Below are 103,048 nucleotides of genomic sequence, written 5' to 3' on the forward strand. Positions count from 1 at the left end.
GAGATAGGAGCAAATTTTGCAGAGACTCAAGAAGAGATGTTGTCGATGGCATGCGTAGATGTGAACAAGGACAACAAGGAAGATATGTGGTATCTTGACTCGGGCTGCAGCAATCATATGTGTGGAAAAAAGGAATATTTCTCAGATCTAAATGAAAATTTTAGAGATTCTGTGAAGTTGGGCAACAATTCAAGCTTGACTGTAATAGGAAAGGGTAACATCAGGTTACAAGTGAATGGAACAACACAAATTATTACCGAAGTTTTCTATGTACCTGAATTGAAGAGCAACCTGTTGAGCATTGGGCAATTGCAAGAAAAGGGGCTTACTGTTCTGTTCCTACATGGAAGGTGCTAGGTGTTTCATTATGAGAAAGGTTTGATCATGGATACGAAGATGTCTGCAAATCGAATGTTTATATTGCAAGCTATTTCTAAACCTATAACATCTGTTTGTTTCAATTCAATTACTGAGGATCTGGTGCAGCTCTGGCACTGCAGATATGGACATTTGAGTTTTACGGGTTTAAAAACTCTTCAACAAAAGGGAATGGTGAATGGTTTACCACAACTTAAAACTCCTTCCAGGGTATGCAAGGACTGTTTGGTGGGCAAGCAGCACAGGGATTCATTTCCAAAAAGAAGCAGTTGGAGAGCTTCCCAAATCCTTCAGTTGTTACACGCTGATATTTGCGGACCGATCAAACCGATCTCCAACAGCAAGAAACGGTATTTACTTACCTTTATTGATGATTTCAGTAGAAAAACATGGGTTTTCTTTTTGACAGAAAAATCTGAAGCCTTTGATGTTTTCAAAAGATTTAAGATCCGAGTGGAAAAAGAGACAAACACTCCACTTCAAGCACTGCGAACTGATCGAGGAGGAGAGTTTACATCATAAGAATTCAATAATTTTTGTGATGCAAATGGTATACAGAGACAGTTGACAGCAGCATACACACCACAACAAAACGGAGTCGCAGAACGAAAGAACATGACCATTATGAATATGGTACGAAGCATGATTTCAGAAAAAAGAGTCCCCAAAACCTTCTGGCCTGAAGCAGTCAACTGGACGATACATATTCTAAATCGAAGTCCAACATTTGCTGTGAGAAATATGACTCCGGAAGAAGCGTGGAGTGGAATCAAACCTTCGGTAGAGTATTTCAGAGTCTTTGGTTGCATCTCTCATGTTCACGTGCCTGATAGCAAACGAACAAAACTAGATGATAAAAGTCAGATTTGTATTCTGTTGGGAGTAAGCGAGGAGTCGAAGGCTTACCGGCTTTATGATCCTATTTCACAAAGGATTATTATAAGTCGAGATGTTGTGTTCGAGGAAGACAAAAGCTGGGATTGGGACAATAAGTATGAGGAAGCAATTGCATGTGATTTGGAATGGGGTGATCGTGAGGAAAAAGTGGTGGAGATCGATAGAAATGTAGGGAGAAGTGAATCTAATTCTGATGCTAATATTGAAGAAGGGGAGAATTTTTCCTCTGATTCTCCAGCCGAGGAAAGCTCACCTAGCTCGAATGAAGGGAGAATTAGGAGACCACCAGCTTGGATGCAAGACTATGAGACAGGAGAGGGACTATCTGAAGAAGAAGTTCAGTTGGCCATGTTTACAACTGCTGATCCTATTCATTTCGACGATGCCGTAAAAAGCGAGAAATGGAGGAAAGCCATGGATGTGGAAATAGAAGCAATAAAACGGAATGATACATGGGAATTGACAGAATTACCTGAAGGTGGAAAGAAAATTGGAGTGAAATGGGTTTACAAAACCAAGTTTAATGAGAATGGTGAAGTTGATAAACACAAGGCAAGGCTTGTAGTGAAGGGGTACTCTCAGCAACATGGGGTAGATTATACAGAAGTATTCGCACCTATAGCACGTATGGAAACAATTCGTTTGGTAGTAGCTCTTGCAGCTCAAAAAGGATGGGCTATCTATCAGCTAGATGTTAAGTCGGCATTTCTATATGGTGAGCTGAATGAAGAGGTTTTTGTGGAACAGCCGCTTGGTTATGTGAAAAAGGGTTATGAACACAAGGTTTATAAATTAAAAAAGGCACTCTACGGCCTTAAGCAAGCACCGCGTGCTTGGTATAGCCGTATAGAAGCTTATTTTTTGAAAGAGGGTTTTGAGAAATGTGACTATGAACATACTCTGTTCATCAAAACAGAGAAAGAAGGGAAATTTTTTATTCTGAGTTTGTATGTAGATGATCTCATCTTTACGGGCAATGATGAATTGATGGTCTCAGAATTTAAAAGTTCCATGAAACATGAGTTCGATATGACTGATCTTGGCAAAATGAGGTATTTTCTTGGTCTTGAAATCTTGCAGAATTCAAGAGGTGTGTTTATCAGTCAGAAAAAATATGCGTTACAGGTGCTGCAAAAGTTTGGGATGGATGGAAGCAACTCAGTTCAAAATCCAATTGTTCCAGGTTGTAAACTTGTGAAGGATGAAAGTGGTGTTAAGGTTGACAAAATTTATTTCAAACAAATTGTGGGTAGTCTCATGTATCTTACAGCTACTCGACCGGATGTGATGTTCGTAGTGGGTCTTATCAGTAGGTACATGGAGAATCCTACTGAGCTTCATCTCCAAGTAGCTAAAAGGGTGCTGAGATATTTGAAGGGAACACTTGATTTCGGAATTTTCTATAAGAAGGGAGGAAATAATGAACTCATTGCTTACACTGATAGTGATTATGCTGGGGATTTAGAAGATAGAAAAAGCACTTCAGGTTATGTTTTTTTGTTGAGCTCAGGAGCAGTATCTTGGCTATCAAAAAAGCAACCAATAGTGAGTCTCTCCACTACTGAAGCTGAATTCATTGCTGCGGCTTCTTGTGCATGTCAAACAGTTTGGTTGAAAAGGGTGTTGGATAATTTGGGTCTGAAGCAAGGTAAGACAACTATTATTCAGTGTGATAGTAGTTCTGCAATCAAACTTTCGAAGAACCCAGTAATGCATGGTCGAAGTAAGCACATAGATGTGCGTTTTCATTTTCTTCGGGAGCTTACAAAGGCTGGTACTGTAGAATTGGTCTATTGCAGCACACAAGAACAATTAGCCGATTTAATGACTAAGCCACTCAAGCTGGATGTCTTCCTAAACCTGCGTGCATCATTAGGAGTTTGCTCTGAAACTGATGTAAACTGATGCATTAGCATTCAGTTTAAGGGAGGAAATGTTGAGTTGATTTTGTTACTACTTAGTCAAAATAAAATTCCTATTGTTAAGGGTGACGTTATTTGTTAATTTTAGTCTTCCATGTCTTTAGGAGTCAGTTAAACTTGGTTCCTGTTTTGTTGCTTGGTTCGTTATGTAAGACTATTTAATAGCCAAAGTTATTCTCATTTTAATAACAGTTAGAATTCTTCTATACTCTGTAGCTTTTAACACTGATGAGGTGTTAGAGAATTCTTTACAGGTTTGACTATCAGAAAAAGGAAGAGACTATAATGCCCGCTACAACTACACCTACAACTATTAACTCAACAAACACAATTTAACGTCGTAACACAACCTCTGAATCTAAACTAAAATTCAGAGATATTATTAAGATAACTACTGTATACCAAAAGGGGGAAAAAAAAAACCACAACAAACTACTCTCAGAGGTGATTTATTGATAAACCCATGAGGAGCCCCTGTCCCAGGCTATTGGAAACCTAGAAGCACAAACCATTAGAGCCACCCATCGACTCTAACATAGGAGTACAGTACCCTCCCCGATTCAACCACTGGGGCAGCCCCATAAACATTTACCGAAACCATCTCTCAGAATATCATAAACAACAACCAGCACACCAAACACCATCATACAATAACAAAGAATAAACTAGAAATATAAAATATATATATATAAAATAAAGGGAATAAAAGAAAAGCAGAGATAAAAAAAACAAAAAAAAATGGAAAAAATTAAAAAGACAATATTGGTCGGAGAGGGAGACGCCCTCCCCGGCCAGGAATGTTAGCACGAGTTTCAATAAAATTAGTTTATTAGAATAAGGTAGGTTACTTATTGCTAACTTCTACTAGAATCTGGCAAATTTTAGAAATAGATTTAGTTCATTCTTGACCAAAAAATATGAACTATATCCTCATATATCTAATAAAAAATAATATTTATAAAATTTTATTCCAAATATTAGTAGGTTATATCGTAAAGATTTGGTACAACCGGAACTTGATTTGGGAAACAAAATAAAAAAAAAAAAAGTTTTCATCTTCAAACCTTGAAGACTTGAACCCCAAGCATTTCAGTGTACAAGAGAGTTAAACATCAGGTACAAACGTTCTTTTCTTACAAAAAATAAATTTACTCCATGGATATATCACATTTTTCCCCCCCCAAAAAAAAAATAATAAAAGAGGACTGAATTAGATAATTCTTTCTATATTCTGTAGTACTGTTTCGTATTTTCATGTCTGAATTTAATTTTTGGAGAGTTTCTATTCTCCACAGAAGCCAAAGCACTTTTTTGGAAGTGCTTTTGCAGAACGAAGTTTTGAAGCCTTCTCACGGAGCTTGAGTTTTTCTGTTTCTATTTGAGCTTCAATTGATGCTTTCCTTTGTTCTATTGTTCTCTGTGCTAGTGCCTCCTCATTGTTACGCTTTTCCAATTTCAATTGCTTGAATCTCTCTGCTTCAGTCTGATATATTGCAATTCTAATGTCAAATTTTACATCTGTAAAATATAAGAATATAGGCTTTTTTATTTTTTATTTTTTTATTTTTTTTAATAGTTAGTTTGGATCTTTCTTCTCTTGAGTTCATATAATCTTACTATATGAGTATATATGCATGCATGGTAAATATTCTTGGTCTAACGTACACTTCCAACATAAGTTAAAAATAACCCATTCATTTAAGATTTACAAGTATGAGATAAATAATTTGATGAAGTAAACTAAGGGATAAAAGTAAAACCTAACAATAATATTAAAGAAAAACTCAATCTCACGTGAAAGGTGGACTGAGACAAGAATTTTTAAAAAAAAATCTAAGAAATTAAAATTATTTTCAAATTCAGACTTATTGTACCATTTTTTACCCGTTGAACTAATCATCACTCTTATCATTATGTATTGTTTTTAAATAAATTTAATTTAGAAAGAGACCATATTTTTATATAAGATAATATAAGAAGAGAAAATTTATTATGACAATGCAATTGAGAAGAATAATGTTAATTGAGACCTCGATGTTCTTCAATTTAGCCTCTCGATCTGCTTCCTTTTTTTTTAATTATTGCCTCAATTTCAGGTTGTAGCCTCTTAGCCCTGTCCAATACCGTTGAAATTAATTAATTTTTTGTATCATCCTAAAAAACCCCATCAAATTATTCCAATAAAACATACAAAAAAGAATCTTGATCAAACAAATATAAACTTACTTGTTATCTATTTTGGCCTTCTCTTTCTCTTCCCAAGGTTGGATTTCTGATTCGAATTTCTGTAATTTTATTCGTTCAATTTCTGCCATATGCATCAAATTAAATAATAAATATAATTTATTAAACAAGTTGAAGTTCCAATGGAAGGAGAATTTGTTACCACCCTTTCAGATAATTTTCACCTTGCTCTTTTTGTGGCTTAACACCATCCTGACCTCCCTCCATTTTAATACATTATGTGTATATGAAAAATTTATGTGTGGCTTCAGATATAATATCATGTAATCCTCACTCTTTATTTATATATTTATATATAGAAATGAAATTAGCAAAAATCCCTCGTACCCAAAAAAAAATTGCTAGATTAATCATTAATGGCACCCTCCTCATGGGGTGCATGCAAATTAAGTGAAATATTGTTACTGATAATTAGTTTTTATTACAATTCACAAGCATGTTGTATATGTTAAGAAAATCAAATAAGTGGCTTAATAAAGTGCGCATGCTTTGGATATTTTATTTAGTTTTTTCAAACAATAATACTAGAAAGTTAATGCCCATTGCCAGCATACAGGAGCTAATTAGAAAATCAGAATGGGCGCATGTATGTGCATGCTTTTAATGATATCAATCTTCAGTCTTAACTAGAGCTGGTAAAATTTAATATACTCAATCATCCAATATGAATACGATGCGAATAAATGAATATAAGTAGTCAAATTTAACACAATTATTAAATGGCCAAGTTCTATCAACACGATTTTTTTTCTGTGTCGGGTTAAAATTCTTGATCTATTTATCCAACTAATGACATGATTTCACTTTTTTAATTAATTGTAGATTTCTGTCATTAAAACTCAAATATTGGACATGATTATCTCTTTTTATTTTTTTTTGGAATGATAGATATATATACACAATATTTTATTTGAAAAATTTTATATAAATTTAGAACTTTAATAGTATAAGTGTGTAAAATATTATTTACATATATATAATTAAAAACTTTAATAGTGTAAATATGTAATACTTTGGGGGGTATGTGTATACGTGGGTGTGTATGTGTGTGCGTGTGTGTGTAATATTTGTTAAATGTGTAGAGATTAAACAGATTATTGGGGAACCATTTGTTTTCTATGTGGGATTTTGGGTCTTAATATTTTGACATAATTATTAAATGGGTCATATTTGGGTCAACTTAAATTTAACATGATACGAACACAATCCGACGATCCGTTTTGCCAGCTCTAGACTTAGCATGGCTAATACAACTGAATTTGATTTTAGATCTTAGGAATAATTATTAATTTACCGGAGTTGCAAAGACTATATGTGAAGAGCCCTTTTATTAAAATTAATGTACACACTTTCATCCTAAAGAAAGAAAAGGAAAAAAGAAACTATAAAGATATAATTTTAACTACGATATACGATTGGTAAAATGAACTTTCTCTGAGTTCAAAATCCTGGTAAATCTATATTATCCGTATATTGTAATAATTAAAAAAAAAATTGGAATTTCTTACGCATGTAAGAGCTGATCTTTTAACAAATAATTAGGAATGGATCGAGCCATCTTAGATCTATATGTACATCTGAACTAACATCTCATAATTGAATTAGAAAATGTTTGAATTTTAGTTGATTTGAAATGTAATATTAAAACAGACGAACTAATTGAACATAAACTCCCACCGTAATTTGATAAGATGGTCTCGTTTCAAACGTCTACAAACAAAGACTACAATTACATACAAATAACACAACGCATTTTAGCTTTGCATAGGAATTAGGCCGATGACTAACTTAATAGTCAGCATAACGTGTATAATACACAGTTCTCATATTTATATAGCTGAATAGCTGTAGTCATCCTCAGCCGGACCCTGAGAAGCAACAGAGAATATAACAAAGGCTCCATATAAGATTGTGATAACAGCGGTGAAGTTGACAAGCAAAGCCTCAGAGCCATATTTAGCAAGGCCTGAATTCTCCAGGAATGTGAGCTTCTCCAGGAACCCGATGGCTGCATTGGCAACAGCCAGAATGTACACAAACAGCCCGAATAGTACGTGCCATGGAAGCGATTCACTTCTTAGTCCAGTTGATCCTCCAGGATAGAAGAAAATTACAAACCCGTATAACCACTGCAGGTAATATCTATTTTGAGCTCAATGTTCCACGAAATCACAAGAAAGTTTTAATGAATTTAACAAAAAAAAAGTTCCAAATAATGCTATACATGCCGGGTTTGTATCTTATTCAATATGACAGTCACGCAATTTTTTGTGTGGAACTAATTTATGCATGGAAAGGAAGAACGGTCAATACCTGAATGCCATAAAGGGAAATTACGGCAATTCCAAGCCAAGAATGCAAGCTATAAAGATTGACAATGGCGCTCTCGTTATGATATTTGAAAGCAGCATAGATGCCGATAATGCCCAGTATAAGCGCAATAGCATGGAGAACAAGGTGTATCACTTTCTTCACTTCTTTTCTCAAATTAAGTCCTTTGTAACTCATAATGGCTGCAATTTTTGTAGAGTGGCAAAAAGGAAATTATGTGAGAACCTACAAAGTAGAATATGCCCGAGATTGCAAAATGTAACTTGCCAAGTATAGCCATGGTACGGTTAATTGACAAAATTGAATTAATTACCTTCACCCCCAATGATGATTAAGCCAATCAGCATCAGCACAGGATGTAGCTGTAAAAAGAAAAAATAATATAAATAACCATAAACAAACCACTGTTTTAGGGATGTTATTGTTAAATAAACTTAACATATATAATTACTTGGGAGAATGACACTTTCCTTTATTAATTGTAAATTTTCAACGCATTATTTTGTCAATAGCATTAAAACACTAACGAAAAAAATAAACTGCTGAAGCGTAGATATAACCTTTTAATAATTTTAAATTTTACACAAGTTAAATATTTATCACATTTACGGTAATCGTAACTTAGAGAGGTCCTAAATTTTTATATAAGAGCATCACATTTACCATTTGGCAATGCATTTTTCCATTAACGTTTTGACACTAAGGACGTAATAAAATATTATAAGTTTAAGTAAGTTCCAAGCGATAAAAAAAATTATTGGGGGAAAAAAAGTGTCACTACTATCCCATCACCTCAAATTTTCAGCCACATGGGTCGTGGGTCATGGGTAGGTACACAAATATAATAAAATTGTCTAAATTTGACCTGATTCCTCATTTATTTAAAAGATTGCTTCTTGTATGATGCTCCCATGTACGTATATCTTATTGCAAACAGGTTATCTGGCCGACTTACTAGAAAAGGTAATTACAGCTATCAATTTAATTGAATTCAGATAACAACAAGGTTGAGATATGTACTAAACAAATCTTGACAAAGAAAGACACAGCAAAACTTTCGTTGTCAAAATTTCTGGACAATTAGGCATAGACAAAAATTAGTGAGCGAAAAATTTTGATGATAAATATAAGTTCAATAATTCATTTGACACCACACGAAGACACTGCAGCAGCACGTGAGTGATGGCTCAATAAGTCCAGAATGGATAACCATATCTATACATGACACATGACAAATCTTGGGGTGTTTTATAAGTTCAGTCCAAGAAAAGTGGGTGGCTACTGGCTATGTTGTGTCTAGGGTCCTAATTGTAGTTCACTAATCCTGAATCAAAGCCTCTAATTGATAAGATCCAAGTAAACATCAAAAGATGATGCCAAAAAACTCAGTGCACATTTAGATAGTATTTTCTTTTATTAATTCTTCTTGCTGTAAAGAATTTTCTGGGAAAAGTCTAATAATTGATATATTCTTTAAGAGGAACTATTAATTGTGGTAGCTGGGAAAGCATTAATTTTCAAGAACCTTATGGAATAAAAAACAAGAGTTAGGTACCAATTTAAGCTACAAAAAAGGAGGGTAGCTGATCATGTGAAGGTTAGCTGTGGTTAGTAGTTTATACTACTCCTTTTAAAAATAAAAAGAAAAAATATTACTTTCACAAATCTAATCTACTGATATAACAAACCATAAATATCTTTAGACTTAGCTGTCCCCATGGTGAACTCACGCCTCTGGCCCTCCAATGGGACCTCAAATTCTTTTGTATAGAGAGTAGATATTTCCCCATATTTATTGGAGCAAATTTTTAAGTTAATACTCAACAAATTTCTTAAGTGTATTACGTAAGTATGTATCTAGACTCCCACTAAAATTTAGACCATAAACAACTAAAAAAAAAAAATCATAAATTTATCGGAACCACTTACATCAATTTAGTAAAAAGCAAACAAGAGCTACTAATCTGACTTAACCATGATGTACCATTCAGCTAGTGGATAGTTTTGTTATTATCACTATTCTACCATAGTGTGGTTTGAGTAATAATGCTTAGCAGCAACAAGAAAACTAAACCAAGAATGTGGTAACAAAAAAATAGTGAAAGAAATTCGAAGAGATGATTTTATTTTTATCTGTTTATTAGGGTGAAGAGATTATTTAAGGGTAAATAAGTTCAAAAAATAAAAAAATAAAAAAACTTGCCACAAGTCAATGGAATGGCTCCCAATACAAACATCACCAAAAAAAGATCCAAATGCAGTTAGTGCATATGGACTTAATTTTCTCCCAGGCACATGAAAAGAGAAAGATAAAATTAACCCTAAAAAAAAAAAAAACTTGTTGAGGACTGGATCGTAATTTTATTCTATGCGAGGAAACAAGTCAACATTCACTTAACCAAACCTCAAAGATGATGATAAGACAAACAGGAGCAAACTCAAATCTTGTTGGACACAAACAGAGCAGAGCAGTTTGATAAAATCAACAGCGACAGAACACAGGACACAGTTGCAGTCATAAACCAGTTTGATAAAAAAAAAAAACGCGAAAAATTCCGTACACCCAGAAAAGAAATGAACTTACATTGAAGATGAGATTTTTATTAGTATCTTCCCATGCTAATCCACCGCGAAAGCCAAGGCACCAAACCAGCACCATAATCGCAGCCACGATGGCAACCGCGTGTGCCACAAACGTGATCGGAAGAGCTTTTACTCCGATAGCCATCTCTCTTCTTCTTCTTCTTCTTCTTCTTTGAGAGGCAGAAGAAAAGCTGCTTACAGAGTTACCAAGTCGTTGGCCCTTTATCTGTTTATTTGGCTACGTATGCTGATTTGTTGTTTCTGTACGAATTATTTTACTTGACTCCGACCGTTGGATGGAGATCTCTGTTTCATCTTGGGTCGGTGCCACGTGGACTTTGCTAATTACTGGGCTGGTTATTCACATTCCACAGCTTCGTGTCTCTTCCTCTGCCTTATAAGCTAACTACTTGGGCAAAATTAAGCCCCCCCCCCCCCCCCCCCCCCCCCCCCCCTTTTTTTTTTTTTTTCCAAACATGCGCCATCAAGATGTTACCCGTGAAATCATTGTAATTTGTACCGTTGTACTCCTTTTTCTAAATAATAATTTTACAAAATTAACCCAAAATAAAGGTTTGGAAAAAGGATATTAAGGTTGTGATGAAACGAATTAAGGTTGGAAAAAGGATTTCTTGCTCCCTCATAAATTAGATGCTCAACATGTTCATTGATCATAAATTGTTTGTTGATCGTTCGTCGATCTCTTGTTGAAATTACAATAAACTATTTATGAGTATTTATGTTTGAAATGTCAAATTTTAGCTATTCAATTTTTTTTTTTAAAAAAAAAAAAGTAAGGGGTTAGTTATGTAAATTGACCATAATTTTCCTTATTACTAAACAAGACACTATTGTGTATGTAATTTCAGTTTGATTAGATGCAAAAGAGGAGGAAAATAAAGAAGGAGATAAGGACACCGTGGTGGCTGACAAAAGCAATTAGATTTAGATAGGGCTGGAATCATAACATACTTGTGACAGACACATAAAATTATGTACCATTTAATGAAAGATTGAAAAAGCATAGAAAGAATATATAAGTTTTTGAATGTTGCCATTTAATAATTTTCTTAATTATCATCCACAACTAGTCTCGTTTATTGCTGGGAATGGGCTTCAAAATTCATATCTCCTTTGAGTTGGCTTGGATAATTTGACCCAATCTATTGTATTGCTGTCCTTTTCCGCATTCAAATCAAATTCATTTACCCATACACAAAATAATTTAGATTTAATTGTAAAAAAAATATATGCAGAATGTAAGTAAAGTCAATAGAAATCCCATTTTACTTTATTTGTGTATATATATAAGAAAAATGATAAATAGATTGATGAATAAAAATCTACGAAAGGTAAATTAGGATTTTAAAAAGGTGAAAATTTTCAATTGGCGGCACCAGAGAAGCGATACGACGCCGTGGCCCGTGCGTTTCGTGACACACGGACAGCAAGGGCAAAGGGTATGTTATTGTCCGCGGGGGCCGTGGATCTTTTTCACTCTTCTAGAACCCAATTTCGTTTGAAGTCATCGATGACATCACGGCATTTCTCTTCTTTAATTGATGTTAACAGAGATGTGCCATTCGCTTTGCCGTGCTTCCAGAGGATGTGGAAATTTATGGCCATGATTTTGTCATCTTCCTCGTGGACCCTTCTAATCTCCTTCCCCCCCAATCCCCAATACGAGTGAAGACCAATCAAGAGGAATTAGAGAGGATTGCAGATATGCAGTGTTTAGTAGTAGCCAGTAGCCACATTCCAATCTGGATCAGGATTTTCTTCGGATCTGATTATGTCCTGATTAAATAATTTAATTATTGATTAGTTGTTAATAAATAAAAAAAATTAAATTTTATCCATACACTATCATTAAATTACACATGGTAAAAAATTATTAAAATTTCGATAGTGATCAGATCAGGAGAAAATCATGTTACTTAGAATCTAGACAAATCTTAACTCTTAAGAACTTCTCCATCATAATAATTCTCATAAACATAAATGAAACACCAACCAACACAAAAAAAAAAAATAATAAATAGAGTAATAATTATAATAAAATGAGGTTGGATCAGGCTTCACGCTGTTCGATCCTTCGGAAACCTAACCCAAAAATTCTGGGCCAATTGGGATTTGGGCTCGTACGCATCCGAAACCCAAACATTGACCAAGTGGTTGTTCGTATGGACCAACCTTCGCATCCGCACTGATCTCGCAATTCGACTAAAATACTGCGTTTTCAGGGTATCTAATCTTAGATATGTTTTGATTACAAAAATGATTAAATTTACTTATTGACGGCTAAGAACAATTATCGCTGTTGGCAGTTAAATAAGAGACTATTTGTTGCCGTCCGAATCCGGTTGGATTATCATTTGCATATTTTCATAAGAAGATTTCAACATGTTAGTTAGCCAAGACCAAGAGCACATCTCTCTATTGACCTCCGAAGTAAACAAACACTTGGGGACTCCACAAACTTTTGTGTTTCTAAATTTTATACCAAACTCTCCTCCTCCACTCTTACCTTCTCCACCGTGTGACTTTGATCTGATCTAGACATGGCTGACTTTGTTTTCTTTTGTACGTTTTGTTTTGTTTTTCATTTTCATTTTTATTTTTAATTTTGATAATACAATCTACTAATATCCGAATTAAAAAAATCTATTGACCCATACAAATTATAACCTAACACAACCTAGTATCTACTAAACATAAGAAGTTGGAAATTCAAGATCTACCTCCACATTTATAAATATTTAAAAAAGAGGATGAGTCCTTCATGAAAACTCAAAACTCATTTCTCCATAACAAAGGAATAGCTGGCTTGGGATAGCTTAATGCCTTGACTTCAAGTTCAAACCTCTATGTGTTTGAGATCTAAATGTATTTTTTTTAACAAAAGTCTCTTTATGTTCGATACAAATATAAAATTTGGTTGGAATAAATTGCCGGCATTAAGAGACAACACATTGGCTCAGCTTTAAATAGAAAAATAAAATTAATATAATATAATGCAACACAACATGACGATTAAATTGATGAATACGTGTCTATCAAACTAGCTATTTAAACAAGATTACAATTTGACACTGTGAAGTGTCAACTAGACAAATACAACTATACTTGTTTGATACATAAAAATTGCATATGCATTAGATAGTTTAGAAATGAAATATAAAGTTGTTATGTTATTATGAGGAACCAGCATTTTAAACCACACAACACAGAGGCCACACGTCAGAAAGAGACGTGATTTGTCCCAAAGGAGAGGACCGTTTGGATAATTTTCAATCATTTTTCTCCACCACGTCTAGTACCAACTCAGGAATATAAAGTATCAATGAATGAATGATGATTGACAAGCTTTAGGTTTCTTGCCATTATAAGTGGGTACGAGTGGTCCATTTCAGTAATGACGAGAAAAGGAAGCTTCTAGTATGCATTATTAGTTTTATTGCTTCAAATGGCTTTGAATGAAACGTTTTTAAAACTCTATTATCAATGGATAGTGATGATTCAATTTCAATCAATAGTTTTATCCGATATATCGTAAGTAACTAAACTTGTGGTATAATTTTGTTATCATCAAAGGGTAGCATTGAAATTATAAATTAATCAAACATCATAAAATAGCTCATCATTACTTTAGTACTGTTTTCTTTTAAAATAAAATATCTCATATCATGTGAAAAAACATGCTGACACTTCAATGATTTATCACCCCAAATATCCCCAACAATTGTATTAAATTTTTAATTCACTTAATTAAGAAATTGGCTAATTTTATCGCAAGAGTAAAAGAAATTTTACAAATTGTCGGCAGAAACTAATGAAGAGAAGACACTACTTAAAAGATAAGGGAATGCCTCTTTAAGTCTTAACCACTAACACTTTTGATTAGACACTGCTTCATGTTTTTTGTTTTTTTCCCCCCCCCTCCTTTTAATTTGTCCCTTTGCTTGGAGATGCAAAAAGAAAATTCAATGCATGGATTAATGCCTCACGTAAGGTATATATCTTTCATTCTATACAACTTACTAACTTTTTCCCCCCTTTCTAAATAAGTGTTCTATCAAAAATTTAATTTAGAAAAAAAAAGGTTTACATTAATACTCATATAGTGTGAATAACCATGAAGAGATAGGCATACATCACACCAATTTTTTGTAATTTGTAGTAGCTCATATTTCTCAAGTATTTTCGAGTTTAAGATGTAATAAAAAAAAAATAGAAATATAAGGAATTAAGAAGGATGATTTTCTTTAATTATCTCATTATAAGAGACAGAAGCACATGATCCCACGTGTTCTCAGACATTTACAAGACAAAGTCGTTGGAGACCTGACTTACGACCTCAAAAATGGCGTGAAGCATTAAATGGACACATTTTTAGGGCAAACCTGTTCAGAACCCTCAATTGTGCATTAAATAATTTATAAATTACAATGATCCCACTCTGCATGTTGCAATAATGCCACAATAATGACAGTCAGATGCCCTATAGCCTTTTGTTGTTTAGAACATTAGATTAGACCATCCCCACCTCGCATTCAAGCGGTTCCCAGGGGCATACTCTCACCTAACTGTTGTTACAAAATCAAACCACAATTGTGTTTACAAAATTCGTTGCTTGCACCTATTTACCGATATGAGCCCTAAACCTTTTTCTTTTATTTTTCCCTCAACATGTAAAGACACCACATTGATTTGTTTGGTTTGAAGCTAGATTTTTCTTGAAAATTTATAGAAATAGTTTAAAATTATGGGTAATTTAGAAAACTACTCGGCATATCACTTTTTTGTACGCATATTTGTACATCATTATTTGTAGTTATATCGTTATTTCGTTTTTTCATATTTTAACAAAAAAAAGCTGGACATTTTAGATGTAAGTAATTCATTGCACAAGATAAACGGTTGACATGTGACCGCTTATCTAGCACTAAAGATTATTTAGGGCATTTGTGTTTAAAAATTCCCATCTTTTGCTACTATACAAGAAAATGAGAAGTGAGCTACTTTTATAAATTGACATTTAGCTTTAGCGCATTTCTGTATTTTCCTTTGTTTATATACAGCTAGTTACTCGCGTTAATCTTATTTAGAGTGGATATGAATTTCTTGTTAAAATTAAAAGCATAATCAATTATTCAGAATGTTTTCAATAATGAAATATAGCATAAAAATGAATGCTTACTTTCGGTGATGGAGCCATATGAACAAGGCCCTGGGGTCATCTCTATTATTTAAAGCTCTCGCACCTCGTGCCTTACTGCATTAAAAAGAAAACTGAATTATGACTCAGCAATATTCCATGTTCCCTACAGTAATATAATATAGAGCAAGATTAATTTTTACTTGTAATGCATCCATTTTTTATTGACTTTCAGACTTTTAGGTAATCTTCAGTTCTCAATTTGGAACCCCTCTACAGCATTTCTATTATTTTACTCTAAAGGGTCCAGTACAGGATCAGTCTGAGCTGGGTCTTAAGGTTGGTCACAGTTGTAAAGCAATTAAAATTTTGTTCTGTAATACTCATAACACCACTAAATTTTTCTGCAAAAAGTTCCGAATAAGTGGGCATTATCATTTTGCCAGAATGTCACTGAGATGAGAGGAGACTTGTAACCAAGATTCAGCGACAATCACAAGCATTTTTAGGCTTCTAGCAACACAACATGTTCAAGTCGTGGAGAAACGACAAGAACAAGATCAAAGCTGTATTCAAATTGCAGTTTCAATGTAACCAGGTACAAATTTCACAATGCAAGAGCCAAGAATTCGTATTTGTTTTGTCCTAGTTTAGACGTAAATGAATGCTGCCGAAAGCATATAGGCTAGATGATTAATGATTAGATCAAGTAAATTTACAGCTTCAAATGGTTAAAAAGTGTCACCTGGTTTTGTATCCTCATTTTCAGGTGCCGAAGTTGAAAAAATCTGCTGTGATGATATCTCTGGTGCCGGATGACGTTGGGAAGCCGACGTTTAAACTAGAGAAAGTACCTGTTCAAAATGGAACATGTTTGTGGGAAAATCCAATCTATGTTACTGTGAAGCTCATAAGGGAGCCAAAAACAGGATACATCAAAGAGAAAATTTACCATTTTATAGTTTCAACTGTATGCTGTGGAATCATCTCAATTTTCTCAATTTCTTTGGTTCCTTTCCCCTTTCCTGCAGTCTTCGTTGGCAATTCTAATTCTTGTAATTCTTGCAGGGCTCCTCAAAATCTGGCTTTCTTGGCGAAGCTTCAATAGATTTTGCAGATTTTGCCGCAGAAACTGAACCATTGACTCTGTCGTTGCCCCTTAAGTTCGCAAATTCTGGTGCCGTTTTACATGTAAGCATGCACACTCCCACGTACACAAGCAAACACTAATTGAAGGAATTTTAGTCTTGCCTGTGATCATGCTCTGTCCATGTTCAAAGTTTTGTACATATATCTGCTATAACTCCTCCTATTAATGATTATTCTTGAGATAGGTGACAATTGAGAAGATGGATGGGGCTACTGACCAAAGGTAACACGAACATTAACTATTAGCTCGACATTCATCAATCACTCTTGATGATGTATTTCATTCATATATTTTTCAATTCTATGCTTCCTTCAGCCTTCCTGGATTTGTATCAACAAATTTTGGATTTTCATCTCAGATATATTGAAGAAAATGAAGATAAGGATCAACAAAGCAATTGCAATACACAGGACCAAAATTTTGCAGAAGTAAGGTCTCCCTATCTCCTGTCATCATACGTTCAGCATTTTCTTTTAACAAGAGTTCATGAAATCACAAAGTTCCTACTAAAAGGAACTTTAGAAGTACCAAATTGAAAACACATTGCCTATTCTGCAAGGTTGTAACTAAATGGTTTCTCAATTGTTTCCAAAGGATGCATTGGAATCATGCTGGGACGGCAACTCCGACCAGAATAATCAAGAAGATCCTGCGAGCTTACAGTCACCTCTCAGGCAGAACTCTGTGCCTCAGCAGGGAACAGTTGATGCCATTAAGACCCATAACCACGCACATCGGAGATCAAACACGGACTGGTCAGTTGGTTCAATTTCAGATGGAAGTTTAGCTGAATCCACAAATAGCCCTGATGATAACCTTGGTTCAGATGGTTCTGTTGAGAAACTCAAAAATGAAATAGCTGTAATGATGAGGCAGGTAGAATTATCAGAACTCGAACTACTGTCTCTCCGAAAACAGGTTGCCAAGGAGAGCAAACGGGCACAGGATCAAACAAGACAAATTATTAGCCTTAGCAGTGAAAGAGATGCTCTGACAATAGAATGTGAACAACTCAGGAAACAGAACAGTATTGACATTGCAGAAATTGAAAGACGATTGCAATCTGAGGAGCATTTAAAGTTTCTGCAAGAAGAAATCAGAGAGGAGCTCAACTATGAAAAAGAAGTGAGTGCACATCTTCGGTTGCAACTGGAGAAGACGCAAGATTCAAACGCTGAGTTGATTCTTGCGGTGAAAGACCTCAATGAAATGTTGGAGCAGAAAAATATGGAAATATCTTCTCTCTCCAGCAAGCTAGAAGAAAGTAAACTTGTTAGAGAGGATCAATTAGCTCTTGAAGCATTGGCGAAGGAGAGAAACAAAGATAAGGAAGTAGACATGTTGAAGCAAAAAATCAGAGACCAGGGTGATGAAATACAGTTTTTCAAGAAACATGCAGAAGATTTAGAGATTTACATAAAACAACTGACAGAGGACTGTCAAGTCTTAAAACAAGAAAATCAATGTCTCACTTCAAAGTTGGAGAAAATTCAGCAACAAGAATCAATGAAGTCAAGAGAATGCATAGAATCTTTGGCCACCATAAAAGAACTCGAATCACAATCAGAAAGATTGGAGGATAAGATCAAGCAGCAATCAGAGGAATACTCAGAATCATTAATTTCCATTAATGAACTTGAATGTCAGGTCAAGGAATTGAAGCGAGAATTAGACAAGCAAGCCCAAGAATTTGAAGATGATATAGATGCTGTGACACATGCCAAAACAGAGCAGGAACAGAGGGCCATCCGAGCAGAGGAAGAGCTAAGAAAGACAAGGTGGAAAAACACTGTTACAGCCGAGCGACTTCAGGATGAATTCAGAAGGCTTTCTGTGGACATGGCATCTAAGTTTGATGAGAATGAGAAGCTGGCCATGAAAGCAATGACAGAAGCAAATGAACAGCGTATGCAGAAAGCACACTTGGAAGAAATGCTGCAGAAAGCCAATGACGAACTTAGTTTGATTAAGGATCAAAATGGAGTTAAACTGCAAGAGCTGTCAGATCAACTAGAACAAAAAGATAAACAAATACAGAAAATGTATTTGGAACTAGATCACAGCTCCAGCCAACTTATAGATGCACACAAGAGTGAGGCACAAAAGCATGAAGCTTTGTCTACAGAAATCCACATGCTCAGAACTGAGATAGAGAAGCTTAGAAAGGAGCAGTATAACTTGTCCGAACACGGAAAGCGAAGAGATGACAATAAACCAAAAGTATCAACAGGTGAAACTGATATGCTGATACAAAAATGGAATAGAGAAAGGGATGACCTGGAGAAAAAATTTGCTTCAGCAAAGCAGGAAGCAGCAAAAGCGCATGAAGAATTAATTTCTATGAGATCCTTGAAGGGTGAAAATGAGATGTTGATCGGGAATTTGCAGGCAGAAGTAGAGAATCTTAAAGTCCAGCAAAATAAACTACAAAATAGCTTGATTGAAGAAAAATTGGAGAAAGATAACCTTGCAAAACAAGTATTCCAATTGAAAGATGAGTTGCAGAAGAAAAAAGAAGAAATCAACAGGACAGGTAAAGGACTCAAGAAATATGGTGGTCCAGTTTCAGATGCGCAAATGACATCAATGAAGGAGAGACTGAGAAAGGTGATTGCTCTGCACAATAGTTTTAATCAGAAACTAAATATAATACTGCTTTTAAAAAAAGAATATAGAAAGATTATGTGCACAAGGCTACATACTCAGTTATGCAAGTTAATCACAGTATTCTTACAAAGTTGCCTTTGTCCAATCATCAACTATTTACTTGATCACAAATATTTCTCACCTGTTTTACAAGACAGCTGGCTGCACCTACAAGCATAAGGTTAAAACTGACAAGTTTACCATGTGAACAGGGTCAGAAAAAACTGAACAAAGCTGAGCTGGAAACTTCAGACAACAGAATAGCGGTTGACGAGTACCGGCATATGATCAGGTTAATTTCAAGTTCACTTCTATTTAGTCTCAAATCTTTGCAACTTTCCATCTAGGAACCCCGCATTTACCATGCTCATGGTACATGACACATAGGTTATTAAGAATGTTAGGTATATAGCTTTTAATCACATTGTTGTATTTGCTATTCTTTTTCTATTTGCAGAAAGGGAGAAACGTGCTCTGAGAAAGGAGTGACAGCCCTTGCTTCTCATTCTAGTGATGAGGGAAACTTTACTGAAGTATTAATGGAAGTGTCATTACTGAAAGAAAAGAACAAACGCATGGAAACTGAGCTGAAAGAAATGCAAGAGAGATATTCAGAGATAAGTCTAAAATTTGCTGAGGTTGAAGGTGAAAGGCAACAACTTGTAATGACTGTAAGAAACCTCAAAAATGGTAAAAGGAATTAGAATTTCCAAAGATGCCACAGTTCAGATGCTCCAAATCATCCATGGGTGAAGTAGTTCAATCCTATGTGAAGCAAATCTAGTTGAGATCATCATGCCAGAGTTTAATGAAGAGAACTAGATATCGTGTCAATCACTCAAAACATTTTTCTCCCATGTATTTGTAGGAACATTAGGAAATCTGAATCTTGATATATATGCTGTCAGTGGAAGTGGATAAAAGGCCCCCAATTCAATTACAAGGCTCCGTGCAATGCAACTAAACCAGCTTAGTTCTTCATAGATTTTTGTCTTTGTCAATAGCAAAACATACAAGATCATATTCATTCACATCATTATTTTTGCTCTAAGCTTGTCAACTAACTTTTTTTTGTGACTTAAGATCCAATATTTATAAGATTATGAATTATAAAAAAGTTTAAAATCTTGTAGAAGTTATAAACATTCACTAGATTGAAACCTTGTCACTAACTGTTTGACTCTGCTTTAAGAATCTTAGGTTTTAAAATGTTGTTTGGTAAAGAAGCGAGCTTGTACAGACGCATATAAGCAGCATAGGCATGCTCATGGACATGCACACACATTATAAGAGAGAGAGAAATTCCTGCGGTACACTGTCCAATGAAATATTCTGTTCATGCTGTACAAATTCATCCCAAAGATTGTGTCCATTTACTGTGATATCTTATAAGTGCCTAAGCACCTTGGAAAAGTCTGTCAATATTTTGCTGACTACAATATTCCTACAATAAACAGGGTTAAAAGTGTGACATTGTAGCTTACTTGTAGGAGCCCATTTATATACATACTTCAAAGAAATGTTGCAGTAGCTGTCACAGGTTGACTGTTGTAAACATGTGGCTAGATGAGCTGCACAGAATGAAAAAATTCAAATAATACATAAAATAACCTATGATCAGTATGTTCTGGAAAAGAATAGATAGTGTTGTCATGCAGGGAATAGGGACCGACCTCTAACTCCATTCAAACTGATCTGAGACAGCATACATGGACTACTCTTGTTTCCATTCCAATTATTGATTCCGTAACTTTTTTCTCATACTCTGAGAATTTCCATCATTCCAGACCAACTTAGTTTGGTTGCCACTCTCATTCAGTGCAAAAGACAAAGTCTGCAGGAAAGTAAATGCATAAACAGAAATGCAATTTGTGTTTTTGTGAGTGTTTGATGTGGAGGTGGGGTATTCATAATTACACACACACACACACACATTTTAAAAGGTAATCTACACAAACCTGTCTCGATCTCTTGTCAACAGGAGTCCATGTTGGAAGAAATGAAGTTGAAGGCATTTTGTTCTCGGATAAGGTAGATGAATTTACAGAACGTTTCTGCTTCTTTTTTTCTGGTAACTTCCCAGGAGTGCTGCCTCCTTGGTATTTAAAAAATTCAAGAATGGACGGACTTCTTCTCTTTGTAACTTTTGACAAATTCCCTGAAATCCCAAGACATGGGGCAGCTGTATCAGCAGGAAGAGACTGCTGTCGCAATCTGCTCTTTTCTTTGATTCTGTTAAGAAACTCCACAGTCCAGGGTGAACCTGGTTGTGGATTGGCTGAACGAATGGCTTTTGAGAGTGGGGTTCCATTGTAATGTGATATTTCTTCTTGGAATGGCACCCCTCTGGAACCTGCAAATCTTTGCACGAAAACCTGATCTAATAGGTTTTTACGGTGTTCCAAAAGCAACTTGTCATTGTTGTTCTCGGTATCTGGATGATCAGTAGTTCCTTGTGTACTCTGTCTTTGAACTTTACCAGAATCTACTATATCTGAACCAGAGTTGAGCTCAGCAGCTGTTGGGAAATGAAGGAGACCGTTTTTACCAAATGACAATCTTCTGGCGATTTTAGACTTCATTAAGGAATTGTTTTCCATCTGTGGCACTGAAGCAGATAGAGATGAAGACTTAGGTACAGAAAAAAATTCCTTACCTGATAAGGGACTTGAAGTGAGGTCAACAACTTCACCTATAAAGTCTTCTTGCAGACAGCTAGTTTTACTGATATTATGGCAATCAAAATTATTCATCCCAGCACTACCTAATCCTTGATTCTGACCCAACAGACTATCTTTCAAAGAAAATTTGGGATCGTTTATTTCCTCCAAAATCCGAGGGCACTCAAAGATCTGAGAATTATATGCCTTGGAGACTCTAGAAGCTTTCATCATCATGTCAAAATCCAGTTCCTGCTTTTTGCCAGATAACTCATTCACAGATGAACCAGGTTTTTGGTAGTCATCAAATATCTCATGATCTTTCCAAGAATCGTACAGCTTGAACACTTTAGAGGGATTCAAGAGGCCATCAGTGACTTGGTTCAATGGTTCAAACTGCAGAAAGTCATTCATAAGTATGTCAATCTTGTCAGGATTATAGATGGATTTTTGCTGTGTTCTTCCAGAATCACTATTCAAATGACTTTTATCTGAGTCTAAACCAGAAGATACGGAAGAAGAGCAATCTGTCATAATAGATTTTGAGTCCTCATGCTCACCAGATTGGCACAATATGCTAAATAAATTTGTGCTTTCTTCAGGAACATGATATTTTTTTACAGCGATGATCCTTTGCTCATGCCGACACTCAAGTAACTCAAGAAGCATGCCTTTGGAAGAGAGCATTGCATGGGCTGTCAGTGGATTAACTGAAGGAAACTTGGTAAGGAATGATTCTGCAAGAGTTTCTGACTCAGGCATTTTAGGATAAAGCCCACTAGTCAACTTAATAGAATTTCCAATGCAGCTCACTATAATTTCATCTGTTAACTCAGATGAATTGGAGCAAAATAGCTGCAAATCAAGTCCCAGGCTTGCTGCAGCTGCATAGAGCCCATCTGAAGATTCCATTACAGTACAAATGAAGTTTGTATCACCTTCAAAAACCTGGGAAAAGAACAATCGAGAGTTACCGATCTTAAAGTACAGGGTCCTCTAAGATGCATTAATGACGGTTACAGCAGCTTTAATACAGCAATAAACAATGTCATCCTAATTCCACGCATTCTATCATGATGAACAATGTGATACACCAAGTTGTTTAATCTATGGCCCCAGCAACTAAAAAGCAGCAATTAAGTGGATACTTTCACCAATACTCATACATTAAATCAGCTTCACCAAGTTGTTTACTCTATGGCCCCAGCAACTAAAAAGCAGCAATTAAGTGGATACTTTCACCAATACTCATACATTAAATCAGCCAAGCCTGAATACACCTAGCATAAATCATCATAAATTCTAAACCAAAATTGATTAAAAAATGACTTCTGTTAAATGCCTGTCTTTTTACTTACTTTCATGGTCCTCATTTGTACCAAAGACCATTTTTGAATTGCTTATGGAAATTCCTTTATGTGACGTCAGGACTATAGAATTAATTCATTGCTAACCATAACAAAATTCTAAAATGGTGCCACAGTATATCATGTTCTAGCCTCCAGGTAAAATGATTAGGGTTTTCCATTGCTAAAGCTAAATGATATCAAACTCAATGGTGCAAATCATCTTTTTCCTCTTGAGGCTGAAAGTTTTTCTACAAAGACCTGGTTGAAAAGTGAAGGTCAAAACAGAAAAATATAAGATACGTAGGTTTCTAATTACCATAATGCAGACACTGAAAGTAAAACTCAGCAATGTCAAGACGTTTGTGGCAATGTTCTCTACACACAAAGGTAAGCATGAAGAAGCCTCATCTAAAGCAGTTGCCTTCTTTCCAATGTTTCTGTAATCATACCACACTAGGCAAGTTGCAGTACTAATTATAATATCCACAGGCAGGTCCGAATCACGTTCCACAACCTGTACCCCTTCTTTCTCCAATGCAAGAATCTTCTGGTAGGTACTTCTTCTGGATACTATCATTTCCTTATCAACATTTTGAGTGTTCACAACAATGACTGTGACAGGGTAAGACATCATCCTGGGTTGAATTTGCTCAGATTCTATGGCCAATTGTGAACAAGGAACTGATGGAGGCATACAGCAAGCTTCTATGGTATCTGCAGCTTCACCTGATCCCATATGATACCCGTCCTCAACTGGCAAAAGATCTAGCAGTTCCTGCAGCTTCAGAGCAAGCATATTAGCATATTATCATCTGGTTTCAGAGAAGAATGAAACTCTCCATCCTAGGATATGAAGTATATCAGTCTAGTTGTACATTTTTTTCTCAATATGCAAGAAAATCAGCAAGTGAACAATGTACAGACAAACATTTCATTACTACATCAGAACTAAATCCTAGAACACAGCAAGTCACCTTGTAAAATCTTTCACAATATGTCAGCCAAGTTATAACAAACTTTGGAAGATGATTATCCATGCATACAACAGAAAGAAAACTAACTGATACCGACAATTGAGAGTTCATTAACAACATTTATGTTGTATTTTGATCAATTGGAATGTGTTAGCCCAATCATGAAGGGAAGAAATTTACCACTTCCATATTTTCAGGCACATCAAGGCCTTCACAAAGTGCTCTGGAAGCACTGGAGTCGTCCAATTCCACCTTTAAGAAGTGAAGATGAGGCAGGCCAGCAACCTTTGGGGAAAGAGCAGATATCCTAGATGAACCATGTGAACCACCATATTCCAAGATGAGACTAAATTTGTTGAACGGAAAAGATGCAGAAACAGACCTTGAAAAGACAGAAAGCACTTATTATACATTGCTGTGCAAATTACAAGCAGTGAACACTAATGCCATTTAGTACTGAAGGCATAAATAACAAAATTTAACAGATCAGAGACACCAGCAGAAACTAGCCCCAAGTAGTACCAAGCATTTTGTATCATCCAATGTGGAAAAGATCTGATCAATATCCATTAGACTTTTACAGCTCGGCAGGTGGTTCCAAATATATTCACGTCACATTTCAGTTTTTTGCAATATATTAATTTGTGGCACTTTTCAGGGGATATTTACAAAGAAAACAAAAAGAAAAAGAAAAGGTTCGTATACACCAAATATATTCTTCCAACAGAAACAAACTTGTATAAGGTATTAAAAACATTAAATCAAATAAATGAGAACATTTTTGACGAAATATTCTATTATGGATAGGGAAATATTGAAAAACTCAAGGATCAACCGCAGGGCAAAACAAACTTCCTGAACATAAGGGTAATTGATGCTCACTGTATCAAAATGTTTTAGTGTCCGATTGATATGTTTTAATCCTACATGTGCTTGTAACATTATGCATGAACCTTTGCATAAACAAGAACTAGATTTATGATAATCCTAGACCTTACTCATGCCAGTTTCTGGAGCACATAATATTGTCCCCATAATTTAAAATCTAAGGGCAGCATAGTAAACCAAATCAAAACTCATATCCTCAAAAACCTACAAATCCTGACACATGGCACTGTGCTCATGGAGGTTTAGCAGACATCTTCAAGAAGGCAAGCCACTCCAGAGATAGCAAGATCCTCCCCCTTTCCTAGGTGTATGCATATGGGTTGTTTTTCAAATATACAGTGAGCTGCATAGACCAGTTTAGTCAGGTATCCTCTTCCAATACCTATGAAAATATAGGACATTCGAATACATACATAATAAGTATACCACAAAATTAGATAAATTTTGACCTTTTGACTACAACGCAAGTGTATTTTACACTTGTAGAGGAGTCATATGCCAGTGAATTTAGAAAACTTGAATCTTTCTGGACTCATGTAGCAAGAATTTCAGTAATAACAGTGGAAAAAAATCTAGGCTAATTGCCCAAAACCATAATTTATTTAAATATCAAAATAAGTGAACTTTATTATGAGAAAATGTTCAGTTATAGGACCCTGAACAGATGAACCTTGTGGATTGTGACTTCACTAAGTGTCTGAACAGCTGACATCGTAATATGCTAGCCCCATCTCCATAATAGTCAACACAAAAGGAATCATTTATAAATTGCAGAAAGCATTTGAAATATATTTGCTATTAAGAGAATTAGTAAAACATTTTCTTTCAAGACTTGTACTTACTCATGAGATACCATTAAACAATCTGAAATAGGCAGGTCAGTCATTTTAGCACTAGCAGACCCATAAACTTTAGTGACATCTGGTTGATCCACATGTGTGTAAAAATTCTGTAGCTCACTACATGATAACCCCATGGACATCACCAAACACTTCAGTGACCACCAGAAAGATTGCTCAGCGACAATCAGTACTTTCAAATTACTTTGGGAAGAGTTTGACTGCAGAATCCCCTGGATAACAAGTAGTGAGGGATGTGAACTTGTTTCTTTGTCAATCTTTCCATCTGCAGCTACAACCAGTGATTGCAGGGAGCCTAATCTTGATTTCAAGCAACCCTGGCTTTTGCATAGCTTATCCACACATAGACGAGCTGTATGGATGCCATAGAAACATGTATACCACGCCATCAGTTTGATTGAACATAAAGTGATAAGTGCCATACTGTTTCCATCACCATGAGAATTGGCTTTCTGAAACCTTTTTCTATTAATACAGTCCATCAGCCGTTGTTTTGGAAGGCTAAGCAATTTAAAATCATCTGAAGTTACAAACGAGCTCAGCTCAGTCTCATTATGCACAATGGCAAGATAACTCTTTTTAAAGATATCAATGAGAGCCAAAATATCATCTGACAACTTAACTTTATACAATGTGACATCCCACTGCTGAAATACATCACTTGATAAGCCTGCTCCCATTGAGTTACTGGAGGGAGAAAGGGCATCAAATTCCTTTACTGCAAATTCACAATTTTCTCCAGTGATTGGTTTCTGCGGATTCAAGAAAAAGTCAAGATCATTGAACTGTGACGTGGATTTGAAGAAAAGCGAAACCCTTTCAGCATTTCGTTCACTTGATTGTTCTGCATTTCCTGGTTTTGGACTACCATTCTCAAATAACTTACCTGAACTAACTCCCATAACATGACCATAAAGCCCAGAAATTCCAAGAAAATCAGTGTTCAGTGATTCCTCACATCCTTCCATGTTTGGCCCACTTAAAGCATTATCAGAGAAAATGAAGGTAGATACCAACTTATCATCATCAGAAGATTCAAGATCAAAATCGATATTGTGTAAATCTATCTCCTGCAAAATCTTCTGATCATAGCAAAAGAATTTATGACTGCATTCATCTCCATCCAAAAGATGCCAATCCAAGTATATCCCATCAGATGCAGACAAGGGTTGTGGCTTTAAATCTGCTAGTTTTTCCTCCACAACAGCATACACTGATCTTATCTTTTCAGAGAAAACAGGTGTGGGCAAAGACTTGAATGTGTCATCTATTAGAGCTAGTTCTTGAATAATAATCAATTCATTAAAATTTTTAAAGTTCATGTCTTCCCTGAACATCCAAGCACATGCTACTGGTTCACTAGGTGCTTGTGTGCTAAAAAACACTTCAAAGAGTTTGGATAAGTCCACATTGGATATCTCAAATTCCTCAAATATCACCGGACTCATTGACAAGAGACAATCACTGTCTTCCATTAATTGATGAAATTTAGAATTTTCTTGAAGTTGTGAAGTTTCCACCATGCCTATAAAGTCCATTTCATGAAACATGTCCTGAGATGCCATTTCAGATTCAAGGCACTGCTTTGATGAACTATGATCCAGCAGAACATCTAAGATATCATACTCCAAAGAACCCAAAATCTCCTTGCTACTAATTAGCATATTATCTTTTTGAGTCCAGTGTTGAAGTTCCTGTTTTTTCAGAATTGAAAGAAGTTCATCCTCTGTGGATGGGATTTCCAAAGTGCCTCGACTTATTTCATCCACTTCCAAGAGAGGAAACATGTAACTTTGGCAGAGCATTTGGTCTGGAAAGGAACCATCATCTTCCAAGTTAGAAGCCTCTTGTTCCACATGGTAGTCGAAAGCGACAACGTCAAAAGAATAAACTGATTCTCGAACCTCATTAAGATACTGTATTGCAAGCCCTGGAGTGAGCATATCCTTGCAAAAAATAGCTGACTTGTTAAGTATGATGCCAACATTAAGGAAATCTGGACCAAATCAAATGCAAACATGCTACAAAAAGACGTGAGTTGTAAGACGGTTCAAATATTACTAGATTGTTGTCAATCTCTGGGACTTCAGAAACAATCCAAATCTCCTCTTTCTCATAAAGGGAACCATTTTCCTGAAAACCACAAGCAGATTAGAATACATGACCTAAAAAGGTTTCAGACAAATAGAACCAAATTGTATCTATATCATATATCCAATAGAATTTCACTGTACCAAGAACATGGCTGGCTCTGGTGTTTCAAATTGGATTACTTCAAAGTTGTGTGTATTCTGGTCATCCATAGCAGTCTCATTGTCCTTCTGCAGTGACATCAACTAAATTCTGGACAGGGTTCATGGATACAAAGCAAAAGTGAAATTCATATTCAAGAAAGCCATCATCATACTTTTGGTGGTTCAACCTCCAAGGCTTCCAATCTAGAAGTTCTCTTACTCTCCTCTTCTTTTTCTTCATCAATAATATCAGATTCTTTCTGCACATCAAACAAACCCTACACACTTAATTGGAGACAGAACAAGAAAGAGTGCCAGTATTCATCAACATCCTTTCAATTCAATTTCACAACTTCAGTGAAAAAAATTTAAATCCAAAAATCAATTCACTGTTGTACCAATGTTATCTTCTTTTAAATCATTAATATATCTACATTCTTGTGAAATCCTTTGCACAAACCTCCCGGCATCATGGCAATTAAGTTAAGACAACATAATGGAATGACTTACCATTGTGCTATAACTAGAAATATAGAAAGAAAACTTTATTTATTTTCCTCGAAGAATGTTTCCCACAGTTAGATTAGTTGAAGTAAGGAGAGTTACCTTTTAGCAAGACACAACTGCGTTTAAATCAAAAACTTTCCAATGACTGAAATTTTCAGCTAGAAATGGAAAATGCTCTCTGGACTTATTCTTAAGAAAAACAAGTAAATATCATTTCAATTAGCTGTGTTTATTTTTTCTTATTCACATAAAATACAAGATCAGAAAGTGACTTCGGCTCTTATGTTAAGAAATGAAATATGAATAATACTACTTCCTCAAATTTTGTATCCGACAATATGCACATAATCCCAACAATTTAGCACTGATTTAGACTCTCATATGATGGTATTAAACCAATATCACGTCACTTGCAACACCAAATTGAAAAGGTAATACAACTCTCACTATATTCTTATGACTTGAATAAGTTAAAGATGTTCACAATCAAACAGCAGAAAAACAAAAACAAATACTCTTAAGATATCATCAATCTCAAAATATAAATCTTCTTAGCTTGTAACATTATATTTAATGGAAAAACAAAAAAAAGAACAATGAGTTTATGATGTGGATCAAGCAAAAGGAAGAACAATATAACAGCAATAACAAAATTCATGCCATATGAAATTCAAAAAATTTAACGGTTTATCTAGCTCTATTTTCAATGTTGAGACAACTACACGTACCATAAGATATCAATAATCTCAAAATCCAAATCCTATAAGTATCATGCGCGTTCTACACTTAGAATACTATATTAATAAAACCACCGACATGTTTATGACGTGGATCAAACATAAGAATAAACGTAAATACAAATACAACAGTAATAATTAAATTCATACAATAGATCTAATGCAATGCTACGGAACTTCAAAAAAATTCTAAACCAAATTGAAATCACCGTTTCACCTCATCACCGCCGACAATTGAAATCGGAAACCGCAGATCCTCAAAATCGTGAAAATCAACATCGATCGCTTGAGGAATCACGTCGAAGAAGAACTTGGAGAGAGCGGAGTGAATCGGCAATTGATCGATATCCAGAGAAACATCGAGGACGGAATCGAATCGGAGATGATCGTCTTTGCCGACGGAGAGGAGTGACTGAGAAACGTGAGGAATTGGAAGGCTTAGGAAATTTAGTGTTTCGATTGGAGTAGAAGAGGAGCTCGTGGTGAAGTAATCGGTGTTGAGAAAGCGAGTTCGCATTTCAGGTGGAGAGTAACGGAAACGAAATTTTGAATGTCAAATTGAAAATTTTGGCGCTCGGGCTTTGGTTTGGCCATTATATATAGGCGCCAATATTTTGCTAACCTGCGCTGCAGGTGCGCAGGGCGCATCTTTAGTTTTTTTAAAACTTTTCTCTAAATTCTCTCCGAGTCTATTTGTTAATATCTTGTACATTGTTATAACAATTGTCATCAGGCAAACTCTATCTTACATGCATGTAAGATACATGCTTCTCACATGAATAGTGTGTGGGTCCCACATATACACTATTCATGTGAGAGGCATGTATCTTACATGCATGTAAGATAGGGGATCCCTTGTCATCAAACCAAACAGGCAAACATAATCGATCCCCAAGATCGATCTCACACAATAATTGCATCGAGAACATTTAATTATTTAAAGAACTAACACAGCAACAAGATCAGATTATCACAAGAAGTAACAAAAACATCAAGAATGGAGTAAACATAACACACACAAACACAAAATAAGAGAATTGTTATGAACAAAACAAACATTACGTCGTCTTATTATGAATTTTAAACTCAAATCTCTATTATGTGTTTCAATATTTTATTTAGGCCATCACAAACGGCTCAAGAGAGCATATCTACTCTTTTTTTTAGAATAGGCAATTGACCGTTTAAATTAAAAACTCTGTTTAATATTAAGATTAGATAATTGTAACTTAAGAATTACAACATTAAAGTATTAAATAAACACTAACTACTGTCGTGGAAGCTAAATAGATTTAATCTACTACTTTTAAGATGAAAAACATATAACATCTCTATTACTTAATTAACATTATAATCTAAAAATTATATTTATTATATACTGTTAACTTTTATTTTATAATTATATTTTTTTACAACAATTGTAGTTTTTAAAATATAGTACCTCAATATCAAATAAGATTAAAATTAAAATTTGTATTAACTAAGGGGAAATTAAGAGTTTAATGAAGCGAACTATATCCTACCGGTCGCAAAATTATTGTCTTCATGTATTTGTAGGAACTCTAGACAACTAGAAACTTTGATTGATGTATATATGCTATCAGTGGAAGTGGATATAAGACCGCCGCAACTGAAGAAGCTGAAGTATAGTTCTTCAAAGATTTTTTTTTGGCTTTGTCAATAGAAAAACATATATGATCGTATTCACATAAGTTTTTTTGCACTAAAGTCACATACTACAGCAATCTCAAACATTATCCTTAATGCAACCACACAAGCTGTGGAATGAACATGTATTTCATTAAAATCACGGGCTGCAATCTATTTAAATAGTCTTGGAATATAACATTTCGATATGTATTTAATTTCTGTGGGCATACATGATTCATGCAAACGCAACTCAAATTAACAGAATATTATACTATAAGAATTGGGTGATGTAGCTTTTAAGATACAGTTTCTGTGGAAAAAAATATAACTATAAAATAAAAATTAATAATATGTAGTAAATATAAATTTTAAATAATAATTTTGATAAAATTATTAAAAATATAATAATTTTTTTATTATACAAGTAAAAAATTATATCAACATAACTTTTAAATTACAGCAATTAGTGTTTACTTAATACTTTAGTGTTATAGCTTAAAAGATATAGCTGCCCAACCTCAATCTCAAACGCATGCATAGTTAATAAGTTATAAGCTAGTGAAAAATGAATTAACCAATTAAGTAATAAGAGTTTCTTTATAATCTGAGAGGATCCCGCTACGTTACGTTAATCGTAACGTACATTCACATACAACAATAAATTTTATAATGAGACTATAAAAATTATTACTATATGTGAATATACGTTACGATTAACGTAACGTAGTACCGGCCAACCTGAGAATAAGAATATTGCCAATTCCAATAACATTCAAAGCGTCAAAAGTCCGCTAAATATTTATCATCAATCAATCAAATCAAATCTATCACGCGTGTGCAGGTTTACAACAGACACATACTCCACACGAGATCTTTAATTTTGCACATTCATGTGTCATACGCTTTCGATAAGATCAGCCATAGCATAAACCACCTTACACGGTTTGAAGGACACGTATAGAAGCAGACACGTAATACATGGCATGATGTGGAGTCATGTCGGTAAATGAAACGTGTCACAAGCCTATTAAGCCACCGCCGTGCGATTATGCGAAGTGGCAAAACCTCTGTGATATGGCGGTCCCACGCTCTCTATAAACTTCCAGCTTTCGTCATCTTTTCTCCACTACAATACATTCTCATCCATAACGGCCACCAAGTTAATTTCTTTTTCTGTGTAAAATTCCGATAATGGAATCCGAAATGGCACGTCCTCATGGCCACGGCCACGAGCAAGAACCCCACGTTGTTGAGAATCAAATGGGTAAGTTCTAAGTTTGTGCTGTTATGTGAAGTTATCAAATGCTGTTTGGCCTCTGATATAGTGAATGATCATGAATGTTGTTGTTTTAATTAATTTTTTGCAGAAGGTGAAGATGAGCATCACCATGGGAAGAAATGGGTTCTCAAGAAGGTGAAAGCAAAGGCAAAGCAGATAAAAGACACATTTACTAAGCATGGCCATGGTCCCGACCATGATCATGATCTTGATGAGAAAGATGATGATGATGATGATGATGAGGTGGTTGAAGAACCTGAAATTCATGGTGCCCCAAGTATGCTTCCCTCTTTACATAGGCTATTTTCTCTTCTTTTACTTCTGTTATATATATGAAGCTTTCATTGTTGGTGTCGCACAGTTTTTTTGCTACGCCGGTAGTAATAATTGAACAGGAGACATGTTAGTTTATTTTGAGGGAAATTAAACAAACGACTACAACTTGCGTGTACAAATTTGAATTTATTACTTAGGTACATCATTTGCATCGTTGACACTAGCAGTGTAACCAGGATACTCAATTGAACTTTTTTTTTTTTCGGAATTTTTCTAGGGATGGCAATGGGGAGGGGAGGGGAGGGGACCAATCTCCCCATACCTATCCCCGATATTTTACATATGTCCCCGTCCCCTCCCCGTCCCCGTCAGAATTGCTTGAGAGAATCCCCATCCCCTCCCCGAATAATAACAGGGGATCCCCGAGGGTCCCCGGTCCTCGAATAACTAATAGTCTAATACATTTTTTTTATTTTCGATTTTAAATTAATCATATTAAAATAAACTCATACCGCTATTGTAAGCTCGTAACCAACTTTGACAGCACATTAAGGCCTCCAATGTGCTTGGATGAAGTCTGTTATGGTATGGGCTCACAACTCTACCACTAGTGTTAAAAGCTGATTCATAAGCAACTGTTGTAATTGGAATTGCCAAAATATCTCTAGCAATTCGAGCTAATGTAGGATACCTATTAGCATTTGTCTTCCACCAACTCAAAATATTAAAATCTTCCATCCGAGGTATAACTTTCTCATCCAAATATGAATCTAATTCATCTGCAACAACTGCACAATCTCCATTGTTTACATAATCATCAAAACCTATCATCCATTTGGTTGCTTTCTTATAAGAATCCCCTGTAGATCTAGTAGAAGAACTACTACCAGTATAATCAAAGCAATAAACAGTTGGTGAAAACTTCAATTAATACTCTTCAACTAATTCCCGGCAAAAGGTGACCACTTTCCCAACATACAACTATTTTGATATTTATTATTTTTAACAATATTTATAATTTTGTTATTTATTTATTAGTAATTTTAAAAATAAAAATAAAATTAAAAATTAAAATGGGGAAATGGGTAGGGGATGGGGATTCCACCTCATCCCCGTCCCCTCCCCGAATAAAAAATTGGGTAAAAAATTTTCCCCGTCCCCTCCCCGAAAAAAAAATTGGGTATAAAATTATCCCCGTACCCTCCCCGAATGGGGAAAATCCCCGAGGGTACCCGTCCCCGTGGGGATTTTTGCCATCCCTAAATTTTTCAGTATATGACTCTGCAGAAATTAAAAGTACTGGGACAACGGAAGCTACCGGACAATCTGGGGTCAATGCTGGAAGATCAACGGCCATGGACGTTGATCCTCTGCCTCCGGAGCGAACCGTAAACCCTGTAGCTGGAAGCCGTGTTCATGAGCATGAGGAAAATAGGGGTCAGCCAAAGGTCAATGTTGGATTGACATCAGTCGTGGATGAGGCTCCCAAAGCACCACAAAACACGCCTGTAGCTCATGCTGGTACTACTACTGATACTCATCACGTCAGAGACCAGGACCCAACAAGAACATTTATTCCTGGTCAAGAGGAACATTCCGGGCAGCCAAACGTCAACTTACAAAGGCCAAAAGGAGGCTTGGTGGAGGATCCTGCTACGGCTGGTGCTTATACTCCATCAAATTATCAGACCAAAGCGACCGATCCCACTGGCAAAGGTACCTACTAACTATACATGTTCATGGAAAAGTTACTGGTATTTGATTTTGGTTTTGGAACTGAGTTTTGATTGTATGTGCTTACAAATGTTGCAGGCGGCGAAGAAGCAGGAATTAGCCCAACTCTTAGTTCTTTTGAGAAGATGAGCATCTCTGATGAGTCAAAATCAAAATCAGGACAGAAACAAAACTGGCCCACTGGAACTGAAGATTTTCACACCAGCTTATCCACTGGAAGCCATGACCAATTCTCTCCAGAATTGACTCCTCCAAAACCCGTCACTGGAGAAGCTTTTCATAGCACAGGAACACAGGATCACCCACATGACGATTATGCTGAGGCCAAAGAAGCTCTTGATAGCTCAAGAGATACTGCTTCCGGCAGGCAGCCGAATCAGGGTAGCTACACCGAGAAAATATCATCAGCCACGCCTGCAATTGCTGCTAAAGCAATCTCTGCTAAGAATGTTGTAGCTTCAAAGCTTGGATATGGCGAGCAAGGCGACACAGGAGGGCATGAAATGCATGCAACAGGGGACAAGAGTAAGAGCTCTATGCCAGAATCAACAGTAGATTACGGAAAGAAGATTGGCGTTACTGTGACAGAGAAACTGAGTCCAGTTTATGAGGAGGTTGCTGGGGCTGGAAGTACTCTCATGTCGAAAATACCTGGCACTACTAATACAGGCAGCGAGAAGGAACACGGGGTTGGGGCGCAAGACAAAGGAGTTTCTGTGAAGGACTATTTTGCAGAGAAATTGAGGCCTGGAGAAGAAGACCGGGCGCTCTCACAGGTCATAACTGAGGCTCTGCGAAAGAAGAAGGCAAAGCAGGAGAACAAGTCTACGTCGTCCAGGCCAGTGACTGAAGTAGTCTCAGATGCTTTGCATAATCGGAATGAAGAACCTGAGGAGATAACAAGTAGGCCAATGGGAAAGGTGACTGAATCTGAGGAGGTCGCAAGGAGATTGGGCACCACAGAGCATGATACTTCTAATGAGGGAATTGATTCGAGCTTTGTGAATAATTCCAATATGGGTGTGGTGGGTAAGATCAAAGGTGCTGTAGGTTCGTGGTTTGGTGGAAAAGGAGAGGAGACTCCGGGGTCTCAGCAATCACATAGTGCCCCCGTTGGTAAGTTTTGGTTGCTTGAATAGGCCGTCTTGTAAGATCAAGCTTATGCTGGGATTTGATGATGCTTACTAGCTCTTTTGGCTTTTTCAGGTTCTGCTCTTGATGAAGCAGGACGCAACAATAACAACACTACTGGGGAGCGCAGGCTTCAGGAGACTGGAAACTGATGACTGTCCATCTTACAGGGGCCTTGATTTTATTGCGATAAAAGTTTTTTTTCTTTTTTTTGAAGTGTTGTATGCTTGGATTTGTTGGAGATTATTGTTAGTATTTTGTGTACTCTTAAATGTGAATTGGCCTTTCTGTAATTCTGTTCGTAATAATATAGTGCCTTGTGGTTTTAGTTTCACAGGGTGTGTTTGTCTCATTGTATTATATTATATTATATGATATTATATTATTTTAATATTAATGTATTATATTATATTATATTAATATTATATTATATTATAATAATATTTTATAATATTTAGTGATACACTGTATTGTATTAATTTTTATTGTGATTAACTTAAATTATATATTTTAAAAAATAATATTTATTAATACTAAAAAAACTAAATATGTGTTCTTAAATTTTAAAAATTTAATAATTTTTTTTAGTGTAAATGTTAAATTTTATTGAGAAATGATGACAACTATTATTTAAAAAAAAAATTTCTAAACCCAAATTTAGTTATGAATAAGGGTTGTACAAAAATTATCTTTTTATAAATAAAATTCTTAAAAAAAAAATTACCATACTAATTTCCATAGCACAATAACTCTTCTTCTTCGTCATATTTGTTTCTCTCTCTCATTTTTCTTTTATTACTATTTTTTCCTTTTCCCCTCTTCTTTTTCGTCTTGTCTGTTTCTTCTTCTTTTTCGTCTTGTCTGTTTCTTCTTCTTCTCAGTTTCTTGTTTGTCATCTTCTCCTCCATTTCTATGTTTGATTTTGTAGATTGGTTAAAGACGACAGTGATTGATGAGATTTGTTTGAGATGAGATTGAATGCCTTCACAAAATGATGAAGATGATGAAGATGATGAAGAAATGGAGGAGAAGATGACAAACAAGAAACTGAGAAGAAGAAGAAACAGACAAGACGAAAAAGAAGAGGGGAAAAGGAAAAAATAATAATAAAAGAAAAATGAGAGAGAGAAACAAATATGACGAAGAAGAAGAGGAGAGGAAAAGGGAAAAAAATAAAAGAAAAAGAGAGAGAGAGTGAGAATCAGAGAAGACGAAGAAGAAGAGGGGAAAAGAAAAAAAATAAAACAAAAAGAGAGAGAGAGTAACAGGGAAGACGAAGAAGAAGAGGGAAAAGGGAAAAAAAAGAAAAAAAAAAGAGAGAGAAATAGAGGAGACAAAGAAGAAGAAGATAATGCAGTATAAACCCGAGTCTCACTCGGATTTCCGTTATCCGGGGTTTCATGCATTAATTTTTTTCTTAATGCAATACCGGAAAAGTGCCAAACATTGTATTGTCATATTTTAATGCAATTCAGAGCACTAATACATTATAATGCGGCGTGCCAAACATGGCCATAGAGTATTATTACCAATGAGTGAATCTCCAGTTATCTGCTTTTACTCCCAAGCCTTCTGCGAACAAATGCAAGATTTGCGTTAAACGAATAGAAGTGGCCGCGGCCTTTATTTGGTCAATTCCTCCATTCTGCTTCTTAAGTTCGTCAGTGCAGGGGCAGCTTTGCGATCCCCGCAAATTCATCTTGTTTCTTCAATAATTTTGATTGTGGGAACAATGAGAAATTCTTTCAATACTTGTACAAGGTTTTGTTGTTTAATTTGTCCTAAAATATATACTTCTAGCAGATAATAATTACCATTTTTTTTTCAATCATTGACTTCTTAACTGATTATATGTAATATAAAAAAAAAAAAAAAAACTGATTATGTGTAACTGATTTCTTTTGGAGTGGTGATGATTAGAGGTGTCTATGATAATGTCAATTTCAGGAGATCGAAAACGCAGAAAATTTTATAATCAATAATGTCGTCAATCATCAACCTAAGTACATTTGCCCATACTGGTAACTTAACGGCCAACTACAATGTTGAAATCCATTGTTGACTAGGGGAAAATAGAAAAGTGCGAACATTGCATAAGTTTACTCCAAAGTGACTTCTTAGGACAAAATTTTATTCTTATAAAGTTAGGACTGTTTAGAATAAAATTTTGCAATGGTGGGTAAGAATAAAATTTGATGATCGTCTTCGTTGGACCAATAAAATGAGGTATCCGGCTCTGTTTAAAAATTGATGATCGGCTCAATTGCTAATATATTATTAATCATATCATAAACCATTCCTTTATTCGAAAAAACGCACGATGAATTTTATGGTAGCATCTAGCAGTTGAATAGCAGTGCTTAGTGTACCCCATTATTCTAGATATAAACATAATATAATTTTATGACGTGGCATTAGATGATTGAAGCCTGTATAGCAAACGTCATTAAGCAATACATGAGATTGCCGCCTCCTCTCTGGCCCAAAGCGTCAACATATCCTCCCCTTGAACTCCCCCAGTCCCTCGCCTCAACATTTTCCATTATTTTTACTCACATCAGCGAAGCGTTAAGCGAGGTCGGGCCGGTGGGGCAAGTTAGAAGGACCAAACAACCCGTCCGCAATCAGCTTAATGCCAAGGTAAGTACGTGCTTGGTCGCCGTCTCTTTTGGCCATTCACTCTTCAATCAAAAATCGTATTCTGCAATTGGGTATTTTTGGTTTAATGGGTATCTCTCAATTTGAGTGCACAGCGTTTTCAAATTTCTGCGTGTTCAAAAATCTGAATCAGGTTCTGGTTTTAGTGGATTTATATTGTATTGCTGGGAGATTACAGAGATAATGGGATTACCCAATTGCATGTTACACACTAATAATGAACTCTGTAGCTTTATTTGGTTCAAGAATAGTGAATAAAGTTCCATTTTTTCTTGTTCTTTCGCGTAAGTTTTGTGATTATAGCGGTGATGGTGGTAAAACTGATAATGGGTTTAGTTGTATTGAAGAGACTTTAACGGATATATGGGAAAGCTCAAATTTTGATGCTACTATGAATGGAAACGGTGGATTACATGATTATCAGAGAACGGCTGAGGCGCAGTTCTCCATTAGGAGGATGTTTTTGGATAATGTTAAATTTGATGCGAGTAGGGTACTTGAGATTTTACAAAATGATGGTCCGGGATTTGATGCGAAGTTGGTTTTGAGTGAGTCTGGAATTAGGGTTTCAGAGATACTTGTGAGGGAGGTTCTTTCAGGAATTTTGAGGAGTGTAAATTATGCAGACAAGACCAAGTGTGCCAAATTGGGCTATAAGTTTTTTGTATGGTCTGGTCAGCAGGAGAACTTTAGGCACACGGCAAACTCATATCATTTAATAATGAAGATATTTGCAGATTGTGAGGAATTTAAGGCTATGTGGAGGCTAGTTGATGAAATGATAGAGAACGGGTTCCCAACTACTGCCCGGACGTTTAACATATTAATCTGTACGTGTGGTGAGGTTGGTTTGGCTAGGAAAGTTGTGGAGAGGTTTATTAAGTCAAAATTGTTCAATTTTAGGCCATTTAAGAACTCCTACAATGCAATTCTGCATGCGCTTCTTGGTATAAGACAGTACAAGTTGATTGAGTGGGTTTATCAGCAGATGTCTGATGAAGGTTATGCCCCAGATATTCTAACATATAACATTGTCATGTGTGCAAAATATAGGTTGGGGAAGTTAGATCAGTTCCATAGATTGCTTGATGAAATGGGTAGATCTGGATTTTCCCCTGATTTTCATACATATAACATCCTACTGCATGTTCTTGGCAAAGGAGATAAACCTCTTGCAGCACTTAATCTTTTGAATCACATGAAGGAGGTGGGTTTTGATCCAAGTGTCCTTCATTTTACCACCTTGATGGATGGCCTGAGCCGAGCAGGAAATTTAGATGCATGCAAGTATTTTTTTGATGAGATGGCTAACAAGGGGTGCATGCCTGATGTGGTATGTTATACTGTTATGATAACTAGTTACATTGCAGCAGGGGAGCTGGAGAAGGCTCAGGATCTTTTTGATGGGATGATCACTAAGGGGCAGCTTCCAAATGTATTTACATACAATTCCATGATCCGTGGCTTTTGTATGGCAGGGAAGTTTGATGAGGCATGCACGATGATGAAAGAAATGGAATCTAGAGGTTGTAATCCAAATTTCCTTGTGTACAATACACTGGTGAGCAATTTGCGGAATGCTGGAAAGCTAGCTGAAGCTCATGAAGTGATTAGACATATGGTTGAGAAGGGGAAATATATCCATTTAGTCTCAAAATTCAAAAGATATAAAAGATGCTAGAGCAGCATTGTGTAACATAGAATTCTTTAGTTTTAACTTTACTGTTTACTGGAAAATGCTTGCTGATCCAGCTTAGTTGACAACGACAACCCGCTGCCTGTGATGGCCCAGTGGAAATGGAAATGGTAAAATCGTCACCTCTTTAACTTTTTAAACTTTCTCATGCAGAGTTACTGCAATACATTCAATAGCTAAACTGCCAATTGATATGTGTGCGTATTTGTGCATGTTGTGCAGTATGAAAGTAGTCGTATCATTGCATTGTCTTAATATCCTTAATTTTTATCACGAAGATACTACATAATTTCTTTTTTTCTTTTTGGCCATCATTTCTGACTAGTGAGAGAGATTAGATTCTTCTGATCCTTCATAATGTGATACATGGTAAATCTCATCATGTGATACATGGTGTATCTCTTTTAGGAAGAAAGTAGGTAAATGATGGGAGAGTAGAATAGTATAGATATCCAAAGGAAAAAAGAATAATGCGGACAGATTGGAATAATAAAAAAAGGAAGTTTGGTAGAAGATGGGAAGTAAAACAAAAGCTGATTTTTACATTTTCGATGTTGAAGTATTTACAATGTAGAGAGCTCTTGGATAATATATTTCCATGTAATCATTGAAAATCTGGCGGGACTTTGTTTTCTTGTAATAAAATTTGGTTTCATGTTTAAGAAACTGATTTGTGCATGCCTTCAGTTGTGACATTGGTGAAGGTGGTGGTGGTGGTAGGGAAGTAAACTAAAATTCATGAAGTCAAAGTGGATACAGAGTAGTTTTGGCAGCAATGCCGATGCAATGATACTGTTAGAGGATTTTATTATAACTGGTGGTTGGACTTAAATTCTTATCCTTATAACACTAGGAGAATATCAAAGTTTTGGTACAAAAGAACATGATTCAGTAATTAGGTTCTTAAAATCCAGCCTTCATTTACTCTGAACAGAGCAAGGCTTAAAAATTATCGACGTTAGAATAAAACTTCATCTCTAAATACCATCCCTTCCCCTTCCTCTTTGACGAGCACTGTACCTTTCCCAGTGTAGACAACTGCATTCATTTTGACAATTATGCTGGCATTTGATGGTCCTTATCTCAGATGCCTTGTACTTCCCATTTCCTCATAACATGAGGAAAAGGTGTTAAATGTTTTGTTAGCAATTCTTCTTTTTAGTTGTTGAAGGAACATGAGATTAGTTCTTCTGAAATTGGAGATAACATGATGACTTTCTTGTTTGCTCATCTTTTCTGCAGGTTTCTGTGTTTGATCTGCCTATAAAGTATCTGAAACTTCAAAGAGTACTATTTTATCCCTTGCAATGGCTTCATCTTGTAATCATCATAGCTCAGATGATGCTGTTGGTACTTTAGCAGTGCAGCTCAACCCAAGAATATCTACACAAGGATAACAGCTTTATGAAGGACTGCAATGAGCTGTCTGAAAAATCATTGTCATTCTTTCTCGAAGTTATATGGAAGGAAGCATTTTATAGAGAATGAATACTGAATTGCGTGGACATAGTGCCAGTTTTCTGGAACCATAACCATTATCTCTTTGGAGCTAAATTAGACCTGCTTGGATAATTGTTCCCCTCTGAAGTTTGGTCCTTAACTTCCTACTTGTTTGACTGCAGTATGCCGCGTGGAGAGCAATGCTGCCAACTTCTCATGCTAGAATCTAGGACATACTTAGGACTTTCAGATTTAAACCTTCATCAGCAGATTATTGGCCTGAATCTCCTTGACAGGGAGAGTTTTTTTAGTTGCCTTTCTGCACAAAAAAGTTTTCTGTCTTGTCACCTAGCTTTGTTTGTATCTTCTTCATAAGCAGCAGTCCTCAGATAAAGAGAATGATGACGATATCTTATGTATCTGACGCCCAAGTGATTCGGGTAAGATTTTGTTAATTAGATTTGAGTACTACAGAAACTTGCTCAATTATTTTGGTATAAACTCAACTTAATTCTTAATAGTAGTGGTCATAACTCGTAACCCATGACTGGGTCATTCTCAGTACTTCTAAATAGATTGCTCAAGTTGGGATGTTCCTTCTTCCATAGTTCTTTTCCCTGTAGGCTATTTGCCCTTTCAGGTGTTGGGCATTACTTATCTGAAGCCAGTGACTCAACAGTTTTATACATTATAGTTGTTCCACACTTTCTTGCACACAGCAGGTATGCGACATTCTGGACTTCAGATATAAAACAAAATAATGACCCGCTGCTGGAAATATAATGGATTTTTCCTTTGGCTGGTTCTGGTTGAAACTATAGATTTCTCTGGATATTTGTCTAGTTTTTATTGGTAAATAGGCCACCCAAGCTCTAGAGCTTTACTCAAGAAGTCCGGCAGCGCTTAGTGGCCCGGTTGTAATTGTTATGCTTCTGCTTAGTTTTGAAACCACTGCAGGTAGAAAAAACTACCATATAACCCTTGGGACTACTGATTGCATTTAGGCATGGTTGTGCATTCAGACTTGAGAGCCACAACATCTCAATCTCAAATAGGGTTCGTTCAGTGTTACGTTGTGTAAACAACTTTATGAAATATATTTGGTAGCCAATCCTACCATTATTATTATGCTCTCAACAATTATACATACTCTCATCATCTTATTCTGAGTGTGTCCAAGCATGGATGCATGTGTGTTTTTGTTTCTGTAAATGGGGTACGAAATCCAGAGTTCCCAAGTCTCCTAGTATGAAATCATGTTGGCCAAGGTTTGAAAATAGAGTTATGACAGCTTATAATAATCTATACATGACCTGTGCTTTGTTATTCCCATCATCGTCATCCCAGCTAAGCACTCTACTGTGTGATATTCTTTTCTTTTGTCCAAAGCATTGTCTTATGAACCGTCCTGCCATAATTCAATGCCTAACAAGACAAACCAAGTAGTTTTAATTCATATGATTCCTTTTAATAGAAGCATCAATTTTTTTTTGTCTATTTCGTTTTTTTCCCCTCTTTAGATTCTTCAACAGCTCTACAGATGCTAATGAGTCCGTATGATCCCAATACGTCAATGCACCAAGTATTTGTTGTCATTAGCCAACTATTGTGCACTTCGCTTAAGCATTGATATCAAGAGGAGTGCTAGCAACAATCGCTTATGCCGCTTCCTTGGATGATCGTGTGTCTTAGAGCGTGAACAAATGTGTCAGTTCCTTAAATTAGAAAAGTATTCATATTTTATTTTTTTTACACCCTCCACTTGAGGTACAAAATTACAACGCTACCCTTGCATTCTTATCACTTACAGTTACGCTGGTTGATGACCACAACAGCTCATCAACTTTGGTTAATTGGTTCGTTGATTGAATTATGCTTCCATCTTTTGAGGTTTATTTTTTTTATTAATTATTACGCTTATTAGTTTTCACCAAAAGAAATTGCTCTAAATTATCTCAAATTCTGAGTAAAGTCCCAAACCACATTCTTTTTATCATTATTTTCATTAAAGCATTTACAATTTAAATTTTTTAAAATAAGATAAAATTATTATAAGATTATGATACGTCTAAAAATTTATTTAATATTGCAGAGGTGGATAAATTTTATTGGATAAGAATGCATTTCTACAATTATTTTTTAACCCTCTTTGGAACACTATTAACAGAGAGATTGTATTTAATTCAAAAGTGACTTACCTTTTATTCCAGAAATAGAGAAAAAGCAGGTAAGAGAATAAAATTTTGGGGGACTAATGATAAGGAAAATCACTATCATTTTTTATTTTTATCTAATACTCTCCTTATCATTTAGTCTCTCAAAATTTTCTTCTCTCACTTGCTATTTCTATATTTTTTTATATGAAAAAAAAAGTAAGTTTCTTTTGAATTAAATACAGTCTCATAAAATCTATCCCTAATTAATCATTATTAGGACCTTTGTAATATTAAATAAATTTGTAGACATATCATAATCTTATAATAATTTTATCTTATTTTAAAAAAATTTAATTGTTAAATGCTTTACTAAAATAATGGTTAAAAAAAGAATTGGGGGTTGGGGATTTGGTCAAAATTTGAGATAATTAATATTTTTTTTGTGAAAATTAATCAGTGTAAAATTAATAAAAAAATTGAAAAACAAAAACTGCGAAGGATGTCTTGATGAGCTGTTGTGGTCGCCAGCGTAACTGTGAATGCTAAGAAGATCAGGGTAGCGTTGTAATTTTCTTAGCTCAAGTGGAGGGTATAAAAAAATAAAATATGAGTGCTTTTCTAATTTAATGACCTGACACATTTATTCACATTCTAAGACACGTATCGTTCAGAGAAGCAGCGAGTGCAACAGTCGCTCGCATAAGCGACTGTTGCTAGCCCTCGTATATCAATCCTTTCAATTCTTTCTTTCTTTCTTTCTTTATTTGTTTGTTTGTTATTAAAAATCAAGACAATTTGTTGGATTCAGGAAATTCCACTTTGGTTTGTCAAAAACTCAAATACTAATGTTGATTGCGACGTGGCGGCTACTAAACGCCATTCAAAATTTCCACTCCGCATGCAAATTGATGGAATTGGACGGTAAAGCGTCGAACCAAAGGCGGCAAAGGGCGCTGGGAAATATTTTACGATATTAAAAAATTAATATTTCGGGATCCACTTATTGGTCGGCTGTTAAAATTAAATTATATCTCCTTTCCAGTGCCTTACATGGTGTTGCAACAATACTTACAGATTTTTTTTTTATTTTTTTGTAATCGCGAACTCAAGAAACGGTGTGAAGCAATTCCAAGCAGTATAGAAGTGCTTCGTTTAATAACATTTTGAAATCATCTTCCGATTGAAATGATTGCAGAATGAGAGACAGCGATGCCTATTAAAGTCAGCCCACAAAGTTTTTATGTTATTATCAATCAATCACTATAATTTTCACCGAGTGAGGCAACCCAAATATACAGGTAATTTTAATTTGAGCCCACGAAAATTCACCACCTTCGCTCTGCTTTATAAAACCCAGAAAAGATACAAAAGAACAAACAAGAAAGAATCACACATGTAGCCATTTAGGCTTTTAATTTAATTTGAAGGATAATGCAGTATGACAATTTTTGTATTATTATAATTTATGGACATGTTTACTGTCTAAGTTTTATGGTGTTCAGGTGCAAAATGCTCAGTAAATAAATCAGAATATGCAAACTTCTCTTTCACACATCACTTTTTTTTTTCGGTTTTTGAGAAACATAATGATAAAATTAGATATGTAAGCATAAAATAAACCAAATTTACTTCAAAATATTTGGAAAAAAAAGAAACTCCGACGCCTTCGCATATTTATACCATTGGGCGGTTCTCACAACATATTTAATTACATATCTTGCCAAGGTGAAAAAAAAAATGATAAAACAGTACTAACTTTTACTTTATTAGAGCAAAAGGATTAAAAAAGAAAAAGAAAAAAAAAAGAGAGGGAGAGAAAACAGGGGATTTCATTTTTTCTCATCTTTCTTGTCATCTTTCTTGTCATCTTTCTTTTCCTCTTTCTTTTCTTCTTTCTTCTCTTCCTTCTTCTCCTCTTTGGCCGGCCCTACCGAAATAATGTCCACTTTTCCGACTTTCTTAAGCTTTTTCACCACTGCCACTGTGTCCATTTGCCCTATCACTGTCAGCTTCTGGTCTTTCAAATCAGCAGCAATTGAATCAACTCCTGGATCATCGTCATTTCAATTGTATATATATTAATGAATTAAAATATTTTTGGCTAACTAAAGAAACCCAGAAACCTGATCATTTTGTTGTTAACGATCTTGTTGAAGGAATTAAAAAAAAAAAAAAATATATATATATATACAATAACATAAATAAATTATTAAATACATACCAAAGATATCAGCAGCAGCTTCTATGGCTTTTTGCTTGGTCCTGTCATCAGTCATGGTCAAAACCTTCAACACCAGCTTCTGCTGCATGTTTCAATTACAAACCAGAAATTGTTAAACGCGTTTCTTAATGTAAAGATGAAACAAAGAGAGAGACTGAAAGAGTACCTGCGCCATTTGAAGATGATTAATGAATGGAAAAAAAAAAAAAAGGAACTGAGAAATCCGAAAAGTGAAGGTTATATAGGAACTTGTGGAGTATTTAAAAGGGGAGATATGTGAAAAGCCGGGTTTCAGGTGGGAGAGTAAAATTTGGGTGTGCGTACTTACACGAAATAAGTGGTTTCTTTGAACACGTTTTATGGGCCACATGGCCAAGTTTTGGTTGTTGTAGAGACAAAAGGTGGCGTGGTGAATGACTGTGATGTACTTGATTCGTTTCGATGGGTCCCCTTTCCTATTTTTCCTTCACAATCCCAATGAGATTGTCAAAAATAAAATAAACGTTAATAAAATTTGACTATCTAATTGTACTACGGTAATAGCTAAAAATACTGTAGATAAACTCTTTATATATATATATATAAATATAATTTAAAGTTGCATTAATGCTATATTATTAAGTGAAAATCTGATGGCTGGATTTTGTGGTTAATTTTATCGTCTTAATTTAAGATTGTAGTTCCAATGTCATCTTCTAGTTTTCTTTTTATTTTTTTGAAATTATTTTACTCTCATTAAGGTATATTCATGGACTAATTATTACAAGTTTCATTTTTAAATTAATATTATGGTTAATTTGTCAATGGTATGTTAGAGTAATTTTTTTTAATCTATCTGAAAAGTTAGAATTTGATGAAATGTGAATAGATTTGAATATAAATATCATTATAATATCTTTTTTTTTAATATTTGAACATAAGTGGTATTTTGTTTGTTTTTATAAATAAAACATTGTAAATATGATTATTTGACAATAATGTCCTTGTAAGTCAATATATATATATATTGGATTTTATAGTTAATGAAACAAGTATATTTAGTGGAGATATTTTTTAATATAATATTTACTTCATATTTAGATTTTTTTCATTTAAATAAAAGTCACAGAAATTAACTTTTTCTATTTTGATATAAATATTTGAAGGTTAAATATAAGTGAAAAAAATAAAATTAATAAATTTTCAAACTCTTACATTTAACGAAGAATCTCTAAAGTTTAATTCAGTTTCATCTAATCGGCCATTAATATCCAAAATAATTTACTGTGTTGTTACACGATTCATATTATGATAGTAAATTTTTGGTTATATAGTATCATACGTGCAAGGGATCTTGTCCCCTTAAAGGCTATAGCTTGAGGGATAACTGATAAGTCATAACAAAATTGTTATCCTGATGAGTCATTGATGTTGAAACCTTATGACTTTCTGCCCCCATCAAAACAAAGGGGCAGTAGCTAGGATTATCATTTATCAAAGTGGGTTCTTTTATTTCACCTTTTCTTCATTTTTCTTTCTATTACATTACAAAAGAAAGATTGCCAAATGTCTATGATTCAGGGGCAAAAGTTATGAGAAAGTTGGCCAAGCCTTTTCAAAATTGACACCCCCTTGTTATTCAATTCCAAGATTCCCTTTTTCTTTTTTTCTTTTTTCAAGATTTGAATGTTGTAAAACGAAGACTTGCCTACCATTGAAAATTCAATAATTAAAGCCAACTAGATTTTTGAATAGCACCACTCAATTGGTCAGATCTTCGCACAAACAAAAGAAAATCTTCATTATCATGTGAACAGAAGATCTTATGACTCGAAAATATAATGTAGGTTGGAAAATTGGAGCTCTTTTCTTTTTCACTTTTTATATGTGAGAAAATATAATTAGTTAACGATCATCATATGACATATATTTCTATATGAAGTATCAAATCTTATCAATTTTTTTAACATAAATGCATTCATAACATATTATTATTCGGGAATGGCGGAACTATATACTTGTGTATAAAGTTATAACCCTAGCAAATCAAAGCAATTACAGAGTCAAAAATAAAGATAATAATTAAATTCCATTGCTCATAGTACAACAAAAATTTGTATGTAAGGTACCTAACTCGACAAATACGTGACCAAAAAGCATAAGAACACATGAAGAAGAAGCAATGTATCAATGCAAATGCATGATCAAATCACATGATAGTGCAGGCATGCGGATTGTCATCACTGAAAAGCGAAGCAACAGCCTCATCTGAGGCCACGGCAACAGAGTAAACAGCAGGGGTGTGAAAGAAAGTGTGTGCCCCATTGGTGGCTCCATAAGTGTCATAATAATGGTTCACAATGTAGCTTGGATACTTGTAAAATGAGGCAAAATGAGCGTATCCTGGAAACGGCCATGGCTCTGCTGCTTTCCCGGCTCTTTTAATTGCTTTCAGCACCTTCTTTTCATCTAGTGCGTAGCCTCTCACTGTGATCTTTTGCACCTCCATTTCTATTTCCACTTCTTCTACTCCTGAACATCATAAAATCAAACCCAATTAATTAAGTTATGGATGAATCATATTCTTACACTGCTTAAATTTGAACGAGTTTTCTATTTTCTGTATGCGCCTGAATGAGCGAAACACATCTATCATGATGAATGTGTTTGATTCAATATGAAGCTTAAGCTTTGAGACCTTCCGCTTGATTTGGTTTCTTGAAAGAGAATTCTGTTGGGCCTTCGTTCATAAATCTGTACAGGCCCTCAAGGCTTTGAAAGGCCGCCCAGGCAACAATTTGGACAAAGAATTGACCCAACGCATGCTCTTTTAATTTGGATTGAAGTCACAATAAGATAAATAGACATTGATTAGAGATGTAAGTTTACAAGCTGTGGCCGAGATATTGATATGCTTAGAGATGTAAGTTTTAAGAACTTCAAATGCTTGCTCAATGCTCAATAGAAAAATTTTGAGTACTTTTGATAGCTATATGCACAATGGAAATTAAAACGAAAGGTGCATGTAAGCATCAATGCATGCTGATTGCTGCCTGCCAATAGCAAGAACTAATGCAACATTAATAGAGACCAAATCACGCTTACAAGGAAACGAAAGCCACAAATTAACAAGTGAGCCTGTAACCCAATAACCCCAGGCACCATTTTCTTTTTTAAACAAAAAGAAAAAAGGGATTACCTTTGAGCTTGAAGAGTGCTCTCTTACACTTGGAAGCACAGCCCTCGCAGTCCAAGTTTGGAACTCTAACCTCCACCATCAGCTGCATGCAGAACACATTTGTTATCAAACCCCATTATTATCTATTAATATTTACTACTTAATCAATTAATGAATCCGTTAAAAATTGTGTTTGTGAGTGGAAAAAGATGGACTTACAGACATGGTTTGAAGCTTTGACGATGGAGAGCGATATTAGAAGATACTGATTAGGTAAAGAAACAAGAAAGCTCTATGTAGTTGATTCAAGTGAAGTAATTCCAAGGTAGCTGAGTTTGAGGGCAGGGCATTTAAGGCTCTCTACTGAGACTGAGACAGTGGACGGTTTTGTAGTTGCCATATATAAATTATATAATACACATAATAATTATGTACTATATTGTCTTTAATAGTGTCGAGGCTGCTTCAGTACCAACTGCAGCGCCTTGGGTTTTGAAATTTGAAAGCATGAGATGGTGAGAGTTGTGATCACGCGTGGTGGATTAGTAAAGGCGTGACGAGCTAGCTTGCTTTATCAATGATCAATGTGCCCCGCCCTCCCGGCCCCAAAACTCAAATCCTGTGCTTGCTAATCCTTCTCTCTCTCACTCACGCATGCTCAGTTGACGCAATGCTTCAATTCAAATAATGCCACTCTCTCTCTCTCTCTCTCTCTCTCTCTCTCGAATGATGGTGCGTGCATGGACACTCACAAATCAAGATATATTCATGACCAAAAACATATATAATATAATTTCCCATTAACCTAACTAGTAGGGCCAAATGTTTGATTTTGCTCAATTATCTGATGGTGTAATGCATACTCAAAATAAGTCTTTGAGTTTCTTTCCATATATTTAATAGAATATCAATCCCCACTAAAGCACATTGTTGATAAATGGCTATCATAGTCCTTCATAATTAGCTCTAATTACATAAGATGCATCAATCATGACTTATTGACAAATGACATGCTCAGATACTCTTGGTATTTATTAAAATCTAGTGAAATGGGAGATTAAATCACTTGCAGGAAGTGAAATTTTATGTAACATAAGCCAATGCTCATGTTAACGCGCCAACTAAGTGTTACAGGCCATTTTGTTCCTTTGACAGTTTGACTACCTCACAGTTTACACTCCACGCGGCTTTACTACTGAATCAGCTTTGACAGTTGACAGTTCTGCAAAAGAATTCTCAAAATAGAAAACGGAATCTACTTTCTTACTGTAACATAACAAAAGAAAAGAATCTCAAAAAAGTAAAAGTTATACATATGCTGTGAAGGAAACCGCCAATTGACTAGATTATGAACAATCTATGTAGCGTACAAAAATAACTGTTCAGATAAATGAGGGTATATGAGATGGGTCTGTGAACCTGCAGATAGACAAACACCCTCTTGTGAAAATTTTGCATCATATATAATATTCCATTATAAAGCGGAACATGAGGTTAAAGAAGATGAAAAAAGAAAACATGGGATGGCAGTATCATAATTCTCCCATGTCCTTTCATGATCAGTAAAAGAAAAACATATTGTAATAATTTGCAGTGCTCATTTGGGACCATCATCATCACACCATATACTATACTGTTCGAGCTACCGAGCTAGAGACAGCCTTCATGCTGAGACCCACAGTTAATAACGGTTTTAAAGAAGAAAATAATAATTATAATAATTAATGTCGATGTTTTGTTACTTCGACCAACAATTATACTTACTACTATCAGTGTAGAGAATTGTTTACTTAAAGAACAAAAGTTTGCTTCAACTTTTTGTTATGAGAAATTTTAGAGTAAATAAGAGGTATTACACTTAAATATAATTATTAATTATATTATTATTATTTTTGAAATAAGTACACACTTATCATACATGTATTAATTAAGTGTAATATCTTTGATGCGCTTTATACTCTCTCTTTTATTACATATAAGAGATTTTTAAAAAACATCACTCAACTAATTTAATGATTTCAAATACTCAATAACCCGTAGACCTCAAAATATATTAATTTATAGGAATAAGATCATCTCCTTATCTGAACTCTACTGAATTTTTTAAAATCTCTTACCATATGTCTTTTAGTGGTAATAGTATATAGATAAGATTTAACTTTTTTATCTTTTTTTAATTAACTATCAATCACTATTTGGGCTATTTGCTTAGTACATGATCAGGTTAGAAGAGAATCGTAATCTTAATTCATAACCCTTTATTTGGTACAAAATTTACAGTTACAACCCTGATTTATGCTATAATTACAATAATCCATAGCCTTAGTATAATTAAGAACTTAAGATATTACAATTGTAATGACTTAAGGACTTTCGGTATACGCCTAATTGCAATATCGAGCAATGCTAAATTCTAATGGATTAAACTCCCATAGTTTAATTCATTAGAATTGTTAGTGATCTATGTTTTAATAAAACTCAAACATCAACGATTAAAATGTAGCGGGACATGGTTCCCCATTTAATTTCAAAGAAATTAAATAGGACTTGAGCGGACGAGATTTCGACTTATAATCTTGCTTATATAGCCATATAAATTTGAAAATCACCCGTCTTTAAAGCCAACTCATTACATTTTGACCAAGCTTCAGACTTTTTCAGGTCACTTTCTTTTTTCTTTCTAAAGCAGCTAAACACCGAGTGGATGTTCTTTCTTTCCATTTCATTTTCCAAGTCTTTTGTTTCTTGAACCAGCATATTTTAATTGCATAACAATAATTAGCTGAAGGTGAGAGATTACTTGCAATTGAGACCATAGTCCATAACAAATAATAATTAAGGTTAGTGTTGATGCTGAAATCTACTCGCCCTTGGACCGACCAGATTCTGTCACCAACGTTTGTGTTATCAACTGTCACTCGAACCACTGGGGTTGGAATCGCCCTTCCCTCTCTCACTAGACCTGCGTTCAGCAAAAACGGATCAGAGACGCCGGTGGTTTTGCCGGCGTAAACCCTCCGATGCCTAAGTTAGCACAAGGTGTTTACGGGAAAACAGTGTAATATGGATTTAAGAAATTTGTAAGGAAATGGCCTAGTTGCAATTTGGCAGCGTTTCCCCTCTCTCAGTTTTTCTGTCCCTGTCTTCTTCGATGTCTTTCTCTTTTATAGCCGCCCTTTGTCCCACGTTTTTCGTTTGCCCCTTATCCCTCCTTTTTCGGGTGGTGGTAGCCCCTCATGGGACTCTAACTGTTAGATTGTGGGCAAACGTGGATCTCGCGTGTCCTTCAACCGATCTGGGAGAAGCGCAACTACCGCGATTTTGTGGGATCGTGTTCCCGCTTTCCTGGGGATGAGTATCGGCTCGGCATATACTTCTGGTCGGTATGTTTTCCTGGTCACATTCATCTCGGGTCGGCTCCGTTTACCCCCGTGTTCTGCTCGTACCATATAGCTGAAACGATCTGTGCCGGGGCGGAAACAGTAGCATGGCCGACCTGGTGCCTTTATGTACTCAACACCAGTCCCCCAGTTTCTGGTCTGGCGAGTGAAATGAGTTAAGAGTAGAAACTGATGGTCAAATCTCACCAGCCCGGGGAGCTTCTCATCTGATCCTCTTTTTATTGAGACGGGCCTGACCTGATGTACCATTTCTCTTCTGAGGAGACTCCGACCTGAGCATGGGCCTAAGTGAACCTGTCCATAGCATATCTGGGCTTACATCTAACCTGGCCTCTTGTAACGGTTGGTGACGTGGCATCTCCAGACTCTTCGTATTTGAAATTTGAAACGACGGGCTATCCGTCCTCGATATATGGGGGGGTGAGCTGGCATATCCCATCACTTAAATGCTTCCATTTCCCCATTTTCGTTTCAAATCCCTAGACTTGAGTCATCATCATCTTGTTATTCGTTTCTCCGCCGTCAACCAAATTTTCTCTGAACTTTGCTCACACTTCCAGCGTCCGGAGTATCCATTTGCCGGGTGTTTTCTCTGTCACGGCAGCGCTATCAGTGTCAGTCTATTCCAGGTATAGTCTTTAACCTTTTCTTTGGCTGTTGTTGATTGGGTTCTGTGTTGCCCCTTTTTGTATTCGTGTACTTGGGTTTGTTTTGGTTTTTCTTTTGAGATTCCGATATGTCAAACCAGAAAAGAAAGTTAATTGTTGATGAGGGTGATGAAGAATCAAGGGACTCAGGCCTCAATGTGCCAATACCCACCGATTTTTTAGGTCCCTCCAGTAGTGTAGGTCCTCCCAATGGTAGGGATACCCTTCAGTACCCACGACCCTTGGTTGTCTCTCCCTCCCCCGAACAAGAGCTTGTAGGGAATAGAGGTAGACCTGCGTCGGGTTCTGGTGATAATCACAGCTACGGTGGGGTTGGGGTCCTTGAAGGAGTTGGCGATGGTGAGGGGAGTAGTTCCAGACCGAGCAGACCCCCTCAGAGAAGGCACCTTGGTCATAGGGTGGAGGCGGATTCCTACCCTATTAACTTCACAGCTTGTGCGACCACCCAAACTGATTTGTCCAAGCTGAGGAACCTTTACAACATTCCTTCGGAGGTTCTCTTGGTAGTTCCTGGGAAAGGTGACGTTCCCAGTCGGCCTCCGCGGGGGTATGTGACGATGCATCTGGAGAGCTTCAAATTAGGAGCTCGGCTACCCCTTCAACGCTATTTTGCTAAAATACTGGGTGGTATGTACCTGGCCCCAGGTCAGCTACACCCCAACGGTTGGAGGGTTCTCTCGGCTATGTATATATTGTGGGAGAGGTGTGGATCAGAGGAGCCTTCTCTTGTTGAAGTGAAACATCTGTATCAGCTGCGGAGCAGCCCAAGGGAGGCGGGCTGGTACTACTTCATGTCCAGTTCTGCGAAGAGAAAGCCAATCACCGGTTTTCCCTCCTCGTGCAAAAATTGGAAGAACAAATTCTTCTTTGCTGGGGGAAATTGGTGTCCAGCACTCCGTTCGTTGGGTGGTGATATTTACGTTCCAACGTAGTTTGTCACCCCAGGTCGTTCATTTTTTGCCTATATTCTTAATTAGATTGCTACTTATTGAGTTCTTTAACCTTCTGTGCTATTTCAGAGTCGTGGGGTCTGATCGGGGGGCTTGAAGATCGGCCTTTGCTTCAGGTGGAAACGGCTCTCTTGAACGCGTCTACCTGCCAAGACCTCCTGTCACCAACAAGTTTGGTCGGCTCGGGCTTAGTGGACATAGCTGCCGGGATGGATAACAAGATCCTCAGCGGGATGAGCAGGAAGCGTGGTCGGGGCCCGAGTAGCTCCAGCAACCCTCCTCCTCCTCCGAAGAAACCCAGCGTCGGTCCTTCCAAGGCGCTTGTTCCTGCTCTGCCCCCTCCTCCACCTCGTAAGAGTGGTGGGGAGAAAACCTCCGACAAGAATCCTGAGGTCAGCTTGCAGTCTGGGAACCGATCTTCTCCTCTTCCATCTCGGGATCAAGGTGACTACCTGAGCCCATATCAGAAGGATTATAAAAAGTCGGTTGGGCCCAAGATGGTAAAGGACATCGAGAGCATGAGCCTCTCCGAGTTGGCCGCTTCTGTTCAGAGAGTCTCCTTTAGGCTGGCCACAATGGTCACGTGCTACAAGACCTGGTCCGCTCGTCATGAGAAGAAGCTCCAGGCTGATAACCAAGAGTTGAAAAAGAAAGTTGAATCTGCTGACCGCTCCAAGGAGAAACTGGCCGAGCTGAACAAACAGCTTATGGAGCTTGAGGAGAAAGTTGCTGTTGCTGAGTCCACTTCCTCCAAGCTTGAGGGCAAGTTGGGTGACCTGAGATCTGATCTTCAGGCTACTCAAATTGAAAGGGATACTCTGAGGGCTGCCCTTGAGGGGGAAATCAAATCCTTGGGTGAGCAGCTGGCTGAGGAGAAAGGCAAATCCGCTGATGTGGACGATCGGCTGGATGCTGAGTATGACTCTGGGGTTGCCTTCTCCTATAAGTGCATCATGTCTGTGCTTAAGGAAGAATATCCCGAGCTGGACATGAGCAAGCTGGAGGCTGGAGTGGAGAGGTACATGGCTGGGGTCGGCCAGGGAGATAAGGAGCAAGGTGAGCAGAATCAGGTGGAGGCTCCTTTAGATGAGGCGCAGGAGGAGGGAGCTGGGGGACGTGCTTTTGAAATAGGACAAGGATCCATGCCGCCTCCTCCCAGTATTGCTGATCCTCCACCTCCTGGGACAACTGATCCTTCACCTGCTGAAGCCGTTGACCCTCCTAATCCTTAGGTCTATTTTTGTATAGATTTTAGATTTTCATTAGTTTTGTAACCAACTGAACATTAATAAATTTTCAGATGCTCTTTATTGGCTCCCTTGTCTAATGTCTACTCATAGACTGTTTCTGCAAAATAATTGCACAACTTATCTGATCTTGCCTGCTGGTTCCTTAGTGGACCGAGTAGGTGTAGGTATTTACTTGCCTTAGTAAACTTCTCGCAGAATTAGCTGCTGGTCTTTCGTTGACCGAGCAGGAACAGGCACTTTGTTGCCTTAGTAGAATTTTCGAAGCTTTAGCTGCTGGTCTTCGTTGACCGAGCAGAAACAGGCACTTTGTTGCCTTAGTAGAATTTTCGAAGCTTTAGCTGCTGGTCTTCGTTGACCGAGCAGAAACATGTACTTTGTTGCCTTAGTAGAATTTTCGAAGGTTTAGCTGCTGGTCTTCATTGACCGAGTAGAAACAGGCACTCTGTTGCCTTAGTAGAATTTTCGAAGCTTTAGCTGCTGGTCTTCGTTGACCGAGCAGAAACAGGCACTCTGTTGCCTTAGTAGAATTTTCGAAGTTTTAGCTGCTGGTCTTCATTGACCGAGCAGAAACAGGCACTCTGTTGCCTTAGTAGAATTTTCGAAGTTTTAGCTGCTGGTCTTCATTGACCGAGAAGAAACAGGCACTCTGTTGCCTTAGTAGAATTTTCGAAGGTTTAGCTGCTGGTCTTCATTGACCGAGCAGAAACAGGCACTCTGTTGCCTTAGTAGAATTTTCGAAGCTTTAGCTGCTGGTCTTCGTTGACCGAGCAGAAACAGGCACTCTGTTGCCTTAGTAGAATTTTCGAAGCTTTAGCTGCTGGTCTTCGTTGACCGAGCAGAAACAGGCACTCTGTTGCCTTAGTAGAATTTTCGAAACTTTAGCTGCTGGTCTTCGTTGACCGAGCAGAAACATGCACTCTTTTGCCTTAGTGAACTTTCGAGAATTTAGCTGCTGGTCTTCGTTGACCGAGCAGAAGTGGCACTTGTTTTAGTGAAATTTTTATTGATCTTGCTGGCAGGGAGATTTCATGCTGAATTCATCTTTATTGAAATTTGAATGTATTACAAAAACATAGAATATATGCATGTGCGACAGGCCATAGGCATTGTAACAGAAATAACTTGCCAGAGTGAGGATTTAATAGAGCATTTTGCTTACTGGAAATACTTCTTCAGGTGTTCGGCGTTCCATGACCTCTTCACGTTTCGTCCGTCTTGGCACGCTAATTTATATGCTCCTGGTCCAGTGGCTCGTATCACTCGGTATGGGCCTTCCCACTTTGGGCCAAGAGCGCTATGGTTAGGATTCCTGGTGTTCTGGTTCACCTTCCTAAGTACCCAATCTCCTGCTCGGAACTGCCTCACGTGTACATTCTTGTTGTAATAACGCATGACCATTTGCTGACATTGGGCCACTTTCTGCGATGCCCCTTCCCTTTTCTCCTCCAGCAGGTCTAGGCTTAAGCAGATCTGCTCGTCATTTTGCTCCTCAACGAAATGTTCCGTTCTATGTGTCCCCACTCCAATCTCTGCTCGGATTACCGCCTCATGACCAAAAGCTAAAGTGAACGGTGTTTCTCCTGTGGCGGTTTTGTGAGTTGTCCTGTAGGCCCACAGTACCCCTGATAGCTCGTCAACCCAAGCTCCCTTCTTCTCCCCCAATTTAGTCTTTAGGAGCTTCTTTATCACCTTGTTGGCTGCTTCCACTTGCCCGTTTGCCTGGGGGTGTGCGGGGGTGCAGAACTTCAGGTCCACCCCCAGGTTTCGGCAAAATTTCCTGAAGTTGCCGTTGTCAAATTGCCTCCCATTGTCTGTGATGATGGTGTAGGGGATCCCATATCTGCAGATGATGTTTTTCCAAATAAAATCTGTTGTCTTCCTCTCTGTGATCTGGCTGAGGACTCCTACTTCCACCCACTTGGTGAAGTAGTCTATTGCCACGATTGCATGTGTCGCCGCTCCTCGTCCCTTAGGTAAAGGACCAATCAAGTCGATTCCCCATTGAGCGAAAGGCCATGGGGATGTCATAGCCGTCAGTTTCTCCGGTGGTTGTACAGGAACCTCGGAGAAGCTTTGGCATGTTTTACAATTCTTGGCCATCCTTTTGGCATCCTGGTGCATGGTTGGCCAGAAGTATCCTTGCCGGAGTGCCTTGAAGGCTAAAGTTCTTGCTCCCGAGTGATTGCCGCATATTCCCTCATGAATCTCTCTCAGCACATAATCCGCCTCCTCATCATCCAAACATCTCAAAAGGGGCAAGGTGAACCCTCGGCGGTACAGCACTCCATCCAGTAACGTATACCTTGCTGCTCGGCATTTTAATTTTCTTGCTTGCCTTTTGTCCTCTGGTAAAACTCCATCGCGGACATATGCGCGAATCGGGTCCATCCAGGATTCTCCAATACTTACTCTCATCACCTCTGCTTCTTCCTCAATACTTGGTGAGGTCCTTACCTCTAGTGGAACTGACTTCGGTAATTTGGGATCTGCAAAGGCTGCCATCCTAGCCAGCATATCGGCTCGGAAATTCTCATTCCGGGATATCTGCTTTACCTCCACTGCTTGGAAAAGCCCAACCATCTGCTTGGCCTTCTTTAAATAAAGACCCATTTTCTCTCCCCTTGCTTGGAACTGATCATTGAGCTGATTACACACCAGTTGGGAATCTGCTCGGATTTCTACCCTCTCTGTTCTTAGAGCGTGTGCAAGTCCGAGCCCGGTGATAAAGGCCTCATATTCAGCTTGGTTGTTTGTGAGCTGAAATTCGAACTTCACCGCATATGTTATCTCGGTTCCCTCTGGGCTCCGTATTACAACTCCTGCTCCGGATCCTTGCTCACTACATGATCCGTCAACCATTACCAGCCATATCTCCTTTGAATCCTCTTGCTCTACCGGTTGCTCCTCTTGGACCTTTTCCCCCGGTTCAACACGGTCCACCATAAAATCTACTAGGGCTTGGGCCTTAATTGCTCCTCGGGGCCTGTAGGACAGGTCAAATTCGCTCAGCTCCACGGACCATTTTACTAACCGACCAGACGCATCTGGTTTTTGAAGTACTTGCCGAAGTGGCTGGTTAGTCATCACAACGATCTGGTGGGCTTGGAAGTATGGTCGGAGTTTGCGTACTGCCGTTATCAAAGCCAGCGCCCACTTCTCCATTAGTGGATATCTGGTTTCTGCGTCCACCAGGGCCTTGCTTGTATAGTATACCGGGTGTTGCTTCCCTTCTACTTCCCTGACTAAGACCGAGCTGGTAGCATGCTTAGAGATTGTCAAGTATAAGAGCAGCTGGTCACCCTCTCTCGGAGTTGATAGAAACGGGGCGCGGGCTAAATATTACTCCAGCTGTCCAAATGCCCCCTCGCATTCTGGTGTCCATTCCATCTTCTTCCCTTTCTTTATGACTTGGAAGAAAGGGTGACATTTATCAGTGGCTCGCGAAATGAATCGGTTCAATACTGCCAACTTTCCCGTAAGGCTCTGCACCTCCTTAACTGTTCGTGGGGACCTCATTTCTATCACCGCCCGTATCTTTTCTGGGTTGGCTTCAATACCTCGATGGCTCACCAGGTATCCCAAAAATTTGCCCGAGCTGACCCCAAATGCACATTTCTCCGGGTTCAGCTTCATTTTGTACCTCCTCAGCAATTCGAAAGTCTCTTCCAAGTGCTTCACATGGTCTTTCGGTTCTCTTGACTTGGTGATCATATCGTCCACATATACTTCCATAGTGCGACCGATCAATGGTTTGAAGACCTTGTTCACTAACCTCTGATAGGTAGCTCCTGCATTTTTCAGGCCAAAGGGCATCACCCTATAACAAAACAAACCCATGCTAGTTATAAATGTGGTGCTTTCTTCATCCTGCTCGTTCATGGGTATCTGGTTGTATCCGGAGAAGGCATCCATGAAACTGAGCAGACTATGACCCGCGGTTGAGTCCACCAGCTGATCTATTTTTGGTAGGGGAAAGCTGTCCTTCGGGCATGCCTTATTGAGGTCCGTGAAGTCTACACACATTCTCCACTTCCCATTGGCCTTCTTTACTAATACCACATTGGAAATCCACTCCGGGTACTTAGCTTCCCTTATAAATCCTGCTTTCAGCAGCTTTTCCACCTCGGCATTTATGGTCTCGTACCTTTCATGGTTAAAGCACCTCCTTTTCTGCCTCACTGGCCTTGCCCCTTTCTTAACCGCCAGCTTGTGACAAGCTATCCAGCGGTCAATACCTGGCATATCCTCATGAGACCAGGCAAATATGTCTGCATGGGACTGTAGACACTTCACAAGCTCAGCCTTTATTGCTTCGCCCAATTCTGATCCGACCTTAACAACTCTGCTAGGGTCACTCCTGCTTACAACAACTTCCTCCAGCTTCTCAACAGGTTCCTGGCGACCATTTCTTGAATCTCCTCGGTTATCTAGAGAGGTAACCTGCAGCGTTTCCTTGGCCGCTGTAGCATAGCAGCTCCTGGCCATTCTCTGGTCGCCCTTTACTACACCCACAACTCCATTTATTCTGTATTTCAACGCTAGATAATGCGTGGACATTACACATTGGCTTGTCCTCATGAAAGGTCTCCCCAATATCATCTGGTAAGGACTTCTTTCCTCTACCACGGCAAAGTCCAGCATCATCGTTCTTTCAAAGGGCTTTGTCCCCACAGTAATTGGGAGTTCAATGACCCCCATGGGAGTTAATCGTCCACCTCCAAATCCCTTTAATGATGTGTTTGTCCGCTCCAGCTTTAAATCTGAAATCCCCATATCATCTAGGGCCGACTTAAACAGAATATCGACTGAGCTGCCCGTATCCACCAGTATTTGCCTCAATTCTGTGCTAGCAACCAATGCTTTAATCACCAGTGCATCCTCATGAGGATACAAAATGCCCTCTTCGTCATCCTCCGTCCACATGATGGGAACTTGCCGCACTCTTGCCTTATTGGCTGCTGGCAAATTTAGAAGCACCTCTCTGCCAGTCACGGCATACCTCCCATAGTTCTTCCGTGCTCTGTTTGAATCCCCGGCCAATGTTGGCCCTCCTGCTATAACTTGGATAGTCGGCTGTTCTCGTTCCAAACCCCTTTCAACTCCTTCATCCTGTGCGTATTGCGACTCACTGACGGGGGACACTCCATCTACGTACTCATTCAAGTACTGGTTCCTCACCAAATCCTCCACCTGAATCCTTAGGTCACGGCATTGGCTGATAGTATGACCGTGAGTGTTGTGGAATTTGCAGAACCTGCTCTTATCACGCTGGTGAGCGGGTTTCGTTATAGGGGCCGGAGTATACAGCAGTCCTCGTCCCTCGATCCTTTCATATAGTTCCTCCATGGAGATTTTTAATGGAGTATATCGTCTATATGCCGCGCTCTGGTCAACCAACTGAACTGCTCGGCTATCATGGATGTCACTTCGGGCTGGTATAGCCGGTAACTGCTCTGGTCGGCCAGACCTGTAATTGGTCGCGTTTACCTCTCTGGGAGTGCGGTGGTAAGGGTGGGCAGTCACCTGCCTGAATTCTCACTGCCGCTCTGGGATCGGGGGGCGCGGAGGTTGAGCCCGGCTGTGTTGGAACTGTTGTGCTCTCTGAGCTATGGGGTAAGGGCGAGACCGAGCTGATATTCCGCCCATCCCCGAAGATTCTCCAGTTCGCTTTCCCGACCCGCTCCCTTTCGGGGCTCTTCGTTCTCTTCGCCTCAGCTCTTCCAGCTGTTCACTTTTAATTCTTGCTGATTTTTCCTCTTCGATTTCTATATCTCATTTCGCCTGCTCATACCCCAACGAGTAATTCTGTACGAGGGGGCTTCTTAAGTTATACCACAACCAGCCGATTCTTACACCTTCTTTTAATCCCCTCAACGCCTGCGGGTGATTAAAAGCTCCCAAATCCAGCACGGCTCGGTGATATCGTTTTACGAAATCGCGAAGGGATTCATGCTCCTCCTACTTCATCCCCATCATCTCCATCATGTCATCCTCTGGGGCCACCGCCCCTCGGAACTGCTCGGCCAACTCTTGGCACATCTGCCCATACCCCTTTATTCCTCCTCGGGGCAGCTTGCGGTACCATTCTCGGGCTTGTCCCTCTAGTGTCAACGAGAACACCCTGCATCTCTGAGCTGGTGTCAGCCCCTGCACACCCGTCATGTCGTTGAAACGCTCAATGTGCACCAACGGGTCACTTCGCCCGGAGTATTTGAGGTCAGGGAAGCAGAAATCTCTTGGGATTATGGTGCTCATGATCTCAATTGATAACGGGGATTCTTCATCTAGCATTATCCTCCAGCTCGGGGGTTTCCTCTTGCCCTGCATCTCCTCTATCACCTGCGCCAATCTGCGCACCTCCCCCTCCAATTCTACAGCACGATCAGGATCACGTGCAGCTACCTGATCATGCTCCTGCTCGACGTTCTGCAACCGCTGTCTGAGCTCTCCCTCATCAACACTGACCCCTCGGCCATTTATTTCCAGTACCCGTCCGGGGCGAGTTTGGTCTCTCCCTTCATCCACGTATTCCCCTGGGACCCGACCAGTACTTCGGTGGGGATGCACTCCGTTAGGTTGGTCTGCGGGCGGAGGGATTTCCCCGACCCTACGCCCCCGGAGGCTGGGTTCTGCTCCAATTCCATCTATTCCCACGGGGGTTTCACAATCCCTTCTCCGCTCGTCCCTCAGCTCAAACAATACGGCCGCGAGAGTCTCCATTTGTTTCTCCATCCGCTCCAGTCTATCTTGCATCATCCTCTCTCGGGCTTCATTTGCAATCTCCCGGAGAGTAATTGTCTCCACCGTTTCATTATCCTCCCTTAAAGTATCCTTTCTTGACGCATCCATATCCAATTGCTCGCTGCTTCTCCGGTACTTACTAATTTGGTGGTAGCTTTTTATTCATCTCCCCACAGACGGCGCCAAAATGTTGATGCTGAAATCTACTCGCCCTTGGACCGACCAGATTCTATCACCAACGTTTGTGTTATCAACTGTCACTCGAACCACTGGGGTTGGAATCGCCCTTCCCTCTCTCACTAGACCTGCGTTAAGCAAAAACGGATCAGAGACGCCGGTGGTTTTGCCGGCGTAAACCCTCCGATGCCTAAGTTAGCACAAGGTGTTTACGGGAAAACAGTGTAATATGGATTTAAGAAATTTGTAAGGAAATGGCCTGGTTGCAATTTGGCAGCGTTTCCCCTCTCTCAGTTTTTCTGTCCCTGTCTTCTTCGATGTCTTTCTCTTTTATAGCCGCCCTTTGTCCCACGTTTTCCGTTTGCCCCTTATCCCTCCTTTTTCGGGTGGTGGTAGCCCCTCATGGGACTCTAACTGTTAGATTGTGGGCAAACATGGATCTCGCGTGTCCTTCAACCGATCTGGGAGAAGCGCAACTACCGCGATTTTGTGGGATCGTGTTCCCGCTTTCCTGGGGATGAGTATCGGCTCGGCATATACTTCTGGTCGGTATGTTTTCCTGGTCACATTCATCTCGGGTCGGCTCCTGTTTACCCCCGTGTTCTGCTCGTACCATATAGTTGAAACGATCCGTGCCGGGGCGGAAACAGTAGCATGGCCGACCTGGTGCCTTTATGTACTCAACAGTTAGGATGCTTCAAGCCTCTTAATCATATCATAATTCTTTGTGCTCTATCAATTTAATCCTCTAATTACTACGTTAATTTACCGGTAATCCGTCCTTGTAAAAAATTGGGCAAAATACCATTTGCTGCACTTTTATTTTTAGATATTAAAATTAGTAAGAATAAAATACTGGATCTTAAAATTTGAATTCTGTTTTTGAATATCAAATCAAACGGGCGCTAATGCAGCAAAGGCATTCTGGTCATTTCTCGGACACCATCTGGCGGCAATTCTTCCAGTCACCAGCTAAAGCCTGCGCTCTTCTCGGCTTCGTCTTAGTCCTCCTCCTCGGCACGTTGGTCTCCACGCGCTTGCTCAACTCCATTGTAAGTAATCCACTAATTATTTCTCCCCGCACTGCATTGCTCGACAGAAAATTTCAAAATGTTGTTATAACGACATGACTACGTTCGATCATCCCTAACTCTTTAAATAATATCAGCCACCTTCTTAATTATTGATAATAATTTTTGAGTAACGATAAACACTCGAAATTTTTATCCTAAATTTCATCTTTAATAATGTGTTCTTTATTGAGTAGTTGATTTTTTTTACAAGATTAATTATTTATATTATTTCACTAAATAATTGATAAATGATAAATCATTTGAGATAAAAATTTAGAGATGTATAGTACTACTCATATTTTCTTTTTCATTACATGTACATATAAATTTGCATCAAATGATGAAAAACTTGCGAGGTGTAACGATAATGTTGTTGTTGATAACAAAAATATTAATATAATAATTGAAAATTATGACAATCTATAGCTAAGAGACGATTTTAAATAAGGCATTATAGTAAGAATCTGTTAATTATTGATGTTGGTGTAAATTTTATCCTAACTTATTATGTAGAAATTACAATTAAGGACGACCCCTTAGGACTGGGGTTCCTCTTTGTTGAATTTGACGATGGTGAATTTACCCTTTGAGTTGGTCTTAATGGGCTTTTATATCCCTTCTTATGAGTTCGCTTCCTTAGGTAATGAAAATGTGCTCGTCCAATGATACTCTACAAACACAAGAAAAGGATCGGAGGGTCGGCTTTGTCAGCGTAAACTCTCTAACGGGCAAGTCAGTTATTGAATCTTCATAAATATAACTTTAAAAAGAAAGATAACTAGAGAGTGAAAGTCAATATTTCCCCTTTTGAATTCATTTTTTTCTTACCTTTTAGTGAGAATGAGAGACATATTTATAGGCAAAATTGATTTGACTTGAATCCTAGTTACTTTGATGATAAGTGTCATTGTTTATGTGATATTTGACAACACTTGTCTTCTAGTGCCTATGTTGATAGACACATGGATATGCAAACTTGTCTACGGATTAAAGGAAGAAGCATTTTATCCTTAGTTTTATTTTTACTAAGACCTTAGGATCACAAAAGCCTTGAAACTTAGAAGGTTTGTCCTATGATAAGAGCCTAAGACCTCAACACTTTTTAAACTTTAAATCCTTACCACCTAATTGATTTATCCTAGGTAGTTTGTCTTATGATAGGAATCTAGGACCTTGGGTCATTTTGGGCTTTGAATCTTGCCACTTAGTTGATTTATCTTAGGTGGTTTGTCTTAGGATAGAAACCTATGACCTTAGCTCCTTTTGAGTTTTGAAGTCTTGCCACCTTATTAATTTATCCTAGATGGTTTTTGTTAGGATAGGAACCTAGGACATCGGTTCCTTTTGAGTTTTGAAGCCTTGCCACCCAATTAATTTATCATAGGACGTTTATCTATCTCTTCATAAGCTTTATAAGAACTAAATTTATTTGGACCCTAACTAGGCTTATTCTATTTTTGTTCCAACAACTGACAATGATTCATAATTGATGGTTTTAATGGCCTAACGTTTAGAGGAGTTGGTTTTTTTTTCCCCCCCTCATTGTCTCTCATTCCCTTCATAATCTAAGGAAAATAATTGACTTGATTGTCAATGTTAAATACAAAATTTAATTTTAGGCACTCAATAAACAATGAGAAAGATAAGATTGGAATGAATCGATGATTTACGATGTGTTGGCACATCTCAAATTTTTAACATGAGTGGGAATTGGAGAATGTGTAGTAATAGTAATTTTTGCTGAAAATGCTTAGCGGCTCAGAAAACTTTGTGACGAATCTTTTTGTGCATTATGGCATTATGCTAATTGATCAGATCTAATGCTGGGAATTATTGAATTTGTTCACACTCCGTCTCGTGTTTCAGTTTCTTCTCGATGGTAGCATGGTTCACAAACTGAGGAGTAGGAGAGGCCAATGACCAAAAAGTCCCGCGACAGAAGAGAATACCCACTTAACTGCTCTGGTGGAAGCAAAACGAACACCAACCCCGGAACTTACCCAACGAGCTACACCACAAAAGATGAAGATCACAACGGTCCAGCTCCCTCCACGTGTCCTGATTACTTCCGCTGGATTCACAAAGACTTGAGGCCGTGGGTCCACACAGGGATCACGAGGGAAATGATTGAGCGAGGCCGGGAACCAGGATACTTTAGATTGGTTATGGACTTATGGCAAAAGGAAAGGCTTACGTGGAGAGACTTAAAAAGTCGTTTCAGTCAAAAGACACCTTTACGCTGTGGGGGATCCTACAGTTGTTAAGTAGGTACCCTGGTCAAATTCCTGATTTGGATCTTATGTTTAATTGCGATGACTGGCCGGTCGTTAAAAAGGGCGACTACAGTGCGCCCGATGGTCCTGCCCCTATTCCCCTGTTTCGTTAATGTTCCGACCAGCAAGCACTCGATATTGTCTTCCTTGATTTTACATTCTGGGGATGGTATGACTCACTGTGATCTTTATGATCGGTGCAACTAAAATTGAGTGTCATTTAGTACACCATCAACCTTTGATGAAAATCTCAAGTTTTTGGTTCCTGACAAATCTGATTTTTATAGCAATGCACGTAATATATAATAGGTTGAGGTAGAGCTGGTAAAATTTAACACAATCCGATTATCTGACACGGACATGACACGAAGAAATAGATATGAGTCGTCGAATTTAACACGATTATTAAATGGGTTGAATTCAGGTCAACAAGATTTTTTCCGTGTCGGGTTCGGGTTAGGGTTAAAGTTCTTGACCCATTTACCCGATCAATGACCTGATTATATTTTTTATTTTAAAATAATTTGTAGGTTCTTGTTATCACAACTCAAATATTAGAGATAATTCTCTCTTTTATTTTATTTTTTTGAAAAGATTAATATAAATACAGTATTTTATTTATTAAATTTTATATACATTTAGAGTTTTAATAATATAAATGTGTAAAATATTGTTAGACATGTATATATATATATATATATATATATATATATATATATATATATTAAAACTTCAATAGTATAAATGTATAATATTTTGGTAGATATGTACATTTTGTAATATCGATAAACTATGTATGTATTTACATTTGTATGAGAGTGTGTAAATGTCTGATGTAAATTTTGTTTAATATATAGATATTAAGCGGGTTATAGGGTAACCCGATTATTTTTTCATGTTGGGTTTAGGTCGACCTAAATTTGACATGACACGAAGCTGACACAACACCAACACGACCCGATGACCCGTTTTACAGCTCTAGGTTGAGGACAAATGATTAGAATTGCTTGATTTTGTGCAATTGTTTGAATATGTGGGCCGGAGGTCAATATAAAGTCATGGGAGCAACAATTGAAGGACCTGGAAGAAGGAAACAGAAGAATGAAATGGACTGATTGGGAACCTTCCTTGTGCTTACTGGAAGGGTAATCATGAAGTCTCTTGGCACAGGAAGGAACTTATGAAATGTAATGTCTCTGAGGGACAAGACTGGAGTGCTCGTTTATACTCCCAGGTAATATAGCTCTATTTTCTTTTCAAGTTTACGTTGTGACATTGTTATTGTTGTTCCCTAAAACAAGGAAAATCCGTATATACATGTTTCAATCTAGACACTAAAAGACATTCGGAGTACTATTTGGCATTCATACGACACATGGAAATTTTTCTGCAGAATTGGAACATAGAACAGAGGAAGGCTTCAAGCAATCTGACTTGGCCGGCCAATGTAAAGACAGGTAAAGATTTTGAACTTTCTAATCTGTATATAAATAATTTATGATAAGATTGTTCTTTGCTTGTAGTTAACTTGAAAAATTTGTCTACATGGTCCGTCAGTGAGAAATATATTCTTGTATGTAATTTTCTTACCTTACTTGTAACACCCCATTACTATGATTTTTACTCAAAGAGGTTTGATTCCGATGCACCACTACTGGCCAATAATGGAAAATGACAAGTGCAGGTCGATTAAGTTTGCTGTCGATTGGGGCAACAACCACACCGAAACGGTAACTAATCTCTAATTAATTAATCATATCATATATAGAATTAGTAACGTAATCAGGAAATCAAATTCACAGAAGTAATAGTTTTTAACTAATTTAAATGAAAAGGAAGAAACGATGATGCTTATATATCGTATGCGAGTTTTAGCTATCAATCATAGCTTTAACCTTCAAGAAAAAGGCAGCAAAATGCTTAAATCGTGAAAAGTTAAAATACAATTTTAAATATAAATATATTTTTAATGAGTTTAATAGATTCCATTCGATTAGGTATTTGTGCTTAGTATAAATTTTACAATTAGGCTAAAAATGATAACAAGTGGGATATTTTTAGATTTGAACTTAAATTAATGAAATAATCAATCTAACAAGGACAAGTTTATCATTTCTACTGAACATGGCAGAATATATCTTCTGAAACTTTTGGGACATGGGGTAGCTCCGTCACTAGTATGATCCCATGTTTCTTCGATTTAGATCATTGGAAGTCTTGAAATCCTGTTATGCAAGCGTATGAAATCTTGACGGTTTGACGAGTTGATGGGAACTAGGGGTGGGCGTTCGGATTGGGTTAATCCGAATTTCGGGTTCGGTTTAGTTTGGGTTAACCTATGCAACCCGAACGGATTCAAACTATCGATCCGTTTGGGTTAAAATTCGGAACCCGAACATAATTTTAATCCGAACGGGTTGATTTTTTTTTTTAAGTTTTGGCTTTTAAAAATTAAAAATATATGTATTAAATAAAAAAAAATCTCTTTGACTACATGTTTTATGTTTTGTTAACTTTAAAAAAACTTGTTGAAATGTTGTTAAGGATGATTTTAGTTGATGTTTGTTGTTAAGGATGTTTGGATTTGAGATTTTTGGATTTTAAGTGGTTTTTTTTGTAGAATTTATGGATTAAATTGTTTCAACCCATTCTAACTCGAATTTTTATATTGAATTGTTCTAACCAAAACTAATTCAAATTAACCCAAACTGAAATTTTAACCGGAATTACTAACTCAATCCGATCCGAATTACAAACCCGAACCGAGGTTCAGTTCGGGTCAGCGTTTTCAACTCGATTGGGTTCAATTCTCCAACCCGATCGGGTTAAAACCCAAATCTAAACCAAAACCCGATATGCCCACCCCTTACGGGAACATAGTGTAAAAACTATGAACTTAAATATTATTATTTTACTAGGACACATGGTTTAATATCATATCTGCATTAAAACAAAGATATTCTCTGAAAATTTTATCAGGCACAGGGCCTTGGAAAGGCAGCAAGCAAATTCGTACAAGAAGAACTGAAGTTGGATAATGTGTATGACTACATGTTTCATCTCTTAAATCATTACTCAAAGCTCTTGAGATACCAGCCCACAATTCCCCCAAAAGCCGATGAATACTGTGCAGAGACGTTGGGTTGCCCCGAGGAAGGATTAGCAAGGAAGTTCATGGAGGAATCATTTGTAAAAAGTCCTAAAGAAACAAGTCCATGCACCTTGCCTCCCCCTTATGATCCTATATCTCTTCATGATGTTCTATGGGGGGAAAAAAAATCAGTACTACAGGTAGAATCATGGACAAGAGCTTACTGGGAGACTCAAACAAAGCAGTAGTCATATGAAGGTTCAATTCATTCTTTATAATATCAAATCTTTTAGCAAAAATTTTCTTAAGCTTCAAGTGTTGTATATTGTTTAAGCTCAGATTGCTGGTGCCTGATTAGATCAATTGAGTTTGTACTTGGAATCATTCTTTAACCTCAACACATGCACGGTTTGAAAGAAGAAAATAATTGTAATAAATTACTTTTACAATAAGACTATTCTCACTTTTGCACAAAGTAATGACAAAGAATACGAATTCTTTGTGCAAATATTTTTTGTGATAACTTTTCATGTTGGGTGAGTACCGTTAACTAAAGCACAAAATTAATGAATTTTAAAAATAATAATATGACTCATGCATGTGGCAATGAATGAATCTTAGATTAGATTAAGTATATATATAAGGCTTAGAAAAAATTTTGAGTTAGGCTTCAATACTATAATTTTATAACGTTAGAAAACGTTAAAGGAAAAAAACTCAATGAAATATTAATAAAATATTTTATGTTCTTTGTTTTATTTTTATCGAAATGTGATAGATCTTGGAATTGTAGTGGAACAGATGGTTCCCCATTTGGCCATTTCAAAGAAAATAGGACTGGAGTGGGCAAAAGCAAGATTCCGTCTTAAGATCTTGCTTATTACACACATAGCCATGCAAATAGCAAATCACCCGTGTTTCAAGCCAACTTATTAAATTTTGACCAAGCTCGTGAGATTTCATTTCTATGTCACTTTCATTTTTTATTTTTCTTGAAACACCGAGGGACTTATCGTAGGTTCTTTCTTTTCCATTTTAATCTTCAGTTTTTGTTTCTTGAACCCGTTTATCAAATAATTTGTAGAGATCCAGACGTGTGAAAGGCACGATTTGTATAACACCTTGCGTGAAGACGAGAGAGTACTTCTTGTAATCGAGACAATTAGCAATTACTCGTCAAGGTTAGCACATATGCTTCAAATCTCTCATTTATATCATGATTCTTATGCTTTTATCAATTTAATCCTCTCATTAGTCCCTCTTTTTCAAAAATAAATAAATAAATAGAGCGTCATCATTCTTTTTGTTGATATAAATCAATAGATGCCACAGAACATGGCATCTTGCTTTTTTCCAATATATAGCTTTGATGATACCGACTTTGAAAAAAAATTAAAAAAATAATTCATTTCGTATACAAATTATTCAACATTAATATCAACCATACTAAAAAAAATAATTTACAGTTTGTTTATTGATATCTTTATATTTTTCAAAAGAGTAAATTGGTGCCAGTTTGAGATTGTGGTGGCCAATAAAATAAGCTACTTCTACTATATAGATGAAATAAGTTGGTGATTAAATAACATCTCAGTGTTTCATAAATTATGTTCTTGTCAGGTTTGTTACGAATTTGAAAAGCATATATATATATGTAAGACATAATTGTCCTTTTTATTAAAATATTACGGTTAATAGGTTATTATAAAAAAAGATTAAAGGTGTGGTGGCTTATTTAATAAGTTGTTTATGAAAAATAATCTCTATCTACTTTTAATGAAGAAACTTTTGAAATAAGCAACTTTTAAAAAATTTATCAAACACAATTTCTGTCAAAACTTATTAAATAAGTTGCTTATAAAATTTTAACCAATTCTAAATGGGGCCTTAGCCTTCAATCTTGTAGGATTAAGCATCAATTGTTACTTTTTAATTATGGATTGTAAATATTTCTGTAAAAATTTTAACCGCAATCCTATATATATATATATATATATATATATATATATATATATATATATATATATATATATATATATATATATATATATAAAAAAACTATAATGGCCCACCGCATATTAATTCCTATCTACAAAGATAAACATACAGTTAAAAAATAAATAAATAAAGGCGTTTACCCTTTTAGAAACATAGCTTCTCTACCGATTAAATATTTTTGAGCATTGAACCTACATTTACCTATGCTAGAATTCTGATGGTAGAGAAAATTAGCTAGACTCCAGTTTAATATAGATGTGATACTGAATTAATTAGAGGTATGGACTGATCAATAGGCTCACCACTAGGCTAAGGGTTTAATGCCACTGAAAAGAGAGGTATTTAATTTAAGATATTGTTTGGTATTAAAATGTTATAATTTTTAAGATATAATTATTGTGAAAAAATTATAATTATAATATAAAAATTTAATAATATATAATAAATATGATATTTAAATAATAATTGTAACAAAGATAATAAAAATAGTATAAATCTTTTATCTTATGAATTTAAATAATCTTTAACTTTCAAAGTCATCTGAATCTAATTTTCTAACCAACGTAACGCCAAATACGGAATAGAACTGTTGCAAAAAATTGCCACCTTCTTCCTCCATTTCACGCCTCTTAATTAGTAATTACAGCTCTTTAAATTTGTCCTCTTTCTCTTCCATAAAATAATTTAATTAAGCTATTTCATCATCATGGTTCTCATTTAGATCTGTTTACTTCTAGATTCAATCACCCATCAATTACCAGCTGAGCTGAAAAAGATTTGAATTTTGGGGTAAAGATTCCTCTGTAAAGAGAGCTGGCTCAACTTGTACGGCAAGTCTCAACTACGTACCCATTTCAGGCAAACATGGGAAATTTTTTTAAATGTAATTGAAAGAGAGAACTCAAACATGCAGCAGAGGCAATCGAGCAACGTGCATGGGCCGGGGCACTCTGGTCATTTCACAGACACGATCTGGCGGCAATTCATCCAGTCGCCAGCTAAATCCTACGCTCTTTTCGCCTTTATCTTTCTCCTCCTCGTCGGCGCATTGATCTCCGCGCGCTTGCTCGACTCCACGGTGAGTATACCGCTACCCTATTATTTCATCCTTCTCCGCATTGTGCACTGTACTGCTCCAGAAAATCTCACAAATCACAATGCTGTTAATTGAGTAATCCAAAATGATGTCGTGTTCACTTATGGTGTCTTGGGTCCTGGACCCTAGCCTGTGTCTCACCGGCGGAAGATTCCATAGAAAGCGTAAATTGTTAGAAGAATAGTTTGGTCACCCAAGAACACTTGTACTACGATTCAACAGCTTGCATGTGATTTTGGGTCCCATTTCGGTCCTACGCTGTGAGTTATTTGCCGCCCAGATGCTGGCATGTATTCTTTGACTCTTTCCCATCAATCCATTAATAGCCAATACAAGTACATATGCGATAATAACGAATAAATCCATTAAAATCAATAGATTAACAAACAAGTACTTATGGTTCACTTTCTTGCATATGCATCCCTTCCGGTAAATTTTCTTCTAACAAAAATTCATTTCTGAATCATCCTTACATACATTGGTTAAATGCACAGTGATCTGATAGTCGCTATTAACAAACAAGTACCCACTGACTTAAATGCATGTATCTATTCCACATGTTTACAGGCTCTTGGTGGCGGCACAAATAAGAAGCTAAGAGATAGAAAAGGCCAAACAGACGCCCCTGATATTACAAAAAAGCATTATAACAAAACAGAATACCCACTTAAATGCACTGATGGAAACAACACAAAGACCTGCCCGGGAACCTATCCAACGAGCTACACCCCAGAAGAAGATCATGACAGTCCACTCGCCCCCACGTGTCCTGATTACTTCCGTTGGATTCACGAAGATCTAAGGCCATGGGCCCGCACTGGGATCACTAGGGAAATGGTTGAGAGAGCCAATGAAACAGCAAATTTTAGATTAGTTATAGTGAAAGGCAGGGCTTATGTGAAGAGAAATATTAAGGCATTTCAGTCAAGAGATACTTTTACATTGTGGGGAATCCTACAGTTGTTGAGGAGGTATCCTGGCAAGATTCCTGACTTGGATCTTATGTTTGATTGCGTTGACTGGCCGATCCTCCTAAAAAGCAACTATAGCGTCCCTGGTGCTCCGGCCCCTCCTCCGCTGTTTCGCTACTGTGCCAATGATCAAACATTCGACATTGTCTTCCCTGATTGGTCATTTTGGGGATGGTATGACTAATGTGATCTTTACATCGAGTATATCCACAATGCAGCGTTATTTGGTACAATGTTACTCATTCTTAATTGGAAATCTCAGGTTTTTGTTTTGCCCAAATCTTTTTGCTGACTACATAAGTTTTATAATAGTTTACTTATATATCATAAGCCGGTAGGACATGAATGAAAATTTGGGAGTCAGAAACAGTAAAACTTCTAAAACTTGAGGATTTTCAGTTGACTGCGAGTCGGAGTACTATACCCGGATTTTACAGTCCTATGTAATACATCCTGTGAATTTTTCATTACATGTCTTGGCTTTTGTTTGTATTTCCCAATTCCCAAGTTTCTTTAAAAATAACGCATATGCTGGTAAACATTAAAGAGTTTGAGATGTAAAAACGATTTGGGATATGTAACTAAAATTTGGAGGCCTGTGTTGTACCGCACAGCCATTCAATATATAACATGCTATGTATCTTGGTATGGTTGTGGTATAAATGATGATAATTGCCTGATTTTGTTCAGTTGGTGATTATGCAGGCCCGAGGTTAATATAAAGTCATGGGGGAAAATATTGAAGGACCTGGAAGAAGGAAACAGGAGAATGAATTGGACCGATAGGGAACCTTATGCTTACTGGAAGGGTAATCCAGTTGTTGCTTCGAGTAGGCAGGACCTTATGAAATGTAATGTGTCGGAGGGACAAGAGTGGAATGCTCGTTTATATGTCCAGGCATAATCTCTATTTTCTTTTGCACTTTAATTACATTATACTATTGTTAGTTTAATTCTGTGAAATAAAGAAATCAAACCAGTATATGTTGTATGCCATTGTAGTGAGTATACTGCAATTTTATATGAAACTTTTCATCTGCAGGATTGGAAAAGAGAAAAACAGAAAGGTTACAAGCAATCTGAACTAGCCAGCCAATGCAAACATAGGTGAAAATTTTGAACTTTCTTAGCTATAATTAGTTATAAAATTGTACTTTCCTTGTAATTGATCATTTTGGTTTTTCCTAATTCACGGTTTGTGCAGGTTCAAGATCTACATTGAGGGGTCTGCATGGTCTGTTAGTGAGAAATATATTCTTGCCTGTGATTCTGTCACTTTATATGTGACACCCAATTACACTGATTTTTTCACAAGAGGTTTGATACCAATGCACCACTTCTGGCCCATAAATGTCTACGACAAGTGCAGGTCAATTAAGTTTGCTGTTGACTGGGGCAACAATCACACGGGAAAGGTAACTGATCATAATACAGTAGTATGATATCGGGTTTCTTCAACAGAAAGCTACTCCATTTTTGCAGCCGACGTAGAAGTGTTAGAATTCTTGATGCATGCAGGCTAGAATTACATTACTAGTACTATTTTTTGCCACTGTATGCCAAATTAATATTTTTCAATTCCAGAACTACCATAAGGGAATTTAAACGAAACTTCCATTGAGATTGCGTGTACAGCTACATGTTTCATTTAGTTTTCTCATTCATCTCTTCTCCATAAATTTATCAGGCACAGGAAATTGGAAGGGCAGCGAGCAGATTCATACAAGAGGAACTGAAGATGGATTACGTGTATGACTACATGTTTCATCTGTTAAATCAGTACTCTAAGCTCTTTAGATACCAGCCAACGATACCCACAGGAGCCGTCGAATACTGTGCAGAGACAATGGCTTGCCCCGAGGAAGGAATGGCGAGGAAGTTGATGGAGGAATCATTGGAGCAAAGTCCTAAAGAGACAAGTCCATGCACCTTGCCTCCCCCATATGATCCTTCATCTCTTTATGATGTTCTTCGGGAAAAAGAAAATTCAATATTACAAGTAGAATCGTGGGTGAAAGCTTACTGGGAAAATCAAACAAACCAGTCATAGGATTTTTCTTTTTCTTTTCAAATACTGACATGGCCGAATTGGACGAGCTAAATCATTCATGTCGTGGTACAGCTCAGGTTTCTATCTCCGAGATGGACATTTTAATGCCGGTTATATTTTTAGAGAACAAAACTATCCCTACTTTTGTTATTGGGAGAAGGAAATAGAGTCGTAAGAAGGTTTAATTTATTCTTTATAATATCAAAAGGAGTGCTATATAATATAAACAGTTCAGCAAGCCAATTCTGACACTTTGTTTATTCTTCTTCTTCGATTGCTTTATACTCATGCAAAACTGAGCTTTCCTACTTATTAATGAGCATTAAACTCCTTGAATATGTGCCTGAATCTCGATGATTAAGCCAGCTCCCACAAAGAGAAAATTAGTTAGACTTCTCTTAAATGTAGATATGGTTTATGATGAGCCATCTACCTAAAGTGGCATAAATTAAATATGTTGTCCGTACTTCGTGCAAATACTAAAAAGAGAAACCAATAACATTAATTCCAGAAAACACTGGTCTTGTGAGACTGGCTTCTTTATAGCTGATCATTTAAGGGGACAAAAACAACTTGAAATCTTTCAATTTTAATGGGCCAGCAACTTTCAGTTATGTTGCATTAATTTAAGGATTCAATTATGGTATAACTGTGATACCATACCACAACTGCATCCAACTATTGAATTTAACCCACAATTGTCACTATAACTAAATCTAATGAATGGATGTAGTTGTGGTATGATACCACAGTTGCACTATAATTTTGTCCTAATTTAAGGCAAAAGCGAGCTTTTTTAAATTGGAATCGAAACTATGGCCCATAGGGGCATATATTGTAGTTGATTCTGTGGCTCAGAATCCAGCTAGCCGGTGATACCCGTTTTGTACTAAAAAAGACAAAAAATTGACATTTATGAGCATCATTGTTACCCGTAATCGAAGTGGTCTAGGTCTATGAGTGGAAATTATACAAGTAGTGGTCAAGTGGTCAGCTTTGTTTACTTTATTTGATGGTAGAAATAGAGGTTTAGTTGGGGGCATAAGCTATCGTGTTGATTTGGAAAATTGAAATAGCACACCATTATTACATAACAAAAGAAAAAAAATTATCTAAAATTAATTTGAGTGGGACTATTCTTTCCTCTCTAAATATCTCTTAACACTTCTTTTCTTTATTAATTCATTAAAATATTTTTAAAAATTATAAAATTCTTTTAACACTTCCATCAATAATAAAAACACTCTTAACTAAGGGCTAATTTGGGATTGCGGAGGCTGATAAAATAAGTTATTTGTACTGTGTAGATGAAATAAGTTGCTGATTGAAAAAGTAATTTGGTGTTTGGTAAACCGTATTGTTGCGGTTTCCATGAGTTCGAAAAGTAGAGTATGTGCGTTTAGTAAATTTTATTACCAAAGTGTTGTTTTATTATATAATGACCAAAATAAATATAAGTTTTAATTACTTTTTATTTATAGATTATTTTTAATAAATTGTTTAGACATGTCTTTTTTTTTCTTCTTAAATATGTAATATAGATTAAACTTTAAAAGCCATAGTTATGAAATTAGAATATGAACTTACTGTATCAAAACTAGAGAGAATGCACCTGGTTATGGTGGTAATATGATATCTGATAATTTATATATAAGGGTTTATGAATAAGTGCGATACAATTGTCTTTTTATTAAAATATATGGTTATAATAGGAATTTTAAAAAGGTGTGGTAGCTTATTCAATAAGCTGCTTATGAAAAGTAACTTTCTACCTACTTTTAAAAGTTGCTAACAAAATATAAAAAATTATGAAATAAGTTGCTTTTACAAAATTTACTAAACACTATTTTTATAAAAATAATTTCAACCGCACTACTAAACTGGCCCTAAATCTATTAGTGTAAACCATATTCTCTAATTTTTATTTATTTATATTGTTTAATCTCATTTCAACAACATTTTCTTCTATTAAAAAGAAAAAAATAAAGAGTTTTATTCTCTCCATTTCATACATAGGTAGTAAATTTATCACTTGAAAATTAGAGAAAAAAAAGTAACTTTTTTTTTTATTTCTAAAATGTTAGATTTTTTAAAGAAAAAATTTGACTTTTGAGTGAGAATTTAATTAAAAATTGTTCTATTATGTAATTTTTATAAAAATAAAAATATAAAATAGTTAAATTGATTTTAATAAGCATTTGGAGGGGTGCAAATAGTGGCACTCAATTAATTTTTGTACTAATTTTCGGTACAGACATGTTTTATTCACAAAAACTACAAGGTCTTGGTAGACTATTTTAAAGTTGATTTGCAAGCCTAAAATCACAGCCGCCTTAGTACCAAAATTGGAAAAATCAACCGCCACAACTAATTAATTTCATGGGTCCAACTACTATGCAATAATTGTATGATTGTACACCCTCAAAATTCTTTGATAATAAATTTTTTGTGAATGATATGACCATTACGTGTAACAAATGTTCGGTATATATATATTCTACAACGCGAATAAATGAGCTGCACACGTAACAAAAACGCTAAATCGGAGAGCGGCTGCACTATAGAGCTGGTACACCTTAGTCACACCCTATTTTTCTCACCAATATACCGCCGAATACGCAAGCTAATTAATTGTAGAAACTAAAAAAAACTGTTGAATTTGCCGTTGGCCCAGGCCTTCCTGACAACACAATCCTTTATTAATATTATTCAGGACCTGTCTACCTTACAGATTCTGTAACATACGCAGTTACGCACCCAATACATGCATCACACCTGTCCTGCGTAATGGAGAAAAAGCATGCAATTATTTTTGTTTGGTAGCTAGCTAACCAATCAGGAGCTGGCTAAGTTGGATCTGTATGTTACAGAATCTGTAACTTAGCCAGCTCCTATTATTCAAAAGGTTTCCTTTTAACACGTTACATGGCACCTTTCGGTTTCACAAATCACAAGGGGCCTGCCGAGTAAAATAAACTGATTTGTCCTCTTTCCCTCCTATGAAAAAAGGGGTGAGCCAAAGGCCTAAGCTTACTATATTTACATATAAGGGCAAAAAATTAAGCATGAGTACCCCCACTGTCACGAGGACGAGGGTTCTGTAACCCCCTTTTCAGTCTTTTCCAACAATTCGCTTGTTGTCAAAGCTTTTTCTCCTAGATATTTTTCTTCCACTTTCCTTTTCTTTTTAGGTCTAGCTACAGTTTCCGCTTTTTCATTTCCCTCGATATGCCCCTGTAGATTCTATTGGCCGCCTGAATCCACTATAGCCGAGCTGAAAAAGATTTTCGTGTTGATGAGAAATTAAGTTCTGCAGCGGCAAAGAAAGCTCAAAACAGCAAAAGCCTCAGCTGCCCGTTTCGGTAAATAAGCTTCTGCTATCGTCGTCAGAGCTTAAAACTTAGGGAAAATTAAGTGTTGCGGAGAATGAAAGAGCACAACATGCAGGTGCAGCACAGGTATTTAAGCAGCGTACATGGATCGGGGCATTCTGGTCACTTCACGGACACGATCTGGCGGCAGTTTGTCATGTCACCAGCTAAATCCTACGTTCTCTTCTCCTTCATCGTCGTCCTCCTCCTCGGCGCGTTGGTCTCCACGCGCCTGCTCGACTCCGCTGTAAGTAAAAAAAAAAAAAAGAAAAAACCCCCCACTTCTAGCTGGCTAGATCCATTATTATTTTCTCGATTGGCTCGCTTTGTTGACAAAACGACGTCGTGCTGACTTACGGTGCCTTGTGTCTTTGGACACGAGCCCGTGTCTTATTGGCGGAAGCTTCTAAAAGCCGAACACCCACCGGGGTTGTCGGTTCACCAAACTTTGTTCGAAAAGATAGTCTGGTCGCCCAATTGGAACACGTACACCATGATTCGAGCAGCTTTGCATGTGATCATGGTCTCGTTTCTGGGCCTACGCCGTGACTTTATTTGCACCGCATGATGCTCGCTCGCATCATGCACTCCTTGCCATCTTCATCAATAGTCCTTGCTTTATTTTATATGGGGTAATAACATTGGAGTCCCTACATTTTTACGAAATCGTAAATAATTACATGTGTTTTAGTTTTGTGTCACCGTGGTGTTGTTTGCGCCATGCAAAGTGATCTGATAGCCTGAAAAATCATTGCAAAAATTTGCCCTCGTGTTAACAAAAAGCATGCATATTTTGCTGGTAGCTTTTGCTTGTTGTTAGGGGCACTCTGATCATTTCCAATTTCTTATATGAGTGGGGGATTCCTAGAATGTGTAGTAATAATTGTAACTAATAAAATGCTTTAGGTTTATGATATTGGATGGAGATAATTTTGTGATATTTTTTTCCCCCACAATTTTTGTACATTATATGCTAACTCTAGTGCTGGGCGTGGTAGGTGAGATTATAACAATTACCGAATTTTGTTCACATTGTGCTTTGTGCTATTGCAGGCTCTGGATGGCGGCGCAAATCGGGTAGTAACAGATAGAAAAAGCCTAACATTTGACCCCAGAATTACAAAAAAGCCCCGCAACAAAATAGAATACCCGCTTAACTGCACTGCAGCTGGAAGCCACACTCACACAAAATCCTGCCCCGGAACCTACCCAACCAGCTACGCACCAGAAGAAGATAATGACGCTACCTCGCCCTCCACGTGTCCAGAATACTTCCGTTGGATACACGAAGATCTAAGGCCATGGGCCCGCACAGGGATCACGAGGGAAATGGTCGAGAGAGCCCGCAAAACTGCAAATTTTAGACTGGTTATAGTGAAAGGCAAGGCTTACGTGGAGACATATACTAAGGCGTTTCAGTCGAGGGACACTTTTACACTATGGGGTATCCTACAGTTGTTAAGGAGGTACCCTGGCAGAATCCCCGACTTGGATCTTATGTTTGATTGCGTTGACTGGCCGGTGGTTCTAAGAAACGCCTATTGTGCGCCTGATGCTCCGGCCCCGCCTCCCCTGTTTCGATACTGTGCCAATGATCAAACATACGATATTGTCTTCCCTGATTGGTCGTTTTGGGGATGGTAATGACTGTTCTATGCATAATCAACGTACTATCCCGGTATGCTTGTGATGCACAACTACACATGATGAGAATTGCCTGATTTTGTGAAACTGATGATTGTGCAGGCCCGAGGTCAATATAAAGTCTTGGGAGCCGCAACTGAAGGACCTAGAAGAAGGAAACGGAAGAATAAAATGGAGTGATAGGGAACCTTACGCTTACTGGAAGGGTAATCCCACTGTTGCTCCCACCAGACAGGACCTTATGAAATGCAATGTCTCAGAGGGACAAGAGTGGAATGCTCGTGTATTTGCCCAGGTAATAATAATATCTGTTTTCTTTTCGCTTTACATTGTACTATTTTGTTGATTTTCACACAAGACACCTGGCAAAATTTTCTGCAGGATTGGATCAAAGAACAGCAGGAAGGTTACAAGCAATCTGACTTAGCCAGCCAATGCAGAGACAGGTGAACATTTTGAACTTCCTTAGCTTCAATCTACGTATAAGATTGTGCTTTCCTTGTAACTAACTCGATCAATTAAGTTTCTCCAATTCCACGGTTTCTGCAGGTTCAAGATCTATATTGAAGGGTCTGCCTGGTCCGTTAGCGAGAAATACATTCTTGCCTGTGATTCTGTTACCTTAATTGTGACACCCAAATACTATGATTTTTACACACGAGGTTTGATGCCATTGCACCACTACTGGCCTATAAATGACCATGACAAGTGTAGGTCAATTAAGTTTGCTGTCGACTGGGGTAACAGCCATAAGAAAAAGGTAACTAATCGTATTATAGTATGATCCCACTTTTCTTCATCGAAAGTTAAGAAGCTTCACTTTTGCAGTCAATTTAGGTCATTGGAAGTCTTGCCATCTAGTTATATAGAACAGTTAGAATTCTTGATGATGGAATTACGTTACCAGTATGTCGCTGTTGTATGAACCCAATAATTTTCACTGCAACAACTACCATAAGGGGAATCAACAGGAACTTACTTGCATTTAGATTAATTGCACAAGTACTAGTATTTTGATTTAGATTACATTTTGAAGTGACTCTGCTTTTCTCAGTTGTATATTCTTTGCAAATTTATCAGGCAAAAGCCATGGGAAGGGCAGCGAGCAAATTCATCCAAGACGAATTGAAGTTAGATTACGTGTACGACTATATGTTTCATCTCTTAAATCAGTACTCTAAGCTCTTGAGATACCAGCCCACAGTACCTCCAGAAGCCGTTGAATACTGCGCAGAGAGACTGGCATGCGCCGAGGAAGGACCAGCGAGGAAGTTTATGGAGGAATCATTGGTGCAAAGTCCTAAAGAAACAAGTCCATGCACATTACCTCCCTCTTATGATCCTTCGTCTCTTAATGATGTTCTTCAGAAAAAGGAAAATTCAATACTGCAAGTAGAATCATGGCAGAGAGCTTACTGGGAAAATCAGACAAAGCAATCATAGGAAGGTTTAATTTATTTTATTTAATATCAAATACATCGCTTTAATGCCTACCTTTTTATATTATTAGATTCATTCTGTCAATAATATATACCTAGCTACTGTGTAGAAATTCTTTCAGATTATTTTTCTTGAGTTTGAAGTATTGTTTTAATTAGTCAGATTTTAGGTTCAGTTCCCATTATTTATTTTATTCCGATAGTAATTTATTCTCTTATTAGTGTTTCGTTTTTGCATTAAACTCATTGGTTCGATAAATAGCTGACGGTACTGAATCCCTTCTTTTTTTTAATGGAATTTTTCTTCTTTTAATTTCTGATATAAAACAGAATAAACAACATGAAACAAAGATGAAAGAGTACAAAAGATTCAAAATGTATTTCACATGATAGATGGTGTTCATAATAATACATTAAACTACGTAGTTTAAAACGCATGCAACCAAAAGGGGAAAAAGTAAAAAGAAAAATAAGAAACAATGATCACAAAATGGTAACTGATTGAAAAAAAAGAAAAAAAACTTATGCTGGATATGAAAGATAAGAAATGGGAGCTAGGCAAAAGCGGTCTAAAATGCTCGCTCTTTTATAATGTCAAGGCTCATCTCACTAGGATCTGTTGCTTGCAACTCAAATTGAATCCCATCGAGCTCCCTTTTGAATCTGTCCTTGGAGCTTGCATATACCATTTTGCTTCTCACCTTTGATGGATCCGGTGACCTACAGTTACAAATACCACAAAATCAACCTCGAGTATGTCTGTAATGGTTGTGTTTTTTACTTATTCTAAAAACACGTCAACTAGATCTTACCAAAATCTTTTTTTTTTTCTTTTTTTTTTAAGTAATGTAGCAGCTAATGCATGCAAATCATATATGTATACTTGATAGTGATTCCAATTCATTACAATTATGAATTATAAGAAACTTGAAAAGAAACCTAAAAAGGAAATGTGTTACCACCTTGACAACACGATTGCTAAAGTTTTAGTAAACACACATTTCACTTGGCAGCTATCATTTACAGATCATCTATCAACTTATATCTCACAATTAGTGATTTCATGTACATTAATACTGTGTGTAAAAGCCCATTAAAGAAGAGTGAAGACATTTATGTGTGTGTGAATAGGTAATTGAAAAGTTGCTACAAATTTGAGTTACCATGCAATGAAGAAAATTTTGCTTTTCTGGCAGTTCTCATGAGTGATGAAATCAAAATCATAGACAGCATAGCGGCATTCATCGGCTGGAAGAGACGTAGTGAAATCATCATAAGAGTCGCCAGGGCTACCGAGTTTCTCTACCACAACCTGCTGATTATCGATCTTGAATATGATAAATCGATAGTTCCTCTTTGCTTTTAGTTCCATAAATTTCAGCTTACAGTCATCATGCACCGCCATTCCAGATGCTGCGTTCGCCTAACCAATTTTCACATGTCACCAACATATAAACGTAAGATCAATGTCTTTTTTCCTTTGAAACACATAATGAAATGTATGAATCCCAAAGTTTAAACATAATGTAAAAGTGACTACTTGATTCTAATTTCTAGTATTTGAAAATTCATTTCCTAATAGTCAAGCAAGTTCCATATATCAATGATTTATATCTATAGCGAATCCGAAATTTCTGAATGGCATTGAACAATGCAAATGCCAATCTGTAGCCTTAGAGGAAGAACCAGAATTTGGTTCAATGGGTGCAGCGGTGTAAAAGTAATAAGGGTCACACAATAAAGTGCACCGAAATTGACATAAATTTCAGCTTAAACCTTTATCTTCCCTAAGTCTCAACATATTTCTGTCCCCGCCTAAGAGGGAAGAGTCATCGTAGCTGCAGCTTTCAAACTACAATGCAATTGCAAATTTATCACCTATTTAGAATACGATCGCGTTGAAATCAAATGTAATTGAGATCTGCTATTTCTACTCAACAATGTTCATGAATTGTAAATTTTGTGCATTTCTTTTAATTTGTTACCAGTCATCAGCAAGATCAAATTCATATATATATATGCAAAAATGAAGATAGTGACAGAGAGAGAGAGAGAGAAGAGAAGTACCATGTTGCTTGTCTGGGGGATAAGAGACAGGCACCTTGTGAAAAATGAGGAAGAAGATAAATATGAAAGTGGAAAAAAGGAGAAGAGGATAACAAAGATCCTTAATTTGAGGGAGACATGAAAGTTAGAGAAGAATGCGGTAGAATTAGAAATTTTTGAGGGATAAAACAAGGGCTGAGAATTCTTTGAGCTTTCAGGGCTCTGATTATGTCCATAGCCAGGACCCAACTTATGCATGTTCTTGTTATATATATATATATATATATAAAATCTAATATAGAAACGATACATGATGTACCTTATGAGACTACTGCATGGCCAACTATTTTCGGTTGATTGCTTTTATCACCATAATAAATGGCCTTCACTTGATTGTCTCATGTCATCTCAAAAGGTCTATTATTTACACTCCCATCTAAAGTACTTTTTTTTTATTAATACTACCTTACAAATTTATTAATATTTATAATCAGAAATCCACTGAAATTTATCGGATCAACTCTCTCGTTGCACAATCAAAATGTCTATTAATTTCTACCCCAGGAGACTCAAATCTTTTCTTACTCTACTATTCAACTCTTGGAAGGTTCCATGTCCAAATTCCAAAATATATTTCCGCTAAATTAATTTTATGTAATATATTGTAACTAGCATTTCTTAATATAAAATTTGGTGTGTACCACCTCAGCTGAAGTCCCGCCCAATATAACAAGAAATGAGATTTTTTTTGTTTTTTCAAAGGTGTAAAGAAATGAGATGTTATTACTATTGTTACCAATATTTTTTTGGAGAACAGAACATTTGAGACACGAGTAAGTTCGAAATTCAGATCATGCGTTGTACTCCTGAATGAGATTGAATACATGGTAATAAATCGATAGAAAGTTCAGATGATGTTATCACAATCGGATCAACTAAGATTGATGTAATGTAAAGGTGAATAGGGTCGATCAAAATTTCTGTAAGTGTCTAAACTCTAATGTAGTCATGAATACAGCTATCAACTCTTACAGCAGATCATAAAGAGGCTTGTAAATTTTTTCACAAGATGGTTTTCATCCAACAAAATTCACCACTTTAGACCCTTGCTTCTTCTTCTGTTTTACTTTGGCATTGGTTGAATCGGATGTAGAATCAACTTTTGCTATAGAAGACTTGTCTTTGTTACCAATATTTGCGTCTTCTGTCAAAAAGTCGTCTAAAAGATCGTCACCGCTGGTAAATTTGGTCACCTGTCCTGTCGGCCTTTCTCCTCCTGCCATTGCTGAAAACAAGAGATGAACCCAATTGAAAAACATGTCATATCGTAGGAAACGGAAAACATGATGCTTTCATAAATGATACTGGTAGACATGAAAGCTCAGCAGGACTTAATAATAGTTAAGAGATTTGACTTCCTCTGCCTTATAACTTGAGGTTATAACAAAAAAGTTGCTCTCTAAAATTCTTTATAGATTATATTTAAGGAATTTCATTTTCCCTACGGTTGGTAGCTTTTTTAGAAGGGAAAGAAATTGAAAATTCTACTAATTTCCAATCAATTTACTCAATAGTTCTTTTCTTTGAGGATAAATTGTCATACAATGATCTATCCGATTGAATTATCATATAACATTCAACATTTCCAGTTTGGGAACCTTACATTGAATTCATAAGTAAATTGGATTTTGGTTGCCAGATAAATCATTATTGTAAAAGAACACAAGCAAAATTCATTAGGAACACTCATTAAAGAATTGACATGAATTTCAATTTATACACTGCAGTACCCCAAAAGTTGTAGATCATTGAATCAAAATTGTGTCAACATCTCTGGATAGCTACTTGTCATACTCGGAAGTGTATTATTGTAAATGCATGTAACATTCGATTGAACATAATCGGGATTAGGCTTAGAAATAGGAATGAGAAGTTGAATGCATTACCTTGTTTACTAGAAGCAGTAAAACCTTGGATGCCTTTATTAGGACAATCTCTTGCCAAATGTGTTACACCACCACATATCTTACAACAGCCACCCTAAGAAAAAGCCATAGTCCAAATATTTAAGATTCAACAAAAGGAGAATGCTAAGTTGCTCGTAGCCACTCTAGCAAAAATATGATGGTCTTCATTCAAACGAAAGAAACCGTAGCCAAGTTATAGTCCACTTAGGCAAAGTGTTTGATGGGTCACTCAACAAGACCATGGTCCATCCTCTGTTATAATATAACTAACATCCAATGGACAACTTACCTTTGGGTAGATCCCATGAGCATTTTGAGGACAGTTCTTGCTTAAGTGTCCTTGTTCTTTACAAATGAAGCAACTAGCAAATTTGGTTCCACCTACATCAACAAAGAAAAGACCATTTTCCACATCAACAAATGACAAAGAACTTAAATTTGAATAGTGTCCAAAAGGATAAGAATGTAAACAAAGAACTTAATCAACATTTTTTATGACTAGGGGCCACCCCAAATATAAAACAGATAGAGCAAGAAAGAGCAAAAAAGAGAGACGAAATCCTCCATTTAGAAAATTCATCCATAAGATTTCCCCCTACCAACTTTCCTAAAAAGATTTCCTTCTAAGACCAAAATAGTGTCCTCATGTTTCAGATTGCCACATGATTTAGGATATCGTTTCAAGCCCTAGCAACCTACGACTGAAATGAAATCTGCATCTGCTTAAAGAAAGCATTGCTTTGTATTCTTGCCCGCATACAAGAAAGCTTATCATGCTCAATTTCTAGGGTGTTAAGTTTCATATGAACACGCAAGAGAAGTGATTCTTGGAATGATATCATCTATGACAAATGCTTTAAAAACTTACATTATTTATTCAAAACAATTTTATTTGCATAAGCTCTTGAAACTATTCATTCCAGCTAATTCATACGTTCAAAAATAGGGGTAAAAAAAAGTTATAGTATATTGTTTATCTGGAAGTTAGCCATCAATGAAGAATCAAGCTTTAATGAATGACAATTAAGACCTCCAGCAAAGCATATCTTATGAACATAAATGACCAAAGCACCGCAGAATTATTTTTTCTGACCATGATTTTTACATAATCTTTAAATATATGCTATTGCTTATACAATTTCCTGCTGCATCCTGCATTCACTAACAAGCAATCAACTGAACTGTTTGGGGTAGCGACACAGACTAACTACAGGTCCATTCAGAATAAAAATGATTTGCTAACCACATCAAATGGCAAATGTAAAGCAACATAGAGCATCCTTAAACCGACAGATTTGTACAATACCATCTTGAAGTGGCTGGGGACATTGAGCAAGTGAATGCCCCGCTTGGCCGCAATTGTAACACAACTTGGTGCTCTCAGTCTCATCATTCTTACTAGGACAATTCTTGAGAGTGTGCCCACGTCGCCGACAAACCAAACATATCTGCGAAGCATCACAGACACACAAAAAGAAACAAATTCAATCACATGCCATCACTTTTGATTCTTAAAATGCCAAGATGAATTAAACTCAAAACAAAAAACAGACCTTGTTCTTTTCCCACTCCGCTTTCATAGGGCAGTGTTTGGCAATATGCTCTTTAGCTTTACATATAAAGCAGCTTTCACCGGGCTTCATTCCAGGAACTCTGAGTGGGTGTCTTGTAAAAACCCTTTTCATGGATTTTTCATTACGATTTGGGTCTTTGGATTCTGCCTTTTTGCGCTTGAATTTGCTGCTTTTCTTCTTTTTCTTCTCGCTCGGGTCTTTTGGGGCTGTTGGCTCTGGCTTTGGGAACAGCTCTGGGTGGACTTCTTTGAATCGCTTGCGGGCTTCTCTCTGTCTCTTGCTCACCATTTTGGCTTGAAAGAGTGATGCGTTGAAGGGCTCGAAGCTCTTGGAACGGTAGAGGGGTTTGGTGCAAAGCTTAGTTCGTTCGATTGGAGGCGAGAGTGGAAGGGTTGTAGAGATGAGGGGAAATCGTCTACGGATGATCTCATTGTATGCGTCCGCGTTTCGAAGATCTTAATCGTTGCACAGGAGTTTAGACAAATAAGGGTAATTTTTAAAAAACTCTCTTGAAGTTTGAACTTGTTGCAAGTAGATGGCGAGAATTTATTTATTTGTAAAAAATTTTTTACTATCAATTAATTTTAACATTGACCGTTAATTGACTGTGCAAAGATAATATTACCTTTAACAACAGTTTATAAACGAAAATAACTAAAAAAAAATTAAAATTATTGATGCGAAAAGTACAAATTTTATTTTTTAATAATTTTATTTTTGTCAATTTCAAAGATTTACAATATCATAGGTAAAGATTATAACTATTTCATTTTCAAGTTTTTAATTTTATCTTTTTTATAGGAACTTTAAAAAAATATTAATAATTTAAAGAGGATAAAATAGTCAATAATTTTATTTTTTTTTAATTATTTCTATCTACAAACTATTGTTAAGGGTAATATTATCTTTGCACAGTCAATTAATGGTCAATATTAAAATTAATTGACGATAAAAAAATTTTCGTCATTTACTTACATCAAGTCCAAACCTCATGGGAAGTAAAAATTACCCCGACAAATAAATGCCTTTGCCCCCGAGGCACTGACCTTTAAGTTTGGTTAGTTACTGATTTGGTCCCTATAAATTGTTAAAATTCGTAAAGACCCAAAACATCTTAGTCCCGATCAAATAAGTCCCCTAAGCTCTGAAATCTAAATGACTCAAATTGTGATATCTTTCAGGAAATAAAATCGTATTGGGCAGCTTTATTATTTCTCTGCTCAAGAAATTTCCTTGCATAAATTTTTAGTTGGATTTCGAATCGCATGAATTGATTGGCTTCATTTAAATTCAAGTGGGATTTCTTAATGGGATATAAAAATACACTTAAATCTCTATTTAGTTCTTGGAAATTGACTTTATAGACGAGAGTACGAGCCAGCCTTTTATGCACTTAGATGTTAGTTGCTCGAATTGCACTAGAACTTAACTAATATTAGAAGCATGGAGGGTCCCAAATCAATGTCGTGCATTCAAAGAATCTTTGATACGCCACAATGATAGAAAAGTGGTAATAGTTCACCAGCCATGGCCAATTGGGCGTGGCAGTGATGGATGGAACCTCGAAACCTCTATTCATTATACATACAGAGAGAGAGAGAGAGAGAGATTTGAGTATTCAACAGTAATTCAACTAGATACAAATTTAATCATAAAATTAAGTAATTTTTGCGGTAATGATGGTCTCAAGTAGTCAAGTTGTGGAGATGAAGCCATCATTAGAAACATTTACGAAGGGTGACATTCTTAGCTTTGTGATGAAGGCATCTACGGCGATGGATACGTCTGCTCTCACTTGATTCACGTCAGAATTGATGACAACTTTGCTTCTGTTTTTTTTGTCCATTGAAGCAAGCCCTTGCTTTCTTCTAATTCTGAATACAGTGGGCCACTTCCCGTCAGGCCCACAGCCATTTCGCTTAGCCAATTCTAGCTCGAGTAAAGGACACGTTTGGCATGGTGTTTTCCTCCATAAAGCTGCTATTTACATGTCTTTGTCAAAGGTATCATAAACTTTTGATTATTATATTATTATTATTATTTTTCACAAACTAAATGTATCTTTTGTATTATGTCTAAAGAAAATGATGCAATCAATTCATTATTTAAAAAATAGTAAGGGTCCGTTACGTTGAAAGCGTTTTAAAGTAGAACACGTATTCATGATTATATAATTAAAATTATAATATATATTTTTATTATTTATTACTTTTTATATATAATTATGATTTATACTGTATCTTAGAATAATTTAGTCATTACTAAATAGTAATCCCACAAATAATTAAAAAGATTTTGTTTCTATTCAATGATTTTTTTTGGGGTCAATCATTCATGCATTATAGGTAAAAACCAAATGTTTATCATCTTTATGTAAACAGAATTCAAATCGCATAATTTATATACCATTCTAAGATATTTTATGAGTTGAAGTAAATGGTAACCACAAGAGTTAAATTTAAATATAAAAACTCTTATTTTATTAATGTGCATTTATTTTCATTTTATTTGTTATCATTTTTCTTTTGTTAATAATACATGCGTTGTCCTACATTTTTTAAAAAATATGATATCTTTATCATATAAAATATGGTTAAAAAAAAAACATCTATACTAAATGGACCTAACGGATCAAAGGATTATAATATTACAACATGAATTTAGGCACAAAAAATAATAACATTAATTCTCAACTGTCCATTTATTCTTTATAATATTCTAATAATAAAATAAAATGACGACGTATAATATTTTTAATTCAGCGACTCTTTAAAATTTGAATCATTGTTCGTTAAATTGATAAAATTTAAATTATAAAATACTCCTTAATTAAAATACCCCATTCTAATAATATCTGAGTAATAATGTAACTTTTTATTTTGTTGAGAACAGAAATTCGTTGTTATTTTTTTATTTCACGGAAATAATTTTATTTTTCAAAGAAGAATAATAAACTTGCTTCTTTATGAGAAATTGAGAATTTATTCAAAGTGTTGGTCACATGATAAATCACGTGCCCGCTTTTGCTGCGTCATGTGCAAGTACAGAGAGATAAAGCCCTATCCACTCTCCTTTCCTTCCTTTCCCCACAATGCTACGATCGCGTTCACCCCACTCCCCGTTTCAGAGCGCGTGAACCCCCCTAAAACCACACCAAAATATTTTCCATTTCTCCTATTCCGAAAATTTCAAAATTCAAAATTCCCACTTAAACATAACGTCCCGGTCACCATCTCCGTCAACCCACTCCAAAACTAACGGCAAACCTCACTCCGTCATCTCCCCACCATAAATACCCCCTCTCCCCTCTCTCCTCTCTCTGCAGAAGTCATCTCTCTTCTATCGCTTACTTCACTCTCAAACAAAAAAACAAACAAACCAAATTGCAAAACTCTCGACTTCGCTCTCACTCGCTCGACAAGATGCGTGAGATTCTTCACATTCAAGGAGGCCAATGCGGCAACCAGATCGGAGCCAAGTTCTGGGAGGTGGTGTGCGCCGAGCACGGCATCGACTCAACGGGGAGGTACAACGGCGACAACGACCTGCAGTTGGAGAGAGTGAATGTTTACTACAACGAAGCGAGCTGCGGGCGGTTTGTGCCACGCGCCGTCCTCATGGATCTGGAGCCAGGGACCATGGACAGCGTCAGATCCGGGCCGTACGGGCAGATTTTCAGGCCCGACAACTTCGTTTTCGGGCAGTCCGGGGCCGGAAATAACTGGGCCAAAGGTCACTACACTGAAGGCGCTGAGTTGATTGACTCCGTGCTTGATGTTGTTCGCAAGGAAGCTGAGAACTGTGACTGCTTGCAAGGTACTTTTTAGTGGAAGTACTTTTTGTATAACGTGTTTTTTGGTCAAGGCTTGTTTGGAATTTTAAAACTTGATTTTGCTTAAAAAACGAACTAAAAATAGTGGATCTACGTGTATTGATTATTTTGAAGAAAATTGGAGTTCTGTTACCTGAATTATGTCACAGATGCATTCAGTTAAGGCCTTGTTTGGACGGAGTTTTATTTCATTGTTGAATGCTTTTATTTCTCCCTTGAAATGAAAAACCAAACAGGAATTTTAGAATTAATTGTTCAATTGTCCCCTATTGTGCGATTATAATTATCTCGAGCAAGTTTATTTTTATTTTTGTATTATTACAATAATTTTGAGCAAGTTTTTGAATAAATATAAACTGGTTGCTACTTATGTATGTTGTTTGTTAGTTTGTAGAATTCTAAGCATTTTGTTGCTGTTTTCAGGATTTCAAGTGTGTCACTCCCTGGGAGGTGGTACGGGGTCGGGAATGGGAACACTTCTCATTTCAAAGATCAGGGAGGAGTATCCAGATCGAATGATGCTCACTTTCTCAGTGTTTCCATCCCCGAAGGTGTCGGACACTGTTGTTGAACCATACAATGCAACACTCTCCGTTCACCAGCTGGTTGAAAATGCTGATGAATGTATGGTTTTGGATAACGAGGCTCTCTATGATATCTGCTTCAGGACCCTCAAGCTCACCACTCCTAGCTGTAAGTTTTATGTTATTTTTCTTTTCTGTAAACTGTTGTGTTTTGAAATAGCTACTGAAACTGATGAAGGATTTGTGCCTAGTGTCGGTTGTCAATTTTTTGTTGTCTGTTTCTCGTTACTCATGAACGTGATGGCTCATAAAATCATAATTCTTTGTGTAGACTAATAATTTTTGTGGGATCTTGTTGGCATATTAAAAATATATGGTTGTTTTCCACTTGTTGATCCCTGAATCTTGGGTCTGGAATCTACTTGGGTCTCAATTGTAACATGTGTGGATAGTTTTCTTTTTCTTTCTGATCAATTAGTTGTTATAAAGAATCTGAGAATTTGGTAATTTTTGTATCCAAAAACAAGATTCATTTATCTGTTAACATGTATTAGCGCTCTACTAATGACTTGCAGTTTTACTCTCATAGAAGTTACATCAGTTCATGATTTTTTTTATTTGTGTAATGTTATTGTCAAAGTTATATTGAACCTAATAAGTTTTTTTTTAATGTTTGAATTCAGTTGGAGACTTGAATCACCTTATTTCTGCCACCATGAGTGGTGTGACCTGTTGCCTTCGTTTTCCGGGTCAGCTCAACTCAGATCTTCGGAAGCTAGCTGTTAATTTGATCCCATTCCCTCGTCTGCATTTCTTCATGGTTGGATTCGCTCCCCTCACCTCTCGTGGATCACAGCAATACAGGGCTCTCACTGTTCCTGAGCTCACTCAACAAATGTGGGATGCTAAGAACATGATGTGTGCTGCTGATCCTCGACACGGTCGGTACTTGACTGCTTCTGCGATGTTCCGTGGCAAGATGAGCACCAAGGAGGTTGACGAACAGATGATCAATGTGCAGAACAAGAACTCATCATACTTTGTTGAGTGGATTCCCAACAATGTGAAGTCTACTGTTTGTGACATCCCTCCGACTGGTCTCAAAATGGCATCCACCTTCATTGGTAACTCCACCTCAATTCAGGAAATGTTCAGGAGGGTGAGTGAACAGTTCACTGCCATGTTCCGCAGAAAGGCTTTTCTGCATTGGTACACTGGAGAGGGTATGGATGAGATGGAGTTTACCGAGGCAGAGAGCAATATGAACGATCTGGTTTCTGAGTACCAACAGTATCAAGATGCAACTGCAGAGGAGGATTATGAGTATGATGATGAAGAGGAAGCACAAGAGGAAGTCTAATAATGTTTGGTATATGATCTGTGTATTGCCGTTCAGTTTGTTGCAATTTAAGTTGTGGAGTTTATGTTTTTTTTTTTTTTTCTCCTTTTTTAACCCTTTTAACCTGAACACCTTGTTTGGGTGTTAGATTATGGGGATGTTGCTGCCTTCGTGGCCTGTGTTTTTTCTGTTTGGTAATGGTGTTGTAGTTTAGAGAGTATCAATTATAATCTTGTTTACCATAGTTAGTGACTGGCTGGTGAAGTGGGATTTACAATTAGATGATATTCTGCTTCTATATGCTTGTGCTTTTTTCTTCTACATCATCTTTTTGTGTGCTATTTGTGCAATGTCTCAGAGTAATTTCCATGGAATATTTCTTGTTGCTGGGTTCCCATGATAATCTCCTTGGTGTTTTAGTTGATGGAGGTTTATTTAACAGGATTTTTAGTGCGTTTGGGGCTGCTGTGCTGCCACCGCGCAGCTGCTCCCCGTGCTATATTCTAGGGAAATATTCCCTAGAATATAGGGTGAAGGGCAGCTGCCTCAAACGCCCCCTTTGGCCTTAATCCTCTTGGATGGCTAATTCTATAACTGAGGTGTAGTGTAGCTGTCTCTTTTGTGTTATTGGGCACCACATTATGCAGCTTAGCAATATACCAGTTTTTTCTAGTATTTTATGGTGCTACAGGTTTTTATTAGGATTAGGAGAAGATCTCTGGTGGTATTTTTAGAGCATTTATTGTTTGTCATGTATGTATGCAAATTATAATGATTGGATCTTAAAGGCTTAAAGCATATAAATAGCAAACAATGATTGGATCTTATGTCGTGTATTTTACATTAAAAATTTATGATTGATATTGAATAAATTAAATTTTATTTAGAAGAAGCTCGGATAAAAGGATACAAGTCTCTTTTTGTTCGTGTTATTGTAGTGGCACTTTGGGTTTTGGTTGCAATATGACTGGTTCAATTGTAGATGCCGACGTTTAATTCCAATGGTTCTTAGTTTTGTCCTTTCAATTTACAAAGTAATGATAATGGGATAAATATTCCAAAAGCAATGTAGGCCTTTCCATTGCATGATAAAAAATTAAAAATGCTGAGACGAATTTCACCTTCATTTAAATAATGAATGAATTATTCTCTGAATGTGATGATTACACAGTGAACAAGAACAGAAATCACATCAAATTTCCCAAGCGTGTCTGCCAAAGAGTAAAGCAAAATTTCTCCCTTTCTGGCATATATCTGCTTAAGCTCCAAATTTGGGAACCTTGGCTGCTGATACCTGAGCGAGGAAGTGCTCGGATACAATTCGCCGTTGAATCTTCCCACTGGCTGTCTTCGGGAGTTCATTGGTGATGAAAACTCTTTTCGGAACCTTAAAAGCAGCAACATTTTTCTTGCAAAACCTCAGCACCTCTTCCTCATCAATGTTTGATCCTTCTCTAGGAATTATAGCACAGTTTATCTGTTGGTGACAGGCAGCCATCCGAAACAAAACATAATCAGGAATACGTTAAATTAAATGAATAAATCTACAAGGTTTTTATTTTTATTTTTTTAGTGACCTCACAAATTCTTTGCTCGAATATACCCTCAAAATATTCTTCGACATAATCTAAAGTTTCTGCCAGAATATATATTTTTGGTGAACCACCGCACACCGAAAAAGCTTTCTTGCCTCATAACAATACAAAATCACACGGATCCTTAAAACCACTAACTTTCTAGAACTGTGGTTGCTTTCAGGCGAATGTATGAATGTATGATGTATGAAAGTGGGGCTTCAAATATTTTGTCACCATTTTATCTATATGTTTGTGCAAGCAACGTGTGTGGCTCCACTTCAACATTACTTGTGCTGGCGTGGGGTCATCAACATTGATGATATAAGAAGACATTTGTCAAAACAAAAGAGTAGGTCAAATTTTTAGTTTTAAGAAGCTTTACCTCTTCACCATATTTGTCATCGGGGACTCCAAAAGCTACAGCTTGAGCAATGTCGGGATGAGACAGGAGAACTGCATCCACTTCAATTGGTGATATTTTCTCACCTGATATTGAATGTAAACAAAATGCAAACAAAAGGTCAAATTTTTTTCATAATTTTCAATTGGGCATCAGCTGTTTCTACATAGGTAACTTTAATGAAATTAGAAAATAAAAATAGAAATAACATATCGGCAGGTGAGTGCAATTATAACAATACTAAAACATTCAATTAAAACTTAAATTGACTATTCACCAAATTAGACTCCTAAGCTTAACCAAGATGGCAATGAATTTCTGGGATCACAACTGAGCTTTTCACATGATCAACTATAATAAGGCTAAACTGCATTCGATAGTCAAAGCCATAAAGTAGAAAATTCAGGACAAAATTTAGATAAATTTCGCCAAAAATAAAGAAATGGATTCATGTAAATTACCTCCACGGTTAATAAGCTCCTTGATCCGACCCACGAGATGCAAATACCCATCCGAATCAAAATACCCAATATCTCCGGTATGGAACCACCCGAATAGGAAAGCGGATTTATTGGCCTCCGGGTTGTTTTTGTAACCCTTAGTCACATTTGGTCCCCTAATACACACCTCACCCTTAGCTCCTCCCTCCTGTGGCACACCAATTTCATCCAAAATCGCAATTTCTTGACCCACGGGTCGACCCACGGATCCGGGCTTGTGCGGGCCATCTTCGGGTAGCGGATTGGATGACATTAAATGGGTTGCCTCAGTCATTGCATAAGCTTCTAATACTGGCGCGCCAAATGCCTCCTCGAGCCGAGACAATATAACCGGCGCCAACGAGGCACTGCAGCTCCGAATAAAACGGAGCTTTGGGTAAACTGGTTCCGGTTTTGCCACGTGGCGGTCAAGGACGATTTGGTGGATGGTGGGGACCGCGGTGTACCACGTTGCGTTGTATTTAATCATGTCCTGCCAAAATGTTGAAGCCGAGAATCTGCCAGCGGCTGGAAGAGTGACAGCGGCTCCCGCTGCAAAAGAGCTCAGCAAGCCGGCTAACATGCCGTGGACGTGAAATAGGGGGAGGACTATAACGGTCGAGTCCGACTCGGTGAGTTTATAAACCGATTTGATGTTGCTAACAGAAGCAGCCAAATTATTCTGAGTCAGCGGCACGCCTTTAGGACGGCTCGTGGTGCCCGAAGTGTGCAAAAAGAGCGCCACGTCAGACGGGTCGTTGGTGAGTTTGCTGATCGCGTTGGTGTCTGACTCGGAGTGAGCGAGGGAAAGAGTGAGTTCCGAGTCGGCGTCTAGGAGAGTAGCCGTGGCGTGTGAGATGTTGAGCTTTGAAGCCGCGGCTTGAGCCGCCGCGTTTCCTTCAGCTGGGGTCAACAAGAGCTTTGACTCCGAGTCCGATAGATAGAACTCAAACTCATCTGGCGTGTAAGCGGCGTTGAGCGGCGCAGCTGTGGCTCGTGCTCGAATTACGGCCAAGAACATAATTACAAACTGCAATTGTCATAAGAAAATAAATTACGTCATTTTTCTTCAAATAATAACAATGTGCCTTGTAATTTTACGATTTCTCAGACCAGGACAAACATAATACATTTGTATCAAATAAGTACCCAACTCTCTTCTCAAAAAACAAATAAGTACCCAACTCGATTCCAGAAGAAAGGACAGAAAACGCCCGATTGTTAAATTAGGTTCGACATAAAATAATTACTAATATGAATAACGTAAACATTTAATAAATTCTTTATGTATTTATTTATTTATTTATTTATTTTTAAATATTGTAATCGATAGGACCGACACGTAACATGCGCTTGACGGTTTGAAGAACTTTGAATAATTAAATTGAACAAATACAATGAAATTATGAATATAAATAAAATAAAATTAAAAAACTCAAACCTCGACGGTGTTTGGGAAGGTGAGTGCAACGACGTCGCCGGCGTTAATTCCGGCCGCAACAAGCCTCGACGCGGCACGTTCGACGAGTTCATGAATCCTTGAGTACGTTAAATCAAATTTCCCCGAAACTGACAGAGCTCTCTTCGAAGAAAATTGATCGATCACCTGATTCAGCAATCCAATCAACGTAACGCCCTCCATTTGATTTGATTTTTTTTTTTTTTAATTTTCGGCGTTTGTTTGATCGATAAAAGAGATGAGAGCACCGATATATGTTAAAGAAGAGAATTTTAGGAGCTGTGAGGATTTGGCAAAGGCGAGCACGTCTTATTACATAAGTGGGGGGTCTCTGAGTCTGTCCGCGTTGGCTAATCTTTTGGTTACTATCTTTTCGGTGTAGGCCAGAGTAGGGGTCGGTTTACCACGTGGTTAGTCTATATTGGCTGCTACTTTTGTTTTTCTTTTTCTATTTGCTGCTGCCTTGCTCACTATAAGGAGGAAAGTTTTGTGCTTCTTATCTTTGTACGTTCGACTCTAGGAAAATTGCCAAATTATAATTCGTGGCTTCAGTGAGAAATAGATCCTCAAGTATGCTAAATTATCATCCATGGAATTGATTTTATACAATTTAATAGTCAATGTATCGGTAACTTTTACGCTCAAATATTTTAGTGGTAATAATAATAAATGTGTTATAAAAGAAATTAAAAGATTCTATTCAATCTCCTTAAATTTTTATTATGGCAAAATAAGCTTCTAATTGTTTAACATTATAAAAAGATCTTGCTGGCCTAAGTAACTTTCTTGCTTTCCCAACTAAATGGGTGAATTTTTAATCAAATTATTTTAAAACAAATATGTTAATTTATAATTGTTTTGTAGAATTATCAATGTGAAGAGTACAGCTCTAAGATGCATGTTTGAGGGAGGTGTAAGGTAGGAAGCGTAGTAGAAGATTGGGGCAGGCAGGCGATGATAATGTGATCAGAAACTATTCGGTTAAGCCTCGAGAGTTGCACTTTTAGCCGGTGGACTGCTTACACGTGTCGTTTTCTTCATCCGAAACTGTTGCTGTCATGCGTGACGCGCAAACCTTTTTTGAATAAATAAATTATCAGAAGTGGGGACTGCTTGCATATGTGGCGGCAAATGATTCGCGAATAGTGTTACTGTTATGATTATGAGCGCAAAAAATAATAAGCACATCAATTTTTTTTTTTAATTTTCATTTTAATTTTTTGCTTTTTCCGGTCAGCGGCACAACACAATTTTGCTTCCTTAATTACAGAGAAGTTCATGTGGTTGGGTGGGGGGGGTGGTTGAAGATCAGCTCAACTTGGAAACAATGAACTCATGGTAATAATTTTATATACATTGATTAAAATATTGATTTTAATTTCACTTGGAAACAAATTGATATTAATAAATTTATAAAAATTTTGATTTTGTTTCCAATTTAAATAAGGATAATTTTGGGTTTAGGTAATAATTTTAAGGATATTTATGAAATTGTATTAAATGATAAAATTGAGTATTAAAATCAGAATATAAAAACTACTCCTTCCATTCTTTTCAAAATCCACTATAGACGGAACAGATTTTGACAAAAGTGATTTTGATTTTTTTTTACCAAACACTAAAATTAACTTTTAGATTTTCAAAATCACGTTTAAGTTTCTCAAAATCAATCCAAATGGGCCCTAAGTACAAAACTAATTTTTAAAATTAGATTTTAAAAGGATACTCCATCTTACCTTCTAAAAATCTTATGTAGAACGGAGTGATTCTGTCAAAAAGTGATTTATTAAAAAATAAAAACTAATTTTTAGTTTTTTAAAATCACTTTTAAACTTTTTAGAATCAATCCCAAATGTACCGCCCTAAGATAATTACTTATATGATTTTTTTTTCACGTTTATATAGCATGTGCCATTTGCGAATGTTCTATTAGTTACAATTGATAGTTCAGTTTGAATTGAAGAGAGAATATTTAATTTGTGGTTGGAATACGAGAGTAGAATGAGAAATTGTGAATATATTTAACTTGTAAAATATTGAGAGAAATATTTAAAACTAATATACGATTTAGATGGAGCTTTCAAAAAAAGATTCAAACGCAATTTCATGGAACACTAAACCCAACTTGATCAATTCAAACATAATTAATGCATGCATTGATCAAGTCAAGAAAGGAAACAATGAACTCATGGTAATTGATAAAGTCAAGAAAGGAAACCATACATGATGCATGCATCCATACATAATGCATGCATTTCCTCTATTCTTAAATTTATTTCAATAAATCATTTTTTAAAAAAAAAACTTAATTTGTTACGGTATTAAAAGAAAATTTTAATACTATACTCAGGCTCATATAAAGTGGATGTGATTAAGGGTTGATTTGGTAATATTGTAGTTTTTAAAATAATTGCTATTAGTGGTACTATAAAAATTATCAATTAAGAAGAGAATCATTTAAACATTCTGTAAAATTTGTTTCTATAAGTGTTATGAGTTTTAAAGACAGTTTTATGTGTTTGGTAAATTTTATTATTAAACTATTGTAAGATTGTAAATGACTGAATTGAACATAATATTGAATAAAATTTATTTACTCATTTATAAACATCTATATAAAATTTTTTTTATTGATTATATAATAATTGATAACTAAAATGCATATTTTATAATATTAATTTTTTTTTTATTTTGTAGACTCAAAAATAATTGTTAATAATAATAATGATGATGACGATGACGATGACGATCGTGATCATGATCATGATGATGATAATCTCTTTAAACTTAATTATTTTATTTTCTAATTAATAAGAATGATTTTGGATTTTTATAATATATATGAGGTGAGGATATACGTAGAATTGTATTAAGGGTCAGTTTGGGAATGCTGTAACTTTTAAAATAATTGGTGTTAGCTGTGCTGTAAAAATAATCAACTATGAAGAGAGTCAGTTAAGTGTTTGGTAAATTTTATTTTCAAAAGTACTGTAAGTTTTGAAAGCAATTATGAAAGTTTGGTAAATTTTACTATTAAACCGATGAGAGAAAACAAATGACTAAAATGTACATAATGTATGATAAAATTTACTTATACATATAAAAACATGAACGTAAAACATTTTTAAACGTGTATTATAATAATTCTAACTAAAAATAAAATCTATAATATATTGATTTTAATTTTTTTTGTCTTAAAAGAATTTATGATTAAATTTATAATATGGTAAAATAAATTTAATAATAATTCGACCAACAAATTGATATAAATAAATTTATATACATGAATTATAACAAAAATTTATTAAAATGTTGATTTTGTTTCCAATTTGAATAAGGATAATTTTGGGTTTAGGTAATAATTTTAAGGATATTTACGAAATTGTATTAAAGGATAAAATTGAGTATTAAAATCAGAATATAAAAACTACACCTTCCATTTTTTTCAAAATCAACTATAGAAAGAACTGATTTTTACAAAAGTGATTTTGATTTTTTTTTTAACCAAACACTAAAATTAACTTTTAGATTTTCAAAATCACGTTGAAGTTTCTCAAAATCAATCTCAAATGGGCACTAAGTACAAAACTAATTTTTAAAATTAGATTTTAAAAGGGTACTCCATCTTACCTTCTAAAACTCTTGTGTAGAACGGAGTGATTCTGTCAAAAAGTGATTTATAAAAAAATAAAAACTAATTTTTAGTTTTTTAAAATCACTTTTAAACTTTTTAGAATCAATCCCAAATGTACCGCCCTAAGATAATTACTTATATGATTTTTTTTTTCCGGTTTATATAGCATGTGCCATTCGCGAATGTTCTATTAGTTACAATTGATAGCTCAGTTTGAATTGAAGAGAGAATATTTAATTTGTGGTTGGAATACGAGAGTAGAATGAGAAATTGTGAATATATTTAACTTGTAAAATATTGAGAGAAATATTTAAAACTAATATACGATTTAGATGGAGCTTTCGAAAAAAGATTCAAACGCAATTTCATGGAACACTAAACCCAACTTGATCAATTCAAACATAATTAATGCATGCATTGATCAAGTCAAGAAAGGAAACAATGAACTCATGGTAATTGATAAAGTCAAGAAAGGAAACCATACATGATGCATGCATCCATACATAATGCATGCATTTCCTCTATTCTTAAATTTATTTCAATAAATCATTTTTTAAAAAAAAAACTTAATTTGTTACGGTATTAAAAGAAAATTTTAATACTATACTCAGGCTCATATAAAGTGGATGTGATTAAGGGTTGATTTGGTAATATTGTAGTTTTTAAAATAATTGCTATTAGTGGTACTATAAAAATTATCAATTAAGAAGAGAATCATTTAAACATTCTGTAAAATTTGTTTCTATAAGTGTTATGAGTTTTAAAGACAGTTTTATGTGTTTGGTAAATTTTATTATTAAACTATTGTAAGATTGTAAATGACTGAATTGAACATAATATTGAATAAAATTTATTTACTCATTTATAAACATCTATATAAAATTTTTTTTATTGATTATATAATAATTGATAACTAAAATGCATATTTTATAATATTAATTTTTTTTTTATTTTGTAGACTCAAAAATAATTGTTAATAATAATAATGATGATGACGATGACGATGACGATCGTGATCATGATCATGATGATGATAATCTCTTTAAACTTAATTATTTTATTTTCTAATTAATAAGAATGATTTTGGATTTTTATAATATATATGAGGTGAGGATATACGTAGAATTGTATTAAGGGTCAGTTTGGGAATGCTGTAACTTTTAAAATAATTGGTGTTAGCTGTGCTGTAAAAATAATCAACTATGAAGAGAGTCAGTTAAGTGTTTGGTAAATTTTATTTTCAAAAGTACTGTAAGTTTTGAAAGCAATTATGAAAGTTTGGTAAATTTTACTATTAAACCGATGAGAGAAAACAAATGACTAAAATGTACATAATGTATGATAAAATTTACTTATACATATAAAAACATGAACGTAAAACATTTTTAAACGTGTATTATAATAATTCTAACTAAAAATAAAATCTATAATATATTGATTTTAATTTTTTTTGTCTTAAAAGAATTTATGATTAAATTTATAATATGGTAAAATAAATTTAATAATAATTCGACCAACAAATTGATATAAATAAATTTATATACATGAATTATAACAAAAATTTATTAAAATGTTGATTTTGTTTCCAATTTGAATAAGGATAATTTTGGGTTTAGGTAATAATTTTAAGGATATTTACGAAATTGTATTAAAGGATAAAATTGAGTATTAAAATCAGAATATAAAAACTACACCTTCCATTTTTTTCAAAATCAACTATAGAAAGAACTGATTTTTACAAAAGTGATTTTGATTTTTTTTTTAACCAAACACTAAAATTAACTTTTAGATTTTCAAAATCACGTTGAAGTTTCTCAAAATCAATCTCAAATGGGCCCTAAGTACAAAACTAATTTTTAAAATTAGATTTTAAAAGGGTACTCCATCTTACCTTCTAAAAATCTTATGTAGAACGAAGTGATTCTGTTAAAAAGTGATTTATAAAAAAATAAAAATTAATTTTTAATTTTTTAAAATCACTTTTTAACTTTTTAGAATCAATCCCAAATGTACCGCCCTAAGATAATTACTTATATGATTTTTTTTTCCCGTTTATATAGCATGTGCCATTTGCGAATGTTCTATTAGTTACAATTGATAGCTCAGTTTGAATTGAAGAGAAAATATTTAATTTGTGGTTGGAATACGTGAATAGAATAAGAAATTGTGAATATATTTAACTTGTAAAATATTGAGAGAAATATTTAAAACTAATATACGATTTAGATGGAGCTTTCAAAAAAAAAAATTCAAACGCAATTTCATGGAACACTAAACTCAACTTTATCAATTCAAACATAATTAATATTGATATTAAGATTTTTGAAATTATTACAATTTTACAAATAATTTATTAGTACAATCCAAAAATTAATCAATCGAGTATTAATTTGAAAATTTGTGGTTCCATTATTTGAGAAATATCTGTCTTTATTTGCAGGAAATGAGCCCCTCAAGCCACTAGACTACTAGGCTACAGCCTAGAGGCGCATTGATCTTACGGTTGAATAAATAAAACAATTATTTCCAAATATAATGTTTTTTTTTTTTGGGTAATTGTCAGCATTGAAAGGACCAGCGACCTTTGAGTTTGATTACATCTAAATTGACACCGTCTCATTCTCTCCAAAGGGCAGCCACTAGGATCATCCCTGTGCACTACAAAAAATCCTAGTCAATTCATAAATCCCACTCAATTTATAATCAAATTTAAAGCAATATGGGTAAAATAAAATAAATAAAAATTAAAGTTAAATTCACACTTTGTGGAAAGATTATAGTCATTAAAAAAAAAAAAAAACTGAGGAATCAATAGTAAATTTGAATGGAAATATGGAATAATTTAATCTTTTTGATTATAAAACATCAACTGAAAAAATGCAATTTCAATTTAATCTATGACGCATGCAATTCTTTTCTAATCAAGAAGACAGGAGTATATATTTTGAATGTGATCGAAGAATACTACAATTATTTAATTGTCGGATCAGCAACGTTACATCGACAAAGATGATCGTTTGATGATTAGGACTTCAAGGCAAAAAAACAATAGGACTTCAGACAAAAAAACAATCATCGTATCTTAATGTTTAAAATAATGTTTTTTTT

General features: G+C 36.3%; 14 protein-coding genes and 1 pseudogene across 19 annotated transcripts in view; 8 read left to right on the forward strand and 7 right to left on the reverse strand.

Moving 5' to 3' along the window:
• Positions 1-7,100: 7,100 nt before the first annotated feature.
• On the reverse strand, positions 7,101-10,720 carry LOC18032917 (transmembrane ascorbate ferrireductase 1). Its single transcript, XM_006421847.2, has 4 exons — positions 10,357-10,720; positions 8,086-8,134; positions 7,755-7,954; positions 7,101-7,570 (listed from the first exon to the last, which is right to left on the reverse strand). Exons 1-4 carry the CDS (start codon positions 10,498-10,500, stop codon positions 7,271-7,273), a joined length of 693 nt encoding a protein of 230 aa, XP_006421910.1. The 5' UTR covers positions 10,501-10,720; the 3' UTR covers positions 7,101-7,270.
• A 4,992-nt stretch (positions 10,721-15,712) lies between these two features.
• Positions 15,713-20,375, forward strand: LOC18033492 (putative leucine-rich repeat-containing protein DDB_G0290503). The gene is made up of 8 exons (XM_006421850.2): positions 15,713-16,111; positions 16,283-16,483; positions 16,582-16,704; positions 16,848-16,885; positions 17,022-17,091; positions 17,258-19,270; positions 19,522-19,601; positions 19,767-20,375. Exons 1-8 carry the CDS (start codon positions 16,040-16,042, stop codon positions 20,011-20,013), a joined length of 2,844 nt encoding a protein of 947 aa, XP_006421913.1. The 5' UTR covers positions 15,713-16,039; the 3' UTR covers positions 20,014-20,375.
• A 227-nt stretch (positions 20,376-20,602) lies between these two features.
• LOC18032561 (protein SHORTAGE IN CHIASMATA 1) lies at positions 20,603-30,061 on the reverse strand. The gene is made up of 10 exons (XM_024192107.1): positions 29,736-30,061; positions 28,448-28,534; positions 28,275-28,361; positions 28,102-28,173; positions 26,023-27,986; positions 24,473-24,674; positions 23,635-24,099; positions 21,268-22,917; positions 20,983-21,143; positions 20,603-20,880 (listed from the first exon to the last, which is right to left on the reverse strand). The coding sequence occupies exons 1-9, from the start codon at positions 30,033-30,035 to the stop codon at positions 21,045-21,047; spliced, it is 4,926 nt and encodes a 1,641-aa protein (XP_024047875.1). The 5' UTR covers positions 30,036-30,061; the 3' UTR covers positions 20,603-20,880; positions 20,983-21,044.
• A 2,164-nt stretch (positions 30,062-32,225) lies between these two features.
• Positions 32,226-35,922, forward strand: LOC18032769 (low-temperature-induced 65 kDa protein). 2 transcript variants are annotated; one of them, XM_006421852.2, is made up of 5 exons: positions 32,226-32,432; positions 32,536-32,724; positions 33,996-34,439; positions 34,536-35,573; positions 35,664-35,922. In XM_006421852.2, exons 1-5 carry the CDS (start codon positions 32,360-32,362, stop codon positions 35,738-35,740), a joined length of 1,821 nt encoding a protein of 606 aa, XP_006421915.1. In that variant the 5' UTR covers positions 32,226-32,359; the 3' UTR covers positions 35,741-35,922. The 2 variants fall into 2 exon arrangements, with proteins under 2 accessions (XP_006421915.1, XP_006421916.1); XM_006421853.2 differs by having other exon boundaries at positions 34,011-34,439.
• A 2,114-nt stretch (positions 35,923-38,036) lies between these two features.
• Positions 38,037-42,427, forward strand: LOC18033490 (pentatricopeptide repeat-containing protein At1g55630). The gene is made up of 2 exons (XM_006421854.2): positions 38,037-40,052; positions 41,185-42,427. The coding sequence occupies exon 1, from the start codon at positions 38,464-38,466 to the stop codon at positions 39,925-39,927; it is 1,464 nt and encodes a 487-aa protein (XP_006421917.1). The 5' UTR covers positions 38,037-38,463; the 3' UTR covers positions 39,928-40,052; positions 41,185-42,427.
• Positions 42,428-45,328: 2,901 nt separating this feature from the next.
• Positions 45,329-46,063, reverse strand: LOC112100288 (heavy metal-associated isoprenylated plant protein 39). 2 transcript variants are annotated; one of them, XM_024189304.1, is made up of 3 exons: positions 45,926-46,063; positions 45,760-45,838; positions 45,329-45,585 (listed from the first exon to the last, which is right to left on the reverse strand). In XM_024189304.1, the coding sequence occupies exons 1-3, from the start codon at positions 45,932-45,934 to the stop codon at positions 45,368-45,370; spliced, it is 306 nt and encodes a 101-aa protein (XP_024045072.1). In that variant the 5' UTR covers positions 45,935-46,063; the 3' UTR covers positions 45,329-45,367. The 2 variants fall into 2 exon arrangements, with proteins under 2 accessions (XP_024045072.1, XP_024045066.1); XM_024189298.1 differs by having other exon boundaries at positions 45,760-45,841.
• Positions 46,064-47,870: 1,807 nt separating this feature from the next.
• LOC18031509 (heavy metal-associated isoprenylated plant protein 31) lies at positions 47,871-49,306 on the reverse strand. Of its 2 annotated transcripts, none has more exons than XM_024189865.1 (3): positions 49,140-49,306; positions 48,938-49,019; positions 47,871-48,270 (listed from the first exon to the last, which is right to left on the reverse strand). In XM_024189865.1, exons 2-3 carry the CDS (start codon positions 49,014-49,016, stop codon positions 47,948-47,950), a joined length of 402 nt encoding a protein of 133 aa, XP_024045633.1. In that variant the 5' UTR covers positions 49,017-49,019; positions 49,140-49,306; the 3' UTR covers positions 47,871-47,947. The 2 variants fall into 2 exon arrangements, with proteins under 2 accessions (XP_024045633.1, XP_006421918.2); XM_006421855.2 differs by having other exon boundaries at positions 49,136-49,306.
• Positions 49,307-53,053: 3,747 nt separating this feature from the next.
• Positions 53,054-55,167, forward strand: LOC112100168. The gene is made up of 2 exons (XM_024188681.1): positions 53,054-53,894; positions 54,005-55,167. The coding sequence occupies exons 1-2, from the start codon at positions 53,054-53,056 to the stop codon at positions 55,165-55,167; spliced, it is 2,004 nt and encodes a 667-aa protein (XP_024044449.1).
• A 9,925-nt stretch (positions 55,168-65,092) lies between these two features.
• LOC18033482 lies at positions 65,093-68,788 on the forward strand (annotated as a pseudogene).
• Positions 68,789-72,407: 3,619 nt separating this feature from the next.
• LOC18033330 (protein O-glucosyltransferase 1) lies at positions 72,408-74,655 on the forward strand. The gene is made up of 5 exons (XM_024185213.1): positions 72,408-72,779; positions 73,311-73,503; positions 73,648-73,712; positions 73,810-74,020; positions 74,293-74,655. Exons 1-5 carry the CDS (start codon positions 72,469-72,471, stop codon positions 74,653-74,655), a joined length of 1,143 nt encoding a protein of 380 aa, XP_024040981.1. The 5' UTR covers positions 72,408-72,468.
• Positions 74,656-77,650: 2,995 nt separating this feature from the next.
• Positions 77,651-82,376, forward strand: LOC18032848 (O-glucosyltransferase rumi homolog). Of its 2 annotated transcripts, XM_024184265.1 has the most exons (7): positions 77,651-78,273; positions 79,080-79,666; positions 79,773-79,965; positions 80,052-80,116; positions 80,220-80,430; positions 80,751-81,117; positions 82,306-82,376. In XM_024184265.1, exons 1-6 carry the CDS (start codon positions 78,082-78,084, stop codon positions 81,111-81,113), a joined length of 1,611 nt encoding a protein of 536 aa, XP_024040033.1. In that variant the 5' UTR covers positions 77,651-78,081; the 3' UTR covers positions 81,114-81,117; positions 82,306-82,376. The 2 variants fall into 2 exon arrangements, with proteins under 2 accessions (XP_024040033.1, XP_006421921.1); XM_006421858.2 differs by lacking the exon at positions 82,306-82,376 and having other exon boundaries at positions 80,751-81,230.
• Positions 81,450-87,073, reverse strand: LOC18031779 (actin-depolymerizing factor 7). Of its 2 annotated transcripts, XM_006421860.2 has the most exons (7): positions 86,676-87,073; positions 86,429-86,570; positions 85,412-85,503; positions 85,102-85,195; positions 84,316-84,440; positions 82,273-82,532; positions 81,450-81,829 (listed from the first exon to the last, which is right to left on the reverse strand). In XM_006421860.2, exons 1-7 carry the CDS (start codon positions 86,982-86,984, stop codon positions 81,679-81,681), a joined length of 1,173 nt encoding a protein of 390 aa, XP_006421923.2. In that variant the 5' UTR covers positions 86,985-87,073; the 3' UTR covers positions 81,450-81,678. The 2 variants fall into 2 exon arrangements, with proteins under 2 accessions (XP_006421923.2, XP_006421922.2); XM_006421859.2 differs by lacking the exons at positions 84,316-84,440; positions 85,102-85,195; positions 85,412-85,503; positions 86,429-86,570; positions 86,676-87,073 and adding an exon at positions 83,177-83,196.
• A 2,932-nt stretch (positions 87,074-90,005) lies between these two features.
• LOC18033465 (tubulin beta-1 chain) lies at positions 90,006-92,635 on the forward strand. Its single transcript, XM_024184268.1, has 3 exons — positions 90,006-90,512; positions 90,952-91,221; positions 91,736-92,635. The coding sequence occupies exons 1-3, from the start codon at positions 90,119-90,121 to the stop codon at positions 92,410-92,412; spliced, it is 1,341 nt and encodes a 446-aa protein (XP_024040036.1). The 5' UTR covers positions 90,006-90,118; the 3' UTR covers positions 92,413-92,635.
• A 747-nt stretch (positions 92,636-93,382) lies between these two features.
• On the reverse strand, positions 93,383-96,633 carry LOC18033119 (oxalate--CoA ligase). The gene is made up of 4 exons (XM_006421862.2): positions 96,289-96,633; positions 94,830-95,877; positions 94,351-94,454; positions 93,383-93,868 (listed from the first exon to the last, which is right to left on the reverse strand). The coding sequence occupies exons 1-4, from the start codon at positions 96,487-96,489 to the stop codon at positions 93,650-93,652; spliced, it is 1,572 nt and encodes a 523-aa protein (XP_006421925.1). The 5' UTR covers positions 96,490-96,633; the 3' UTR covers positions 93,383-93,649.
• Positions 96,634-102,556: 5,923 nt separating this feature from the next.
• The window catches only part of LOC18032626 (chlorophyll a-b binding protein 7, chloroplastic), a 6,776-nt gene continuing 6,284 nt past the window's right edge, over positions 102,557-103,048 (reverse strand). The window contains exon 7 of the mRNA XM_006421864.2: positions 102,557-102,591. Within this exon, the coding sequence (XP_006421927.2) occupies positions 102,557-102,591 (35 nt within the window). The remainder of the gene's footprint in view (positions 102,592-103,048) is intronic.

The sequence above is a fragment of the Citrus clementina genome, unplaced genomic scaffold, assembly GCF_000493195.1.
Source record: "Citrus clementina cultivar Clemenules unplaced genomic scaffold, Citrus_clementina_v1.0 scaffold_9, whole genome shotgun sequence".
Taxonomy (NCBI): Eukaryota; Viridiplantae; Streptophyta; class Magnoliopsida; order Sapindales; family Rutaceae; genus Citrus; species Citrus x clementina.

Bases quoted from the DNA above. Each gene is read 5' to 3' on its own strand.
- LOC18032917 (XM_006421847.2), bottom strand. From the start codon at position 10,500: ATGGCTATCGGAGTAAAAGCTCTTCCGATCACGTTTGTGGCACACGCG. The intron at 8,135-10,356 runs GTAAGTTCATTT...TTCTTTTTACAG, and splicing joins ATAAAAATCTCATCTTCAAT to CTACATCCTGTGCTGATGCT. The intron at 7,571-7,754 runs GTATTGACCGTT...TATTACCTGCAG, and splicing joins TTTCCCTTTATGGCATTCAG to TGGTTATACGGGTTTGTAAT.
- LOC18032769 (XM_006421852.2), top strand. From the start codon at position 32,360: ATGGAATCCGAAATGGCACGTCCTCATGGCCACGGCCACGAGCAAGAA. The intron at 32,725-33,995 runs GTATGCTTCCCT...TAAATTTTTCAG, and splicing joins TGAAATTCATGGTGCCCCAA to TATATGACTCTGCAGAAATT. The intron at 35,574-35,663 runs GTAAGTTTTGGT...TGGCTTTTTCAG, and splicing joins ATCACATAGTGCCCCCGTTG to GTTCTGCTCTTGATGAAGCA.
- LOC18033492 (XM_006421850.2), top strand. From the start codon at position 16,040: ATGTTCAAGTCGTGGAGAAACGACAAGAACAAGATCAAAGCTGTATTC. The intron at 16,484-16,581 runs GTATGCTGTGGA...TAATTCTTGCAG, and splicing joins ACCATTTTATAGTTTCAACT to GGCTCCTCAAAATCTGGCTT. The intron at 16,705-16,847 runs GTAAGCATGCAC...TTCTTGAGATAG, and splicing joins ATTCTGGTGCCGTTTTACAT to GTGACAATTGAGAAGATGGA.
- LOC18031509 (XM_006421855.2), bottom strand. The intron at 48,271-48,937 runs GTAATCCCTTTT...TATGATGTTCAG, and splicing joins AGCACTCTTCAAGCTCAAAG to GAGTAGAAGAAGTGGAAATA.
- LOC18033330 (XM_024185213.1), top strand. From the start codon at position 72,469: ATGGTTGAGAGAGCCAATGAAACAGCAAATTTTAGATTAGTTATAGTG. The intron at 72,780-73,310 runs GTATGACTAATG...GTGATTATGCAG, and splicing joins GATTGGTCATTTTGGGGATG to GCCCGAGGTTAATATAAAGT. The intron at 73,504-73,647 runs GCATAATCTCTA...TTTCATCTGCAG, and splicing joins ATGCTCGTTTATATGTCCAG to GATTGGAAAAGAGAAAAACA.
- LOC18033465 (XM_024184268.1), top strand. From the start codon at position 90,119: ATGCGTGAGATTCTTCACATTCAAGGAGGCCAATGCGGCAACCAGATC. The intron at 90,513-90,951 runs GTACTTTTTAGT...TGCTGTTTTCAG, and splicing joins GAACTGTGACTGCTTGCAAG to GATTTCAAGTGTGTCACTCC. The intron at 91,222-91,735 runs GTAAGTTTTATG...GTTTGAATTCAG, and splicing joins CAAGCTCACCACTCCTAGCT to TTGGAGACTTGAATCACCTT.
- LOC18031779 (XM_006421860.2), bottom strand. From the start codon at position 86,984: ATGGTGAGCAAGAGACAGAGAGAAGCCCGCAAGCGATTCAAAGAAGTC. The intron at 85,196-85,411 runs GTAAGTTGTCCA...GCTTTTTCTTAG, and splicing joins CTCATGGGATCTACCCAAAG to GGTGGCTGTTGTAAGATATG. The intron at 84,441-85,101 runs GTAATGCATTCA...TCTTGTTTTCAG, and splicing joins TACTGCTTCTAGTAAACAAG to CAATGGCAGGAGGAGAAAGG.
- LOC18033119 (XM_006421862.2), bottom strand. From the start codon at position 96,489: ATGGAGGGCGTTACGTTGATTGGATTGCTGAATCAGGTGATCGATCAA. The intron at 95,878-96,288 runs GTTTGAGTTTTT...TGACAATTGCAG, and splicing joins CCTTCCCAAACACCGTCGAG to TTTGTAATTATGTTCTTGGC. The intron at 93,869-94,350 runs GTAAAGCTTCTT...TGTCACCAACAG, and splicing joins ATGACAAATATGGTGAAGAG to ATAAACTGTGCTATAATTCC.
- LOC112100168 (XM_024188681.1), top strand. From the start codon at position 53,054: ATGTCAAACCAGAAAAGAAAGTTAATTGTTGATGAGGGTGATGAAGAA. The intron at 53,895-54,004 runs GTGATATTTACG...GTGCTATTTCAG, and splicing joins AGCACTCCGTTCGTTGGGTG to AGTCGTGGGGTCTGATCGGG.
- LOC112100288 (XM_024189298.1), bottom strand. The intron at 45,586-45,759 runs GTATGTATTTAA...ACGATGATCCAG, and splicing joins AGCTGCTGCTGATATCTTTG to GAGTTGATTCAATTGCTGCT.
- LOC18033490 (XM_006421854.2), top strand. From the start codon at position 38,464: ATGAACTCTGTAGCTTTATTTGGTTCAAGAATAGTGAATAAAGTTCCA.
- LOC18032848 (XM_024184265.1), top strand. From the start codon at position 78,082: ATGAAAGAGCACAACATGCAGGTGCAGCACAGGTATTTAAGCAGCGTA. The intron at 79,966-80,051 runs GTAATAATAATA...AATTTTCTGCAG, and splicing joins ATGCTCGTGTATTTGCCCAG to GATTGGATCAAAGAACAGCA. The intron at 80,431-80,750 runs GTAACTAATCGT...CAAATTTATCAG, and splicing joins GTAACAGCCATAAGAAAAAG to GCAAAAGCCATGGGAAGGGC.
- LOC18032561 (XM_024192107.1), bottom strand. From the start codon at position 30,035: ATGCGAACTCGCTTTCTCAACACCGATTACTTCACCACGAGCTCCTCT. The intron at 27,987-28,101 runs GTAATATTTGAA...ATTTTTTGCAAG, and splicing joins CAGAGATTGACAACAATCTA to GATATGCTCACTCCAGGGCT. The intron at 21,144-21,267 runs GTTTGTGTAGAT...ACTTTCCTGCAG, and splicing joins TTGACAAGAGATCGAGACAG to ACTTTGTCTTTTGCACTGAA.